We start from the raw sequence: 118,414 nt of genomic DNA on the forward strand, positions 1-118,414 counted from the left end.
TAAGATCCTTCGTCTTCGTGTTTCACGTTTGCTCGCCGATCTTGCGCAATTGATTGCGTGATTTCATAAAAAATTTATCATACACGTGGATCTTCATGTGCTTTGGATTTATCTTGATAACGAGAGTCCCAAGCGTAAACCATCACGGAACTTTTTCGACAATTTTCTGCAGTACTGAGTGTTTACTGCTTTATGATAAAACACCGGGAGATTATGTGACTGTCGCAACAAGGTGTAGTAACCGCGCAATACTTTGTTGCGCAATTATCGCGGTGTTACCGATAGCCGTTGCGATTTCAATTGGCCGCGTGTAATGGGCACTCTTAAAAAGACGAAAACTTTTTTGAATATTGCACTATACGGCTTGGAGTTCTTGAGAAGTTAGAACAATTAGTTTACTACACGACGTGGAAAAAAATGTTTTGAAAAGATTGCAATTTGGTCCGAATCGCGGAGAGCAAATACAAAAATACTAAAATACTTGAAATTGTACATCATGCAACCAGCCGTGGCCTTTAATAATGCCATAATTGTGAAAACGCTCGTTTTGTGCAAATAAGGTCAGGGTTACGATAAACCAGGCGCAGTAGATTAGGGCAGCGATGTTCAGACAAGTCAGTTACAGTTCAATTCGTACATTCCGTTGATTCTTGCACATGTTACGTGTCATAGAGCACCAGGACTGAATTCATGAATATATCCAATCATTGTTTACGAACGTTCTCATTGTTATTCGAGTCTTCTCGGAATTATGAAAGGATTGTGGGTCTGTCAAGGAAAATCTGTTTCCTTGAAATTCTTACTATCATACTATTTCGGAATCTATTTAGAAATCGTTTTCCGGATCAATTCGCCAGATTCCTTTCAAGAACGCTGGAAAATCTGCCAGCATCGAGGAGTTTTCAAAATTCGCTCGAATTTCCTGTTTATCTCGCGCGGCTGAATCAAACGGTATCAAGAAAGGGAATATAGCTGGTCGTTCACGTCCATTTTATTACCCCCTATCGAAAAAGAATATTCAGGATTGAGCAAACTTACACGACCTCAGGACCGGTAAGTTGTCGTTCCATTGTTGAAGAGCACATACCTCATCTTATCTACCCTATTAAGATCGTAGCACACTAGACCAGGGGTCGGCAACCTGCGGCTCGCGAGCCACATGCGGCTCTTTGGATGTGAAGCTGCGGTTCTTTAGTTCCATACGCAAATATTATTTATTTTATAAAAAAAAACATTTAAAAATCGTTCTGAACTGATTAACGAGGATTAGGCACCGATTCTATCTCTCAGCCACTTGTACTCGCTTTTCACCGCACCCCTCCCCCGTGACACGCGTCGTCACTGTCGTCAGTCCGTCGGAAGCTCTCGAATGACGCCGCGCCGTCGCGTCGTTGCAAGACAATTTGGCGTCTTCACCAGTGCTTTGGCTGTGACGTATAGTTTGTTGTTTCAAGTAAAAGAGTTAGAAGCAAATTATCTTCTCAAAGTTATGTATGTATATATATACAATATACATATATATTATCTAATTTGTTGTGAAAAACACTACTTACATATGAATAAATACATATTTTTCTTATGAATAAATAGATTAATTTTTTTTTATCAAAATACTTTATTTATGCGAGTACTATTTATTGTTGGCAAGAAAAAATTTTGTGGCTCTTTAAAAACTTTGAAATTTTGTAAATTGTAATTTTTTACTCTTCCGACTCAGAAGGTTGCCGACCCCTGCACTAGACCGTACCGCTGTCTGACCAGACCCGACCAACTCGACGTTTTGACTTTCTTCCAGGGACTTAATACCGTTAAAATCTGTATACTATAACCTATTCCTTGGTTGAAGTAGGGCATGCTGTGCCTCCCACCCAAGTAAGCGTTGAGAGATTATTCTCATCCTTACAATATGTATTATCGCCGTTACGATATAATTTATTAGACAGTATCATTGATGACATTTTAGTTCTAAGAGCAAATGGCGAAGATGTAAATGTACATGTAACACAATAAAGAACACACTCATTACCACCTGCTGTGTATTTTCATGTGTCTTATACTTTTTCTAAACTTCTGTAGGAATAATACAGGAAGGGTTTTTATCGATCGAAATTTATGGTTTTAATAATAGCGATTTTTATTAATAAAAAACCCCGTCTTTGCATTATCGAGAAATCAGAAGTGGAATCTCGGACCCTTGCAGTCCTCGCGTACGTATACGTGGTCTAGCGGTGTGCGAGTGTTCACGCGCGAGCGTCGTCTGTTGGAAAAGACTCCCTTAAGTGTTTATGGTGACGAACAAGAAAGCGCTATGTACGGAGACACTGACCAGACTGAAAGTGACTACGAAAGAGAACAAGTTTATGACAGAATGCTTGTAGAATTGCAAGATCTGATTCAGCTCTCTCTCGTAACTTTATATACAATTGTTGATAAACCTCGAGCGGTAAAGGTTTATCGATATGAGTGAAATGCTAGCTACTGGAGTTTAAAGGATGTAGAAAAGATATTGAAGACTCTCAATTATCTAATATAAAGACAATATATTCTTTAGATAAATGGAAATACACATGTAGTGTGTTGTATGGTTCGCGGAAGCTAATTCCCGAGCTCTCGGTTTTGAAGCACTGAGAAATGCGGGGCTAAATGAATTGACTTGCCTTTCAAACCGCGTTTCGAAACTTCTTTCAAGTTAAAATGATCAAAAGGGAATCAGACCCAATCTCACTAGACGCGTAGAGGTACGTGATCAGTCTTCAACTAAGCCCGTGGTGGCCAAGCTCGAGCCCTTTATATGTATAGTAGTGAAATTGTTCAGAAAATGGTAGTGGGGGTAAACGGAAATCTGGAAGATTGTCTATGTTTCCCAGATGTATGCACTTTCCCATTAGGGAAAAACTGTTTATTTGGACATGCGAGCCGGACCTCCTGCATGAACACGTGGTTTCAAGAAGGGAGCAAAAGTCACGTAGGCAAAGCCTCCGTACGTAACAAGCTTAAAAGGAAAGAACAAGAACGTCTAGAAACTAGAGTCTAGAGCTTGTAAAGAAGATTGAAGAGGAGAAGAAGAAAGAACAAGACCAAGCAAAGAAGAAAGAAGAGGAGAAGAAGGAAGAACAAGACTTAGAAAAGAAGAATGAACAGAAGAATACAGAAGAACGGGTTAGAAGAAAGGACCTCACTCCCGAACAGATCTTACCTTCTACGATGGAAGAGATCACGGATGTCAATTCCTCTCTTGTAGTTGACACTGGAAAGATTGATGAGAATATGAATTCTACGATTTCCGAGATAAGTTATGAAACAGAAATTAAAAAACATGAGTGTAATCAATGAGATGTCCAAGAATTGACGAAGTATCTTAGTAATGATAAGAACATCCGCTTATCCGCTAGAGAATTAAGTGATAAGTTCACTGGTAACTTACCTGATAAGATGGCTCAGGTGATCCGGATTAAAGATGTCCTCTTGCCAATTACTGTTGGATGATTCTTATAGAGTTTTTTGCGCTGATTCCGAATCTGCCCTTAATTTTTCCCCTAGACGCATAGTTCCTGAGAAACTTGCTTTTGAAAAAAAACATATTTGTTTAACGTTGAAAATATGTTCATTTTTCAAAATCAAGGTTCTCAAAAACTATGCGTCTAGGGGAAAAATTAAGGGCAGATTCGGAATCAGCGCAAAAAACTCTATAAGTATCATCCGACAGTAATTGTTGAACGGTGATGGGCAGTGGTAATCGAATCGGGAACATTTTTCCGTGTAACATCTTGTTATTTTGTTGTTTTTCATTCTTGAATTAGCCCCTTTTCATTTCCCATCAGTTTTAACTCCATAATGTAATATTTTATACATTCTAAATTGTGAATGTTTTCTCTAAAATCCGTATCAATGCCTCCGATCGGAAACATTCTGCCAGGGGTTGTACTACTACTATAACACAAATAGCCTGTTTAACGTTTACTTCTTACTGTGCCAATGACTGTACTATTTGTCTTACGATTGTTATTCACTGAATATATTTTATAATAAAAGATTTGACTCGTAAAACTGTTTGATGTTGCTGAAAAATCTCTATTAGCTTATAATAATAGCTAGTTGAGCTCGTTTAAACATTTCAAAAAAAGATTAAAAGATTTTTACTACGATTTTGGCTTACGGTGCCAATCATTGTACAGTTTAACCTACATACAAGCATTGCCAAAAATAGCTCGATCGGAGGCATTCTCAAGGAATACTCGTGGAATACCCCCACTTCTCCCGCCCGCGCGTCTCGCTCACCGTGGCGGCCATACTGCTGTAGTGCGTACATTTTTTACTACTGAAAAACTCCATTTTTTTATTATAGAGAAATGAGATCGCGAATCCCGCACCCTTGCAATCCTGGAAAAAAGGAGTCTACTACCATGAGCCTTTGGGTAACCACATAATTTCTAAACTATTAGAATTTGTTGGTGCTCTTTGTGTACTTTTTGATGGGATGATGACTGTCGGATCTATGTGTCTTAAATGTCGCGAAAGTCCGTTGGTGTTGCCGTATTCAATTTTAAATATTCGTTTGCAAATATTGCATTTTGCTTGTGTTTCATCAATTTTGTCTAACTGGCCCCAGACCATACTCTAATTACGATTTCTTCGTCTAATTGCTTCATTCCCAATTTCTCTCATACACTTCATTCACTTACTTTACGCTAATCACATCATTTACTAATTCACTTCACGCTTCACTTCACGCACTTGATTGAATACTTAAATCATAAAATAAAAAAGTAGGTGATATACAATTTCTAAATGCTGTCACCACAGTGTTCAAGGAAAGGCCGATTTTGAAATCTTTGAAACATGCATCGCCTACCTCTTCATTTCGAATGGATAAGAGCACCTAGCACACCAAATTTCGAAGATATATTTTATTTGTATTTTCTTTCCATCGTCCGAAAACTACAACCAGCGGCCAGCCAAGCGCCTGAAAAGAAAACATCGGTACCAGCGTGTCGGTGAAACAATACTAATCCAGTGAAAAAACTTTTTTGTTGTTAATCATTTTATTATGGAACTTATATCAAAATATTATACACGTCACATTTTTCTAATTATAATGATACCAAATATGATAAGACTTTTAAAGCTCAAATCTATACATAAACAACTTGTAGGTAGGTGATGTCCAGCACAATAGTTTTTGTCAATATGCCAGTCCATCAACGAAATTTCTTCCAAATGTAACAATTTAAGCATCGATCAAGCACTCTCCTAATGAATTATAAAAATACTGGAAAGATAGCTAATCGCTTCTGCTCGCGGATCAATTGTTCATAAATCCTCTGGTCACAGCGAGCTCGGGAAGTCGCAAACTCCTAGCATCAAACATCATTCTCAAGTTAAACAAATCGTCCAGCCATACTCGAAATAGAACTAATCTTTAAACAGCGAATCTCTTTGGACCATCGAATAAACGATGCGTCTATCGCTTGATACGATTCCACAGCCTGTAGACACGAGATGCGCGACGATTTTAACGAGCATCGAATCGACCATCGAGAAATATAATCTATAGATCGAGCAGTCCCATATCGTCGAATTTGGGAAGTCTCCTGGTCATCACCCTCCTATAAGCCGCGCTTCTGTATCCAGGGTTGTCATAGGCGCCATTCGCAGACGGCAATAGTTCGACAACGTCTCCTGCTTGGCTCTTGTCCACCAGAAGGATGGGTAAAACGGTTATCGAGAAGATCAGGCCGTAAATCCCTCTTTCCTTCATGCACCTGTTGATGTCGTCCATAGTGGGCGGTGGGGTCTTGCAGTTGAGTTGCTTCATGGTGCTCGTCAACGTGTGTACGTACTCCACGATCAAGTCGTTCATATGGTTCTCGTAGACATCCTCCGACAGGCTGGTGTTAAGGAAGTATTGCAGATCGATCGCCGGCGTCGTGTAAATGCACAATTGAAAATCCACCTGGAACGTAAATCGAAGCTAGATCGATCATCGCTGGCGCCGGAATTGAATTGTAAATGAAATCTGCGCGAGCGAAAGAAGCGGGATTCGTGTTTAGGAAGTCGTCGGGTGTGGATGGTTTGCTTGCTTGCTTGTTTGCGTTGCCAGCGCTATCTTTCTCTCGTCGTTTCCCGCTCTACTACTGCGTACCGACAGGTGCGGAATATACCTAAACGCGATCGAATCAGATTTATTGCATTATTCATAGCGTGCGACGTCCCCGACTGTCGAAACGCTTTCCTTTTTTTCGAACGCCTCTTTCTCTTCCGCCGCGTCCCGCCCGGATTGATATAATATAAACGTTTCCCTTCGATCCAAGGATCTCTAACCCTGTAGTGTAGATAGTACAATCGCGAAGAAAGTGTTGTCACACGGCCAGACACGGCGTGTAAGCTACCGTGCGCTCTTCGAAAGAGTATAACTTTTGGTTAGCTGTATAGTTCACCGAGGAGCGAGTAAAACAAATTATAAAATGAACAAACACGAAATAAACGGTATACGGATCATGATAATGACAATGAGTAGATTCAAGGATGTTTTTGGAAATGTCTTAAGACCATGTATTTAGTAACTTACGAAAATGTGATCGATAGGCTTCGAGTTTTCATCATATTTGAACAACATGTTGTTCACCCAAAAGTCGCCATGATTGATGACACCAAACTCGTCGCCTCGCCGTTTGACAACCGAGCTGCCAAATTCATACATTTGACTAGCCATCGCTCTAATTTTGTCCGAGTATCTGTGAATTTAAAACATTCGTTAGTAACTCGTTCATTAAAATATTGTGTAATTTAAGACACACACACACTCACACTCACCTCTTTCCAAGTTCAGGCCACTTTTCAATTTCATCTGCAAACGCAGTGCATCCGAGCTTGTAGAAACTACTTAAATCTTCCGGAAATTCGTCGTTAAACATACCTTTCCAGTATTTAGCTTTTTGTTCCGGTTCCTGTAACGATACGTGCATTCGAAATAATTGTTGTTGACTTCTAGATTCTATCACACCGATATAATATCTAATGAGTTTAGAGGAGTCTCTGAGATTCTACAATTTGCTATAACTTGTGAAAAACTGATTCTCCTGATTTAGAAATTCTGAGCAGACTAGGGACCAATGATCTAGGGCAAGTGGCCGAAGAATTGATGAATGATGTTTCACCTTTTCGCACAAAGCGACCGAGGCGGCGTGAAACTTGCCCAATCCTCGAATTGCCAACACGCAGTGGGCCAAGTCAAGACCGGCAATTCTGTCAGCCATACGGAATCCGGTAGCTGCCAGATCCTCCATGACCAAACACAGTGGTCGTTCCATTCGCACGTGGTAGATTTCGGCACCTAGCCGAGTTCCAGGGCCCAGCATGTCCGACATCTTCTTCAAGGTGTCCGTCATCATGACGATCTCCGTGTCGAATACTTGTATTTTCTCGATCTATCGACACACAAACAAATATACATTACACATCATCAAATCAAAACATCCAATTTATACTTATTTTACAACATAGAAAACGATGTAATCAGTTGGAAGTCACAGAGTTATCATTTCCACGGAGGAAATAAATAAATGATCACTCAGTTAATCGGTGAATAGAATGAACTTTAATCTACCATATCCCTACGAGTTCCCTCGAGGATCGGCTCGCTCTTGAAGATGAGCGACTTCTTCCCTTTGACCCTCTTATCGCCCTGCATGCGGGTGTACTCGATGGCTACCCTCATCATATCGCTACAATAGTTGTCACCCATGCTGGTCGCCGGTTTCACAAATACATCGATCACTTGCAGCGTGCTGTCGTCCTCGGATAGACGCAGTATCCTCTCGGTGAAGTCGGCGTTCAGCCATGACGGTGTCTCCAGGGCCATTTCTGAAATCGGAATTGGAATTGGAGAATTTCCACGACAAACCATTGTTCTTCTCGGCGCGGTAGCCAACGCGGAAACTACTGTGACGACGCGTCGCACAGTGCGGACAAATGACCTAATATTCGGCACTTTTCTCTAAATTTGGTTATTAATGTATATATAGGTAATTTTTTTACAGAAAATGATATTTACCAATATAATTAATAAATTTATTAAGAAATTAACAATTTTTATTTAAACAAAAATATATTTTTAGAAACTAACAAATTTAAAACGAAATTAATAATAAATGAACCATATTTAATATTAATAATAATAAACTTAGACAAATTATAATAGTATAAACAAAATTAACAAACTTAACAAAACGCTATTCGCTATCCGAGTCATCCTCGGTACTTTGAATGTATCCAAAATGAATCATTCAATCCCGTGATCTTGCACATTTCTGATTAAATATCGATCAATTTCAGTAAAATCGCAAGATTTGCTTTTTGTTGTCGTTTCTCGAGATATTTCAATCTCTTCAGATAAATCGTCCACCCTGTATAATTATTGCAAAATTGTATTATGCATAAAAATGATTGTCCGCACTGTGCGTCGCACAGTGGGTAAAATCGACGTTTTAGCTGTTCACGGGCTAAAAACTCAAAGTCCTCATATCGATTTTTAACGAATGCACAATGTTTCTTAAATGACTATTACATTCGAAAACGATAATATTAATTAAAGCTATTAAAAACTTTCGTTACAATAAACGTTCAAAGATCAAACTTTTTCAGATACGATTTATCACCGAAAAAATTCCTTGTCTTCATAATGATGTCCTGGAAAACCTACTGAAGATTAAGTGACCAATTTTTTTTATGTGAAGAATGTATATCTATGTTGAGAACGCACCAGGAACTAAACATCATTGTTCATAATTTATTATAAAAAAAAATAATTAATCAACTAAGGAAAATTGTCGAAGTTTTTCACCTTTGACAAGGGATAAGTTAAAATGTCCGGGGATGTCCATGTTCTGACAAAGTGGAACATTTTCGGCAAGATCTCCTCTAAAAGATCGTGCAAAATTTAGATCCAGTATAATCCATTATCCGAAGTTATGATAGTTTAAAGCGTCGCGTGCCACGCGCACAGTGGTGAGTTCGATCGAAATCGTGGCCAAATTATTCATTATTCACACGAGTCTTCAGACATTTCCGGTGGTGTGACAAAAAAATGTTTCGTACAAAAAGTAATCAGTACACAGTCTTTTATAAATATCAATACAAAAAATTTCAAAAAAAATTTTTTTTCAATAAAAAATTGTGGTCACCTTCATTATTTATTTATAACTATATATTTTTTATTCGATAATGTTATAGCTGACGGCAAGACGAATCCAACGACCTATTTAATGTGGTCTTTATGTATTGAAATGATGGTGAAATAGGCGTGAACACCCAGTTTTCGAATATTATTCATTATTCACACGAGTTTTCAGACATTTCCGGTGGTGTGACAAAAAAATGTTTCGTACAAAAAGTAATCAGTACACAGTCTTTTATAAATATCAATACAAAAAATTTCAAAAAAAATTTTTTTTCAATAAAAAATTGTGGTCACCTTCATTATTTATTTATAACTATATATTTTTTATTTAATAATGTTGTAGCTGATGGCAAGACGCACAGTGCGCTGAACCATTGACAAAAATCGAAAAAGTCACTGCTTCATATCGATTTAAAACTATGTTCATACTATGCCAAAATGTCCAAATAAATCATTTTTTGAAAAAAAATTCAAAAAATTCAGTAGGAAATTAATTACAAGCGAATCTGTAAGCGAATTTTAGGAAGATCAAATAGTACATCAGTTCATAGCGTAACTTGTTTCCGTTGTTTTATGAACAAAAGACGATTGTAATTCATCTTCAAAAATTTTGTAATACTTAAATGCAATATCTAGGTGCACAGTAGTGGACCAACCAAGTTCTCGCACTACCTCCTTTTACACGAAACAACTTCGCCGTTTTCTAGAGGCTTATAACTCGGCACTGGAGGCAGATGAAGAGATATAATTTCGTACACTCGTTAAATGCTATCGTGTCTCAATATTGACAAAACATTAATCTTCCAACATTAGTAGGTTCCGAGATATAGGACCTCAAAAATCGTTACATTTGTCACTGACTGACTGACTGACTGACAGATCATCAAAACCTTTTGGATACTTCCCATTAACCTATAAGCTTGAAATTTGGTACATAGGTCCACCATAACAAACACTCAAAGGAATAATGATCAAAGTTTGAAATTGTACACCTTGAAGGGGTTGTATTGAAAAAAAAACATTACGAAATAGGTACGTAGGATAGAACATATAAAAAATGGCTGTATCTCGGGAACGGTGCGTCCTACCGCAAAAATAACGAAATTTTCAAAAGGCTCAACGCAAGGCACATGGGGTATGCCCAACCGCATGACGTATGTAGTCTTTTGAATTTTTCAAAAAAAAAGAAAAAAAACATACGCGTGGAAAACCACGCGCGACAGAAGTGAAACTTCTTGCTTATTGGGTGTAGATACAGATTTCAACAAAAATGGATGAAATCCCAAGAAAAACATCCTGTAAACAGGAGCCAAGTTCTTATGGCCGTAAAAAGCTGTAAGATCAAACAAAATACGGCCAAGTTCGTTAGCTTAGAGAAATACCTCTTGCAATACTGAAAAGAGCGTTTGTAAAAATTAGTTTAAAACAACGCTATTTAATTTTTAAAGAGTTATGTGGAGGGCTAAATTATTCAAACTTTGCCGTTACTTTTTAAACCAATCGCCATAAAAGGTGTTAGGTAGCGGCCTAGTTTGAATAATTTAGCCCTCCATGTAACTCTTTAAAAATTAAATAGCACTCTTTTAAACTGATTTTTACAAACGCTTTTTTCAGTATTGCAAGAGGTATTTCTAAGCTAACGAACTTGGCCGTATTTTGTTTGATCTCACAACTTTTTACGGCCATAGGAAATAGGAACTTGACTCCTGTTTACAGAATGTTTTTGTTGGGATAATAATTAACCTGAAAAATAAAACCATTCAGTTTTATTGGTTTCCCCAATCTTTAGAAGAGGTTAAAAAAAAAGTAGTTCGAAGTAGCTCTGGGATTTTGATTGCGTCGCATTAGTAAGATACGATATTTTGATATTATATAAGTTAGAATTGCTACTACTTGCAAACATCAGAGTTATTTAACAAAATATGTAGCAAGAACTGGTCAGCAAGCGAGTACGCGGATATCCAGTTTTGTAGAAATATGAGATTTGACTGTGGTTATTGAATAAATAAAAGAATTTTGATATTACATTAATTACAGATACGATTAAATAAATAAAAATTAATGTCCTAATAATCATTGATAATCATTGACAAGAAGGTAACACCCTCCGATCTCGCTGATTTTTTAATATTTTGTCCAGGTCATCACTCCGAATAATGACAACATTATTTACAAAAATGTTTTACTCGCCGGTAGTTTTTTATAAAAAAGTTATTAAGAAAAAGTTAATCTACTTTTTACAGTTACTCGCAAAAATATTCGGACGCTCCAAAGAAGACGACAACTTTTCTAATATCGTACTATACGATTTGAACTTTTTAGGGAGGCTAAAGCAATTAGTTTACTACAGGATAAGTAAAATTTTTTTTCAAAAATAGCAACTGATCGAAATTGTAGGAAAAATACTAAATGTTGCATTTTACAACTCCTTTCTGTGGGTCTATATTGAAAATTTAACAAATACATTTTGCAGATCTGTGTCAGTTGAACATATTCTGAAAATTTAATATTTATACTTATATTTTTAGTATACTCATATATTAATAATGATACCTAAAAATTGTAAATACCATGTAGTCGTAAGCTTTGATTACGAAAATATGTTTTCGACGATACTGCAGATTTAGCAGATTTTTCTCTGCTAATTTGACCAGCCACAGCAGATCAATTACTCGCAGAAAATTCGATTCGCACGCCCATACGAACGATCCGAGGTCGCCGAACGGTCTCTTATCGCACGTAAACATTCGATACGAGAGAGATATGTATATCGCGAAGCGCGCGCGATACTAAACCTGGAACAAATGATGTTCCGGCTCTAATTAGAGGATCGAATCCGTTCCAGATACCCCGATTCTTTCTGTTTGAGAAATAATTTCACAGTTTCGTGTTGCTTTAGGCTATGATCACAGCGGATCCGACTTTGTCCAACGTCCGACAAAAATATTGGGCATTCTGTTTAAAAAACTGAAGGAGACCTTTACACCTTGATAAAAAATCAGATTGTAGCACTATGTGAGGCGCCAGAAACAGGCCACCTGAATAACTCGGCTGATATTGGTGTTAGGAAGAAATGCATCAGATGGAACTTGCTTGGTTTCGAGGGGACATTAATCAGATGTTAGTAGCTTTTTTGTAGGTGGACGCGTAAAGGACATATGAAGGTCAATTTCATTTTTTTATGGAATGAGGTATTTTTTATTACATCAATCGATGCAGCTGGACATTCATTATAAAAAAGTGCTAACCCATGTATGTCGAAAAATTAGTAATTCAGGAGATATTTCAATTTAAATAACTCTAAAATACCATTACTGTCGTACTAAGACGTTAGTGTTTACTTACTTATGTAACGTCTTATTGTTAGCACACGACAGTAATGGTATTTTAGAGTTATTTAAATTGAAATATCTCCTGAACTACTAACTTTTCGACATACATAGGTTAGTACCTTTTTATAACGAATGTCCAGCTGCATCGATTGATGTATTAAAAAATACCTCATTCCATTTAAAAAAATGAAGTTGACTTTCATATGTCCTTTACACGTCCACCTACAAAAAAGCTACTAACATCAGATTAATGTCCCCTCGAAACCAAGCAAGTTCCATGTGATGCATTTCTTCCTAACACCATTATCAGCCGAGTTATTCAGGTGGCCTGTTTCTGGCGCCTCGCGCTGTATGTCCTCGAAACATTATGGCCGCCACGGGGAGCGAGACGCGCGGGCGCGAGAAGTGGGGGTATTACTTGAGAATGCTTCCGATCGAGCTACGAATTGACCATGTCTGTACTAGATGAAAGAAAGGCGCGAAGCGGAGCCTGTGCGAGTAAAAACGTGTAAAAGTAAGAACGTGTGTCTATAACGAAACGTGATATTATCCGTCTGCATCTGTGCAAAACATTAGCCAAAGATTTTAAAATTAAGTGTATTTCAAGTTATCATATTATTTAAACATATTCTATCCGTTTATTTTTGTATTCAACACAACTGCGCACATTTCTTTTCACACCATACCTCAATAATTTCAAGCAATTTTTCGAATTATCGCTAATTGCCAGCGGGAGAACCGCGATCCGAACGGAAGCCCTTAATTGTTGGGGCTTCATGATTTGACAAATATGCTCCGGTGAGATTAATGATGCCTTTTATCTCGGTGCGGACGGGTCGGTGACGGGCGTTCTGTGATGCATGGGCATTTTATGCGTGCGGAGAGCGCAATATCGCCGGAACGAGATCGGAAAACGAGTTATCATCTTCAGTAGAAAGACGTAGCTCCGTTCACACGCGACCGAACTCGAAGAGAACTTCTACTCGACTTGTCTATTCTCGGACCTTCACTGAATTCCTCTTTCTGTTTCTGACGCAGAAACGTAGTTTCTAGAAACTAGTGACGTGAGACGATCTTGGAACTCGTATAATTGACAGAACTCATCAGTGAGATGATCTGTGTTCGTGGAGACGCTACGAAAACGTTTTGTGTTATGGCTCGTACAGAGCTGAATATTGCGCCGAACCGCGCGCTAAACGGCGAACGAGACAGAAAATCGACATTAAGGATGTTCTGGAGATACAATGGGAGACAAAAGTACAAGAATTCGAAATCCATCAATATACTGGCAATGAAAGCCATTCATGGGCTCCAGATTGCGATTCATACGTTCGACGGCTCGACAGCCAAATTTGAATTTACATTAAACTTTTGCGGATACTTGTACCCTCTGTAGCTATATTCAGTGGTCTACATTTGTTGCGTTTCCATGCTAGCGAGGGACAACACGATAAATTTGACGTTTCGTAACAGTTTATAATTTTTTGCTCTGTAACTGTTTAGTGAATCCTAATAAATTTTGAACATAATTAATTACATAATTTTTACTACATATAACAAAAACTGGAGTTTCTTGTTGCGTTTCTTCAAGGTTTAAATAGGGTTTGAAGTGGAATTTTATGAATTCTCCATAAGAAGACGTGTTAAAATGTGCAAACTTTAAGTTGCTATAATTCTTAAACGGTGCAGTGAATTGAACCCAAACTTTGGTAAATGCATTAATTTAGTAAGAATCATATCTTGTCAAATTTTCAAAAATTTTGTTTCGGTTTTATATAATATGTATACCTCCAGAACATCCTTAATTACGGCGCGCCGAACGGCGAACGAAACAGATTTGTGCTATTCCCAGAATTTCTTGCGAGCAACTATGGACGTTGCAGCGACGAATATTTATATTCATTATGCGTTAGTCGCGAAGGATAACCGAAGAAAATCAAGAAGATGGTGGCAAATACATTTGTATACACAAAGAAATACAAAAAATGTTAGCAGTTTATCGAGTGAATTAAAGTTTCAAAGTGTTAGTGGACAAAAAATATCGTATAAAATCACCAGGACGATGCACAATGTATTTTGTGTTTTATATAGTCAGAACTCGTCACGCACCGTGACGGTCTGTAGACAGTAATAATAAGAAAAAGAGATCTCGTAGAATCTCTAGGACTATGTATATTTTGTGTTCTGTCTAAAGATGAATTGTTTCGCACTATGTCCACTTGTAATGAGCACACGAATGAAAGAGTAGCGCGAGAATGAAGAATTCGTTGGTCGCCACTGACCTGCAAGTCGTTTCTGTAGATCGTCTACCAAATGGATCGCTTCGCTTCGCCTTCGTGAATCTGTGATACGAAGCGGTGCTAGGATATATAAGATAGAATCAATATTTATACTCTAACGAGAATCTCCCAGACCGCGTACATCATCTTATCGTCGACACTGTCGACGGATAACAATCGGCACGAGCGAGTGTGGGAACTGCGTCGCGATTTCCTTGTTCGCGTCAGTCACGCGCACATTGCGCCATGGACGACGTTGTTCGTGTACCGTTTATTGGCGCTCCAACTGAGCACCGATCCCTCTACTTCTCAGAATCCTCTCAGACTAGCTGTCAGAATTACACTCTTGCTCGCAAAGTTACAGAACCACGAAGAGCCCAACTGGGCGAGGGGCGGAAGGGTAAGGAGCCTGGCGGGACTCGCAGATGGCAACCCTGCCAGGAAGTGCAAATTAAAAATTAGGTTTGTGCCTGTCCAAGTAGACAAATTTTAAGGGTGTTGCATAAGTTGCTAACACATCAGCGATAATGAAAAAATATTTACAGCTCCTGGTTTCGTAACGCAATAAATTTGACAAATAAAGCAACCGCAGTAAAAATTTGTATAAGTGTAAAACCGTGATCACCTCTATGAAACGGTTCATATTGGTCGGTGTGAGTTTGTCGGGCATTGAACGTCGCAGCGAATATCGGTCCATCATTTTTATTGCTTGTCTTTGGTGTTAAACATGAAACAATTTTCGTGTGCTCCGAACGCGATTCGTACGGGCGTCGGTCAATCTTTATGGTAATGCCGTGACGAACGGAGTCAAAGCAGGAACTCGTTACCTGGCACGTAGCACAAACTTAGCACAACTCAGCACAACTGTTGAAATTATTTAATTTAACAAGTGGGGGACTAACTTCTAGGAGGCTCAATAATATCTGACAGACGGGCACGGGGCGAGGATTAAAAATGTCCTCTGGTTACGGTATTCTCGACGTCGAACGAGAAACACGTTCTGTGCATTAAAAAGACCGTACGCGATAATATCTGTGGTTGCAAGGAAAAACGCCGCATGTCACAATTTCAAAAAATTAGAGTTTATACATTAATTGAGCTCTATAGTAAAGGATGTATGTATTTACCAAAAAAAAGTACTGACAATAAGTTCGAAAGGCTGAAAAAAATAATTTAAAAAAAACAATTCAACCGACGTCCTATATCAAAGCATTAGTGATCAAAACTTCAAACGGCAATATCTCGAAAGTCGTCGTATATAATTCTATCTAAAAACGTGTCGGTTTGTACTACCATCATTGGCAGACTCCCCAAAACGCGAAGCTTCCCCGTTCCTGCGAATAGAAACTCCACAAAGTAAATTGTCAATACTTATTGTCTATTTGTCAGTCGATCAACGTAATTTCTTTCAAATGTAACAATTTAAGCATCAATCAAGCGCTCTCCTAGAAAATTGTATAAAGACTTGAAAGGTGTGTGTGTAGCTAATTGCATCAGCTCGCGATTTAATTGTTCATAAATCACAGCAAGCTCGGGAAGTCGCAAACTCCTAGCATCAAACATCATTCTCAAGTTAAGCAAATCATCGGTACCAGCGCACAGTGCGGCCGCCTGTGGACAAAATTCGAAAATGCAACTATTTTCCATACCTTATTCGGCTTTACTAATCCCTTCAGATATGTCTCTAGTGTATGAAACAAATGCCGGGAATCTCAAATTTCCACAACAAACGGCAGGAATCACGTTTGCATAAGTGGCAGAGAGCTCGTTAGAGAGCTCATCGAAGAATTCACGCGAGACCTGGCCCAATCAATTGCTGATTTCCTATAATCAATAACTTTGTTTTGTGTTCGTTCTTTCAATTTTGAATATGGAAGGTATCGAAGCAGGTGAGGAATATCCATTTGTCCTGTTTCATTAACCGTTAAAATAGTTTCATAGCAATAATAAAACACTAAGTCAGAATCAAGTTTTATAGACGTTAATATCTTCAAATTAGCTTTTCTCGAGTCCAGGTCAAAACATCCTGGGGTTTTGATGGATTTCGATTTCACAACTATTATACTTCACAAATATGTAAACATTTCTTGCTTCAAACTGCTTTGAACGGCTGTGTGCCATTTTTTACCACGCTTATGCGTCAAATCTTGTAATCGAATTTTAAGCCTCATAAAATAAATGCGGTGCATTGCAATGTTTTTTTTTATTTTTCAAGAGTAAAAATTTATTATTTATGTTTATTTATTACAGACATAATTAGTGACTTTATGTGTATATATTTTATGTATATTTTTTTTCTTTATGTATATATTTTATTATAGTTTTTATTATATTAATTTCTTTATGAATATAAATAAATATATATATATACAATAAAGATTTATATGTATATACATATATCTACTTCATAGGTATAGTCTCTATGGCCTATATTATGTAAATTGGCATACCTTTATTATTGTGAAGTTACCTATATATTCTGTCCATTATTATTGTTATAATGTTTATAAAATATTATTTGAAATTCAATTTTGAATAAAATTCAATTTAATTTTTGGTCATTGTTTCGTTTTGACGTTAGATGGAAACGCCGGGGCGCCGGGATCACCCAGATTTGGGCGCGCGGAGACAAGAGAACGGGAAAAATGATACAAACGAGGAAACTCGCGAGAATAGACCGGGTGATTGAATGTCTGGAAGATGACAACTCACTTTATTTGTCGTTAGAGCAAGGCGCGATATTACAAAGAAACTTGTATGATGGTGGCCGTGTGAGGTTTCGCGAGGAAAAATCACTCCTCCGACGCAGGAGGGTCCCTAAATACCGTCGCTTCGGCCGAGGTGGTGTCACGCGATTGGCGTGGATCGCTCATCGAATCGAGTGTTTCGAGATTCAAAGTAAGGTGATTTACGGTCGATGCGAGACGTTACGAACGTTGAAACAATAACAGCGGGCTCTACGCGCCGCTGACTCGACGTAAAAACCAAGTGTCGCGTGGTGTTTATCCGCGTCTCGCATCGACCGGTAAACTTCTTACTTTGAATCTCGAACAGTCATGTTTCCTCATTTTTGTAGATGATGCATTGAAGAGCAATTTTTCTTAACTGACCCCTGTTTCCATCACTTGGAATATACAGTGTGATCTCAAACGAAAGAAACATACTTTGAAGTCTTATAGGAAATTGCACGCTGATCACGAATATACAATGTATTAAGGGTCACTGAATTGAATTTAACCGTTTTTCACGCAAAAACACTAAAAAAACTTCGAAAAAACGGTATTTTGAGGAAAAAACTGTTAAATTCTATTCAGGGACCCCTAGTATATGGTATATTCGTGATCAGCGTGAAATTTTCTATAAGAATTCGTCAAGAACAGACTTTTGTCCACTCCGACCATAAGAACGCCGCACTGTGCAGCGTGTCGGTGAGACAATACTAATCCAGTGAAAAAACTTTTTTGTTATTAATCATTTTATTATGGAACTTATATAAAAATATTATACACATTTTTCTAATTAAAATGATACCAAATATGATAAGGCATTTAAAGCTCAAATCTACACATAAACAACCTGTAGGTAGTTGATGTCCAGCACAATACTTTTTGTCAAATTGCCAGTCTATCAACGAAATTTCTTCCAAATGTAACAATTTAAGCATCGATCAAGCGGTCTCCTAGAGAATTGTAAAAATACTGGAAAAATAGCTAATCGCTTCAGCTCGCGGTTCAATTGTTCATAAATCCTCTGATCACAGCGAGCTCGAGAAGTCGCAAACTCCTAGCATCAAACATCATTCTCAAGTTAAACAAATCGTCCTGCCATACTCGAAATAGAACTAATCTTTAAACAGCAAATCTCTTTGGACCATCGAATAATCCATGCGTCTATCGCTTGATACGATTCCACAGCCTGTAGACACGAGATGCGCGACGATTTTAACGAGCATCGAATCGACCATCGAGAAATATAATCTATAGATCGAGCAGTCCCATATCGTCGAATTTGGGAAGCCTCCTGGTCATCACCCTCCTATAAGCCGCGCTTCTGTATCCAGGGTTGTCATAGGCGCCATTCGCAGACGACAATAGTTCGTCCATGTCTTTTGCTTGGCTTTTGTCCACCAGAATGATGGGTAGACTGATTATCGAGGCGATCAGGCCATAAACCCCCCTTTCCTTCATACATTTGTTGATGTCGTCCATAGTGGGCGTTGGGGTCTTGCAGTTGAGTTGCTTCATGGTGCTCGTCAACGTGTGAACGTACTCGACGATCAAATCGTTCATGTTGTTCTCGTAGACCTCGTCCGACGGGCTAGTGTTCAGGAAGTATTGCAGATCGATCGCCGGCGTCGAGTAAAAGCACACTTGGAAGTCCACCTGGAACGTAAATCGAAGCTCGATCGATCGTCGCCGGCGCCGGAATTGAATTGTAAATGAAATCTGCGCGAGCGAACGAATTCGTGTTTAGGAAGTAGTCGGGCGTGGATGGTTCGCTTGCTTACTTCTTTGCGTTGCCAGTGCTATCTTTTTCTCGTCGTTTCCAGCTCTTTACTACTGCGTACCGACAGGTGCGGAATATACCTAAACGCGATCGAATCGGATTTATTGCATTATTCATAGCGTGCGATATACCCGACTGTCGAAACGCTTTCCATTTTTTCGAACGCCTCTTTCTCTTCCGTCGCGTCCCGCCCGGATTGATATCAACGTTTCCCTTCGATCCAAGGGTCTCTAACCCTGTCGATAGTGTACTACCGATAGTACAATCGCGAAGAAAGTGTTGTCACACGGGCCAGAAACGGCGTGTAAGCATCTGTGCGCTCTTCGAAAGAGGATAACTTTTGGTTAGCTGTATACTTCACCGAGGAGCGAGTAATACAAATTATAAAATGAACAAACACGAAATAAAAGGTATACGGATCATGATGATGACAATGAGTAGATTCAAGGATGTTTTTTTAAATGTCTTAAGACCATGTATTTAGTAACTTACGAAAATGTGATCGATAGGCTTCGAGTTTTCATCATATTTGAACAACATGTTGTTCACCCAAAAGTCGCCATGATTGATTACACTAAACTCGTCGCCTCGCCGTTTGGCAACCGAGATGCCAAGTTCATACATTTGACTAGCCATCGTTCTAATTTTGTCCGAGTATCTGTGAATTTAAAACACTGGTTAGTAACTCGTTCATTAAAATATTGTGTAATTTAAGACACACACACACTCACAATCAGACTCACCTCTTTTCAAGTTCAGGCCACTTTTTAATTTCATCTGCAAACGCAGCGCATCCGAGGTTGAAAATATTTTTTACTTCTTCCGAATGTTTCTCGTTAAATATACCTTTCCAGTATTTAGCTTTTTGTTCCGGTTCCTATAACGATACGTGCATTCGAAATAATTGTTGATGACTTCTAGATTCTATCACACCGATATAATATCTAATGAGTTTAGAGGAGTCTCTGAGATTCTACAATTTGCTATAACTTGTGAAAAACTGATTCTCCTGATTTAGAAATTCTGAGCAGACTAGGGACCAATGATCTAGGGCAAGTGGCCGAAGAATTGATGAATGATGTTTCACCTTTTCGCACAAAGCGACCGAGGCGGCGTGAAACTTGCCCAATCCTCGAATTGCCAACACGCAGTGGGCCAAGTCAAGACCGGCAATTCTGTCAGCCATACGGAATCCGGTAGCTGCCAGATCCTCCATGACCAAACACAGTGGTCGTTCCATTCGCACGTGGTAGATTTCGGCACCGAGCCGAATTCCGGGGCCCAGCATATCCGACATCTTCTTCAAAGTGTCCGTCATCATGACGATCTCCGTGTCGAATACTTGTGCTTTCTCGATCTACCGTCACACAAACAAATTCACATTACACATTATCAAATCAAAAAATAAATTTTAGTTATTTTTAAACATAGAAAACGACGTAATCAGCTTGAAGTCGCAGAGTTATCATTTCCACGGAGGAAATAAATAAATGATCACTTAGTTAATCGGTGAATAGAATGAACTTTAATTTACCAGTTCCTTGCGAGCTCCCTCGAGGATCGGCGCGATCTTGAAGACGAGCGACTTCTTCCCTTTGACCCTCTTATCGCCCTGCATGCGGGTGTACTCGATGGCTACCCTCATCATATCGCTGGAATAGTTGTCACCCATGCTGGTCGCCGGTTTCACAAATACATCGATCACCTGCAGCGTGCTGTCGTCCTCGGATAGACGCAGTATCCTCTCGGTGAAGTCGACATTCAGCCATGACGGTGTCTCCAGGGCCATTTCTGAAATCGGAATTGGAATTGGAGAATTTCCCCGACAAATCATTGTTCTTCTCGGCGCGTCAGCCAATGCGGAAATGATTCTTTACGGCAGGCATGCCAAACTCTTTTACCACCAAGGGCCTTATTCAGTATTATAAATTAATTCGTGGGCCGCAATAGAAAAACGCAGACTCGAAATAAAAAGGAAACACATTTTTTTTTATTAACATTGCTGTTGCACATATAAAATACCATACGTACTTACAAAAGTTGTTTTTTTTCAAGTTTACTTTACAAGTATCATACCGTATTCATTTGCTTTGTAACGTTTTCGTAGCAAGGTGCAATTGAAGTTCTACAATTCTAAATTCAAAAATCTCCTTCAAGCTGCCGAAATCGAGCAAACAGTGTGTATAATGATAAAAAACTGGATATCTGAACTTGGAGATATTCATTTACTTGAAAAAGGTGATATGTACAGCTATTATTGTTATGCTTGCAATAAAAAGATTGATCCAGTAATTAATACTACATAGATTAAATGGAAATGGCACGCGGTTTGCTGAATGCCGATAGTTATGCATTTATCGCTTCTGCGATACCGATGCGATTGGATAAACGTGACGCGCGTTAGAAAATTCTCATACAGATTTCGTCCACAAACAACTCTGTTAATATGAAAACGACAGTGTGAGGAAGTAAGTGGTATACATATATAGGAGGTCAGTCCAGTGTTTCCAGACGGGTCACCTTTTTTCGCGCATGCGCGTCCGAAACAGTAACGTATCTATATGACGAGGCGATAATGTACAGAACCCTGAGGCAGCTATAAAAATCAATCTATTCCGGACAAAAAGACTCCGGGACGTGTCCTACGAGTTACATAATATACAGAAGTACACTTGTCATACATTCATTTTCCATAAACAAATCATATCCATTTCTTAAAATTCTGCGGGGCGCTCAAGGTGCCACATTCTCAATTTCTCAAGAATCGTACTTTATTGAGGCTAAAATCGCCGCGCATGCGCGAAAAAAGGTGACCCGTCTAGGAACGCTGGGTCAGTCTCTGTTAGGACGCCGAGTGTTTAACCAGTGCCGTAACGAGGGCGTGGCGTAAGAGGCGCCCTCCACGGGCGCAACTGGGTTTGGGGCGTAAAACAAAGAATACCGACCAGGTTGAGGGTCGCTTGGACGCTTTCCAAATCTTGTAAAAAAATTACGAACTCTCATTACAAAACACGTACCCAACTCTAGACATATAATTATGGATTTTCATAACAATGCCTGTAACAACAGCTTCCTGCAAACGTTCGTTTACCAAATTAAACATTGTAAATTATAATATCACTTGAAAAAACTGAACTGTTTTATGTTTTTATTTATATTATTTTAACATATACCTATGTTTTGTATTTCTTTTATTGTGTCATCATTGAATATGAATAAAAATTTGTTCTTATTTAGGTTATAGATTATTTGTTAATACAAATACCTTGACAAATACATTATTGTATATACAGGCAACTCATTTTCATGAGGTTAATAGTATTTAATATATTGCATTGAGTAAAATTTAACTTGTTCCATTAAAATTTTTTATTTTTTTGTCATTTTACGGGGAGGCGCAAGTTAGACACTTGCTACAGACGCTTCATACCCTCGTTACGGCACTGTGTTTAACCAATCACTGGTAATCGCCTCGACTAACGTACAATGAAACAATCTTTTTAAATGTCTAATCTGTCGTGAGGTAATACATCAGTTCTTGAAGCTATTTATCGTCTCGAGTGTCCATTTCTACGAATGTTGGTTTCGAGTGAACGACACGACGCGACGCGACGCGACGCGACGCCCTGACGAAACTACTGGTGATACCTTACTTTTTTATTTTTATCACCAGTAGTTAAAAAATACGTTGATGAGAAGTAAGTTAAAATGATGAAACACTTACCTTACTTCCTGTGTAAATGAAAATATAATTATGGAAAATAGAAATCTAATTTAAATTACATTACAGTTACACATAGCCTACAAGGAGTGCCAGTGGCAATCGCAGCGATACAGTGATTTATATATGAGAATACAATATACCTTCAAACGAGTGGGTTATTAAATCATTTCAACGAAAAAATGATTACATTAGTTCTGTTCACAAAAATCGGTTTCTTGCACAATTCTGAGGTCTTAGACAAATTTTGAGACCAGATTTGAAATCAGCGTGAAAAAAACTACGGGAAATGATACATAGCAGGTTAAAAAAAATTTTCCGCACGTGGTAACGGAGAAATCACATTTTCTTGAAATTGTGAAAGTTTAACGAATTTTGTCAAGGTTAAAAAACGTTCGTACCATAACATCTCTATTTTTCCCATATTCTGCCAAATTTCAGCTTTAATTTTTAAAAAATTCATCGCACTACCTCATTTCTATCGAAAGTTCTTTGATTTTGAATCGAGTTTGGTCGAAAATTCCCACTGTGCGGCGCGTCGAACGGTGAACGAAACGGATTTGAGCTATTCACAGAATTTCTTGCGAACAACTATTGAAGCTACAGCGGCGTATACTTATATTCATTATGCGTTAGTCGCGAAGGATAACCGAAGAAAATCAAGAAGATGGTAGCAAACACATTGGTATACACAAAGAAATACAGAAAATGTTAGCAGTTTATTTAGTTAATTACAGTTTCAAAGTGTTAATGGACAAAAAATATCGTAGAAAATCACCAGGACGATGCACAATGTATTTTGTGTTTTATATAGTCAGAACTCGTCACGCACCGTGACGGTCTGTAGACAGTCCATAAGAAAAAGAGATCACGTAGAATCACTAGAACTATGTAACATATATTTTGTGTTCTGTCTACAGATGAATTATTTCACACTTTATCCAATTGTTTTAAGCACACGAGAATATAAGAGTACCACGAGAATGAAGAATTTGTTGGTCGCTACTGACCTGCAAGTCTTTTTCGTAGATCGTCCACCAAATGGACCGCTTCGCTTCGCCTTCGTGAATCTGTGATACGAAGCGGTGCTAGGATATATGTATAAGATAGAATCACTAATTATACTCTAACGAGAATCCCCCAGACCGTGTACGTCATCTTATAGTCGACACTGTCGACGGATAACAGTCGGCACAAGCGAGTGTGGGAACTGCGTATCGATTTCCTTGTTCACGTCAGTCACGCGCACATTGCGCCATGGACGATGTTGCTCGTGTACCGTTTATTGGCGCTCCAACTGGTCACCGATCCCTCTACTTCTCAGAATCCTTTCAGATTAGCTGGCAGAATTACACTCTTGCTCGCACACTCTGCTCAGTGTACAGAGTACCTTTCTTTTTTTTATTGTTTTACCCGTGGGGAGTTGAAGCTTTATGCCATGCCCCGGGGTCATCGCAATCCCGGGGTGTGTGGCGACTCCCTCAGCTGTGCCCCCGAAGTTTAATCGAGTTTGGCATGTGCAAGGCCCATGGACACAAGGTCCAAGGTGCGCCTGTGCGTGATAGTGCAATCAGATAGAGTAGCTGCCGCTGAGAAAACTCGCACAACAGTTCATATCATTTGCAGTGCAATAAAATTGTTAGTGATTTAGGTGAACCATTCATGTATCAATTATCTATTGCATGCGCCCCACGTTTTTCGTTTTAAATCTTACAAGTATTTTCATAGCTATTAAAAATTCGTAATCACAAATTTTCAGGACTATCTGTACGGGGTTAGGAATCTGTATGGGGCTAGAAAAAATTATTTTATATTTTTTAGTCCGTTTATTACACGTGGTGTTTTTAAAAAATTTATTTTACACTTTTTAGTCCGTTTTAAAAACGTGGTATTTTTAAAAAATTTATTTTTATTTAAATAATTATTCTTGTATATTGTAGTACGAAATATTTTTGCTTTCGACTGCTCTGACGCTGACCGGTCAAGTTGAACGGTAACGGAACCTTTAATGACTGAAGCGTAAGAGAATAGCCATTTTTTTATGGATAATTCAAAATAGATTCTTAACCCGTCCATCTTAATTCTTGTGTACATATTTTTGAACCAGCAATAACATTTGTTCGTTTGGCAGCTCGTGCCGAATATGCCGAATAACGAATACACGTGCAATTGCATAGGAATCGTCTGACGCGTCTGACCATGATTAACCAATTCTACTTTCTGCATATCCTAAAGCAGACCTGGGCGATGCGACGGTGGCCCGAGAAACACATGTTGCTACTACTCTGAGACTGTCTTATCGAGCAAGAGAAGGATAGCTTACCGAGCAAGAGAAGGAAAGAAACAGCAACATGTGTTTTTCAGACCACCGTCGCCCAGGTCTGTCCTAAAGCACGCCAACCTCGCGGAAGTTTAAACTCGATTTTCTCGAAAACGGGCTGCCAAACAAAAAAACGTTATTCCTTTTTTCGACTTATTCTTGCATGTAGAATCACCCCTTTGCCGGTTGTACCACGATTTCGCAAACACCCTGTATAATACATGTATACAATGATTCGAATTGACTACTAGAAAGTTAGAATTCGGATGGAACGTCTGTAACTCTGGGTTCCACCACAAATCTCGTTGCCTAAATATTATATAAAATATGCCATGTTACGAGTCAGTTTATCGGTCAAGGGTTGACAAAATTTGATTTTCTTCGAACACAGTCCGAAGAGAACTTTGATAATTTCCAGGAGAAGAGCTGGCGATCGTCGACCTAATTTTTGAACAGGGTCTTGTGAACCAACTCGCTCGCATACTAAAGGACTGTTTAGTCTGGTCAGGCCGTGCCAGTACACCAATGCTTAAGGATAGGATGCCAGGCATCGGAAATGCCTGGCGGACTAAACTTCGTTAAAAATTCTATTAAATTCCTAGGTAGTAGCGTAAAACTCTCGTTAAACTTCGTCGAACTTTTTTTCTACGCCCAGCTTTAACTGGCTGACTGGCAACGATAACGCAAGATCTGTCTCCATCAGGTGATTGTTAAATGGTCTATTCCGAAAGATATTTAAGCAAAGTAAATTCTAGTAGGATTTATAGCAGACGGGTTAACGGAGTTATGAATTTGAAGTTTCAAGTTTATTCAACAAGTTGAAGCGTCAACAACTTGTTCGTTTAACAAGTCGACGTGTTAGATACTAGTCAGCTGATTGGTAGATCACACATACGTGCACGGAACAGATAAAAAGCAGAGCAACGACCTCGACTGAGGCCTTTTCCTTGGGCATTCTGATAACGCGATAACACTAACCGCGGACACGGTGTTGCCTACTATTCGTTTAACTAATACGACAATTGTCAACTGTCAAAATCTCGAAAACGAATCCTCAACTTAGTAAATGGCCCACTTCTCCACCATAGGCACCAAGTTCTGTAAAACAATAATCGTATGAAGTAATCTTTTGACTCGAGTCACAATGAACAGCTTTCTCGTCTGTTTTTAAAAAACTGTCTTAAACATGGAATACAGCAACCGCAAAGGTGCAATTCAGATTTGCGGTTGCCCAGGTCACAATGGACATCTTAGGAGCCGCTATAGCCACGCGTTCGCGGCAAGTTCAATCAATCACGCGGATAAGTGACTCCGGTCATGTCAAACAACGTCGCCAAGAACGTTGACTACCGGAAGCCGGCTGTGTATCGGTACGCTCACGCGACTTGAAGCGTTTATGTAACCAGCGAACACACACTCTCGCCCGATGAAGGTACTCGATTGAAGCTATTAGGAAATTCCCCTCCGAACAACCCCCCCCCCCCCTGCGATCAACAGAAGTTTCACGGTGCATGTGCTATTCTCTGTCCACTGTCATCATCGTATCCGAGGTGTTCCATGCGGTTTTAACGTCTTTAACTACGAAGGCCAATGGCGCTTATTCCTGCCTCTTTACTCGAGGAAGTCAGAATCCTGTAACCGGAACGTGACAAACTTGTTTTCACCTTCGATGAACCGATGGCAATCGATCGTCGCAATTAACAATCGAAACCGTGGCAAAAAGGATCGCCGACGATCGGCCGTGATTCGCATACGTAACAACGAGTCTTCTTCTTGCTCGTGTCTAGTCTCATAAAATACAATACTGTCATGACCAGGGTTGCCATCTGCGAGTCCCGCCAGGCCCCTTACCCTTCCGCCCCTCGCCGAGCTGTGCTGCGGAGTCCGCCTTTGCTTCCCCCACTCTTCCGCCTGTGATAGCGGGCAGAGAAAATAACGGGTGTTCGCGTCAGCGTTAGTGGGAAGAGTGGGGGAAACAAAGACGGGCTTCGCAGCACACCTAGGCGAGGGGCGGAAGGGGAAGGGGCCTGACGGGACTCGCAGATGGCAACCCTGGTCAAGACATTAGAAAATGTTCATAGGTTTCTTAAACTACTTTCGACGTGTTGAGATTGTCAAAAGATAAAATACATTTGGTCCAAAGAATTTCGTTTTGCACTAAGATCCTTCGTCTTCGTGTTTCACTTTCGCTCGTCGATCTTGCGCAATTGATTGCGTGATTTCATAAAAAATTTATCACACGCGTGGATCTTCATGTGCTTTAGATTTATCTTGATAACGAGAGTCCCAAGCGTAAACCATCACGGAATTTTTTCGACAATTTTCTGCAGTACTGAGTGTTTACTGCTTTATGATAAAACACCGGGAGATTATGTGACTGTCGCAACAAGGTGTAGTAACCGCGCAATACTTTGTTGCGCAATTATCGCGGTGTTACCGATAGCCGTTGCGATTTCAATTGGCCGCGTGTAATGGGCACTCTTAAAAAGACGAAAACTTTTTTGAATATTGCACTATACGGCTTGGAGTTCTTGAGAAGTTAGAACAATTAGTTTACTACACGACGTGGAAAAAAATGTTTTGAAAAGATTGCAATTGGTCCGAATCACGGAGAGCAAATACAAAAATACTAAAATACTTGAAATTGTACTGTTACGTCCCGGAGTCTGACTTTCGCGAAACTATCGTTCCGCGACCCATTCCCCTTACTGGACGCTCTCAAATGCGATACAACCTTTTGTCCACGCGGCACGTTACGTCCGACGTCTGACTGGGAACCACGGCTTTCGCGAACATGCGTATTCTACTTAACGCTTACAGTAGATTCGCCCAAAGCGGCGGACGAGAGCAGAGATAACTGAGACGGCGCGAATCTTCGCAGGGAAATATTTAGCGACTTATCGGACAGTTGAGTATGACGATCGATGAGAGAATACAGGCAGGCTTCGTTTATGCGAACTGCTTTCGTTGCTCGTTGACGGCTGCAGTCGAATCAGGCTGGATCGTCGTAGGGAGGACGATGATCCTCACTCGTCCTGGGAAGATCACGTCGTCGGTGATCCTCGGTTGGCGGGAGATACCCCGCTGTTGTCCTCCGTCCCGCGTTCGTTGACGCGCATGAGCTTTCGTAATTGATAGCGACGAACGCGAATTGAATAGGAAAGCGCGAGGATGTAGGGAGAAGAACTAAGCGAGACTCACTTATTAAATTAATAACTGGGAATACATTTGTAACGTATGAAATGAAATTATAATGAACTATAAGCGCGTGATATAGCAGGACCGCTAAAAGGCGGATGAGAGCGAGGACTCGTCGGAGTCCGGACCGGGACATCCAGAAGGCGACGAGCCTCGCTGGAGTCTTGAACGAACGTGTCAGACTGGCTGTCCGAATTGAACTGAACTAACTGAACTCTTTTTAGGATCGTGAGGTCGAATACATAGGTGTCTTATTTTCTACCGGATGTCTCGTTAGACATAACGCTATGGATGTTATGAGAAGCGCGCGATTAATGATTACGGTGAATGCTACGTGATACTGCTACGGGGAATACATTAAGATATGATTATTATACAAGGGTTAAGATAAGAATGGATATATGGTATGAGGTGAGAATCGGATCTGATGAACGGAGCGAAGTATGACTACTTATAACTAATCAATGTTCTTAATAATTACGGTTACAATATCCTACTCTTATTGGCTATGCTTATAACCTATGGCATCACGTCGGCAGACGTGACAGTACATCATGCAACCAGCCGTGGCCTTTAATAATGCCATAATTGTGAAAACGCTCGTTTTGTGCAAATGAGGTCAGGGTTAGGGGTAATCCAGGCGCAGTAGATTAGGGTAGCGACGGTCAGACAAGCCACAGTTACAGTTCAATTCGTACATTCTGTTGATTCTTGCACATGTTACGTGTCATAGAGCACCAGGACTGAACTCATGAATACATAATAATTCAATCATTGTTTACGAACGTTCTCATTGTTCTCATTCGAGTCTTCTCGGAATTATGAAACGATTGTGGGTCTGTCAAGGAAAATCTGTTCCCTTGAAATTCTTACTACTATTTCGGAATCTATTTAGTAATCGTTTTACCGGATCTTTGTGCGGGATTTTGGAGTTTGCGTCACCAGTTAAATTAAATGTTTTATGATTTCTTCTAACGCAGAGTCTAGCCGTACGACAGAAGGGTCTGAAAAGGGTAGTCTCGCACTTGTCAGTGTTGACATTTAGTTTCCACGATTTGTAGTATGTGAAAATGCTGTTGATTGCACTCTGTAGAACTTCTTGTATTTTGTATGAGTTTTTACCTGCATTGTATACGATAAGGTCGTCGGCATAAGCGATCATTTAGCAGCCTGTTCTCTCTGGTTTATCGCAACGCGATATGGTCGTTGGCTATTGCTAAAGCATGGCGTAACTAATTCATGAAATAGCTTTTGTAATCTTAAATTTACTGTACAATTAAACCTAGAACTAGAACAAAATGCCGGTTATATTTTTGGCGTATTAAAATTGCTACATATACACTTAGGAAACATATACCGTAAGTATAAAATCTTTAATTCGCCGAAAATGTGACCGACATTGTGTTCAAGAGTGGATTGTAAAGTAAAAAGACCGAGGAAGAACAAGGAGACTCTACTTTACGAATTAGTTATGTTATAATAATAGCCAACGGCCATATCGCGTTGCAAAAAACAAGTAAGCTCCTAGTTTTATAAGGCGTTTTTCTGAGCAATATAAGTGCAAGATAAATTAATACGGCTGTGAACCGAATAATGTATTACTGTGATATGTAGTAATTACTACGAGGAGTACAGATAAACTGCTCCTCGACGTACAAAACCGTCACAACCCAAGTAGCCACGTACGTCCCTAAAACGTACGGTTCACGTCCAAACGTCCTACGTCCATTCTGCGTACGTTTTAGGGACGTACGTGGCTACTTGTGGCTACTTGGGAAGTAGACCTCTAATGTGCCTTTAAATTAGTAATAATTCGAAATTTAGTTAGCAATAAGATACTTTTCGTTTACTTTTTTAGTATTCAACCATTGTTAAACATTCTTATGCCTGAAATAAACAATTTTTAAACAGCAAACAGCGTTGCAAAAAACCGATCATCGTGGTCAGTACTTGGATGGGTGACCGCCTGGGAACACCACGTGTTGTTGGCTCTTTTTTTAAAATTTTTATCCACTATTAAAAATTTAAAACAGATGCCCTTGTTAGTATTACGAAATTTTTTGTATTTCGGAGCGATTAGTTCTAGTGACCAAAATAAAAGTTTCTACGGTCACCACTTGTGTATAAGTGGTAACGGTAGCGACAAGACTGCCAGAATCTTTCGGTGTTCCCTTACGCCCTCTAGGATATATTCTGGCTCCATCCAGAGAAACATAAGGCCACCGACGAGATACCACCGACGAGATACTGTTAAAGACTGCCAGCCTTACGGGAGTTGGCGGGACTCTAATTTTTCGGTATTTCTTACGCCCTCTAGGATATATTCTGGCTCCATCCAGAGAAACAGAAGGCCACCGACGGCATTTCGTCGGTGCAGAAGAAACTGAGGAGATTCTCGTCGCAAGTTGCGACTCGCAACGCATTGGTGAGAAGGCGAATCATCACGAAACCATATCGATTATTACTAAATGTTACATTCTCCGTCATATTTCAGACGATGTTTTGGCACTATTTTGGCACTATTTAGAGCTTTTAGCGATGTGGTATTTCAGATCACTGTAAGTTCCACGTTATCCCCGCGCCCGATCGCGCCCAGTTATTGGTCCCGCTGAATAGCACCACAGACGAGATATAAGAATAGACCTATCATCCAATGTATTTTGGCGGCCATCTTTGCTGAGGCCACATGGCCTCTTTTTCTTGTCATTTTTCCTCTGGTTTTTTTGCACAGTCGGTAATTCATAACATGGACATGAAGTCCCATAATTAATCGATTTGCCACATTCGGACAGCGGCGCTACTAAAAGCTCAGGGCCACGGTGTATCATAGAGGTGTTCAGACTTCCCTCAGAAAAGTGTGATAGCTGGTGATAGATAGAGGTTCGCCGTCAGATGGCATATTGGACAGGTCATAGACTTACAGAGATAGACTGCGCAGCCTGTACGAAGTGTTGAAGCCTGCCATGGCGGCCGGGGTATAAAGAGTGAGAGAGAGAGAGAGCCTGTTGTGGTCGTAAGGCGCTCTCTTTCTAATTGACGAGTTGGTGGGGAGAGATTCGCCCAATGAAAGTGGGGAGTGCGTAGGAAGTGAAAGTTGACTGGCTCGCTGCGCCCCCACCAATTATCGGTGTGCGAGTGAGATAGATATTCGACCAGCCGCCATGGCAGGCTTCAACGCTTCGTACAGGCCGCGCAGTCTATCTGGTCTATCTCTATAAGTCTATGGGACAGGTTCAAGCTTTCTTGTATTCGGCACTCAGCAATACATACCACGACCACAGTGTATTATTGCGTGGGCACATATACCTTAGTATGGGCTACATGGACACGCTGTTACACACAATCTCATTCTCACACGTACATGAAAGCTTGAACCTGCCCGATATGCCATCTAGCGACGAACTAACCTCTATCTATGACAAAAGGTGCTTAGTCGTAACACCTCTATAATACACCGTGCTCAGGGCCGAGTATTTTCTTGCTATATATATGTATCTCGGAAGCGTACTCCACTTTCTTTTTCTTATCGAACATCGTTTTCGTGTACCGTCCGCTACATCCGGCTACATATTTCAAAAGAAACGCGCAACAAATGAATAAACAAAATATCGAACGCGCGTAAATACATACACATGCCAGAGATACGCTGCGCCGATGCATCTTTGAGCGTATATCGTTTATTGAAAATTTGATAGAGAACACGATACCGTACTGCGCGAGTAAATACATTCCGCGAGAACGGTGGCGCATATTTCTCTGTTAAAATTGAACGAGATGGGATAACGCGAATCGATAGATAAAGGCTGAAAAGAAAAAAAGGATGACGAGGATGAAGTTCGAGGGACGTGCTTGGAAAATTTGAAAGGGGCGGCAATGACTATTGAAAATGTTGGAAGACGGGAGGCGTGGCTTCGAATATAATCAGCTCAGGGTAGTCCAGTGTCCTTGCGCATATCCAGTGGCTATACGTTACACATGTACGGCAGCTCACACGTGTATCGTATATACGTATCTACCAAAGAAGCAAAGAAGTTTCGAACCGTTATCAATCACTCTTGTCGCTGGACCGAAAGGTGGACCCGAGTCTCGGCGCGCCGTCGACAGGTAGAACAAGTCAGTTCTCCGTGGATCGAGGGATCACGGCGATGCCCGCGAACAAGGGGAACCTGTCGACGCCTCACAAAGAAAAGCCTGGAAACGGTTTGACGAACGCCGCCGCCAAGAAGAAGAAACGCTGCGCCGTTAAGCATAAAAAACATTGCAAGCAATATCTGGTGAGTGAGTCGAACAAAAAAAAACCGGAAACGTTAATTCCCTGTGAAAGAACGAACGGCCATGTTGCGATCGAATCGAGTATTTAGAGTCGAATGTCGAGTCCAGTGCGATACACGGGCGTCAACGGGCGTCGTTCGGTGATGAAGCGGTGCGGACAAAATTCGGGACAATTCGGGATTCGAACGCGAATGAAAAACACATGATAGTGCAGCTTAATCGATTACGTTCCTTTTGCTGTTTACATACTCGGTTGCTCGGTCCGGGACGGTCGGAAATGTTGGACCGCGCGGGTGCGATTCAACGAATCGTGACAGCAGACGCGTCCTAGGTTATGTGTCGCAGAATGTCTCGAGTCGAAACACGATAGGGTTTGTTCACCTTTACCGATGCATGGTCGAGGTATTACGGCTTGCGACGATCGATCCGGTGCAAGCATGCCTCGGTGCCGGTTACGATGCAGTTTTGCATTTCGAAGTTTCTCTCGTGATTTAACGCGCCGCGTCCAAACCATCGGGCTAATTTCCATACTCCGTTCTGCCGTTCTGGCACGGTTCTCGCACATATCTCCGGCTCGGGGCTGATCCGATTTTTTCATCTTTTTTTTCGCTCTCTCATTTGAACGCGATTCATTATTCACCCGTCGCGCCGCGCCGCGCGCCGGTAATGTTTGCGGCGACCGTTTATCTCGTACCGATTCGCTTATTTCTTCGCGGAACACGACTGATCATTTTGACGACGCAACGCACCTAACCCTTATCCGGCAAATCTTAGTTTCGCGAGTACCTCGTTGTTATTTATTTCTCAATGACACGTCAAATTTATTCGCCAACGTTCGTTATCGATTTTTCCATTTTTTTTCTCCTCGCCAGCCGGAGCGTTGAACTCCGTCGGTTAAAATAGTCCATTATCCCCTATAAAGTGCGAATCGATACGAGATAAAATTCCCTGAATTGGAAAGTTTCCGCGGACTTCGAATCACGAGGGACTTCGTGCGACGGTTTCCATTAACCTGTTAAACGAGTTTCCTCATCGTTTCTAATTATTTGTATCGATCGACTACTCTCTTTCCTTTTTTCGGTTGAAATGACACTATATATATATATATATATGTATGCCTGTGAAAACGTGAATTCATTTTTGCTCGTTTTGAATCGTGCGTCTGTACGGTCGATCAATCATTCGGTTGACAGGTTAATCCGCGTGCACACTGAGGACTCTGAACCTTCAAAATCCTACTGTGTAATGTGACAATGTATAAACAACTGTTTCTTAAATATATCATTGGAATGGTTTATTTTTTTACGGGACCTGCATTCGAACACCCCAATCCTTGACAACACTTTAGGCTTTAGACTTTAGACTTTGAAGTATGTGTACCTCTGTAGCACCTGTACAAATTGTTCCTTCACACGTAACAATCGAGTTCGAGGTTCGCGTGCCTCCGTTGCTAAATGCGGGGGACATGGCACGGCGTACAGTGCCAGACAAAAGTATTCCGTACACTACCCTTTTCAGTTTTTCCTTTTGTCGATAATAGTACTCCTAGCGTAATGTTTCATTTCTATCAGCTTACACTCTAACGAACGGAAAGCAAATTCTTGCTTGCCAGTTCGAGATAAATAATCTTTCACGCGGTGAAAACGCTGTGAACAGTTGAAAAGCGGAGTGCGAATACTTTTTTCACTTACTGTATACTGTATTCTGTATACTGTATACAGACGTACACTAATAGACAAGCGCATAACCATTTCGCGTTGCAGTTAGCTGCACCGTCGAATGATTTTATTCTGCTCAGAAATATATATGTATATGTATAAAATATGGCCTCTAAGTTGCACCTGGGTCTGAGATGGAGCTAAGTTGCACTCAATTCTGATTACTTTTCGTTTTTTGGTATAACTTTATGAGAGTTTTTCTTGAAATTTTCTTAGGGCCCCCAGTTGGCTTGATCCGCCACTGCAAATTACTCGAAGATAACTTAGAAATGTGCATTTTGTGCTCTGGACAGACATAGATTGGACTTTTAGGAATTACAATTGACCAATTCTGAACTCCTCATTGCGACGTTGAAGCGCCAGTTTGCATAGAAAAAAAACCCTTGTAATTTTATATACGTATGTATATGCGGATCTAGCTATGTGTGAGTGTGCCACCACTGTCTACGACACTCGACACTACGGCACTCTTAATTGTCTACGAAAGAAAGAAGTCAATTGTTATTCCTGCTTCCATTGATTAGTCAACGGGAATGAGTTTGCACAAATATATGCGGCGTATTTAAGTTTCTAGTTGATGTCAAGTTGGAAATAGTGTTCCGCATGAAAATTCAAGTAAAGGCATCAAGTTATCAGGGCAAACTTAATAGTCGAGTTTGTAGCTGAGAAGCTCCCTGATCGTTTAACAATAATATAAGTTTCTCGTTGTTTTAGTTCATTTTTCGCCTTGTCTGCAACATCAGTGAGATTCTTGAGAAACAGAGATGTCCGATTTTCTGTAAAACGACTATGTTCTTTATTCCATTTTTCTTCTGTACCATCAATTTGCGTCACCCGTATGGGGCAAAAAGCGATTCGGTTTTGTATGATATTGTATTTTTCGATGTTACAATTTTCGCGTGGTTCAAAAGAATGGATTTATCAGTTATTCCGCATCGCATCGGTTTAAACTAAATTCATTCGATGTAATTTTTACGATTTTGTTGAACACGATGATGGAATGATGAGATTTTCTCCGGTTTTTTTTTCGACTTGGCAATTTTCACGCGGAATTGTATATTTTCCACGAAATGGTATAAGCTCGAGGCGATTCTGAGCAGGGGCAAAATTCGTTTGCGAAATCTGATTGCGTCGCAAAAGGGGTGCAGAATAAAAATCGTGTAGAACGAGGGAGCCTGACGATGCCCAGACGCTGCGCTGGTGGCGATGTATTAGCGACTTAGGATGCACGTATTGATTTCTAAGAATGCCAAGAAAAAGAGGTTGGTGCTGATTCGGCGAGAACAAAAGACGACACCAATTCCACTTCTGCAGTCCACTTGAGCCACTTGCTATTATGCCTCGTATAGGCGCAGAAGTTGGCAAAGCCGTATTGGCTTACCTGTGCGAAAAGAGACCGGGGACGTCCCCACGTATTTTTCTAATTTCATCTCGGAAGCGTGTCAATTACGGTCTGCGACGATTTTTCAATCAAAATAGCGACTTTCTTTTTCGCGATACGTCTACGATACTATTTGAATTTTCAATCGAAACGAAACTGCTTATTAATTGGAATGATTTCTGGCCACTTACCATATATGGTAACTCCGATGAGTCATAACTGACTTTTTTTTTCTCAGAAACGGACGTTGCTAATTTTTACAATTAGCAATTCCTATCGCTTAATAGATATTTAATAGTTCTTGCAATTTGAATAACATTTGCAAGAAATTGCTCCCGGTGGGATAATCTAGTAATTTGTTTTGGAAATGATTATTTGCAAATCGATCGAGGTTTTTCTGTTTGACGTCACGCAGTCGTTAACTATTCTATTAGTATAAGTATGTATTGTTACAGTAAATTGTTAGGAATATGTAAATACCATGAAAACACTTCCATTTTGTACGTCCAATCTTTATCGGACAACGGAAAGTTGTTAAACAAAATGAACAACAAGATGGCGGTAGAAGTGTTGTTAAAACACTGTAGTCGGTTGATTATTTGCTGTTTCGTTGAATTGAGACGTGGGGAGAGGGCGGTGGGTTGGGGTGAAAAACGAGGAGATGGAAAAACGTGGAAATCGTTGAAATAAATGTGGACTGCTTTTTTTACGGTCGACGCGACGAGTATTGGATGGAGACGTAATTCATGCAATTCGAGCAGGTGCCGTTGGAGCGAACGGAAGCGGAAGTCGAGCGTAACTTATCGTCGGTGCGCGCAGGGTGCGCGCGTGTGTGCGTGCATAGTCGAGAGTGCGTGCGTGCACGCGTGGGTGCGTGAGTCGATGCGTTTTAACGGCGTGATAGAGGTGCGTTGAAGTTTGCGTGTCGACGTGCCGTTTCTTTCGTTTCCCCGATTGGCCCGCCGCGTAACCCGCGAAATTAAACGCGTCGCGTGTCCGATCTATTCGAATTTAACACAGTTTCCGTGACCAAAGGAACGTTAAAGAAGTTAAAGCGACAATTAAAGCTCATACCGTTCTCAATTTCATTGCACAGGCCTGTTTGTGAATATTAGGACCATCATTTCGTTTTCAACCACTCGGTGGACGGGTCGTACTTGAATCCTTTCATTATTTACTTTTTAAATTAGATTTTTCAAGATTGATTAGCGTCAGATTGGAAAATTATGGACAACAAACAAACGCGGAATAATCCCCGCGAAACTATGATCTCGTGGCGCACAACTCGACAACTCGTAAATGACAATATTACAACTGGGAACCGTGGAACACTTTGAAACAATACAATACACGCTGTTGCGAACGTGTTCGCCTTTTTGCAATTAAAGCTGAACGGCTGTTAAACGTAGGATAAAATTATCCGCGATATCGACTTTCGTAACGCATTTCAAAGTTAAATTCCCATTAAAATTGGTCACTGTGAATCTCCTGTTTTAAATAATTATGAAAATAAGATTCGCAACGTGTATTATTTAAAATTAGTTTCTGAAAATCAGTTGATGGAATCAATCAATCAGTTCAAAGTGCTATTTATCTTCTATCGATCCTCGCGTTTCTCAAGTATTAATTGACCGGAAGATCTACCGAAATATCGCAGTCACTGTGTAACTGTGCGTACGAACCTTGACGGAAGTAGAAACGGCCGGTAATGGACAGACGCATTAGCTGAATGGCACTCGAGCGCGCGTGTATCAGACGTATTTACAAATGTCGTGTAATCAAATACGAAGGGCCACGCAAACAAACTGTTTTTTACTCTCTACAACAATATTTCCGAATTGTTCATATTATTGCCGGGTCGCGAACAATGAGCACAATGGTTCTAGGTGAATGAATTCTGGGCACGATTAAGAACGAAATTACTACTGTTAATTATGTCCGACTAAAATTACTCGTTTCACTGCCTATCACCAGCGACCAAATGACCGATATTACAATTGCAAGATAAAATCCAAACGGACTCGAAAATCTGAGAAAAGTAATGTTGATCGGCTGTGTTAAAATTCATCGCGAACCACTCTCATCCATCTAATCGTAAGTAAGGGCGAACGCTTCATTGAAAGAAGCAAACTCGAAATAGGAAGTCGAGCAGGGCTGGGGGAGCAGTTTGCGGGAAGAAAAGTTTTTGGCGTGGTCTGGTTAAACAAGCTGCGTGGGAGAATAAAAAAGAAACAGGAGCGAAAGGAAATTCGGTCTATTTCGCGATCGGCATTGTTCTTTTCGGAACAGCACCGTTGCGCCGCGCCGCCCCGCGCCGTCGCGAGAGATAAGTTGTCCCCGGAAATTCGTGAACAGGCATTGTCCGTTCGATTCGACTAATTTCTGACGATCGACGATAAGTCCTGCCGAATAGGCGGCTAAAGATTTTAGTTAACCCACTTTGCACCATTCGCGAACGCTGCCGCCTCTGGGGCTTGGTTCATTTTTAACGAGGCGTGGGTGAATTCCGTGGCGGGACGCGGCGCGGCGCGGCGAGGGATTTAAATCAAGCCCGAGCGACGTCTGCTCATTGTCAGATACCGTAATGTCCCATAATCCCATTATTTTTCCGTCGCCGGCTGATATCGTACCGCGTTGTCGCGCCGGATCCGCCGATCTTCCAATTAACCGCGAAAATCAGGACGACGACGACGGACTCCGTAGCACGATGTAAACAAACAACAATGCGAGGCTTCGCGAACCCACACACCATCGCATCGTCGCGATTTTATTTTCCTTTTTTCCTTCCCTCCCGCCAGTCCACGTTCCAGCCTGTTTCGCCCTGAAATTTTCATCCCCGGTCGCTCGTGGAAGCCCCATTCAAAACGAGAGGTTACAATTACAAAAACCGGAACGCCGCGCCGCGCCGCGCCGCTACGAAATTCGTTCGTTAGCGATTCCATTTTCCAACCTTCAAACCCGCGGCAATTACTGATTGTGCGTCGCTTTGTGTCGTACATTACAAAGGAATAGCTTTGTCGAGCTTTCTTCGCCAGAGTATATTCGAATCAAATGTCTTTAACATTTAACGTCGGGGAGATCAACTCTCGAGCTTTGTCGAGCAGCTAATAAATAGGCCTAGAGGAAACAACTTGAACAATGCAATTTCTACTTAGCCTCTCCCAGTGATTTCGAAACGCGTTTCGTCCGAGATTCATCGCTCAGGAAGTTTTATGGTGGTTTTTGAAAAATGTATGTGGTTGAAACGGTAGGCTGACGTCTTGTTCCAACGTTCGAAAAGCATGATCTATCTGAAATGACCCAAGATTGAACTCTTACACACTCGTATAAAAAAGCATAAAATGAACAATAACGAATTTGTCGAATGAACAATAACGGAAATGTTCGCGATTTTGAACAGAAAATTAGAATAAGGTAAGCAATGCAGCGTGTGAATATTCCATGGAAACCTGGCTGGTTTCGTTTGGATGTCGGGTTACTCTCCGCACAGTGTTTGTTAGAAGCATGTCGAGATCCCAGCAATTCGTGCCTGCATACTTGATAGAACGTCCTCTGTTCCCAACTAGTCGCAAATAGTTCGTTGGATGGTACATAAAATTCAGCGCTTTATCCTGTAGCTTGCACGCCATGTCCACGTGGGCCCCTGAATATTTACGCCGGCGGGGTAAGTATTAATTTCGCATGTTCGCCACAGACGCGTCTTCGTATTTCTTGGCACCGCGGCGCGGCGCGGCACGCGGCAACGTTCGCAAGCTCCGCGATAGATAATCGCTTATCGGCGCTCCAATGCAAACTGATTGCGTAAGCGAACAGCGTGGCTCGAAAAATTCTGCGGAACGGGAGAGTCGCGCCCAACTCTCCGGTGCAATTAATCCAGCCAACAGTTCGCCGATATTTCTATCGATAAATGGCAATTCTTTCTTCGAGTTGGACTCGCGAAGGAAGTTCGACAAACGCGAACAAACGGGCCTCGATCTTCTCGTCGAATTTGACGGACAGTGCGCTGGACGGTTAACGAAGGATCGAAACACTCGGCAACTATCGACGCGAAAGTAATCGAATCCGGTGTCACGTTGAGTCTGCAGCTCTCCCGGGGCGCCTAATCCAGAGAAAGCAGGCGAAATCCTGTCCGTCGGAGGGACGGCGAAAACCGTCCGGGGAGATCTTGTCCGTCGCCTCGAATGATCGATCAATCCGGAATTTCCATCGGGTTCCGGGTGGTTTGCATGTGTGTACCCGCCTCGCTCTGGAGAAGCGGGTACGTGAGCACGGGTACTCGACGAATCTCTCTCTCTTTCTCTGTTTTTCTCGGCGTGCCAGTTTTTTCTGTCCGGAGTTCGCGAAAATTTATTGCACTCTCGTCCTCTCCTCTCGTAGGCCGTGGGTTTCGCTCGTGGCGAATGGAAGACAGAGGATACGGGATTATTTGGGTCACGGATATGTTATTTAACGCACGCCGTGGAACATCTACGTGCCTTAGGCGAACCGAGCCCGGAAAACCCAGAGAGTTTCGGGTCGATGGGAACCGGCGCGGCGCGGCGGACTAGAGCATGGTTGGCAGGCATGTCCTGCCCGCCAATAAAAATAAGCGGTATACTAAACGCGATTTATTACCACGGCTCTCTTGCCCAACCAGGGTCTCTCTCCTGCCGAAAACAATTTGCTTGTCGACCCGCGGATCGGCTTCCTTCGAACCCCGAATTGCCGCGGATACGCCGTGCTGCGACGACGAAACTTCGGGATGCCTCGGTGCACGTGTCCTGGATACAGGAGGTGTTAAGCCCGGTCGGTATTCGTGCAAGACGGCCAAACGCAGTTCATATTGCACTGTGCAGAGTCGGAAAGTTGCCGGTGCGAGACAACGTACGGCCGATTGGCTGTCGGTCTCGCCGCGATACTGACCAATGGGGAACGGCCTTTCGAATTGGCTGCCGAAACTATGGCGTTTTGAGGTTTTGCGATTGCCATAATATGATGGGAATTCCAAATTTTTCTTGTGTAACTGAACTAGACTGCGGATCTTTATGCATTTATGAAGAAATTAGTTGGACATTGGTCAATGGATTGATCGGAAACTGTTCGACGACCCGGTGGTACGCGAGACGGCACGTAAAATAATACGCGCGTCACAGTCGAAGCGTCTGGGGTCGATCAGGATTGGGTAAAAGAAAGATGGAGGTCGGTCGCGGCTAAATGACAAACAGGTTTTGCTGTTGAAACAAGAGGAATCGGTAGACGCGTTACCATCATTTTTCCGACGTCTGGGTCGACAGGGGTGCGAATTTCGGTGCTCCGCTCGCCAAATCAGTGTATTTGAATATCGGCGACTGTGGATAGTTGATACAGCAAACAGAGGCTGTTTGCACAATTAACACGAGATACATCCATCTAACGATGACGACTTCGCAAATTGGTTAACAATGTTTGCCCGCTTTGCCGTTTCGACGTTGCACCCAGTGCCATTGCCATCATCGTCGAGCGACATACTTTTCGAGATAGCGCGAACGGAATCTGAACGGGGTTGACCTCTCTCTTTCTCTCTCCCCCTCTCCCTCTCTCGATTGCCAGAGGGTGAGACAAGGTGTGAATCTTCGGGGCCGGTTACCCGGATATTAAAGGCCCTGCCCACTTACAGATAGTTAGTTAGGCAACGCTCGATGCCCGAGTAATTCGAGGTGAACAGATGTCGGTGAATCGATATTCGGTTAGCACTGTAACTATCGGTGATTATGGCAAACCTGCTTTTACCGGAACGACAGAGGCGATAGGCGTTCGGAAAAATATCACCGAATAGGTTGGACTATGAGTAGAGTACACTTACGAGTACGCTGGAGAAGTTGACATTGTCGTGCCCTTCGAATTGATTTTCTTTAAAATTTCTTCGCTACGTTCGTATTTGTATCGCCTTTCTATCTCGATCGTATAACATTGTTTCGCTAACTCGGGTCCCCGTCTTGTTAACAATGTAGGAAACTTGTTGCTAATTCACCTGTTCCTCTTTGGTCAACTATATTTTAAATGTATGGTATAGAGTATAGAGCGACAGAGGATCACAGCAGAGTGAACTCTCCCATTGTATTCACCTAATTGCTTCGGTTATATCATACCTGTGGAATTGTATTCGAAACGGTACGATTATAATTAGATAATTTGTTCAGTCTGCGCTTGCACTCGAATACATAACGAGTCTAATGCAAAGTTCATTTAAAAGCTAGTGTCACGCACAGAGAAGAAATTTCAACGTTCCGAATTTGATACTGCAGCATTTTTTGAAAATTTTGAGTCACCATAAATGCATAAAGATCCGCAGACTAGTCCCGACACACAGGATTATCGATCGTACTTTATTTTAATATTATTCCTAATTTATCATGAAACAATAATATGTGTAAACATTTTACGGAAGAATGTGTTCTGAATACAAAAAAAAAGTGAATGAACGTGCACATTGCGAAAGAAACTTTTCGAAAAACTTAATATAATTTCATTCCACCTGTTTCAAGCTGCAAGTCTATTGTTAATCGGTCCTCCGGTTGTTAGAGGGAGCGGTACCCGCTCTTTTAGAACAATAGATACATAATATGATAGAAGCCGTGCGATTCAATGAAAAAAACCGTAGATTACAATTCCTTCCAGTTCCGCGAACTCCAGTCTTTCCTGGGGGTGTAAAAACTATTGGCGAGGGTCAATATGTTTTACCGCGGTGTAGTACAGGTAATATTAGCTTTGTGGGAAATGAATGGCCACCTGCAACGTGCCTCGGTCGGCCGCAGAGCGAAGGATAAAGTGATAGAGGATTTACTGGAATTGAAATGAATGGTAATGGACGCCGCGCCGTTTTAATTCTCGAACCTAAAGTATACACGGGAATTACTATTTTCGTAAACATACAAATTGACCGTTTACTTCGCGCCACCTTCTTACTCACGCTGCGCGACCTGGCACGCAACTCGTTATGCGCTCGAGGGGGTGTGTTTGAAATAAAAAAAAAAATGATGCACGCTTTCGATGCTGATCTTTGATAAAACTGTAGTACATATCTCTTAACTACTGAACAATTCTGCTTGTTGAAAGGTATACGATTTTTTCATCAAACAATATTCTTTGCGCATAATAACAGCTCTTACGAAAGCAATAGAATAACAAAGCGGTCCCCGGTTGTATACGTGTCTTCTATAAAAATGTTTGTAATTTCGCGAGGTTGATCGCGAGAGGACAATTTTGGTGGCACCAAGGCCCAAGGGCGACGAGAATTTTATGTTGCGGCCATTTTCTGCAAACATCACGCGACACCGGTTCGGCCAAACACGAATTTCCTTTTCCTCGCGTAATATCGAAGCGGTCCACGATGAATCTCTCGAGCGTGTCGCAGCGCTTTTCAATTCGTGCATCGGCCGAATATTCGTCTATTTGAAAAATCATCGTCCCGCGAACCGAACAGCTGCATTTCGAAAAATCGGCAGACACTCGGCCGGTCGCGCACTCGTTACCGTTCCTGCCTCATTGTTACCCGTTGGCGAGTAACGAGAACGTGGCACACCATCGACGTTTCTGTGCCGCGTCTAGCAAACGGAATCCTTGAAATCTACCCGGCCACACTCCCCGCTGAATCATCGGCGTAATGGCTTCAAGATTCGTATCTGGTTCGGTCTGTTTCGATTGTCTGTTTCCTTTTCAGCCAGCTAATGGCCGAGTATTCCGTGAACTGATCTCATCTGAAAACGACCGAAGCGTTAGAACGCGTGCCTAAGCGGCCCGTCTTCCTCGGTACTCGCTTGCTTCTGCCATCGTTTCTTCCCAGAAATCGAGCATAAACACTGTTTACGGCGAAAATAGGGAGCGACTTTTTGCTCGGATTTTACACGGATTCCTCTAGTTTTGCAAGAGGATGAAGAATCTTAACGTTTTGCCCACCGCCGCGCCGTTTTGTCTATTAACATATTCGCATAATTTCCGAGATAGTTGCTGGACGAATTCTCGTCGGTTTATGACAGTTTCTTAAAATTTGCATAAACATTCGCAGTCTAGCGATAACAAATGGAAGCAACGCCGTCTCTACACGGAAAACGAATTACATTTCGAACGATCTAATAAAATTCGAATGATTTTATAATGACCAGACAAATATCGACTTACGCCACTTTCGAGCGAAACGGCTGAATTTATAGTTAGCTTCGCCATAGAGGATTCGCGGTGCTGTTTTCCACGGACGTCGCGCACACGATACAGCACCGGGCTGTAGCGAAAAATCGGCCGGTGATATTCGTGAAGCGGGTGGCGAGGCAAGTCGACCAAAAATGGTCGCGGTCGATCGGCGGATAAGCACGTTGCCGCAGTGAAATTTCCCGAAGTCGGTTCGAAACGCCGCAAAACGCGCCTATATCGTGGCGATCCCCGCAGAAAGGTTAGTAGCGTCGCGACGCTGGCTCGACATCGTGGCGCCTGCTACACGAACGGAACGACTAACGGGCAGAGCACCAGAGAAGGATGAACGATCGAGTGCCGCGTAACATTGCCTCGGAGGGGGACGAGGATTGCGGACTGGAGAAATAAAAGGGGGTTGTAGGGGAGGAAGAAGAAGAAGGAAGACGAAGAACGGGGGGTGTGTGCAGAGCATCCGGGAAAGAGAAAGAAAAAGGGCGGAAGGCGTCTTGGAAAAACGAGAAAAATCGCGTCGTTGGGTGGCCGTGTGGGCTGAGGGTTCGCGGAGGAAATTGTGCTCCGTTCTCCTCGGGCAGGGAAAAACGCATCGGCAAACAGACTTAGCCGGCGAGGACCCCTTCGCTGTTCCGATTTTCCATCGGTGGTTCAGGACACGAAACCGCGTCTAGGGCTGTATTCTGGATTCTATTGCTCCTCCGCGAAAAGAGAAGTCTAGGCAAACTGTAGAATTGCTCGTCGACGGAGCCGACGAACGGCAAAGGGGCTGTAGAACTGAAAGACGCAAAGAGCGAAGAAACGGACTCGGGATATATAAGAGGCGTCCAAGGTCCCGGCGCGCCGGGATCCCGGAATTCGATGCGTGCCGATGCAATTCGAAAATGCACGTACCTGTGGGAAACGTTATAGAAAATGAACGTTGGCTGGGTGCGACTAGGGAGTGGTAGAGCGAGGGAGACGGAAAGGAGGAGAAAGAGAAAGAAATAGAGGGAATAGGTTTATCCGATGGGGAGGTCGAAGGGAGACAGAGAAACCCGTAAGTACACATCAACAGGGAGAGAGCGTGAAAGAGAGACAGACTACTAGGAGTACACACGAAGACATAGACCGAGACAGAGGGAGAGAGAGAAAGAGACAGAAGGGGGGTGGGAATCGAAGCTAGAGAGTGAGTGAGAGAGAGAGGCGGGGGAGAGGGAGATAGACGACGATCGGGAAAGCGGGGGGAAAAAGACGGAGAAGGTAGAGCGTGGTCGCGTACGCGTACGATGAAAGACAGAGGGCGGTTAACGTAGGTTGGTAAAGGGGTGGTTGGGCAGAGAGACACAGAAGGGTGTATAGTTCTCGATAAATTCTCAGCAGAGGGTCTGTTGTACGTGGACAACGAAAAGGAAGGCAGGTAGGCAGGCAGGCAGGCAGGTTCGGTGGGACGGCTAGAAGAGAGAGGATCTTCGCGATCGTGAAAAAGAGGCGGAGTGTCGAAGTTCGATACGGAGGTTGGGCGAGAGACGGAGAGGGAAAGATGGAATTCAGAGGGAAAGACGACTCTGCACGGGGAAGAGAAGAGACCGACGTGGAGCGCGAGAGAGCGGGTGCAAAGGAGAGAGAGAGAGAGAGAGGGAGAGTGAGAGAGAGAGGAGGAGCGCCGGTTCCTCGGTGCGAAGAGAGAGAGGAGAACAGGGAGTAACGTTGCGGACTATCGACCCGATCCGGTCGGGCGCCTGCGCTCTTGGCAACCCCTTCTACCGTCGAGGCGTCTTGCCGGCGACGCGGCGCTCTACGCAACGTCGTCGGTGCGACGGTGGGACCAGTGCCTCTCACGATTCCGTTCTCGCTCTGCCCTCCGTCTCGTCATTCCGTTCGTATACGCGTCCAAGTGTTACTTCCTATATCCATCGTTGACATATATATCGCACACGCGCATATATATCTCTCTAATTTTTCTTTCTCGCTTTCTCTCTCTCTCTCTCTCTTTCTCTCTCCCTCTGACTCTCTTGTCATCTGTCTCGCCCTCTGTCTATTCTCTCCCTCCCTCCCTCTTTCTATTCTTTCACCCGGTTCGCCAAGAAATGCACGGAACGAAGAAAGAGAGAGAAAGAGAGGAGTAGAAGAGCAAAAAAAGCCGGGTACGTGTCCGTGGACGTGTGTTACGTTCCCGTGTCGCGTGCGTCGAAGAAGCCAGCTTTGTTCCGCTCGGGACGACTCGCGCGTACACTGGATAGTCTTGACTCGCACACGTACACGCACGTCTTACAGAGAGAGAGAGAGCGAAAGAGAGAGAGAGAGAGAAAGAAAGAAAGAGAGAGTAAGAGAGAGAGAGAGAAATATCGTTTCCGGATGCGTGAATTTTAGCCGGTGAACGCGCCGCGCTGCCGGGCCACTTCCGTCGCCGTGTTGATCCAGGATCGACCAACGACCGCTCTCGATCCGATCGAGACGCCCACCACCCGAAGAAAGACTGTGAGAGATAGGAACAGAGTGGTGAACACGAGTTCTTCTCGTCCACGAGGGAGAGGATAGCTGGCCGTGCGAGCCGAAGAGACCGGAAGATCCCGACGAACGCGACGGAAAAGAGGATGGAGTGGTAGGCCTCGAGCGACGGCCCACCCTTCCTTTGCTACCCGGTATCTCTTCCGTTTCTCCATCTTCGTCTTCGTGTCCCGCGACTCGGTCCTGCGTCACCCTGTAGACCAGGACCAGACCCGATGACGAAATCCTGATCGAAATTGCCGGGTCGCGTCCGTTTTCCTCCGTCCTTACGCGACATATCCTCTCTTCTTCGACCTTCGACAATTGCCGAGGCTTTTCCTTCGACCTCCCAGGAACCCGTGTCCAGCCTCTGAGAGAGCTGGCCCCGGTTCCTCCAGGTGACTCATCCTCGTGTCCTCTGACCTTTGAACTAAGAGAGACTAACCCCGTTGTGCGTTCCTCCACCCTTTTGCTACGCGTTGAAAGCGTTCGCTGTCGCGTCACGCGTGCTCTCGCCTGTTAGAGGGTCCGGCTGGCAAACTCACTCGGACCACCCATTTTTCGAGTGTAGGCACTTCGGGAATCCGGTGAAGCGCGACAGCGAACGCTATCCTCTCCGTCTTGCCCCGTTCCCCCGAGCTAATATCCTCGAAGCGGTGGCTTTCGACTGGCGTCGCGTCGTTCCTTCGAATACTTCCTCGGAGATAAGGCCTCGTACTCGTCGGATGCGACTCCAGTGGAAACGGTTTTAAACAGCCCCGCAAACTCATATATCCCCTAAGCATCGACTGCTACACCTCGGCCACCGGTACTCACGTCGCTTCTTTTTCTCTTTTTTTTTTCATTCTCCCGATTACGACACCGCCACCGCCACCACCACCACGACGTTCTCTTGTACGTGATACGTACGACACCGGCGCTGCGTATCGCACGCGCGTGCGTACCCGCTCTCTCTGTCTCTATCATTCTCTCACTCTGTCTCTGTCTCTCAATCGCTCTCTCTCTCTCTCTGTGTCTCTCTGTCTCTCTCGCTCACTCTCCGTCTTCGTCCTCGTGCGCACCCACACTCTCAACAACGTACACACACATACGCGCGGACATGTATCCAGAGGTAGCAAAGCCGGACGCTCGAACGCCGCTCGCGAATACCATCTTGAAGTTAGAAGAAGACGAAGAATAAGCAGCGGAGTAAGCAAGGAGAGAAGCAAGGAGGGTCACGGAGGGAAGGTAGCGAGGAGAGGAGAGGAGAGGAGAGGTGGAAGAGGAGGTGGTTAGTGGTGAAGTTGGTGGAGACGAGAGAGGGAGGGAGGAAGTGAAGCAAGTGTAGCCGCGTCTACGACGCCGAGGAGCCACGTCCTCGGGAGGAAATCAACCTGGCCTGACGACCGTGCCCGTCGTCGAAACGGCCCCGTCGCTATCGCAGCGGCTGTGTGTCACTACTGTTCCACTGCCCCACACACCGCGGCCTCATGATTGGTTCATTCTGGAACCTCTGCCGTGCGTGCCCTTCAATGCCGATTGACAAGGTGAGACAGAGAACACAACCGGGAGGCTCTTCCTACCGGTCGCGCCGGACCACTTTCCGCTGGGAATTTTCGGGGGTGTTGGTTGGGGTCGGGGGTCACCTTTGATCCGACCAGATCGGACGCTCCGTCGGCCAATTAACCCCTCGACCAACCTCTCTGCCAGCCACTTTCGTATTTAGCCGGGGCTGCGCTCTTCGGGACCTCTCTAATTACAGGAGTTGTGCGAAATAAGGGAAACGCATTTGTCATTCGCGCACGACAATTTTCCCACGAGGTCGCCGCGAAAATAGGCGAAAATGCTGTAACTTGGTCTAAGCTTCTCTTTTCAACTGAACTTTGCTCCGGTTATTCCGAAAGTGAAAAAAAGTTCCTAGAAATTGGTAGATTTCGTTGAAACGTGGCGAATCTCGTAAACACGACGCATGACCAACAAAGTGCTTTCGTTATTTCGTGCAACTCCTGTTCTATAGCCACGAGAGCCGGCACAGCTCTTTGGGTCCTCTACATATAGCGATCTAGCAAACGATACGCTTGTTCGGTCTAAATGTTTTCCTATTCGAGTCACGTCTACCGTCTACGGGACTGCAATTAGCGTGTCTGGAGCAGCAACTCGGCGTTCGCTCGGCTCACTGTTCAACCTTTCAGGTGTTCGCTTCTGGAAAAGTTATTCCGACGTCGATATACGATATCTCATCTGTTAAAGCTACGAAAGCGAAATTAGGCTACTCTCCCCTACCGTGTTATTTAACAATATCAAACGTGCGCATCGCGAATGAAACTTTTGCGACAATCTAACACGATCTATAAACTGCTTCGGCTAGGATCTATGCTGCTACGGAGAGATTCGATCGCGTAAAGTATCCGCCGCAATTAAACATGTATCTAGTTCGCGCGATAATTTACAGTAGGCTAGAGGCCCCACTCGGTCAGCTAGACAATTACAAAGTTGGCGAAACGTTGGGTAATTGTTTCCAAGAGGACACCGGTCGTCGCACCAGCGCTCTAAATTCTCGATAGCGAGGATCCGGAATTGTTTTGCGTCCCGTGTGTGTGTGTGTGTGTGTGTGTGTGTGTGTGTTTGTGTAGTGGCAGCCTCGAATCTCCGATGACATTACGTCGTCTCTTCCCTGCATCGTTTGCCGATAACAAGCTCTAAACTCGGTCGTCGAAGCTCAGACCTCGGCCGAATGTCTGGGAGAGTGTATTACGTTTGTTGATCGATTCGAACCTGTCCCGTTTCAATGTTTTTGCGTTCGCCGGCTTCGGGGAAACTTTCATGGGGACGAAACGAGCGACCGAGTCTTTTCCGAATCAAGTCGGATCACGAATGTCTCCCATTGTCCTCGGCGGACTGCGCGCACCGTTCAGTTTTCATCACCGCTGACAATAGGATTTGGGGAGCGGCTAGATTAATTTGTCTCTTTCTCTCTTATAATGTATATTCATTCTCGTCAAACGCAGACCTCGGATTCGCAAGTTTGGACAGCCTCCTATCCGGTCCTCGTGGACCAAGGGATCGATGGAGGCAATCTTATAAACGATCGACGATAACACGGATTGCTAATCCTTATCGCGCCGATAAATACCTTACCGTAGTATTTCTCCAGCAATGCTTTCGACGATGCCACCTCAGTCGATATCACCCTCGAATCCTCTGTTAAGTCAGCATTTATACAGAGTGTTTGATTTTGCCACTAGAATCTATCGAGAGAGCCGATCAACATGGTCTCAGACTTGATTCAACTTGTGTCAAATGATGTACCTCCGTTTACTCGACCTTGGAATTTGCTATCAAATGATCTCGTAGTCCACGGCGAAACCTTTGCGAGACTCGATCTACCGAAGCCATTTGTACGAGCCATTCCCGAAATATTAAGCTCCGAACGTTGGCATACTACCAGGTTCTCAAGGTCGTCGCAAGGACACAAGAAAATATCAGAATAACTTCATCCTGTTCGATGCTGTACAATTTTTCTGAAAAATACGTGTATCGCGAATTGTTACAAAATAACGAGTTTTGTAACATATTTCAAAGTCATCGAAATCGGTGAGGGCCTACATCATTGGCAAGTTTACTTTACTTTCCGAACGACCTTATCAAATATTCTTCGTAAGCCTCGTCGCGTTGAAACGCGTCACTCGGTATACGAAAGTGTATGTTCGAGTCGACGAAACAGTAGTCGTTTCCAGTTTCCGGTCTCCTCTCGACGGAAGTCCTCTCGCGGTAAGCTTGTCGCGGGTCAAGTAGCAAACTTCTCGACAATGTTTGGAATAAGGTGTGCTCGATCGGTTTCTGTCAATCTCGCGATCCTCGTGATCCACGTCTAGAGCGAGATAGCGGACTGCAGGATCGAGAGACACAATAATAGCTTTGTGCCTCGAATAGACTAAGCCGCCGAGCCGCGCCGCGCCGTCTGAGCTTTTCCCTCGTCAATCCCCGGGGTTTGCTATTCAGATTTCCGCCGCTATATACTTTATTTCCAGGCACTGATGCCATCTTTGTAGTTCTGCAGCCTCGGCGACCGACAAAGATTCGGCAGAGTGAGATCTGCGGCTTTATTGGATAAGGGAGGGAGCGGGGGGACAAATTTGGCTCGGGCTTGACGATTCATTGTCGTCCTAATCGAGACAGCGGAACCGGCGATGGCACTTTGCAACGAATTTCTACCTTTTTACTTTGAAGCGCTGATTTCGAAACCGAAAGTCATTTTTCGAGACACCAGATTTTCAGAAATTCAATTTCGAATTCAAACTCGCATTTTCAATATTGTGAATTTTTTCTACTGCAACCGCAAAGTCTATTCGACAAAGCTTCGTCGAAGCTATCGACACATCGATCGGTATCGCACGATCGTGAATCGTTCAAGATTAACCCTCGCTCGCGGAATCGCTCAGAAAAATTGCCCTCGAGAACTTCCGTTTACGCTTTCCGCGCGTTACTTTTGTTCAACGCGCGTTCATCGCGAGGGGGAAGGGAGAGAGAGAGAGAGAGAGAGAGAGAGAGAGAGAGAGAGAGAGAAGTTTACAGTTTCATCGATCGTTTCCTCGAAAACTGAACGCCTTTTATCCGCCTCCGGCCGAGACAACACGTGTTTCCGCAACGCGGCATGGCACCCTTATCATCGCCGATAGTCCCGACTTTATTGGTTGGACGTCGCCGTAGATACCGGGTGTCTCGTGTGTTCCGCATAAAAGACTCCGTTTTACGGAAATTCTGAATTTTCTGCATTCAGTCCTTTTAGCTAGAACTACTTGGAAAGTCAAAATAATTAATTGAATAGAATTGTTTGTTCGAAGAATTCTTAGTAAGAGGCATCGCCCACAGACGATGCTAAATCTGAACATTTGTAAACGTATGTCGAAAGTGCACTCTCGCACGGGCACACGCGTCTCCGAACCTGAGAACTCGGTATGCAGCCGGTGGCTGGTTCGATTTTCCAGCGAGGGAAAGCCATGAAAGTCGTTTGCTCTTGCCGGCGGCGCGAGACGGTTTCTTTCGGAAGTCAGACGCCGAAACTCTTCCTCCAGAAAGTCGATACTCGAGGTTGTTCCGTTTTCGGAGCCTGTTTCGCAAATCGAATGCGCTCGTTCGATAAGTAATTCTCCATTACGGATTATCGGACAGTTTCTGTCTCTATCCCCCTCCCCTCCCCCGTCTCTTTCTCTCTCTCTTTCTCTCTCTTTCTCTTTCTCTCTTTCTCTCTCTCTCTCTCTCTCTCTCTCTCTCTCTCTCTCTCTCCGTTTCGTCATCTTCCTCGCTACGGAGATGGCAGAGGAACCAATCATCCGCGTGCACATTGTCGGAACCGAACAATGCCAAGTTGGACATTGATCGACGGCCACCGAGCCTGCTGGAAATTATTTCATGAATTTACTTTGATTCGTTCGAATGGCCAGATTCGAACGATTCGCACACTCATAAACGCGCCGGAATACAATTAACAACGAGTGGAACGCGTTCGTGCTCGTTTGTTTCGCCATGCATTCTTACGTTCCGCACTAAAATTCGATTATCGATTTAGGGGATGGTGCAATAAAAATTTGGACACCATGCATTTTTGGAGCAAAATGAAAGAAAACATTTGTCTGTTCGTGAAATTTTATTGATTTTGAATAGATAAGTATACGATATGCTTAACCCCTTGCACTCGGAGTTATTTTAACGCGAAAATTATACATTTCTTCGGACCTAGAATAAAATGTGTGGTGTAAATCCGTGAAATGGATGTTTCGTTAATCGAAATTTCCGGAGTCGCGTGCAAGTATTTGTACGAGTATACAGTATTTCGTTTGTGCGTTTGCTACCAGTGTTGTAGACGCGTGATGTTTGAAGAATATAAAACCGCTGAATATCCGTTCTCGTTACATCCATTCTTGCTATCAAGCGAAAGATTTACCGAGGGACTCTGAAATATCAGACTTTGAAAATTTTCCTAATTCCGTTCCAAGCGGGATTAATCCTTTTTCCAGGGGTCTTAAAATTTTCGCAAGCCCCGCACGCACTAATCTAACCTGTCTATATTAAATAAGGCAAGCCTGGAAATAGGAGCAGTTCGTTCCTCCAACTCCTCCGGAACACGATCTTTGATAAAACCCGGCTGTGCGGCAGCGTTCCCTCTAAATTTCTTTTATCGTTCCCCGGCGGGGAACAGAAGTGACACTTGTCGGAACCCGGGTCTCGACCTTCACGGTTCGCGGATTAATTCGCGTGGAGAGGCTCGGAATAGGGGATGGGGATAGGGGTGGGAGTGGTAAGATCGTGTGTTCGCGTTTTGCGGTTTACCTTAAGCCACGGCTCGTAAATCTCCGAGCCGTGGAAGTGCTGCGTTCTTACCGGTTCCAGAACCACGCCAACGTTCCTCCTGTTTCCACCGTTGTGTCCTAGACCGGAGCGAAAAAATATGTTTCATCGAAATCGAAAACGCCCCACGCGGGAGAATTTACGGTTCGACGCTTCAACGACAGGATCAAAAATCCCAGTCCCGCGTTTCAGGGCCTTTTTCGAAACACGCGACGGATCGTTTGCCCCCCACGTTTCTTATTAATCATTTCGGCGCTGAACGTTTCCCGTGATTGTCCTGTGCACACACGGACAGCGCCGGCCAGTAAAATATCGATCCCGGCGAAAATTGGTTCCCATGAATACTGCATACTTCCAGGAAGCCGATGCATTAATCATGCTCCGCGCTCTGCTACTCGTAATTGCGAGATTTTCGAGGTCGTCCTCGCTTCTTTATTTCGTCAGCATTGTTTCTCTCCGATTGAACAATCCGGCCGATCGGGAGCGAGATTGGTCGTTTCGCTGTGTTTTATGCGTTCATGGCAAAAATTTTAATAGCTACAAATGAAAATGGTAAAAACATTGGAAGAATTTAGAAATTTCATTTTAAATTTTAATTAAATTCGTCTCCGGTGATCGACCGCGCAATAAAGACCTCTTCAGCCATTTAGAACGCGGATAATCGCGCAGAGCCTCCGGAAACTTAAAATTTCAGAAACAGGAGAAATATATTCGCCCGGAGGATCTTCATTTTCTCGTCTAATAGGGTACGTAAAATCTGCGAAATTGCGTCCTCGCGGGTAAATGCTAATTCGCGTGTCGGTCGCGGACTTCTTTACCGCCGGGCGCGCGCTTTTCAAACAGGAACAGGGAGAGATTAACGTCCGCCGTGTTCTGCAATTACTCGTCTCATTAACGAATAATCGTTCGCCTGAACAGCAGCGCGTCGCCGCGCCGTTCTTTCTTGCCCGTTCTTTATCCAGAAGTTGATAATCGCGTTGGACGGTACAACGACAACGACAACGACGACGACGACGTGACGTTTCGACGTACGTATAAAGACCGTTTCCGATTCCAGTCTTCCGGTTGTTCTTACGACGACTGTTCCCCGATGAAAGGACTCCCTGTTATCGTCCCGATCATCTCTTGCTCGCTTCACGGCAAAATTGGAGCGTCAGCTGGTCGACCCGGCTCCCAGCCGATTACACGGCGAATTAGTCTCACGGAGAATTAGTGACACGGCAAGCATTCGCTCTTGAACACCTTTTGCTTGACAACGGTTCCCCGAGAAATTCCAGACTATTTCGGGTCTCTGAAAATGTTAATGGAACAAACTTGGATCGTTAAAAATACTCGTGACAACCGAACAGCATCGTTTGCCCCTTTATCCTTGGCCGGTCAGGAAATCTCGTCATCGCGCATCGGGGCGGCGATCCCTCTAGTACAGCAGCAACGTTGTTCCCATCATTGATTTTTCAGCCGACATCCCAGTCACCATCGTCGCCGGTACGACGAAAAAGTCCTTTCTGGGAACCACGCCGCGTCGATCCCGGAAACTAGGACGCGTTATAGCTGTTTTCTGGAGGGAGCCAGGAGAATTACCGGAGGGCAACGTTGATTGGCTTAACGAGAACTGCCTCCACGCCCGTAATACAGTACTTTTTTTTCTCTCCTGAAATGCGAAGTCGGGCAGAATTGATTCTCATGGCGATTCCGCCAGCGCGGCGCGGCACAAAGTTCCCCGGGAAACGATTCGTTCTTCGCAAACAAGCCAGAGAGAATTCCGAACGATTCCGTAGGCTGTACGTAGATTGAATGGCAATCGACTTGCCTTTCCTCCGCACAAAAAAATTAAATTTTCCCTCCCCGTTCTGTCGTCGGTGAACTTTAATCGAGAAAGAGGAGATAAATTCAAACAGTCGTACGCATCGCTCAGAATTCGAAGCGAAATAGTGCCATTATTCTCTCTCTCTCTGTTTCGCTGTAAGATATAATTCTGCAATGTTCAATTTTTTTAGGGAAATTTTAAGAAAGTGGGATTAAATAAAATCTCTTATTTTCAGTGTACACAGTCGCCTTTGCAGATCTGAAATAAGTAAAAATCGTACCGAATTCTATCGAATTTTACGTTCCAATATTTTTGGTACTTCTTCAGATGCCATAAACGCATAAAGATTCCCAGTCTATTCGTTACATTCATCGATAATTGGAAGTTCGATGAACTTTCCGAAGTTGCTGAAAATTTCTTGAAAGTCTCCGTTTTCGAAGGGTCTAAAGGGTTCGGGAACATTATGACAGCGCGATCCGCTAGCACAAAGAATGATTCTTTGCTACGAGTGCACAACAGTCGTCGAAGAATCGTACGTCGTTCGTATTATCGGCGCGCATTGTTCTTCGAATCGCGGCTGCAGTTTTCGCGCGACTCTTTACGGCGGGGTCGGTCGCCGTGATTTATCGGCGATTTGTCGGGCCAGATCGGCTGGAAGTTTTTTCTTTTTTTTTTTTAAGGGCGATCCAACGATAAGTGGAGTTTTCGGGACGGCCGTGATATCGATTCGCGAATTTTGCCGCGTCACCTTTGCACAATCGGCCAACACGATTCCCAGTGGCCGAGAGTCACGGAAAGCGGTAGGAGGAACCGGCACTGCGCCACTAGTTCGTTCGTCGATATGCACTATCACGTGCACCGTGCACCATGCACCGGCCGTTCTCCTCGCGTCGCGTCGCGATGAACGTTGACTTGACCACTTGCTCGCTGCAATGCGTAACGCGAGCCACCAAAAGAAACCATTCTTTTAGTCGTTCGGATTCGCTTCGGAAACGCTGTCTGCGTTTCGGTACGTTTTCCAACGAACGTAACGAAACATGATTTTCTTAGGGTAAACGCGAACCCCGTTTCCGCACTTCAATTTAGCTGATGCGTTTCCTTTTTCCCGTAACTTGTACGTTGGTTGAGCTGGGGCAGACGAATTTACGGTCACCGGTGTGTACGATCTGCGGTCATTTTTGTTATCGCATCGCGTCTCGTAAATCTACATTGCTCTAATTTATATCCGACGCGACGGCGCGCGGCGTGGCAAATATCTCAATATGTAGCAGGTGACGCAAATCGGGTTACCTTGCTCCGCAGACTGTTAACCTGCACCGCGAAAATCGCATGTCACTGCGGAACTAGGTCTGTCGCGAGCCGCGGACACGCTTATTTTCGTGGGAAAAATTAATGATGAAAAACTCTGATTGTTCATCAGCGCGCCCACGAAGAGCTATTATCTGTACAGGCTGCACTAAGAGTTAACGAATTATGGGCTATTTTTGAAAAATTTTCAATCTGAATTTTCTCGAATACGAAGCGGTCGCGTTTAGGGGTGGTAGAACGATACAGGAGAGAGGGGAGAAGAAGCAGAAAATTGATTTTTAATTCCGGACGATTAATTGCGTCCGCGGTGACGGGATTGACGGGGTAACGAACGGCGTCGGACGAGGAAGGGTAGGGAATTTAAATTGCATTTGGAGGGTCGGTGTGCGTCGCGTCTTTCAGGATCGTGTGAAACGCGCGAACGGCTCGGAAGAACGCCAGCTGTCCCCGTGATTCGACTTTGACACGCAGTATTTCAACGTCTGCATGCGGCTGGCACGAAGACGATGGAGTAGGAGAACACCGGCACTGCGCCACCGTTCCGGCTTCGTCGATACTCGGTGCATAACGCGGTGCAGCCGGTTGGAGGAACGCGGTGCATTGACTTCTGCCGCTTGGCCATATGCCCCCCTCTCGCTTCCCCTTCTGGTTTCACCCTCTTTCCCTCTGGTCGCAACCCCCCGCAACCCCACCGCAACCCCCGCGGCGCGGCGCGGCGCTTGCAACGCGCGCAATCGTGTTGATAGCACGCCCGCATCTAGAGGTGCAGGACCTCCGCTAGAGCACGAGAGTCAACGGGCCGTGGCCGTGTTTGTTACGTCATCGACGAAGCCACCGCGTTGCAATTCCTTCGTCTCTGTCCTTTTACTTGGCAAGCCGCGTGAAACCGCGACGACTACCCCCAACACCGTTTATTGTCACGACAAAGTTCCCTATCAACGCGGGAATCCCTTTTTCTCGATCTTTCCCCGCTCGCGATCGGATATTTAGGACGACACCTCCTCTTCGGCTCGCAGAAACTTCGGTCTTTCATCGCTGATTTCCTTTTTGACAAATTTCGATTAACCATTTCGCTCCGACTAGCTCCGAGTGCAAAGGGTTAATTATTTTATACATTTGATAAAACATTCTAACGATAAACTGGTAGACTTTTCTGTGAATCTTCCTACAATTCAGTAGACTTCCCTAAACTGCGGTAGACGCAGTGGTGCAACTTCTCGGTATCGTCCGCAATCAAGCCCGTATTCTCAACGCGATTTTAATTATCTCCACCATTTCTACGACGTAATTTCCGCCGCACGCGATCACATCGTTACACGCGTCGCGACGGCTACGTTCAAACGATTTATTTATGCTCTTGATTCGTCGTTCGTGCCCGTGATTTATTCAGAGTTCAAACATCGTCGTCCAATTTGTTGTGTCGCGGAGGATTTCCGCCGCCGCGCCGTGCCGCACCGGTATCCGCTTCGTTTTCGTTCGCGCCCTCCGGCGACAGTCATTCATTCGGATTTCCCTGGGATCGACGGAAGTGTCGATTCACCGAAATCAGAGGCCGCGCGTGATTGCCAATTTGCGCGAATACCGTCCCCCGGATTATATAAATTTTTCCTCGGTTCGATCTGTTTTTCGCGATAATGAAATCGGACAGTCATTTTTACTATTTATCGTACATTATTGTTGAAATTAGTTTCGCAGGATCATAAAAAACAAGAAGACACTCGTTAGCATCGTTTCTGACAACCTTTCACCTTTCACCTTTTCACCTTTTTTAGAAAATCACAAACTACAAGAAAGGCGGTTAAATCGACCTCGCTTTGTTAGTATTTTACAGTAGCAGAATCCACGAATTTTAGACTTGACGGTATAATTGGTGAGAGAAGAGCCTGCGCCGGGTAGAGCGTAGTCGCGGATTAGGGGTAATCAAATATTAAAGCGAAAGTGTCATCGAAGTAGAACAGCGGCCCTTAATGGGTTAATGAGGAGCTGAATATCTTGTAAACTATTGGCCGCCGCGCCGGAGGGTTTCGTATCGACAAACTCGTTCCGCCGCGCGCCGCGCCGAGCGAAACAATCTGCCTGTGGAGGGTCGTTGGAAAGTCAGCGTAATAATTGGTGCGGCACTCATCGGTAGTCGGCAGCCGAGCATCGGCAGCGCGAGGCTCGAGGAAAAAAACGGGCGAAAATGTCGGCGTGTGACCATTGTCTCTGGCAAAAGGGTTCAAGCGGCAGCCGACACTATTAATTATCTCACGCTGCTTCAACTTTGAACTGCTGGCGGCTCTTTGAACCGGCCGGGACGGGCCGGGCCGGGTCGGTCCGCGCGCGGCCGTCTCGCGAATCGATATGGAACGCTGTGGTATCGCGCGTCGGGAAAACTTTTAGCATCTAGACGAGCCAGACAAAGGGATAGATAGATAGCGCGGGCGAGACAGAGAGAAACAGAGAGAGAGAGAGTCCCTTTTCAACTAAAAGGGTGAGCAGCCGCTACCACCGACGCGCAACGACGTCACCGCCGTGGCGCGTCGTCGAGACGAGAAATCTGGGACTGATTTCGTGTTGAATCACTTTTGCGGGCTGTGCGACGCGTTGGGAACAGTCGGATACCGCGCCGAGTGGCTCGTAAATCCTCGAGTTCCACTTCAACGACGCCGATGCGGCCCTGCCGTTAATAATGACGATAACGACACCGATAATCTGTCTCTCTGACGCGGTTATACCGTTCCGTGCAGCCGGCCGGGCTTTTTTCAATGGCGGATAAATGAGCGCTTGAACCAGTATTTCGCTATCCGCCACTCCGCACCGGGATAGTCCTCCAACTTTCACGATCCATGGAGTCCCTGAGATTACTCAGTCCCTGAAACCACCACCGAGTCCGAACCAAATAATTATCGTGTTCTGGTTTTTGCAATCCAATATGGAAAGAATTTTTGTTTTCCATAAAGAATCATCCCCTCCGCGTTTATAGAAAGGATTATTTTCAAGAGTTCGGTTGCTTCTGAATCTAAATGAACAATAAATAGAAGAAGTAGGAACTAGGAATTAACACGCACTCGTAATGGGAGCGAGGAGACGATGGCAGGAGATTTGCCACAAGCCGAGGCGCGCAGACTGGCAGATTTTCGGAGCACGCTCCACCGCGATAATTGTCCTCCTGGAGGAAAATTAGAGAGTTTTGTAGGGGGCGAGACGAGGCAGACTCTGGCAGACGATCTCATCTCGACGTCTCATCGGCACGCAGTCGTCCGGAAAAGGCGGGCGGATTCCTCGCCTCGTGGCGTAAAAGCCACGATCGCACGGGAATTACCTCGCGAAGAGGCTCGTCTTCGAGGCTACCGCCCCCGCACCGCACCGCGCCGAGGAGATAGAGCTGAGGAAAGACGCGAGATTGAACCGTGTCACGAATGCAGATGAATGATTCGGGACGCGCGCGGTCGCGAATCTTTTCGCTCACCTTTGAACGCGCCTCAATCTCCCGGTCGACTTTTCACCCGCTTCGAACTTTAACCCTACTCGTCCGTACCTCGTTTCACGAACCGAATCTGTCCCTCGGTGTGAAATTGACACGGCGATAAAAAATTTAAAGTTTAAAGATGAAAGGAGATTTGATAGGAAGGAAATCAATTTTTGCTTAATATCTGTTTCTTGCGATCGACTTTGACAATGTTACCCGTTAGTTTCGAGCGAAATATTAATTGATCGGGCTTCTGGAGCGGTTCCCGACATAGTAGCTCGTTCAGAAGGCTCATCGGTCTTCAACGCGAAGATATTTCGCCAATCATTATGCAGAAGACGGTACTTGTTCGCACTCGGAATACGAAGCAATCTATGTAGGTATTTAGATTGGCATCTTCGAGCGAAGATATCAACGCCGGTACACTCTGTTCGTTTCTACTTGTCGCGAGTCGCGAGCCATTCATCTGATCTTTCCGAATGGTTCTATAAAATCCCCGCCTTTTGTTCTAGGGTCTCTGCTTCACTTAAAACGTTGAAATCGGTTCAACTAGGATCCGCCAGCTCTGAAATAAGCCCTCGCCGCACCGTCCTTATTCAAACAGCTGAGTTCTCTAGATTTCTACCGGACAGGTTTACCAGCCCGTAAATTCGCTCTCGGCCGATTATAGTTTTCCATTCGGTTATCTTAATTCGCCCATCGGGATTATGGAAATTTCAAATATGTCTGTGAACGATCATCGTTACAACTTTCTACAATTCCTCGCTTCCAACTAGGTTAACCCCTTCGTTATGCTATGAAAAAAATTGTAACTGCAATTTCCCTTCAACCTAATTGAAACACCATCGTTTTAGAAATTGTCGAATAAAACAGCATGAGCTAATTATATGTATGTATATCACCTAGTTACAAAAATAAAATTACTACAAAGATAAAAAAAGAAGATTTGCCGCTTGCCGCATTCTTCACAGAGGTGTGAACGAATTTAATTATTTTGTAACAGAGAAACAGTGCACAGCAATCATCTTTTCGATACTGCGCGTATAATTGTTCGATGTTATATCAAGTTCGTAATCGATTTACATTGGAATTTGTTTACGAAATATTTACCGATCCGTATTGGAAAATAAATTAAAGCTGGAGCCAGCAGCAGAAAGAGAAACATTTACAGTTTTTGTTCGATGAATGTGGAAGTTTGTTCGAGGACACGCAGTTAATACCGATTAATCCCGGCTAGTCCCCAATTAAGGAACTCCATAGTTTCCATAGAAAAAGTATAGGGTTAAACGTTCTCGGGGCTTCGAGGGCGCGCTCCGCAGTTTAGATTAAGGAAAGTTTCATTCACGGCGCGGCGGTTTCGTTAATGAATCCGGGGACGTGAACACGTGGCCCCCGTCCTCGTGGAAAGTTCGCGGCTTCTATATTCGGAACCGACGGAATCGATATCGCCGGATCGTTAAACAATTCCGCGGTTTCTGGGAACGAGCCTACGATTCTCCCATTTTCAGATAATTTTCCGTTCGATCGACGGACTCCGTCGACCGTGCTCCCTCTCGACAAATTATTCGAATTATACGCGACCGAGGGTTCGACCCTCTCCACTCTCCATGCGACGAGACTGAAATCTAGTTTTGTCTGTTCTGGCTGATTGCTGTCTCGCGAAAACAACTTTCCCCAGCGTTTCTGCGCCATTATCGAGATCGGTGTACGTCGCGACGCGACTCAGCGGTAATTGCGTCGGCTTTTCTATCAGGTCGTTCGAACAGTAATTTCTTGGTGTTTCCAGGGGGAAACAAATCTACGATATGCAGAGGACTACATTATTTAAAATTAATCAATTAAAATTTGCATTTCTCTGTTAACTCTGTTAGTTAACTCTGTGTCGAACTCGACTCCGGCGAATTATTTTGAAACTGTGTCGAATAAAACCTGCGACGGCGATTTCCATGTAACCCCCACCTCCGCGCTCCACCGAAAGCAGGGGACATTGGCAGGGGAGGGTCGAGAGGGGATTTTCGCGTGCAATTACACGAGGCGATGCCCCGCCGCGCCGCGCCACCGGTCTCCCGATTAATTCCGCACGCGATCTCATACCCCTCGACTCTCGATGCAGTTTTCTCCGGGCCGCCGCGTAATTATCAATTAACTGACTGCCTCGTTAAGTGGAACCTTTAACGACATTATTCCGCGAGCCTTCGCTTGCGCACCGTTCGCGTTCGTTCATTTGTCCACCATCGCATCGTCCGGTTCCATACGGAGCTTTCCCGACTTTTGATCGTTTTCCGATTCCGAGTCCCGGGACTCAGGGAAAAGAGAACCGGGCAGATCTTTGAACGCTTCAAACAGACCAACTTTTGTCACGCAGAGTCGGAAGAGGCTTTGCCACGCCGTGAAAATCACATTTTCCGTGCGACGTTCCATCGTCTGCGCGAGTCTCATAAAATTTGCATTGCGATCGATGTCCGTGCGATTTTCTTTCTCTTTTTTTCAATTTCAGAGATTATTTGCTGTAAGAAAAATAGTTAATGCGTTAATCCAGTGATCGAATATTGAAAATGAATAAGAATCGTTTTGGTAATAATTTAAAAAGAGGCACTCCCCTCCGATCTTGATAAAATTTAAATATGTTATAGATTTTGACATTTGGAACAACATTTTCCTTTTCACATATTAGAGGGGGGGGGGGTCGCTTTTAGTTTTCGAGATATTCGCAAAAAACTATTGCTAATACCGTATTGAATATTCCGTATTCTTGTACGCTCCGTGGCAACGTAAGCATGCTGCGGCGCGATGCACTATGGTCTGGAAACCCGCTTTTTGTGACGAAAAGTATTTTAGCGTTATTTTAAAGTTAAAGGTTATAGTATGCTAGGTCATTGAATTCGTTTCGACACTAGCAATAATATTATAAAGTCAGAAATATATATTAATATTTAAGATGTTATTATTTATATTTATAGATATGTAAATACTGATCAACTTTTGTTGGGAACATTTTTTTGGCAGATCGTAGGAAATGTCTTAAAAATCGTGTTAACAGTACTATTCTGCCGCAGGAATACCGGTGACTATTTATTAAAATCGATGTACAACTAAAACTGGCAGACCCGGGCAGTTTAAACTTTATACACTATATTCAGAAATGTCTACAGTTTCTTATGCAAACGGTTCTATGCTGCCCGAATTGGGCCGTTTTTTTTCAACCCTTCTCAAAGTTTACACTGTTTGAACTTGATATGTAGGTGTTCCCATTTATATGGTCCACCCTTGTACATATTGTATAAGCATAAACGATGTACAACTCAAATGTATAACAAACATATCTAACCAAATTTTAAATTGTACAATAGGGTAATATAGGGTTCGTGGAATGAAAATATTTAAGAAAATATTTTTAAAAATAAGCGTTCGGAACGCTTGAAACTCCAGGTGACTATTGACCCGGGCAGTTGAAACTTTATACACTATATTCAGAAATGTCTACAGTTTCTTATGCAAAGGGTTCTATGCTGCCCGAACTGGGCCTTTTTTTTAAACCTTTCTCAAAGTTTACATTGTTTAATCTTGTCACTATTTGTTTATGGATAAAAAGATGCTAACAACTGTATTACACACCTAAAATACACCTGCTGTCACGTATGAAAATATCATTTAAACTTGTATTTTGATAGTCTATGATGACTATTTTAAACGTTTTATTTAATCCGTATTTTACGGAGTTTGTTGTCAAAATGTTATATCTCAGCACAAAATAATCTGAAATGAATAATAATTTAGATTTGGAAGCTTTGAAGGCTTCTTACTCTGTTACAAAGAAATTTTTTTAATATCTTAATCTTGAAAAATTGACTTTTGGCCACCAAAAGCGGGCTTCGAGACCATAGTGCGACGTCTAGTCTTTTTACTTCTTTCTCGTAAACACGCTGTGGAGACGAGAGAGAGAGGAAACAGGGTCTCACTCTGGTCATACTCTTGAATTTTCGTATGCGTGCTCTCCGTCCCCTCCACGACCTAACCACAACTCATTGTATTCGCATAATATTTGCATTGTAGATGTTAGGCAGAATTCGAACTAGTAATGGAAAAATCATGCGAATAGAATGAGTTGTGATTAGGTCGTGAAGTCTATAAATTTTTAAAAGGTGTACGAATATTTTGTACACCCACTGTATGTATAGTATGTAGTATGTATGTACATATAGAGAACACGGTAAATTCAATGCAGTATTAGCAATAGTTTTTTGCGAATATCTCGGAAACTGAAAGCGACCCCCCTATATGTGAACAGGAAAAAGTTGTTCAAAATGTGTAGCTGCATAAGATATTCGAATTTCATCAAAATCGGAGAGGGATGCCTCTTTCTAAATATAATTACCATCGTTTTAAGAAGTCAATCGGTTCGATTCGATTGATTTTACGAATTTAATAAAGTAGATGTTCTTTCCAATTTGTTGGAAAAGATCAATTGTACTGTTTCGAAGACATTCAGCGATTCTCACATTCGATTACGCACATTGTTTCTCAAATTTGATCGATTCGATTGATTTTACGAATTTAATAAAGCAGATGTTCTTTCCAATTTGTTGGAAAAGATCAATTGTACTGTTTCGAAGACATTCAGCGATTCTCACATTCGATTACGCATATTGTTTCTGGATAGATTCGATCGTTCTAAGCGAACAGAGACAGGTATGAAATGGCGGCAGCGTGTGGCCCCCAGCGTGAACAGGATTTCGCAGCACGCTGTTCGTACGTAGCAGCCGCTAATTGTTTTCTGCGGGCAATTAACGTGTCCAGGGTCTCGAACGACGCTGCAATAGCGATCGCGGTGCGCCGATTCGCAATATGTTAATTGGATATCGAGGTAGGTAGCGTCGCGATGCGATGCGTTAATTCGACGGAAATATCGGCTGTGGGCGCGGCGGCGACACATGAAAAGGTTAACGGTGCCCTACATCGCCATTAATAAATGAACGTATGAAAATCGATAGACAGGCCGTCGCGAGATACACCGGAGTAGTTCGCGACCGGAGTTGCGGCCGCTCAGTTTCGCGAGCCTCCACGTATTTTGCGAACGAGTCTTGTCGCGCGTTTATTTATTCTTTCGGTGCGTTCCGAGCTTTCACCGAGCCGAATTTCCCCATGGACGTTACACAGGAGCGCTTTCTGCGACTCGAGGATCGATTCGTGGAGATCGTTATCCAGGCTACGAACACGGTGATCGATTAGTGATACTTTTTTTCTCTCTTCTTTTTTCTTTTATCTGTTATGTACACTCGTGGATATTCCGAATCATTCCGAATAATACCGAAAACCTTTCGATCGTGTCCATATAGTAGAATGTCAGAAATAATATATTTTACAATACTTTTTTATTTAGTTTGCGTCTTACGACAACGATTCATTGTTCGTCTCGCGCACTGATATACATATGCATTTCTTTTATTCACCTTTCGGTGCACTCATCGTCAGAAGCGAATACATCTATTGTTTTCGTTCGTGTGTCCGTTACAGAATCTGATAAATATATGTATGTATAAATAATAGAGTATACTTTGTATTTACCACGCGACAAGAATTGTTTGTCCTGCACAATAATATTCGCATTTGTTTCATTCGTGTTTCGATACACGTGGAGGTACTTTTTCGAATTACTAGCAATCAAGTGTGTTATTTATAAAATGCCAGATGTCCCGAAAGGAGTTAAAGAAAAATTCATTTCATCCCTTAATAGCGTCTTTACATTGAATACGATGTAACAACCGCTATTGGATTTTTTAAATATTTTGTTCTTTTATATTTCACCCAGCTAATTTCTCTATAAATGCATAAAAAACCGCAGTCTAATAATTACCGTTAGGAGTCACAGGATATTGATATTTTTAATCAACATCCTGAGGGCAGTGTGTCGTTTTCAGCGACGCGACGGCCCAAATTACAATAATTATTCGCGGCTCAAAAGACATATGAGCCTAAAGCTTTTGCAAATGGATTATGGAAGCCCCAAGCATCGACCTGTCTGTCTGTCTCTCTATCGAAACCTTGCAGCATGTTTTAATTGGTACAATGAACGCCGGGACGGAGCGCTGGGAACGTTTCAGCGCCGTTATCCGATCCCGTATCTAAAGGGAGCAGTAGGAAAAAAAACAGCAAATGATTGAACCCGTCAATGAACAGAAATTCCGTCAATCCGTTAATTTATTAATTCGCCTCGCGCGAAGGAGAACTCAAGCGTGCAAAACTGTTAAGCATTTTTTCGCACTCTCTCGAGTTCGAAGATTTGCGGTCGACGCGACGGTGCTTTCGCTTTTTATTTCGCGACCCAAGGCCACCGTAACCGCAAACCGCATTTATTAACCGAATGTCCAGAGATGGGCGGACATGCGAACGATCATGTCTGAATAATTAACTCGATCGAATTTCAACCCTCGACTGGTAGCGTCGAGTCTCTGGAACTAAAGATGCATTTAACGATACGATTGTCGATAAGATATCGACGAATAAAAAAGATTAATATTTCAGAGTCAGAAGCGAAAGTCTGCTACTAATAGTTGACACGCCAAATGAAAAAATTTGTAACCAGTAACAGCAACGTTGCTCGCTTCGTTCTCGCTTGACTTCGCACGGGAAGCATTCGATTCGAATGACAGGTCGCCCACGCAGCCCAGATTCTCGCGTTTGAATCGCGACAAAACTAAAAAGGGCATGAAAGAATCGCGTTCATCTGGACACGAGACTTAGAAGGCTCGCTACAGATCGTGCGAAACACAGAAAACGAACAGAGAAACGAACGGAAGTAAAAAAAATAAAGGGTACAAGTGTATCGCGAGCCCTAAATTCGAAAGAAGAAGGCTGCTCGACATTCTCCCTATTGTCGTCGGCAGGCTCGCCCATTCCCGTTGTCTCCGGAGAAGAGAAAAATGACAACAGTTTAAAACGAGTGCACGCGTTGCAATTGTTTCAGCCCCGGGAGGGTGAAATCGCGTCGCGTCGCGTCTCCGCCTGCGTTTTCTGTCCGAGCTGTACGTATCTGGGTTAAGTAACTAAATCAATCGACTCTGAGGAAACGGGACAACGCAATTAGCGGCGCGGCGCGCTACGAATCTGTCAGGTTTTAGAAAATCCACCAGGGAAGAGGGGGACCTGTATCGATTTTTTCCGAGCTGGTTCTCCACCCCGTGGCTGGAGAACGATTCCAACCCTCCTCTTGGCGAGAGATTAATGGGGGAATCGTGACGCATAGACGACGCGTCGTTTCGGTCTGTTTATTGTCACCGTCACCGGTCAACTGGTTTCATCTCTTTCTGCGTCTGCTCGAATCACCCGTAGTTCTTTATTAACCCTTTGCACTCAAACGGCGATTCTGAGGCGCCAGGCGAAATTGCCATATCATTCTTTCAAACAGGTTTTCCAATTATTCGATTTTTCTGTATTCTCGAAATTGCCAAAAATTCAAATGTCGCATGAGAAAACAGACCAATTCTTTCGACGAATCGACAAGCAAACGGTGCATCAAAATATTGTCCTGAAAGGAATTGCACGCAGCGTGGTCGATAAATCGTGTAAAAATTTCTGCGACACACTGTAGATGCACCCGGGGTGTTCTACAAAATATTTACAAGTTTACGCGACACAATGGCGCACACTTTAAAAATCAGGCTACACAGACTACTAAGAGGATAAACTGTACAAGAGATGCGCGACTGCTCACGGACACGACTCACCCTCCATTTTCTCCATTGTAGCGCAAACGTCAAGGTATTTCTGTACTTCCTGCCGTTGGACATTTGTCCGAGATGAATAGAAGTCGGCGAATGTGAGAGCCGGTACGTGTTATTGTTAGTCGAAAGTTGCAGTTAAAGCCTCGCCGGACTTTTCCAGGCGAATTCGGTTCCGTAGAACTACGTGAAGTTTCTGTGGACTTTGAATCCGTCGGATATGGTTTTAGGCTGTTGTTTTTTCTAGTTGATTGTAGTCTCTGCCGCCGCGCCGTGCCGGTGAAATTCAGTTCCGGAGAGTCCACCTCGATCGAAAATTCATTTCGGTGAACTCTGTAAAATGTTGCCGGAATATCGTCCTTAGCTGTTCGAACGTAAGTTTTAGCGAACTTTTGCTAGTCAATTATAGTTTTAAACAGCCATCGAATGTGATTTCATCGAGTTACTATGATTTCAACTTACTTTGGACAGCCATTTGTCGGTTAAATTTCATTTTGCTAGTTTTTTCACCGGCGAAATACAATTTGTAGCTCTCGTCAATCAAATTTAGCTCCGCCGAGTTCTCAATGAAATTTCATTTCGCTTCGTTTCGACGAACTTTCAATCGGTCGTGTATAGTTTCCGCTAAGAGTAGTTATCGCTACTCTGCCGTTCTTGTCGATCAAATTGGGCCTAACCGATTAAGATCGATGGCCAAAACTGCCCTTGGAGCTTTTCCAGCGGCTATCGAACCATTCGAAAGCTGACCAAGAAAAACCTCTCCGAGTAAGCCCTTTAACTTTTTTGCGTGGGTAGTTACGTTCTAAAATTCGGAAAAGAGGCGCATTTTACAGAATTTGTTCAGATTTCTTTCGGATTTTTGTTGTTGGAAACTGTGCTCGTCAAAAATGGAAAACCTCAACCAGTCTAACTTTTGAAAGCGTATACACGTAGAGACTACGTTCTTTCACGTTTGCCGAACATAGTTCGTGTTTTCAGCGAGTCCTCCTCTTCCAATTTGTTTTCCTCGAATCCCCGGAAGGAGGTATCGATTTTTCAATGACGGGACCAAACGAGTACAAGCCACGAGAACATTTCGCAACCCTCTGAGGAGGCCGATGAGAAATTCGCGACGCTAAGACGCGCCATTTAGCCCCGTTTATTGGCACCTCCTTCGCGAAGCCGCGTTACATTTCCCTTTTGTGCCGACGACGTGTATTCACCGTGTTCGATCGATCGACCTCCGTTCAAACTATTTTTTTTTGCCCTCCCCTCCCCCCTTTGGAATAAAAGAAAATGAATCGTCCAGGCTCCGGGAACGGGAACGGGAACCGATGCGCATCGTCATTGTGCTCGATTGCGCTCGGCTTGACAATAGCAACGATGGCCCTGTTTTATGCGACGCGTTCGGATGAACCGTTCTTGTCACCCGCAGTATAATTCATCCATGTGTCTACGCCGATCGAGAGACGACCATTCGATTCTTATCGGCGGTTTAGCTCGATGCCGACCCTTGTTTCTCTCTCGCAATCGCGGACCCCTCGGAAACCACAGATAAATTCTTCCGACCGCTGCGCCGCGCCGCGTCGCACAGTGGGTAAATTTGACCTAACTCGATTCTAAATGAAAGAACTTTCGATAGAAATGAGGTCGAGCCATGAATTTTTTTAAAAATTAATGCTGAAACTTTGCAGTGTATGGGAAAAATAGGGAGATTACGGTACGAACGCTTTTTAACCTTGAGAAAATTCGTTAAACTTGTACAATTTCAAGGAAAGTTTCTCCGTTACTACGCGCGGAAATTTTTTTTAATTTTTGCTATATATCATTTCCCGTAGATTTTTTCACGCTGATTTCAAATCTGGTCTCAAAATTTGTCTACCACCTCTGGTTTTTTCAATAAATCGATTTCTGTGACAAGAAATCATTTCAACGAAAACATGATTTCATTAATTTCTTGTCACAAAAATCGATTTCTTGAAAAAACCAGAGGTCGTAGACAAATTTTGAGACGAGATTTGAAATCAGCGTGGAAAAATCTACGGGAAATAATATGTAGCATGTTCAAAAAAAAAAATTTTCCGCCCGTGGTAACGGAGAAACATTTTCTTGAAATAGTGCAAGTTTAACGAATTTTTTCAAGGTTAAAAACCGTTCGTACCGTAATCTCCTTATTTTTCCCATATTCTGCAAAGTTTCAGCTTTAATTTTAAAAACATTTCATCGCTCTACCTCATTTCTATCGAAAGTTCTTTGATTTTGTCTCCGATTTGGACGAAAGGTCCCACTCTGCGCCGTGCCGACCGGCAACTCGCTTGGTCTCCGAACGCTTTGAGCTTTGCATCTCCCGAAAGTAGGGGACGAAAATATTTGTCCAGCTTGAAAAATGAATTTTTCCAGAATAATATACGACAGATATTTTTCTTAAGTATATTTTTTCATTTCGGTAAACAGCGAAAGTCTTGCGATTCGCGATTAAACGATCGAATACGTTTAATTCCTTGTCTCGCACAGTGTAGTGCAGATTTCGTTATAAACGCGATTAAATACAGCTGAGAGTCGTTGAATCAATACTCAATAATGTGTCAGCTATCGGACAAAATCGTAAATCCTCTACAGTCTGGACAATGTCGATAACGAGTGCCATATAGATGTACTGTACATATGGTATATCGTTCGCTAACTGGCTTTTTCTTGTCAAGAATTCAATTTTTTGACTCTCTTGTAAAGCTCTTTCAAAGTATCTGGGTATCTTTGAAACTTTGAAATTACAATAGTAACTTGGAAATTGACTATCAAGGTATCTCGTGAAAGGTGAACCCAACAAAAACATCCTGTAACCAGGAGCCAAGTTCCTATGGCCGTAAAAAGTTGTGAGATCAAACAAAATACGGCCAAGTTCGTTAGTTTAGAAATGCCTCTTGCAATACTGAAAAAAGCGTTTGTGAAAATTAGTTTAAAACAACGGTATTTAGTTTTTAAAGAGTTGCATGGAGGGCTAAATTATTCAAACTTGTCCGCTACCTAACGCCTTTTGCCATTGGTTTAAAAAGTAACGGCCAAGTTCGAATAATTTAACCCCCATGCAACTCTTTAAAAATTAAATAGCGTTCTTTTAAACTAATTTTTATAAACGCTTTTTTCAGTATTGCGGTATTGCATTTCTAAACTATCGAACTTGGCCGTATTTTGTTTGATCTCACAATTTTTTACGGCCAAAGGAACTTGGCTCCTGTTTACAGGATATTTTTCTTGGGATTTCATCAATTTTTGTTGAAATTTCATCAATTATGAAGTAGGTATCAAAGATTAACACTCTGCCGGCGCGGCGAATTAAAACCCAACTTTACTTAGATTTTTTTTTGTTATAATTTTAGTGTCATTTTCTACCTTATCGTAATCTAACAGTTTGAGCTTTTTGCCACTATCTCGAATGGCGCTGGACGGACGTTTGAAGAGAGGAGATGATTCTTTCCGGAATTTACACGGTTCCTTATGGGAAAAGCGGCATATTTCATTTTCTCCATACATAACCTATTTCGTAATGTTTTTTTTTTATATAAGCCCTTTAAGGTGTAAAATTTCAAACTTTGATAATTATTCCTTTGAGTGTTTGTTATGGTGGACCTATGTACCAAATTTCAAGCTTGTAGGTCAATGGGAAGTACCCAAAAGGTTTTGATGATCTGTCAGTCAGTCAGTGACAAATTTAGCGATTTTTTAGGTCCCATATCTCGGAACCTACTAATGTTGAAAGATTAATGTTTCGTCAATATTGAGACGTGATAGCATTTAACACGTGTATGAAATTATTGGGTATGGGAATAAGTTTCCGTCCTTTTTTGTTGAAAAGAAGCTCTTTATTCAGAAATTCAAATGGAAAGTAAATTCATTCAAAGTATGCTGTATCGGCATGTACAACCTTCTTCCACCGTTCAGGTAATAAACGAATTCCTCAAAGAAAAATATCTGGTTGTTACGATGCAAGCCATTCATCGAGCCAATTTCGGATACTTTCATAGGAAGTGACCTGTTCTCCAGATATGGCCGACTGCATGGACCGGAACAAGTGGAAATCTGAAGGAGCAATGTCCGCCGAATATGGCGGGTGGGGCAAAATTTTCCAGTTCACTCCTTTCAAGTATTTCTTGACGGGTTTTGCGACATGTGGCCTAGCGTTGTCATGTAACAGAATCGGCTTATCGTGCATGTTGTCCCATTCCGGTCGTTTTTCTTGTAATGCTCGCTTCAAACGCAATAGTTGTAGTTCTTCAAGTGTTTGACGTGGATTTTCATCAAGTAATGCTCGCAAATCTGTATCTTTAAATTTTTTAGCGCACCATCGCGATCTTTGTCCCTTACGTCGAAATCATGGTTTTTAAACCGCCGAAACCATTTTTTACTACTTGTATTTGATGGAGCATCGCCCCCGTATATATCCACAAGCAAACGATGCGTTTTCGTGGCACCTTTCTTTAAAACAAAATAATGCAACACAACTTCCCGCAAATGCTACTTACTTGGAACAAAAGTCGACATTTTTGACGCGAAAAATTGACTGCTGTTCACGCTCGAAACAATTGCCACTAACTGCGTTTTGAAGCTTAGACACGGACCTTCCAAAAACTTGTACTACGTTCCATCAAATACGCGATCGGTACTTAAGTACAACGACATCTCCAAAAGGGCGGAAACTTATTCCCATACTCAATACATCTCTCCATCTGCCTCCAGTGCCTAGTTATAAGCCTCTAAAAAACGGCTAAGTTGTTTCGTGTAAAAGGAGGTAGTGCGAGGAACTTGACTGGTGCACTACCGTGCAGCTAGATTTTGCGGTCCATTCTTCTAGGAAATCTCCACCGATCCAGAGGTGCGGAATCACGATGTAGCGGTCGCGACATATAATATAATTTTGAAAGACCCTGTACAAGATCGATAACGACTGCCGCATATGTCAGATATGTAATTTGCTAACCGGCTGTTTTGTTTCTGTGTTACAGCAGCTCCATTCAGAGTATAGGAGCACGTACACATGGCACGAGTACACAGGGCCGCACGCAGAGCTCGCGGTTGTTCGCCGAGCGCCGCAACCGCCGCCGACCTCGAGTAAGTTGGCCCCGTCTCTTGTTAATGTTTCTTCATCTATTATTATACGGGCTGTTCCGTGCGAAACAGGTTCGGCTTCGATCCTCCATAGAATCTGCGACTGCGAGAACGAACGCCTTTACGCGACAGCGCAGCGGCAGCGAACGAAGAATAGATGATCCATCTTTCTTAATTCTTAATGCGATCTCGCCTGCTTGCCGTTAATCTTTGCCAGTTTCGTCAAGATCTAATCCTTTCGTATTGTAACTTCGATTTTAGTGCATTCGCTAGTTCACCGTTCGACCACCGATCATTCGTGCTTCTTTATCTAACTTGCTGAACTTACTTTTATTTTTAATTGCAGATTTGCAATGCTTAATCAAGCAACGGTAAACGCAAACAAGGAATGTTTTAAATAGTTCAATGAATCTGTAAATGTAAAGAAGAAAACGAAGAAATATAAGTGACGACGAAGGGAACGGAACGGGAGATGAATGGAGACGAGATAATTGATATCTAATTAGATTTGTAACGACTACTAACAATAAGTGGTAGGGACTTTTCATCGAAGGAATTGTCGGTGGTCCGAAGGCAAACCGCGCTTAGAAAACAGCACCCCTAACGTTCTATATATTATTGTAAACGAGTGAAATTTTACGCTTTCTAAAGTTCGTTTCCATGTGGAACCCGACCGATTCGCACGGAACAGCTCGTACGGTTTCTCCTCACAATTTTAGCTTCATCAGACTCCTAATCGGTACGATAGTCTCGTAGCAACGTGACGTAGTGGGACAGGCGCGTTGTCTGAGCAAAATTTTCCGGGAAAGTTTGATTGGAAGCAAAGCGAGAATCGAATTTCCCTGGACGGCCAGCCGATTGGTCGATCTCGAACGATTTTGCTCAGGCACTCGTGCCGCTGAAGGTTCATGAACGAGGAAAAGAACAATGCCGCGAGGGAATTCGAAATTCACGGCGATACTCGTAGCTGTATCACGTTTGAAAAAAAATTGAGAAGAAAATAATTCCGAGAACGTGTATACATTCGCGCGCGCGCTCGCGATCGTTGAATCGAAAGATCGAGGATCGACTCGAATGATTTTCGCTCGCCAGGCAACGTGGGAAAAAAGGGAAAAAAGGGAAAAGAAGGGAAATTCACGCTCGCCTTCCACCGATATTCTTCATAATTATCGACTACCTCTTTTTCTCATGTTTCTCATATTTCCACTCCCTCCGTAGTGTTGTAAAGGTGTTTAGTGATTTTTCTCTGGTCGTGCTGCCGTTCGTACATACATACCTACGTATACACTATACACAGGGTGTCCCAAAAATCGTGATACAACGTATACATTTCATTATGTTCGAAGATATTCGCGTTGGCGAGAAACTTCCTTTCCGATGTGTTGTGCTCGACGATCGGAACAATAGATATCTAACAGCGTTCACTTTAATCTAATTTTGCTCTTATCGATAGGTTATCCATTTTAGTTTTTCTTTTCAATGGGCTTCCCGAAGGAACTTTCTTGCCGACCGATCTGTCGTAAACTGGGAATTTTTCATTTATGGGAAATTCAGCGCGATACCAATGTTAGACTTTTTACCACAGCGTCTGTCTCTTTGGCTGACCTATTCTACTTACTCTAAGCTATACTCGTTGTCAGACTGTTGTATCGTGTATTTTCATTTTCAACTTTGCACGAGGCTCGCATCTTTTGTGTTTGTACGACGATTTCTGAAGCACCCTGTACATGGTCTCGATATATATATCGCACATGCTCTGTCGTCACGTTTCACCCCCGGTTCACGACCACACCATGTCTTCACCAAAACTCAACTCTCATACCTACCACAAGTATGGACAATATTTTCTTTCGCTACGACTCGAAGTGTACACATACATATTTATACAGCGGCGGGGGGGGGGCGGGGAGATTAAATGAAAAATTATTTTCCAAGGTCGAATTTGCATCGTGTCCTCGGTGGATTTAATTAGAACTTACGGTCGGGGGTAATATTAAATGGACACTCTTCAAAATCGCATAACCTTTTTTCAAATTGCTCCAAATTGCTTGAACTCTGTTAAGATTGGTTTACAACATTGATTTGTATAGAGATCTACAACTTTGTGTACGACTCACATTTTTATCTACGTATCGGTATTGAAAATCTTTTCGACTTGGTTAAACTATTTGAATATCCGCACCCCAGTCACACACACACACACAAACACACACACACACACACACTCAGTGTCAATGTTGTGAAACTTTATTACTATTTTCTTTCCGATTATATCTTTATAAATACCGATGTCTGTTTGAACGTCCTACGCTTAATCAAATAGTAGATGTCTCTCGCCTAGATGACCCGAAGTAGCGGGCCTCGAATGCTCACCTTGTTTCTGAGGCTGTAAGACGAAATGCCATAAGTCATGTGGTTCTTCGTGTCGGGATACTGCGGTTTAATGTTGCATTAATATTCATTTATTCCGTCCGGCAAAGTCGAGTAGTCTTCTACCCGTTTCCCACCCCTTATACTCCATTTATCAACGTTGAAAATCCACTAGCCTATAATAGCATCGTCGTTATTAATCTGTTATCGGACACGAATCTATTAAGTACGATCCTCGCAAATCCATTAATCGTATCGTACAAATCAGGGGTAGTTAAACTTTTTGTTTGGAAAGGGTCAGATCGTAAAATTTTTAGGCTTGGCGGACCGGGTATCAAACTCGAAGATATTTACATGGGTACTTCTACTCATGAAGCCGACCCCTGGTACAAATGAATCAAACATTTTTTTGTTTGGTTTTTTCGAGAACCGCATTGTTAGAAACAATACAATCCAGCAAACAAATTTTCTTCGCCTACTCCGCTTTGCCAGACAATAGCTTCTGTCTTCGGATTGCTATCAATCCCCTGAAAAAGAGTCCCCTCATCTCGAAAAATCTTGATTACGTCTAGCCATCGACTAAGTCGTAGAATTCAAGCTGCTCGGAGCGAAAGCAGCGCGTCGTTTCGCCTCGCAAATTTTCTTCATCGTTCGGAGGGGAAATCGGTGAAAACGTTGATGGATCGCCAGGATTCGGAATCCTCTCGTTCGCCTAACGAGACCGTCGCCGCTGCCGCCGCGCCGCCACAATTAGCGGGTCGGGACAAGTTATCGGGTACCGATAGCCGTGGCGAAACGAGCGGAAAAAAACGCAGCAGAGGCGGAAAACATGGCAAACGATTGCGCGCGTTCGATTTGGCAACGAGCTCGCAGGGCCGACGAACGTGAATCGTCCGTAATTTCGGGTTGATTTGACGAAATCGAGCTGGGCGGTGTGACCGATTGCCAATCGGTTGGACGAAACCCAATTCGAGCGATTTTAGTGCATTTGTCGGTCCATTTGCTTGGACTCGTAAGAGACTAGTAAGAATTAATCTCATTTGTTCATTGGACTGTACGAGGTGTCCGAAAATGTTGTACTTCCTCGCGAGGGGTGATCGTTGAGGTTATTTGAAGTCACTTTGTCCTGTACGCAAAGGAAAAATTGTTTTTGTCTCAACCAGATTGGCCAATCGAAGCACCCTGCACGTCGGGACGACAAAATGGCGTACGAATAGAGAGTGTAGCGAGCGTGAGCGTGCTTGAGTGCAAGGAATAGAGGGAGAGAGAGGAGAAAATCAGGGAAAAATAGAGAAACGAGCGTCTGAGAGAGAGAGAGAGAGAGAGAGAGAGGGAAAGTAAAAAAAAAGAGACACGGTGCCAGCTGCGAATTTTGATTGCAGCGACGCAAGCGAGCGCGAAGCTACAATCGGCCAAGTCGACCGAGGATGAAAACATTGAAGGTAAGACGAACGATCGGAGCTACGCTAGATTGTTACGGTTTTGATTTCGCTGGAGTATATATATGTGTGTATACGTATACACACACATTTATATATATATATATTTATTTATTTATTTATTTATTTATTTATTTCGCTGGCTCCCATCATCCCTCCGCCCCGCGGGGAATTTTTTCGCTGGCCTTGCTCCATTTTCTGTTTCTCTTTTCTTGTCTTTCTTCTTCTTCTACTTCGTCGTCTTCTTTTTTTCTCTCCAATTCCTCCGCCTCCAGCCAACGGTTTTCTCTCGCCCCCGTTTTTTCCCCGTGACGCGCGCCCGTCAAAACCAACCCCTTCTCCGAACCAATTAACCCTTTCGCGTTACTTTCGCTTTCAAGGATCGCTAGTTTCACACACACACACCTGCCCTCGCTAACGACTTTTTCCCGAATGCCGCGGCTCGAACGATCGAGAAACGCATGTCTGCTTGCTGCAGTTGATCGTTTGTTGGCTTGATTCGCCCTGGATCCATCGCGAATCGATCGTCTCTTCTCTATTTTGTATTCGATTTCAATTCAGAGACAGAAATCGAGTAATTAAATAACGACGTAGGTAACATAACGCGTCGGAGTGTGCTCAAGTCAGATAATAGCAAGAAACGCAAACACCAAATAGCATTGCGCAACATGTAATCAATTATTCGAGTCTTGAACAAGTTTCTCGACGTTGTTCTATTTTTTGAATAGCTGTATTTTGAGGGACACATAAATAAACGAGACGCGCCGACGCGACGGTCCAGAACGAACCAGGTCCGAATTGTTCGAATGTACCCTCGAAAGCCCACCATATCCCCGCCATGCATCCGTTCTTCTGCGCCGAATCTCATCCGAATGACCACGGTGCGAATGCATCCCATCGTGCAGGCTATACGTAGGTTGCATCGATTGTTCGTTGTGTAGATAGATTTTGTGTGTTGTCGATTTGTAACTAGCCGAGAGGACTCGCGAGCTCCAGCGAGAGAAAGAGAGGGGAATGGAAGATTTGTTGAGCGAGTATCGTGTTTCATCGGTGCTGGATCAACGCATGGAAATGTTCATCGCGTCCTCGTTCTCGTGGCTCGCTTCGAGATATGTACATTATCTTTCGGTAGATACAGCCTAGATCGAGCACGCGCCGCTGCGCCCCCGCATGCTGCGAAACCAAGCACTAGCAACATTTTTCAGAACTTTCGAAATTCCCGCGCGCACGGGAATTCGTTTGACAATTATGATCGATCAACAATATTTATTTTTGTTCGGGGTGTAACAACGATTCGAGTTCATCGATAACTGCGGATGAAACAGTTCTAACATATCTTGAACTCTTTCGAGAAGGTAAAAATCCGAAAAGATTTTTTTGGGAGGGGAGGAGAGCAACTCGTGGGAAAAATACAGTTGCCTTCACCTTTCACCGAGAAAAGACGGTTGCTTTCCCGAGGGCAATGACTTGTTGTGCAACGACTTACCTGTCGGTAAAGATATACATAGTTGCTCTCTCGTGGAGAAAACGCAAGCTCTTTCGTGGAGGAAAGTAAGCAGCTTTTTGGGCAGGAGAAAACAGTAGCTCTCTCTCGTGGAGAATAAATTCTAGCGTTCTGGCGAGAAAAAAATCCACATACATGCTCTACAAAGAAAAATCCTTCTGATCAGGAAGCCAATCTGTTTACATGCTTTTCGGGGAAGCTCCATCCCTTTCGCAGAGAAAATAGTACTAATACTAACCAGCAATCTCTGCCAGAAAAAAGGGAACTCCTTTACGCGAAAGAGAAAGAAAGTAGCTCGCGGCATCCGCGACACCTCGTTCGCCACAGAAGAAAAGAAAAAGTTAGAAAACCGAAAGAGCTACTTAATCAACGTCTCGTTCGCGAGAGCGAGAGAGCACCTCCGCGGTTTTCTCTGCGTGGAACGCGGCCGCGGGCGTACACACGACACGTATCCTCATATCGATAGAGCATGTAGAATCGCATTTCAGCTGCGCATTCGCGTTGAAAGCCTCTCATCATCGTGCGAAGACGCGATTCTAGACTCTCAGCTGCCGCGCCGCGCCGCCGCCTGCACGACAATGTTATATTCACCGGTGCTTGGCTGTGTCTATTCTCTCTGTGTATGGCTGCTTTCAGGTTTCAGGCGAGACCGTGAACCGGAAACGAATCGACATCTCCCACAAGCCTGTTTCGCGACTGGCACTTTTCTATCGGCCGGAGCGGCGACCGTACAAATTAATTCGCCGCCCTTCGTTCGCGAATTCAAACGTGATCTACATCGTTCTCTGAAATATTTGTTATATTTTAGAAGAAACCGATCACGTCCTTTTCATTTTGCACGAACATCCTCGGTTTAGTTATAATCGATCAAGGGCCACGAACAATTTGTCGATACATGTCCGCAGTCGATCGGGTCATTGAGGGAAACGGTCTCGTTTCCATGAAAACGGCGTCTCGCCTCGAAACAGCCGGAAAGATGCGCCTCCCCTTGGACTTCAGGCCGATTGTAGCGATTAATCGTTGCAATTAGTCTGCCGCGACGAGTCCCGCTAGCGATCAGGGACGGCCGCGAACAATCTCTTGTCCCATCTGCGAAAAGTCTCGATCGTTGTAATTGCGACGATTAATCGCGTCCCTGCGAACGGGCAAGATAATTGATCCGGTGTTGCGTGCTGGGACCCAGGTTCCCGGTAGCGATCGCGTCTCCGCGCCGCGCGCCGAGCTTAATGAGCCACGAATTTAATTAACGCCGCGACACGTTACGACGCGGACAACGCGAAATCATAGTACTTGCGCAGAGACTGTGGAGAGAACGTGTCGCTCGAACCTCCGATGACAAACATTCGCTCGCGTGTCGCTGCCGGTAACAACAATGCAAATGTTCGACGGACACGAAGCTTGCGGATCGGTCAATATTGATTTTCCTGATGGCGATGTTTGATTATTATAAAGGCCGCTATGAGAGATCGTTATTATTCTAGGAAAATAAATATAGAGTCTCGATTTGGTTCTATAAACCCGAAATTATGCATTCGTTCCAGTAACTTTTCCTCTAGAACCCAATCAGCACTCTTCGATACTCTAAACGCTCATCAGAGTCCGACACATTCATGCACAAACCAACGCATACCGCCAAATACAAATCTATGTATAAGAAATGTACGTACTTTGCAACAATTATTTTGAATTTGTTGAACAGCCGTAGCGAAGATAATAGGAGACCGGTAAAGAAGACAGATTTAGGAGTCTAGGTAGATAAGAGAAAAATGCTTCGAATTAATTGAGCGTGCTTATAGATGAATGCTGTTGACATTGGAGAACGTTAGAGTGGAGCGAGTAAAAAATCCATACGGAAGATTAGCCGTAGAATGGATGCAAATAGAATCGCGTTCTCTTTCCGAACATTCAGGTCATTTGCGTACATGCATAATGCACTCCATTTCAATCTTTATATTGACCTCGAGTCCGTGGGTAATTAGGTGGACACTGAAATTCTCGGTCGGTTTTTCACATTTTTTAGTATGTTTCGGTATTATATGTAAGTATAGTACCTGGAACCGACGTTAATACAGTAATTTATAAAATACTCGTCGGTCAATTGTCCATTATAGCAAGCAACGTAGAGAATACATATGTCCTCTCTATAATGTGCCGTGTAGAAGAAAACTGGCGCTAGGTCAGAGAAAACGGTGAAAGGTCTAGCGTGAAGATGACGTCCGCACGGGGTTAAATAATTCTCTTTCTCCGGTTGCGCATCGATTGCTGTCACGGACGGTATGAAAGTTTGATGCCGGTGTTCACGGAAAAACAAGGTTTCCGCGTGTTTTTCGGAGACAATGCCTGTCCCAGTTCTTTACGACAACGACGACGACGACGACGACGAGGATGACGACGATTGCACCCAGAAAAATTAGTCTCGTCTGACCTGTTTTCGACGAATCCTGGACACCACCGCGACACCGTCTGCTAATAACTAACCGATCCGATGTTTGCTGCGTGCGTGTTCTCTCCGTGCACGGGGAACAATCGCCGAATCACTTTTTCCCGACGAAAGCAGCCGGCTATTTTAAAATCTCCCGGATCGATCGCCCAGAGACCTTTGTTGGAAGACATCCGTGAACTTTCGAAATTTTCGAACCGCGCCGTGGTCGAGAAAGATAAGCCGAGAGACGGTTAAATACGGGCACGGCTTGCGAACGCTATCGTTTGCGACACGAAAGACGGCAATATCGCTGCTCGCACCACCGCAGGAGGATGTTACCCAATTTCGACCCCCTCCGATTTTAATACAACTTACATACGTGCGATGGAGAGAGTTTCCGAAAATATTACGCATTTATTTTCCCCCTCGTCGTTCGCGTTCATGGAAATTTATTATTCCTCGAGTATCGAGCACATCCGATTTTTTTTCTAATGCATGCTACAGTCAGCGGCAATAATAAGTGGACACCCTTAAAAATCGCATAACTTTTTAGAAATTGGTCCAAAGGACTTGAATTTTTTTAAGATGTTAGACCGGCTAGTTCGATAGAGAATAAGTAAACAAAAATTTATTGCGATTGCAATTGGTAGGAATTATACAAACTTTTAAGAAATGATGTTTTGTCAACTTTTTTATCTGGGCCTGTAACGATAATTTAAAAAATGCGTTTTATAGATTTCGGTAACTTATATGCATACTGAAAATTTCATCAAAATTGGTCAACATTGCAATGAGCTACATACGTTTAAAGATGACAGCTTAAGGGTGAAAGTCGCAGATTTTCAGCCTTGCCAAGGCATTTCGCCCTTACGTGACCATCTTTAAACGCGTTTGTAGTTCATTGTAATGTTGACCGATTTCGATGAAATTTTCAGTATGCATATAAGTTACCGAAATCTATAAAACGCATTTTTTAAATTACCGTTACAAGCCCAGATAAAAAAGTTAACAAAACATCATTTTTAAAAATTTTGTATAATTCCTACCAATTGCAATCGTAATAAATTTTTGTCCTTTTCAAAATTCAAGTCCTTTGAACCAATTTCTAAAAAATTATGCCATTTTTAAGGGTGTCCACTTATTATTGCCGCTGACTGTATATCTTTCAAAATATCTATAATAGTTATTAGTTTTTACGACATATTTTAATTTACACCTACTGATTTTTCCCATTAATGCATCAAATCCGCTGACTATTAATGAGTGTATCAATGGATTAGCGCAGCGATTAATTAAACAGAAGATCGCAACGAGATTCGCAACAGATTGAATGGAAATTCTCGTACCCAGTGTCCTCGATTACTGTTGACTCGATCGGATCGCATCAACGCGACGATTCGCGTTTCCTCTGTCCAAACACGACAGGCGACGCGTAATTACACGATTCTTCGTATTTGCACGTCTGTACATACTCGGTATGGTTAGTTGCCGATTAAATGATAAAAACGATATGATTCTTTCTCGCTGCAGTAAACAAATAAGTAAGTTTCTATGTCAAATTGCACCGCAGATGCAGCGTAATTTTTGTTTCGTCAAAATTGAGAACGTTCGCGATGGAACCTGCACGGTTCGCCACTCGATTGCAATTGTACTTCGAGGCGCGATTCCGTCGGCAGTAAATCGCATCGGCTCAACGCCGACGTTAATTAACGTCCCAAGGATACTTTCGATCATTTAAGTTTCAATTACCGGCTCGGCGAACGCCCGCTCTCTCTCTCTCTCTCTCTCTCTCTCTCTCTCTCTCTCTCTCTCTCTCTCTCTCTCTTGGCGTCTTAAATTCAATTGGTATCGAGCGAAAAATTACCGAGGGAAAATCATTCCGTCTCGATCGACCCAGCTTATTCCATGCGATCGGAAACGAGATTGCACCGAACCCAAAAATTGCAATCTAAACGGAACGATAATGAACTTTATTTTCCGAACGATCTTATTCTCTTCAGGCTGAATCTTCTTTTTCCTAATTCAGTGTTCGATGCACTCTTTAATCATAAATCATATTTGTTACAATCGTAAAATGTATACTTGATCGATCGATCTATCGCACAAAAACGGCATTGTCTCGACAATTATTTCGAATAAACATTTGCCTAAAACAATGCTCGCGAAAAGAACAAATCGGAAACGATTGGCTGGTACATTGTATTTCGTTCTACGACTGTCAAAAACCATTTATCGAAATTCCGCTTGACTTTTATTCCCGTGACTTTTAGTCCGCGCGGTAAAATAAAATATATTATATATTCGACAGCTTTCCACAAAGGCGCATTGTCCTGTCACATTCAGAAACTGCAACATGCACTTTTAGTAAGCGCGCTCGCAAAGTTCGCAATAATGCACTCTTGATCGAGCGAGAGCATCGGAGCTGAAATTGTTCCGGCTCGAACATCGCAACCAAATAATTCAACTGTGACACTGGTGATAAATTATCATTGATCATAATCGCCGCAGCCTACCTAACTCCCTCGATGCAAACCACGAGGGGAGGAGTCGAGTACAGAAGGACAAAAATATGGCGACTTTCTTCTCGTTCTTTCCGGCGTTCCGACGAAACTTTTACTTTCCCCGGTTGAAGTGGTTCATCGTGAGCCGAGAGAGAGAGGGAGAGAGAGAGAGAGAGAGAGAGAGAGAGAGAGAGAGAAGTGGTCGTTTCCACTGGTAGAAATGAAAACACGTCGAGCGCCGGAAGATAATTGATTCATAGGCAGCCAGACGAGTGACGGTTGGAAAATAGAGTGAAGGAGACGGAAGCAGAGAGTGAGAGAGAGAGAGAGAGAGAGAAATATAGATAGATAGAGACAGAGGCTTATCGGTTCCATTCAAGTCGGGCTATTGATACGCGTGCGGAAATCCAGCGGACGGTTTTCTCGAACGAATCCGGGACGCGGGTGACCGAGAGAAAAGCCGGCCGATAATTATGTTACACGCTAGCCCCTGGATTCGCAAATGGAGCTCCAATTAAAGGGAAACGCCGGGTCGGGGATTTTAAAGCAGCCCGCAAAAAGTGACCCCAGTACGAAAATTATCGAATGCAGAATACACATATTCACCTATAGTCCAGTCAATGAATGCTCATAAGGGGGGTATAGAGGGAAATGGAAGGAACACAATTTTTAACTTTGGGACTTTGTTTGGACTAGTTAGGAGGTAAACATACTAAAAGTCCCTAGCGAAGTGCAGGGAGGTACGTTGACGTAGAAGGTCCCCTTTTTCGGTTTTTAGCTTATATCTCGGAAACTATGTGTCCTAGCGATGAGACCTTCTACACAAAATTTAAGCTGACAAAATGTGCCATAAGATTGATTCGATTCAGTTTTTCTCTATCTCGCATAGTTTCCGAGATATCCGCGCTCAAAGTTCACTAATTGTAAAAAAGAAGAGCCTCATTTGATTATATAGCTAACTTTTCAGCACAATTGGTGAACTTTGAGCGCGGATATCTTGGAAACTATGCGAGATAGCGAAAAACTGAATCGAATCAATTTTGTGGCACATCTTGTTAGCTTTAATTTTGTATAGAATGATCTTATCGCTAGGACGCATTGTTTCCGATATATCCGCGCTTAAAGTTCACTAATTGTGCTGAAGAGTTAGCTAGTCAAATAAGGCTCTTCTTTTTCACAATTAGTGAACTTTGAGCGCGGATATCTCGGAAACTATGCGAAATAGCGAAAAACTGAATCGAATCAATCTTGTGGCACATTTTATCAACTTTAATTTTGTATAGAACGGTTTTACCGCTCACCTCCAAGGAGTGGGGACTTTTAGTATGTTTACCTCCTTGTAACTAGTCCAAACAAGGACCCAAAGTTAAAAATTGTGTTCCTTTCATTTCCCTCTACAACTTTTCGTTGACTGGACTACTACCTTGTTTTTTCGTTATTGATTCAGAGTATTTTTATAAAATGAATATACAGGGCGAGTCCCTTAACGTTTGTAGCGTAAATATCTTGAAAGTAGCCACCAAAATGACGTTTCTCTAAATAAATTGGCGTATCGTAAAATCCGGGGATGGCATTGCAGACTGGTTTCCGCCATTGGTGAATCGACGACGGCCGATCGATCGCCACCTGCGGAAAATTTCTGCACGGTTTCGCATTAATCTTCCATGCAGCTCGCTCGTCCGTCGTAAACTGTTGAATCGCAGGCAGGTTGCACAACTTTTCTGTCCATATCGGACGGTGCTCGAGGCACTCGTGACTCCTGATTATCCGGGTCTTCTGGGACCCTGTGTCCATCTATGCTCGCGATTGCTCCATCGAACCTTCCCGATACCTTCCCGTCTCGGGGAATCATTTATTCCTTTCCACAGACTTATCTTCTATTTATTGGGCGTTGCAGAAATATTCGGAGCGAGAAGATACGCCGAGGATTCCCTGTTGTGTATCGCATGAATTAATTGGGAGCTGGAAAGGCTCGGGAAAATTCTCTGTACTGTAACCGTTGCTGAATAATAGAATAATTGCTGCTGGGATACTAAATTTTATCCTCGGATACGTTTCTGTCCGTGTCTTCAGTCTCTCGACTCTCGATACGAAATTGCTTGATCATTTATGTGCGAGTGAAATTATTTCTTGTAAAATGCAGCAATTGAAAAGATAAAATAAGTGTGGCTAGGAGATTAAATGAAAAATTTAGTAACTCCGCTAAATGGTAAGTTTGGTGATCAGACTTTTCTTAATATAAATCGATCATATATCAACATGTTTCTCGCGAATTATGAGAGTCGCAGTGGTTTTATAGATCAATAAATCGAGGATATTCTGAAAATGTCGTGGTCGGTGTAGCTTGACTCGGAAGATGAAATAGCAGAGGGAGTCGCTGAAATCCGGTTTTGCGTAATTTATTCATTAGATGGAATCGCGCGACAGAGACAGAGAGAGAGAGAGAGAGAGAGAGAGAGAGAGAGAGAGAATAAACTATGGAGCTAACGCCGACGGGAACCTTTCTCCATGATTTCTTTTGTGATAATTGGACTACGAATTTCACGCGTTCGTGGCGTGAGCTCTGTATAGTAATTGAAATTCAGTCGGTCTTGTCGCTGTTAACGATAGTCTCTTTCTGTATATTAATAAATTGTCTAGCTTAAAAATTGATAGTTGCAGGAGAAGCGTAATTTTATGAGAACAGCAGGAAAAATTGATGAAATTTTCGACGTTCTCCGCTGTAGTTAGATATGAATGTCAAAGCTCCTCCTCTTTACGCACGATCTAATGATCTGGCCACGTAAAAGGAAGCATTCCTTTACGAACGGTTGAACAGGGGAAGAGAAACATAGGGAGGGAGGGAGAGGGAGAGAGAGAGAGAGAGAGAGAGATCCGTGATCGCCATTCAGCTACGCAACTGGAGCACAAAGCCGGGCTCCATCCGATGCGATTACCTTTGAGCGTGATGCGCCGCGAGACTCATCGTTATCCACCGCTTTTTTGCCTCCCCTCCCCGACTACAATTACTTAACCCTGCCTTAGTCTGGTGAACTTTCCTCCTGGTATTAGAATGCCGGCGTCTGAGAGACCGCTGAACCATTTTTCCTTTCGAAATCATGCAAATGACGCTACAAACCGAGCATCGCATCGCGTCTTACTGGCTCCCTTTGTCTGCTAGCTGTGAATGTTTCTGCAGTCGTATCGGGTACCGATAGAGGAAACAGTGCAGTTAAATTCTGCATTTTAAAGTACAATTGACTTCGACGTTATTTTTCAGTCTCGCTACATCCACATTGAATCTAAAAATCGAAGATCAACCGGTGACAAAGTGAACAGAATGAAGAGGTTGACTTTCTGAAACTTGAACAAACCAGGTTAGCTCCTTCCGAAGAGTGTCATATCGGTCCGTAGAAGATTTTTGCCGTTGAAAGAAGTAAATATGTTCGAGAGTGGAATTTCGTATAGTGTAGTGTTCGCGAGGGGACTAACGTTCCTCTGGGACGCTTGTTCCAAAGAGGGAACCAATTTCAAGGAGGAATCGACTTCTCTCGGTACACGGCCGCGGCGTACAGTATTATCGAATAGAGAGGACGCGAAACTGCGATCCAGGGAGCAGAATAATATAAAGTCGGGTTTACCGAATCGTAAGATCGGAACGAGATGGTTATTGCGTCGGTTTTATCGACGACATGTGGAATGCTGCCAGAAGAGAACTCTGCAGAACCGGGCTTTTCGAATTGAATACTGTATCGAAGCTTTTTTCTCGTTACTCTTGAATCATTCGATAGCTTTAGAACGTCCAATAGAGTCTACCGTTTCGAATCTACACCGATTCCACCTGTTCCCTATAAAAGGCCCCACCATTCCGAATAGAGTACTCTGCGTGAAAGAGCCGGGGCAAAATGCACTCTGATCGGGGCTGGTAACACTGTCCAACAAATTTCAACTTTTTAAAAGTATTTCGATTCCCACTATGCGATTCTTATAGAGTTTTCCGCGCTGATTCCGAATCTGGTTTTAATTTTTTTCCTATACGTCCAGTTTTTGAGAAAATGGAGTTTAAAAAAAAGACATATTTTTCAACTTTAAACAAATATTGCGATGTTATTATAAAAGATATTGAATTGTTCTTTACAGCAAAAGATTCTGTAGACTTTCCCGAATACAGTGATATCCAATATTAATACATTATGATTGTTTAAACATGTTTAAACAATGATTAAAGACGGAGATGCACCACTTTTGCACCAATTTTTGCGGATATTTTCGAATTTATCTCAAAAAATAAGGGTCCAGCGAAAAATTGAACTATACCACGCGAAAGAGCAGACTTTTATCTTGAGAAACCCCCCTGTGAAGTTTGCATGGTCGACGTTTTCTTCGAACCAGAAAGCAAAATATCTTCGCCCGACATGAGTTGTCACCAGTGGCGCTCACCACCAGAACGGTCGTTCGCCGCTCCGTATCCCGTCACTGCGCCGTATCCCGTCCCGAGCGCCACTGGCGGAAACTCATGTCGCGCGAAGATATTTTGCTTTCTGGTTCGAAGAAAACGTCGACCATGCCAACTTCACAGGGGGGTTTCCCAAGATAAAAGTCTGCTCTTTCGCGTGGTATAGTTCAATTTTTCGCTGGACCCTTATTTTTCGAGATAAATTCGAAAATATCCGCAAAAATTGGTGCAAAAGTGGTGCATCTCCGTCTTTAATCATTGTTTAAACATGTTTAAACAATCATAATGTATTAATATTGGATATCACTGTATTCGGGAAAGTCTACAGAATCTTTTGCTGTAAAGAACAATTCAATATCTTTTATAATAACATCGCAATATTTGTTTAAAGTTGAAAAATATGTCTTTTTTTTAAACTCCATTTTCTCAAAAACTGGACGTATAGGAAAAAAATTAAAACCAGATTCGGAATCAGCGCGGAAAACGCTACAAGAATCGCATAGTGGGAATCGAAATACTTTTTGGCTGTTGGACAGTGTAATCGATCGCTAGATCAAATTTCAGAATATTGTAATGTTGTTTTTAATGCGACAAAATCATTGGCTAACGGATGAAACGAATGTTTGTTTTACTCCTGCTTGCCACAATCCATGCAGAAACATCTTTATTTTCCATAAAAATCCGCAGTCTACTCACTACTATACTACAGCTTTTATATATATGACAGAAAATTTTATACGATTTCATTTTGTTTCGTACTCGACGCACCCCTTGACAGTGTCACGCGATTTTCATTTAATATGCTTTTGCTTTAATTAACGGATACAGATTGGTATTTGCATCGATATTCGCTCGATCGCGATCAAAACGCAGCGCTGTTAACGCGATTAAACGTCGCTGTCTGTAATCGGTGATTTTTACGGACCTGTTATCGCTAACTGAGCTAATTACATCGAGTTGCAACGTACAATTCTCGAGAGTACCCTGCAATCGAGTCCATTTTCAATCGTCATTGTTAACGCGATGCACTCTCTGCTCGAGCGAGATTAACGATTCATTGCGAAAGAAATTGCTACGTTTTCCTTTAACCCTCTCGCTACAATATACGTACATACAATACACAGTATAGAAAAATTGTTGGTATTTTTCTAAGGAACGAAGGGACTCGTCCGGAACTTGTCAAAATTCGTAGACTTGGCAAACGCAGCCGAGATGAATTTTATTTTCATGCGAATGCAGTTTTCGCCGAGTCCCATTCGCAACGCCATTACCGTTACCCCTCGCATGATTGATACAACGACATCCTATTTCGCCGGGACGCCGACTATCAAAAAATCATTTGCAGAGAGATCCGCAGTCTAGATACAAAAATACGAGGGAAGGTCGCGTGACATGTAGCAGCCATCACATTTTTCTTAGGAAACCAGCAGGTGTCATACTTATGGACGACAGCGTACCCACATAGACGTGCACAGGGACGACGACGACACCGACGAGGACGACGCGACGTCGACGTCGTCGCATCGATCTTTCTCGCGTGCAAGTTGTTGTCCGGGCGAGAATAGTTTGCGTTTCTATAAGTAGAAGTCGTCTCGCGCGAGTGTGAGCCTCGCAGACCGGAAGCCATCGCGTCTGGTCGCGCGCGCGAAAAGGAAGCGTTGCGACGCGTCGCGCAGTGGTCTAAACGGGCCATTTAGCTGGACAAAATTATTCTAGCATTATTTTAAGACTTAAAGCCGTAGTTAAGTAGGTCATTGGATTCGTCTTGACATCAGCTACAACAATATGAAATAAGAAATACTTAGTAGCATTTAAAAAATTAACATGATCATATTTTTTATTTAAAAGAAAATTTTTGTAAAATTTTTTTATTGGAATTTATAGATGACCGAGTATCGATTAACTTTTGTTCGAAACATTTTCTTGCCAGATTATCCGAAATGTTCAAAACATCGTGGTGACAATTGGGCATTTGCACCGAAAAGCTTCCGAACCGAACCTTTTCATTGAATTTAGCTGGCCAAAATTATTTATAATGTTTAATGATCCCGCAACGTTTTCAAATCACATATAGTATCATTTTGTATTTGTTTAAGTATTTTAAAAACATCATTTCATCTCAAGTGTTTATAAAGTGGTGATAAACAAAATGCTGTAAAAAGAAAAAGGTGCAGACTCGTGCAACTTTTTTTTGTTTTGCTGTAAGCCCAAACCTTTGACAATTACAACCGCGCTTAAAAAAATTCTCGGACGCAACCTGATATACAACATAATTACTCATAAAGTGTTACAATCGTAACAAATCTTATTTACATACTAATCGTGTTGAAATGTAAATAATTACCATAAGATATGCAATAAAAAGATACAAAATTGTTGAAAGTATAGTTCATACTTACTTGCAAAACTTTTATACTGGAAAGAAATGTGAACAACTTACTTGAAACATATAAAAACTGTCTCATCGAATTTTAGCAGCAAGACACGTGCTATGAAAATCTTTAACTTTCGATGAAGTACGGCACTTCATGGGTGCTTGAATGATAAAAAAAATATTAGTACATTGTCCCCCATATATTAAACTATAGCAAGCACCAAAAATTTCACACTTTAGGTAAATTTTTGAAATCGACTTTTGGCCAGCTAAATCGCTGAAAGGGACCACTGTGCGTCGCCACGGTCGCCGTTTCGCGCGGAACTCGAAACGCGGACGAGACAGGAAGCCGGGCAAGGGGACAAGGAGGCGCGAACTTTGCGCACAACTTGACCCCCTCGCCGTTCAACTTCACCCCAACGCTCAGCGATATACACTTCTCGAAATCCGATTTCCGCTGACCTTAATTCACGGTACAATAAGGGCTCTTTCATAGGAGACGCGTCGCCGCCGCGCCGCGCTCTGTGTCGTCCGACGGAGACAGTTGCGTTCACAGGCGGCCGCGACACGTCCGACTATCGAACGACTCGTTCCACTGCCGGCCTCTTACACCCGTTTTTCCAACAATTTTCAATTTCATCTACTCAATTTTCCTATAAACGCATAAAGATCCGCAGTCCAGAAATAACTAACAGACTCATTTCTTTTTAATTTTCACTTAGACCACTTTCACAATTATGGACACACGCGTAGAATTTATTCGAGGTTCCCATCCAGTTGTCTTTCCCATACAAGTATAAGACAATTTGGTCGCTTCCTTCATTCGATCTCGAGGAAACCGGAACTGGCAGAAACATTTTATGCTGGGGGAACCGCATGGAAAATTCTAGTTAATTTCGCTGCGATCTCGATTCTCCGCGAGAACTGGTAAACGAATGGTGGTCGAGTGGCTGCCGCCAAAGAGCCCCGAGCGTCCAGAGAATGATTGTCACCGGGCCGCGGTGTTAGCGTAAACGCGGCGTCGCGCGTCGTCGTCGAGGCAGTGTCGGCGGGAAAAGAAGAAGTTCTCGGCTCGACTCGAGTCCCCATTATGTCCCCCGCCACAAAGGAACCATTTCCGCGAAACTTGGACTCTCTCGAGACGCTTTACGCTTTCGCCGCTTAATCGTCTTTCAGCGATCTCGCGTCCGAGCGAAAAGAGACCGCTTCCGGTTCCAGGTATCAGGTAGACGGAACGGAACAGAGGAAAAAGAGTGTGGGAGAACAAGCTAACCGAGAGAATGAGCTAGAGAATGAGAGAAAGAGAGAGAATGAGAGAGAGAGAGAGAGAGAGAGAGAAAGGGCTAAGCAGCACGGTTTGTAGAGAAGAATGTTGCCTGTATTTTTTCTTTCGCTTCTTAAAATTTCTTCTTTTCCTTCTTCTTCTTCTTCTTCTTATTCTTCTACTAGAAGGAATGATTTATTTACTGTGCGAACGATTTGTAGCAGCTTCCGCTTGTTCTACGTGCTTTGTGCACCTGGAGAAGATGTTCGCTCACACGTTCTCTATCTCTATGTTCCTTTTTCTCTTTATCTATGTCTTTGTTTTTTACGTTACTGCGACGACGAGAAGCGTGCGCGCGCGCGCGTGTACTCGCTCCCTCTCGACCGCTGTTAATTAGTTTCCATTAAGAGAAATCGATCAGCACACGCCTCGAAACTCGAAACTCGAGGCTACGTTCGAGCGCGAGACAAACGCTCGGGGAGAAATCGTTTCACAAGAAAAAAGAAACGTTCGATCGACACGGGACATAAAAGAAAAGAAAAACACAGTCGAGAGGCGGGGGAGGGCGCGGAGAAACGCGGCGATGATCTATCGATCGACTACCGGACGATCTTTCCAACGGGTGAACCTCGTCGTTTCAGGGCCCACCTTGGAACCACCGTTGCCAAGGCGAAAGAAATGCCCGGAGCTCGCGTACAAGACGCACGAGTTCATCACCGCGGCCGATGGGGGTGGCATCGATGCCGTGGATTCGAACGTCGTAGCTGACAAAGTCCGGGTATGTATGGTATTCGCCATTCGCTCTGCATCTGATTTACTCTTGTCAACAATTTCTTTTACGACACCCCCTCTGTTGTCCGGATATGTAATTGGAAAATAATCGGAGCTATTTGAACCGATGTACGAAACATTTGTTCCAACCTAGAAAAAGAATTTGTTGGATAATCAAGGACTCGTTTCGCAGGAAGTGACAGCGCAGTCAAGCTTGCCACCGAGTCAGCTGAGCAAAGCGATATCACGGATCAGCACCGAGTATCGGTTGCAGTTCGCCTGGCCTAGACGACCCCAGCTAACAAATGGGGAGATAGTTGTACCGGGAGTCACTGCCGCGGGGATGCCTGCAGGCACGACAGGACCACCCAGGAAGTCCCTCAGCATGGGGGCTCTGAAACAGGGTATCGCGCCTACAGGGCCTGCTCCGGTTCACAAGAAACGACCCGGGGATGTCGATCACAAGCGCGATGGTAAGCTATCCGTAGCCGTCTTCCGAGAAGATAGAAACTGGTAAGATCTTGGCGAGTCGACACGACGGGTCAGGTAAAACGCATTATGCAACGAATTGCAGGGGTGCAGGCATCGGAGCTGGAGCCGCTGGTCGGAGGCACCGGCATGGACATCATCGACGGCGTTGTTCCGGAAGGCGACGAGCGCGAGGAGGACCTGTCGGATTTGAAAATAACTTTCAGGTCAGAGAGACACCGTGACACGCCATAACACAGTTTCCAACCCCCCATAGAACACCGTTGCGTAGCCTAGTTATACCGCGTTACGGAAACGGAAGAACGAAAGCACCTACGACGATCCTCTAAAGAAAATCGGTGTGAAGCCGCGTCGAAACATGAACCGTGAAAATCCTATTCTCTGTCAGCACCGGCAACCACACAGATTGATTCATTTGCAGGGGTAAAAAATCAGGTAGAACCGTAAGGATAGTGGACGATAGAGGAACGAGCAAACCGCAAGAAAAACCGTTCCCCACCTCGGAGGTGATCGAGCTTAGACGACTCGCTGACGAGTACAAGGTAAATCCGATCACGGGATCGAGGGACGCGATACGTCGCGATTCTTCCGACTCGCTGGATATATCTGTACTTCCCTCCGTTTTTATCTTCTTTTTTCTTTTTTCTTTCTTTTTACCTGTGTATCTTTTGACAAGTCTAGCGTTTACTCTCTGTGTTCCTCGTTGTCTGTTTTTCACTCCACGAATCTCTCTTTTGCCACGGACTGTACGAAACCAATCGGTTCGTTCGTACTTGCGCGGATCCAATCGGAAACGTCTCCGAACGTTTCCGCGATAGTCAAGTTATGGGTACACACGGTTGACTACGCAACAGTTAGGGCCCGTTCAGACACAGCGGCATCCGCGCGATTTGAACCTCGTCAAAATTGACAGTCGTTCAGGATGAGGCGGTAACCGCGCGGACATGCAGCAGAGGGGCAAAGTTTTAGCTCAGTACGAAGATGAAAATCGCGTGGATACAGCGCGGATTTGATTTCCTGCGGTTTAGATGCGGCAGCCGCGCGGATCTTTAGACCGCGCGGTCACGTGTGAACGCATCCATTTACGCCAATGTAAATAAGGTCCGCGCGGTTGATCCGCGCGATTTTTGTTTTTGATTGTTCAACCGCGCGGATGCGTGTGAACGAATCCATATACGCTAATGTAAATAAGGTCCGCGCGGTTTAAATCGCGCGGTCGAAAACGCGCGGTTTCCGCCGTGTCTGAACGGGGTCTGAAACAATTTGTATTTGCGAAGAACATCTCTCGAAGCAGTTGACTTTGCAGAAGTTGAAAATCGGAGACTCCGCTTCCGATTGAACCGCGCCCGTATATTCGGAACCATGAACACGACACAAACACGCACAATTTCGCTCGCTCGGGACAATCGGAACATCGTCACGAGCTGGTTGTTTGCATGCGTTCGTCCACGGTTCATCGAGAGTTTTCAATCGCTGCTCGCGACATATGTATAATTTTTAAACACCTTGTACATACATACATACTCATCCCGAGCGTAACCACCCGCTGAAACACCAATTAGTCTCGCACGGATTAATTCGCGATGCAATCATCTGAAAAGGTCCGAGCGCAAAACTGAAGGATCTCTTCTCGATCCGGTACCGGGTACGTGCATGAATACACCTTTTCTCTTTCTCGTTCCGAGATCTACCGATGTGGTTTGTGTCTTCCAAAGCATGCTCTCTGTGATCCCTTACCATAGTGTGTGCGTTGTTAGTGTCGCGAGTTTAGCTTAGAGTTTAGGTGCGTGCGAAAGCAACAGAATGACTCGTTCTGATTTGTACATTAGCATCGCGACTGGGGTTGCGGTCTGGCAGCCGAGGACGAAGCTTCACTGTGGAAACGAGTCTCCAGTAACCACGCTCTCAACGCGCTGTCCCTTGCCAGGCCAGTACACTATACTCAACTCGTCGATGTTTGCGTGTCACACTACCGATTTAGACAGAGGTGTTTCCTGTACCACGACGTCGCTCTTCGTGCAAACTTTGATAAACCGTAGAGTAGATTATTTCCCCGTTTCTCCCCCAGGATCGATTCGAAATTATCAACTGGACATAACACTGTACAACAGCAAATTTCTTCAGCAATTACCGTTCACCGATTCTGCTAGAGTTTGTCATTCTAAAACTCTAATTCTAGATTTTCGATTTTCTATTTGCCGCGATGACTAGTTGATCGTTAGGTCTTGGATTCCTCGCACTGGAATTCAAACGTCGAGTCGTATAATATCGTATTACATTCGGAAAAGTTTGAAATTTTTGGTCCCTCGGTGAAAATTTAACCAAATTAGTAATAAGTGATTTTTCGGAGTTGATTTCCAGAATAATTACCAGTTGATCATTTTGTAATTGACGTCCTGGTAGTTTGTGGCAGCATAATGTAACATAATCGAGGTCCCCGATCGCTTCTGAAAACGCTGTCTGCGGAAGTGGATGCAGCCGGCTGCTATGCGACACGCTGACCCGACAATGCTCGACCGTAACTACTTCGAGCTCGAACTCTACAGGCAACAAAGTTAGACGACTACCTCGTACAGTTTCGAAACTAAATACGCGCACCCGGTATTTACTCTCTAATATTACTGTCGATGTACATTTATGATTAGCGTACCGTCGTCGGCTACCGGCGCGGCGCGACGTTCGACGTCGGCAGAATTAACGCGAGAGCTTCCCCGGGGCAGCAGAAACGACCGTCCGACTTCGTACAGATTCGTTCTACTCGAACCGTTCGCTTTCTGGCATCGTATTCATGAGGATTTATCATTGTACCGTCGCACAATGACGGGCGAGAAACCGTTCTTTTTGGACAAAAATCTGCCGACAACTCAGTTTTACATCGATTCAATTGGAATTTTTTTTTAAATGTTCGCGAAGGACTACATATACTTTGATGACGTGCTGCGCGAAAGTCGTTAACTGTCACAAGAATCATTATCTATAGTGGATAACAAAAGTAAGTTAATACTCATATTTTCAATAATGAAATCATGATAACAGTAATATTTATTCACTTATAAAATTAAACAAGTTGATTACATATTTAATGGTAATGTTGAAGACGAAATTTATCACGATAATCACAGTGATCTGAAAATTAAATCAAGATTTTTCTATACTAAATGTACAAAATTTGGTGTGCCAAAAGTAAGTTAAAGTATCGTTTAATAACACTGTCCAACACCAAATTTGTTTCACAATTACATTGTGATGGTGGTACTTATAGAGTTTTATGCGCTGATTCCGAATCTGCCCTTAATTTTTCTCCTAGACGAACAGTTCTTGAGAAATAAGACTTCGAGAAAAAAATATATTTCTCAACTTTAAAAAAATATTGTGATGGTATTATAAAAGATATTGAATTGTTCTTTACAGCAAAAGATGCTGTAGACTTTCCCGAATACAGTGATATCTAATACTAATACATTATGAATGTTTAAACAATCATTAAAGACGGAGAAACACCACTTTTGCAGCAACTTTTCAAAATATTTTTGAATTAATTTTAAAAAATAAGGGTTCAACGGAAAATCGAACAATACCACGCGATAGAGCAGACTTTTATCTTGAGAAATCACCCTTCGAAGTTTGCTACGTCGACGTTTTTTCCCGAACCAGAAAGCAAAATATCTTCACCCGACATGAGTTGACCAATTTATGTTGAGATCGCGTTAGTGGTGAGCGCCACTGGCGGCAACTTATTGTTAATGTTGTAAAGGCGATGATATTGTTATCGTGATTTCATTATTGAAAATATGAGTATTAACTTACTTTTGTTATCCACTGTGTACAAAACCCAATAACTCCGATACTTCATCCGCCCATACCATAAATTTGCATGTCCCAGCTGAGTTTCCGACACTTCTTAACCCTAAACCCTAAACCGCAAAATTTCAAATTGTAAAAAAATTAAAAAGAAACAATTTCATTAAAATGTATCCATGGTATAAACTACCTCCGTCAGTTCATAAGGCACTGCAACATGGAAGTGAAGTACTTGCTACATTTGAAGTGCCAATTGGTTTGTATTCAGAAGAGCCACAAGAGGCAAATAATAAATGTGTTGCCGCGAAAAGACAAATATAGATATTATACGGCGTATGTTATTATCATCCGATCCACTTATAAGCTCTCTAAGAATAAAGGATGGCAAGTACAAGGAAGTTCTTTCTCAAGAAGCGAAAACGCTGCTATTGGATCAATAAATTAATGGTGAGTCTCGTAAGTGCCGAATGTAATTCTATTCAATTGGTAATTCTCAGGGCCAGATTTACAGTTTAAAATTGTGCAGTTTAGGGTTTAGGGTGAAGAAAAGTGTCTGCAACTCAGCTGGGACATGCAAATTTATGGTATGGACGGATGAAGTATCGGAGTTATTGGGTTTTGTAGATAAGGATTCTTGATTCCTTGCGACAGTTAACGATTTTCGCGCAGCACGTCATCAAAGTATAGTCCTTGACGAACATTTTAAAAAAAATTCCAATTGAATCGATGAAAAACTGAGTCCCACAGTGGGGTATTTGGCCTGATCAAGTGGAAAAAACTATTTTAGCGTTATTTATAGGCTCAAGGTTACAATATTATATATCGTTGGATTCCTGTTAAGATCAGCTACAACATTATGAAATCCAAAATACATTTTAATATTTAAAAAATCAAATTTATCTCAATTTTTTGAAAACAAAGTTTTTTTCAACTTTTATATATTGAAATTTGTAGACATCTGAATACTGTTCCTCTTTTGTTCGAAACATTTTTTCTCAGATTATCGAGAAAAGCGAGGCGGTAGTGGAATATTTGCACTATTATAACTTGAAAAATATTTAAGAAAAAAGTATTTTATTATAGCGTTTTGGAAAGCTCTGAAAACAAGCTACAAGAGTATGCAATAAAAAATAGGGGTTTCTATTTAAGGAATTGAAGATGACCTTCACGTAATTTTCAAACGACTATCCAAGGTCAAATCAATGACACCATTTTATGCCTCCCTCGAAACCATACAACTTTTGCCTGAAACATTTTTCTCCAAAACGCTTAATTTCCAAGATATACGTCTGTTTCACTTTAAATGACTCACCCGGTATATATATTATAAGAACATTTGAAAATTATTACCATTAATTTTCATCCGAAAATACATCAGAAATTTCTTCCTCGGATAATGTTTCTTTTTCATTTGAGGCCAAGCGTAGCCGAACGTGCGGGCGTACGCGAAACGCTGCTAAACGCTTAATACTAAATAGGCTATAAAATTTGAATTCGGACATATTCGGATTTAAACTTTCTTGGCTTATAATCACGAACCTTTACCGAATGTAATGACACCAAAAAGAGCACGCAATCTCGCGCAATACTATAACAAAATTGTCAATAAAGTTTTGTAATCTTTAAAAAGCTTACAGAATGATTGGTAATATTCAAATATTAATAACTATACTAATTTAGATGATAACAAAATAAAATCTATGCGAAAGTGCTCTGTATACCTACCTGAACAACTTTTGTAATACAAGAATTTACAGAATTTTCCTTCAAACACTTGAAAATCGCCAATGAACAGACGCTGTCTTACAATTAGAGACTGTTTAAGAACGCCAAGCGTGCCTTAAAATCTCTCGACTTTCGATGAAGTTTACTACTTCACGGGTGTACAAATAGAAAAAAAACAATATTGCAGCCTTATTCTTCAGACCTTTAACTACAACGAACAACAAAAATTGTATGCCATACGCAAAAATTTAAAAATCGACTTTTTTCCACTTTTTCCCCACTGTGCGTCGTCGCGTCGTTCGCGAGAACGTTCAGAGAATTAATATTAACTTACGCGTTCCGGACTAACATTGCCCAAAGCGTAACACGCCGATATTAATGGCCCAAAACAGGATATAGTTTGTTGAAGAATATTTGATACGTATTTTTTTTTAGCTGCTGACATTCGCGTTAAGAGGGTGAAAACCGTATTTTCGAGGCTCTAGGACAACGATTTCTTTTTAATTTGAGTGTTTTCGATCGAGGAATGTAGTCTTAAGTATAAGAAGATTTCTGGAAAAATTATTTGTTCGATCGATATATACTTAAAAAATTCATATTATATGTTTAATAATTATTGTGAAATGGCAAAAACAAAGAAATTCGAGAAAATCGTGTCCCCTATTTTGGTCGATTGATAAGAAATATTGCAAAGAAAAGATGAAGAGAATTTTTATAAAATTGATGAAACAAATAATTTTTTAAAAAAGAACTTGTAACTTGTCCCAGTTCCAAGAATCACCCTGTACACAGGTTCGCTCTACTTGAATCGTCTAGTCGGTAATAGAGAATTTGTGCATATTTACATATAATTACTGTCGGTTACAGACGTTCAACGTCGATAAATTAACGCGGGCTTATGCGAACAGGAACAGAAACAGGAACAGGAGCTCCAGGTCTGACTATGTACGAGCTCATTCTACTCGACACATTTACTCTATAATACATATGATATAATATTCATGCATATTTAGAATGAATGTGCTGTCAGTTACCAAAGCTCGACGGAAAGCAAGCTGAATTAACATGTGCTCTCGCAATGCGGAAATAATATGCTGTCTGACCAGACATAGTTCCGCTATTCTTAAAGCATATATGTACGAGTGCTCTGTAACATCGCATCGATGTCGATACATATTCATTAGCGAGTTATAAACACGTTCAACGTCGACAAAATTACCAGGGGCTGACTAATTACCGTTTGATTCTACCCGAAACATTTACTCGCATCGGGATATACTTACAACGGATGTACCATCTCCCCTCTGATCGAAATTAGCACGGATTTCAGTCCAACGGGAATAACGTGTCTGGCTAGTTACGAATTCTTACTATGTATCTACTTGAAATATTTCGTTTTTCATATAACTGTGCAACATACCTACATATGTTAGCAAACGAGTAATGACGAGAATGACAAATGGCTGACTAAATACCGACTCGTTCTACTCGAAAGAAAAATAACCGATGAAGTATAAAACTTGCATTGAAAATTTTCGAACCTTCACACGGGTTTTGTCGTAGCTGCGTTTTATTTCTTCCACGCGGTTTCGCAAAAAGGTCGCCTCGGAGAGCCGCGATGACGAGTGATTGCATGTTTAGGTCGGTGACGAAGGAGGAGAAGGAGAAGGAGAACACGAGGAAGGTCGCGCCGGTTTCCACGGCGATGACCATGCCTCCCGCGGGTCGACCGTCATCGGTGCAGGCTAGACCCATGCATGGGATATTGCAGGACGATACGAAAACGGTACGGCATTCGCCAATTTATTCTATTAAACGTACCAATTGGTAAACCATTATTTCCAGCTGCATTCGCTATTTACAAGTAAATGCATGCTGTACTTTCGTATTACCGTATGGTATTTCTATACTAAATATTAGAGGTGTGCGAGACGGTACGGGAATTCCCGAAAATGTCCGGGAATCCCGTGAATGTGTTCGGGATCTCTGAGAATATTATAAAATGGTGGAAGAAAAATTCAGAAAGATATCCTATATTATCAGTTGCTGCAAAACGTTACATCGCTATACCAAGTACACAAACAACTAGCGAAAGGCTGTTTTCAACAACTGGAAATATTGTTACCATCAAAAGAACCAAGGTATTGGCAACAAATATAGAGAAATTAATTTTTTTACACGAGAATTTAAAATAAAACTATGTATATACTATATCTTAGTTTTTAATTATACAATGCATACTGTATTTTCATTTATTGTTTGCTGTAATTTGCATTTCAATATGTAACTGTAATTTTTTCTATATTGTCAACGGTAAGTTGATGTCTTTTCTCACTGAAGATTAATTTGTACACTGGAATTGTCCTTCCGAGATCACAGGACGTAATTGGTGCATATGTGTATTTTTTCCAATATCTTGCATTAATTTCGTTTGGTCCTTCAGTAGTGGATGCATATAGAGTTTGGTTAAGTTTTAACAACGTAAATTTCTGTCCAAGTCCCATAACTTCACCTACTTTCTATTATATAAAAATAAGCATTTGCATAAACATCTGCTGTCTAGTTATAAATTATCAAGTAAAATGGAACTTGATGTTTTATTTAGATAAATCAAACACCATGGACATATTCAAGAAAACAAGACACGTTTACGAATCCCAGCATTTAAAGAGATCCCGAACACATCCACGGGATTCCCGAAAATGTTCGGGAATCCCAAATATATTCGAGATTCCTGAATATTTTCGGGAATACCCGATCATTTTCGGGAATTCTGGAAGGGTCTAATAATATCCAGAATTCTTGTGGACCTAGAAAATTTTGTTCGATCGTGCGCGCGTTTCTCGATGGAAAGCTAATGCGTTACTAATTGGTACACCCTATGTGAAACTAACCAATGGACTAATTCATAGAATCTATCGCATGACTCTATAGGTCATCGATCTTTCGCAGGACACCGAAAGAGCTATCGCTCGCGCAAGAAAGGATTTCTTGATCCGTCACCATCTGGATCGTACAACCGGTGTGGGTGAGTGAACAAAATCAATGCATATTTATTACGAACAAACTACTAATTGTATCATAAGATACATCGTGAAACCTCTCGAATAAGAGCAACTAACCGTTCTACGATCCTCGACAAATCTGTAGATTGAAAATAATGTTTGCACTTTTTCCAAATATAAAATCATCTTTGAAGACGCGCCTACGTGATCAAGTGAAAAAAAAATCTTAGATCAATCATGGTACCCCGTTGAAGGTTGATTAAACACCCCGAGGACGCAGTAGGATTATAATCTCGAGATAAGCTGTCTAAATATGAAAGTCTCGAAGCCGCGTCGAATAATTCGATGGGACATTAAAAGACTTGCACGATTTTCGACAGGAGACGGTGCACTGCTTCCCTCTCCGACGAGAGAGAAACTGGAGCCCGTGATACCACGACGTCGCGAAGACACGAAAGAACACCGCGAAGAAGTTCAGCCCAAGACGAAGTCCAGCCCGAAGAACAGCCCTAGAACCGGTCGTTCTCAGAGTCTTGGCCCGACTGTCACCGAGCGTAGATCACCGAAACGTCAGCCTCCTCGTGCGCCATCTGTCACCAAGGACGCAAAGGTAAAATCATCTCTATGACACATTTTCAACAACGCACAGTTGCCTCGGAAACTGCCAATCAAATGAAACACCGCATACAGTACACATACAGTTACTCGAATTAAGGGGGCCTTTTCCAGCAGACGACGCTCGCGCGTGAACACTCACACACCGCTAGACCACGTATACGTACGCGAGGATTGCAAGGGTCCGGGATTCCACTTCTAATTTCTCGATAATGCAAAGACGGGGCTTTTTAGTAGTCAAAATCGCAAGATGAAAGGTCAATCTAGTACGCTGTTTGCCTCAAAAGTCGTTCTTTTACGTTTCCGAGCAATGGTTTTGCAATATTTGGCTGCATGTTGCCCGTCAGATGGCGCTGCAGTCACGCCGGCGTACTAGCCTCTCCGACGGGCTAGTAGGAGTTTTAGATTTGATCTCTAGCAATTTTGACTACTAAAAAGCCCCGTCTTTGCATTATCGAGAAATTAGAAGCAGAATCCCGGACCCTTGCAATCCTCGCGTACGTATACGTGGTCTAGCGGTGGCGGCCCTTAATATTCGAACGTTCTAAAAAAGACGATAAATTTGTAATATTGTACTATACGATTTTAACTTTTTTGGGAAGCTAGAGCTAGTTTATTACAGGATGTGAAAATTTTTTTTTCAAAAATATCAATTGATCGGAATTTTAGGAAAAAATACTAAAAGTTGCATATTAAAACTTTTTTACGTGGGCCTATATTGAAAATTTAAAAGTACGTTTTGTAGGTCTGTGTCAATTATATGCACTGTGAAAGTTTCATCGAAATCGGTTGATGCGGGAAAAAACGACAGGCATTGAAAGATGTAAAAATTCTTATTGTTAGATATAGACCGAAAATCGTGAAAATCTTCAATTTTTACCATCTTTGAACGTTTGTAGCTCATTGCAACGTCGACCGATTTTGACGAAATTTTTAGAATACATTTAATTCACACAGATCTACAAAACGTATTTTTAAAATTTTCAATATAGGCCAACATAAAAAAGTTGTAAAATGCAACTTTTAGTATTTTTTCTACGATCCTGGTCAATTGCGATTTTTGAAAAAATTTCTTTTCACATCCTATAGTAAACTAATTGCTCTAGCTTCCCAAAAAAGTTCAAACCGTATAGTAGAATATTAAAAAAGTTGTTGTCTTTTCTAGAGCGTCCGAATATTAATTCGAGTAACTGTACCTATGTATACATATGAGTATGTATGTATGTATAAGAGATATATTCAATGATTTATTTTAGGGCAACTAGACCTTTTTCTAAACCTTCCCGAGGCAACTGTAAGGGTATAACCGGACAAGATCTTAATGTTTTAAATTACACCTACTTATTTTTGTCGTAAACGCATCGAATCCGCTGTCAAATTATTTTATGTACAGCATCTGTCCGGAAAGTAATGCGACCACATTTTTTTTTAAGTCTATTGAATATATGAGTACAAACCTTTAAAATACTTCAAAGTAGGATCCTTGGGCGTCGACACATTTTTTCCAGCGAGATTTCCATGCTTCGTATGCTCCCTGGAAGGTGTTATCTGGAGCCTCTCGTAGTACCCTCGTCGCAGCCTCGTCGAGCACTTCCAACCAAAACTTTTCCGTAGATTACGGGAAAACAGTAAACGGTACTTCTTAGTTGGATCACAACACTTCCTCAACCCCCGTACAGTCCTAATTAGTCTCCCGCTGACTTCTTCTTGTTTCCAAAAATTAAAAATGAGCTAAAAGGATGCCATTTTGGAAGCGTGGAACGCGTCAAAGAGGAGCATACGAAGCATGGAAATCGCGCTGGAAAAAATGTGTCGACGCCCAAGGGTCCTACTGTGAAGAAATTTAAAGGTTTGTACCCATATGTTTAATAGATTTTTTTTTTAAATGTGGTCGCATTACTTTCCGGACAGAGCCTGTATATGGTCCGACCAAAAGTCAATTCGGTTTAGGACCACTTTTCAGCATCGTATCCGGTTATACCCAATTTACTATGAACTTTCAAGTTTGCGCTGAACCGTGTCACCGACCGATAAATCGTTCACCCGATCGAATTCCCGCAGGAGAAAGAGAAAGAGCCAAAGGATAAAGAGAAGGATCAAAGGGAGAAGATCGGTGAGCCTGAAAGGCATCCACGACCGAGTAAGTAGCCCCGACCGAGCATCGTCGACATCCCCGTTTCGATATCCCTCTGTCTCGATAACAGTCGATAATATCTTAGTATCCAAAGAGATCGTATACCTAAACCCGAACGATTGGCGCTCGTAATCCGCCACGAAACAATCTCCCGTTTGCATTTTTTCGTGCATCGTCGATTTGGACAGTTTCTTCTAGACTTACTATCTTTACCTGCCTTTTTTTTACTTTTTTTTTTTATTTTGTATAGAAGTCTCGTGTAAATATTGTATCTATTGCGATTATATTGGACTGCTCTGTTTGCTCTTGTGGGCCTCGAAAGCCGAACGTGTTACTTACCTATTCTTTAACTGTCACACCATCTTGTTCGGAACGTGTCGCGTGAGACATTCACCGCTTCTAAAGAGTTCAAGCCACGGGGATATGACTTTCCGATTCTTTGAGCGGTGCGTGTGTCCGGACGTATAATTGCCAAACACGTCGTTCGACCTGGAATCCTCGAGGACCCGGTCCGTCGAATCCCTGATTCGAACATCTTAAACAATCGTCTATCGTTCCGTCCACCAAACGAGAAACTGCTTCGCAACCCAGAGTTTGATACGCGGTTCGATAAATCATTTTTCAAGACGTTCGAAACTCTGCAAAGAACCATCGAAGCAACTATACAAAATAATATACAGTGGGTGTACAAAGTACATATATTCATGTACACCTTTTAAAAATCAATTACTAAAAGGTCGACAAATACCTTGTACACCCAGTGTAGGACGGTTTTTTCTCGAGCGAAAGAAATAATATAATTATATCGTATGTAGTACATAATTCGATGCTTCCACGAATCGGGTTCCACGAATTCGATCCTCGCGAGGTCCAGGGTCATAATGTACCATCTTATTATTTTTGTTTCTTTTTTTTTTTGTAATACTTTTGTTTTTTTAGGCAGATGCATGATACTCATGTTTATTGATCGTACCTATCTCTCTGTCTCTGCCAGTCTAGTAACCAGTAGCTCTATTGTTTGGCCGTACAGAAAGTTTTATTGCGACATGTTGTTTCCCCCACTCCCGAACGGCCTCCGTGAGTCGCGAGAGTAGCATAGTTATCACGGACATGATTCGCCATGTCAGGTTCGACGAAGATCGAGCCGAACGTTGACAAGCGTCTGCGGTGAACAATGTGTTGTCGGGTATTCCCCATTTAACCGTAGGTGTCTTTACGAACGCCAACCATGCCCGAGACGAGAACCCGATTTCATCTTCGAACCGATCGACCTTCCGATTATATTATCATGATCACACCTTATCTTATCTCTTTCTCTATCTCTCATGTTCGACGATCTTCCAGCTCGCAAATATTAGGCGAGCACTCGGCATCGCATCATCTCCATCGCGATTCTCTACCTAATCAACGTCATCTCTCATCGCCATTCAACTCATCTTCATCACCGTTCCATCATCAAGTTTTTTCTCTCTCTCTCTTCTCTCTCTCTCTCTCTCTCTCTCTCTCTCTCTCTCTCTCTCTCTCTCTCTCTCTATGATCGCGATCGGTCGGTTGCATCATCGTCGTCATCGAACGGTCACTCTCCCTGGAATCGAAGTCAGTAGGCGGATAGAGATAGACACCCCTGACCAGCAACCCCGTCTCTCTTTCTCTCTCTCTCTCTCTCTCGAATTAAAGGGGTCTACCTACTTTCGGCGGCAGACGAAATCGAATTCCCTTTTATTCGGACGTCGATGGCCCGTCGCGTTTTGGCCCGAGCTTTTGTCGCGACCAGAGAGGGTGGGAATAATGGGAGAGAAGGGGATGAGAGTGTCCGGCTGGCTTTTTATACTAGACTGTATTGGCAGTGTGGCCCCAGGGAATCGCTCGGCAAAATTTCGTTCGGACCGATCAAAGGGTTTTCGGATTATCGGGGTATGCAGGGGGACGTTCTACTTTGTACACGCTACCGGCTGATATTCAGCTGTTGCCTAAACGTGTGTCGCTGTATTTGCGGAAGATTAGTATTCGAGCTACCGGTGAGCTCAGGGTAACTTATTCCTAACTGGTTCATGTAAACTGATAGCTAGACTGATAAAAGTGCGTTCAAGGAATTGAAGAGTACCATCGACATGTTATTTTGAATTAAGCGTGTTTTGAACTAAGCGTGTAAATTCGCGTAAAATGCCAATTCGCGGGATGTAAAAACGATAGAGAAAGATCCGCGACGCGAATGAAAGTAGGAAGACCCCTTGCGCCGCGCCGGGCAGTTAGTTCTCCAGCCGCGAGACGAATAAAAAGAAAGAATAGAGAAAAAAGAAAAGAGATATCGGCCGCGTCGATCGTCGATCACCGGTGCGAGATCAGATTGATCAGGAGTGGCAGCGGGTGTTTCAGTCACGGGCCCTGGCCGCGTGCGTTGGAGCATACGGGAACCCTCGACGATTTCTTCGACGGGTCCGTCGACCAGCGTGCCGCCATTACCGCCACCACCCTCGGGCCCAGGGCCTACTCCGTTCCACAGGAGGCCCCCGCAGGTCCATCGGAAATGTACGTTCTCTGTACCACGTGCCAGCTGCCCGCTAGCCCAACTCTCTCTCTCTCTCACGTATCTCGGTTCTTTTAACACCCACCCCCTATATCCCGCAACCCAACACCTGACAGATCCCTCTCTACCTCTACTAACCCGATTACGCCTCTTCTATGACTCTTTCACCTCTTCTGAACAGTTTGACGCGTCAACCGAACCGTCGCGGAAGTCCTGGCTTGTCCAATAATGTTTGCGTGGTTTCATCTAACGGCTACACCATTTCTTCGCCTTGAAAAGAAGAGAACACGCGACAGAAGAGAGAAAAAATCTCTTCTCGCAATCTAAATGAATAAATAATTAATTTGAAATATTCTTGATGGGTGAAATCGTACGGTAGAGTGGACAGGAGAGCGTTATAACGATCCTGCACGAGCACATTGGACGAGCTATTATTCTTATTCCGTTTACTTGGTTCTTTTTCTTTCAGTTCCTATCGAAAGTCTGACTTGTTCATCCCTTACGATCGCAAAATTGTCAGAGGGTTGAACCCGCCCATCGAGTTCTCGGTCCCAAAACGGAAACAAAAGAAACGTTCTCCCTCTTTGTTGTGTGTAAAAGACTCGTGAGTCGATGAATTCGGCATTGTGCTAACAAAATCGAGCACGCTGAATCGTGCTTCGAATTGTTCCGGGTTCGAACCATCGTCTACACCGACGGTCGACATCAAAATTTGAATAACTCAACCCTAATGTCGCGATCGATCTTCTTCTCCGATGATACACCGACCCCTTTAAGAATAAACTTTTCGGCCCTCGACAAACACAATGCTCTACATTTCTATTTCATTAGTGTCCTTACAATTTGTACACGCGGGAATCGCGAACCGAGTTCGATGGAAACGATCTTTAAAAAATAGTTTTCGGTCTGGAATTTATCGAAAGTTGAACTAAAATCGAAGAATGTACTGTTGTTCTTGGAGGGGTTGAGACGATTCCTTGACGAAAATCTCGATTGGATCGACGTTTCGCCAGAGAGCGTCGCAATGGAATTGTCGCACTGGTCGACTTTCGTCGATCTCGATACAGTCGCGCGGCAAAAACCGGAGAACGCAATGTTAAGAAGGGAACATCGATATTCGAGCACAGACGCGATTCCGCGCGGATTCGATTACTCCGGGAGACCCTACAGCCCTCAATGACCTCTCCAAATGAGAATGAACCCGCCGAAGTGGCGCAGCCTTGCTTAAAATGTTCGACAATCGCGCGGACTGCTCTCTCTTTCTCTCTCGCACTCTCTCTCGCTCTCCTTCTCTCCTTCTCTCCGTTTTCTCGAAAAAACGAAAAATTAAACATTTCGAGTGGCTTATCTAAACTAATGACCGAAAATAAATCTGTCAACAACATCCGGAAACAATCCTCGAAAATACTTGATCGCTCCGACGCGACGGTCGATCATTCAGCAAATACAAAGTGTACACATTCAGAACAGAAATAATGCTCCGAGTATTGCAATCGATGAAATATTTTTGAATAATTTATAATCGGATAGCGGATTTGATGCGTTTATTATTATAGAAATATTGGTGGGTGTAATTTCAAACGGTAAAAAAAGATCCGCTTTCTATTTATAGTAGTAATTATATTTGGAATATAGGTAATTGAAAGTCGTTCGAATGAGTATCGAGGACTCTGGGAAGACGCTTGGCGGACGGTGATCAGTCTTGATAAATCTTGACTCGCGGTGTGGTATGTTGGAAGGAAGAGATTCCTCTTCCACGAAGAACAATATACCCATTGTCTATTGAAACTGCTAAAGGCCAACAATCGTTTCAACTCTGCTTCCTCGTGGCACGAAGCTACCCCTCTGTCGGGGGTAGATCCGAGATCCAACCCCCACGGATTGGTTTTACGAGAGACATTGCGGGCGGATAAAAATAGCAAGTTCGTCAACTATTCTCGGACGACCGCGACCGCGGGGACCTTTTTCACAGTACGAGACGATCCTCTTCGCAGGAACGTGAAAGGAGAAGGTCTCGGGGCTGTGTTACGCGCGCGAAATTCGCTTTCCGTTCTGTTCGTCGACGTCTCCTTTTATTGGGACGGGGTTAATTTTAAGAGCTCGCCTAACTGTAAACTAGCGCCAGCTCTCTAGACTTGAGAAGGTTCAGAGGGTTGTTTCGGCGACCGTGTTTAACCCTCGAACGACGGAGTCAGTGTACCGGCGAATACAGGGTCCGTTCGGATCCACAGTAGCGATCCCACAATTCTGTATAATCTACTTTTTCTATGGAATTCTATCTATCGTGCAATGTGTACTGCGATGCGTAACTGTTTCCAGATTGACTCTTTTCGCTTTCTAACACTTTCTGAAAATCTGTTAGCTCGAAGAAAGAACTTTGGAAATCTTCTTTTATCCTTTGCACTCGAATAGCAAGTCTGTCCGCACCATGAACAATTATCATACCGTAATTCGAATCTGTATTTGTATTACTAAATCGTTGTTTGTACAGTAGAACCTCGATTGTATTCCAACTACTTCATTGTCTGAACACACGTTTCACATGTAAATAGTTTAGACAGTCCATGTACAGGCTGTTTCAAAATTATACGTCGTGATCGCTATAGCGCGATTCTGCACCCCTGGATCGGAGAGAGATCTGTTACTTAAAATTTATTCTAGGTTCGGAAGAAATGTTTAATTTTCAAGTTAAAATAGCTTCGACTGCAAAAGGGTGAAATTGATTTGCACAACGGTGTATGTATCTAATTAATCTATTTTCCATGAATTCGATAAGAAATTTTGTAGCTCCCTGGAAAGTTTTGCACGTCGCAGTACTAGCCTTGGACTCTGCCGTAAGATTGACTAACAATAAGATCATTCGCAAACCGTAGCCTAGCCGTTGACTATCTAGTACATATACATATACATATGCATATACATATACACAGTAGAATTGATACAAGTTCGACAGTTCTGCATGCGGTAATATCGTTGGTATTGGGATGCGTCTTACAAAGTACATGTCCGTTATGGTTCTAATGATATGTTAGGTGGTCTGTAATTAAGGTAATCTGGTTGCGTGACGTAGAGAGGGTTGCGTTAATTAAAAGATTGTGTCGCTGATTGACGGTACACAGACACAGACACGGGTCGGGAGGGATCCTGTATTCGCCAAGCGGGGGTTAAGCGAACGGTGATGATGAAATTGGCACCGACTTGTGTGCGAAACGGTGGCAAAAGCGGTGTCGTCGAGGATACGGGGAGGACTGGTCACCGGAAACCATCCGAAAGCGTGTCCGGTCGCATTTTAAGCAGGGCTGCCGGTCGAGAGACAACGACAGCGTAAGTTTCCCCCCGATGGAGGGTTGGCCTTTATTCATCATTGTACTTTCTTGTCCGGTATGTTCTAGCCTTCCTCGCAACCACCGCTCCTCCCCATCGCCCTCTTCATCAAGCCAAACCCTCAACCACTACCACAACCACCGCCACCAACACCACCACCACCACCACCACCACCGCTAGTACCACTGTAAAACCCCCGGTAAAGCATTCAGTTCATACGAGTGTCCATCACCCACCTGCGTCGAGCGCTGCCGCTGCGGCCAGGCCGGACCGTGTTAAAGATATAAGCCGGTGCCAAGGTCCGAACGAAGCTCAGGCAAAAACGGCCCGCGACGAACCAGCTGCGGCTGCGGCCGCAGCCGCCGCCGCCGATCCATCCAAATCATCCTCCGATAGTCGATACGCGTCAAACCAAGCCGCTACCGCCGTCCAACCTAGTAAGTAGCATGCTATCTGCCGTTCGGCCTGTTGCTAATTTCTTTCGCTCGAACGTCTGATATCTTTTACGCTTTCCGTGTTTGTTGTTGTGTGTATATATTGCTCTATATACATCTCTTTCACTCTCTCTCCCTCTCTCTCTCTCTCTCTCCTCCCTCCTTCTTTCTCCTCTACTATCGCTCTCCCTCTCTCTCTTTCTCTCTCTACTGTCTCTCTGTGTCTCTGTCCATGTCGAGAGGTCGTCACAGAAGCACTATATCGACTATATTGTCTCTATGAATCACACCACTCGAATCTCTACTATAGCGTTTCCCAATCTGTGATTCGGGTTGATTCCACAGACAAGTTACTCTTTTGCTGTTTTTTAAGTAAAAATATTAGGTTCCAGGAATAGTCTGTCGTATTTTAAAGAATATTCGTCGTGTTTTTCATGACTAATTTAATTTCCTGCTAATTTCAAATACGACAGAACTTTAATAATATGGTGCTTACCGTACGATCGAATTGAAACAATCGAAAAAACATTGGCGGAACAACCAGTTTGGTAGAAACATCTTGGGAAACGCTACGCTCCACTAGAATAATTCTACGGCCCGAACGTCCCATGTAATTTCCAAACAGCGGTTTTAATTTCTCGGCCCTCAGCAGCGCAAAAAGCAAAGGAAACGGATGAAGATAGAAGAAGCTCTTTTCTTCCCCTGGTTTCACTTATCCGTGGATCACGAAGCCCCGAGGTGTTCCATAATGTATAATAAACGTTATAGCGGGTCCGGTCTCTCGAAGTAACAAGAGCGATCCTCGAAGCATCGGATCCTCCGCACGGAAATCTCTTAAACCGTGCTCTCGAACCGGCTCGTGTTTAATCTCGCAGCTTGAACGAACGTGCTCCGTGATGCTGGAGTGTAACACTTTATTAATTTATCGCACGGCCCTTGAGAAAAGCTGCCTCGCTTCTGAGACGACCTAGAAGATCCGCATTGGTACTCGCTGTGTCGTCCAGTCTCATTCTTTCAATCTCCTTACACTGTATCGCCTCTCTCTCTCTCTCTATCTATCTATCTATCTCTCTCTCTCTCTCTCTCTCTCTCTCTCTCTCTCTCTCTCTCTCTCTCTCTCTATTACTGCCGCGCCTTTCAGTGCAACGTCGAGGACGGCCTCCGGCGATATTCGCAAAGATTCGCGCCCGCTTATGCTCCGTACACAGGTTTTTGCGCAAATCAGATCAGGACAGGGCTGTCCTGATCGGCTCTCCAGTTTCGTTAAGCTTCCGCCGAGAATGCGTTCGCTCTGTATGCGCAAAAACCAGTTTTGCCATGTCCCACCGAACAAGAACCAATTTCCAAAATGTCACAAGAAAATCGAAATTTAGCTAGCGGCTGCGCTAGATCCTCTTTCCCCGCGATCCACACTTAAACAACCACGCGGACACGTTTCATCGACACTGCCACTCGAAGCGAACAGCAATTAATCTCCAGAGATTCGATTAATCAAGAGGGTTCGATTAGCGCCACGACTCCCGGCGGCGGATTCAGGGAGCTCGTCTTCGAAACGAGCCGATGATCGAGGGATTGGGATATTGCTTAACACGGTGTTCGTCTTGCTATCCACGTACTTGCCGTGTCATAGTAATTACTATTACCTAAGGTACTCGCAATCGTTGACAGTGATCAACGATTTTTACAAAATCCCAATCAACGTCGTGGAATTGTGGATATGATAATATACAGGGTGAGTTACATGTTTTTATATTGACACCTAAATTATATTAATTTATATACATGTACATGTAAAACCAGTTGTTATAAATTCCTTAAAACATTCGACGTTCCAATGATACGAAGCAACTGAAAATTGTATGCGCTTATACGCAAAGCGGATTATCCGTTGTACATAATACAGACGACCGATAACGAACCTGATACAAAACGACTGGATCGTCTTCCAAACTGGTACAAGCCTCGCGAACACGTCCACACAGAGACTTCTGGCACAGGTAAACAGCGATTAATTCAAGAGACCGGAGCCATACGGATCGATGAGTTACAACTAACCTTCGATCTCGAGTACCACGACAACTCACGAGATTCTTCCATTCGTTCTTTCTCTTTATTTTTCTTTTTGTTCTGTTGCAAAAATTCGATCGCGATCGATAAATACAAATACCTCCCCGCGGTAGAGAGAGAACAATGCTTCCGGCGCGAACGTTCGGAGCCCTTTGTCAACCTGTTGCGCGGCTCGCGTCTACACACAAGAACACACCTAACCGTCGCACACAAAAGATGTATCATCTAGTGTATTTTTGACTGTCTTCCGCCTTCACTTGTGTCTCTCTCTCTCTCTATCTTTCTTTCTCTTCTTTCTATCTCTCCTCTCTCTCTCTCTCTCTCTCTCTCTCTCTCTCTGTCTGTCTGTCTGTCTGTGTGCGTGTGTGCGCGCGCGCTCGCTCGCTCTCGTCTCTGTGTAATATGTATCGATATTTATCTGTACGTGTGTCTCTCCTGCATTCTGAGTACGCTAGTGTACTTCTCTTTGGAAATTGCTCTGTGTCCACTCTGTGTAGATCTCCTGGTAACCGTGTCTGGATGGTTTTCCGGTATTATATATATATATATGTATATATATATATATTTTATATATATAATTATCTGCGCTCGATGACTCGATCATTTTTGTCTTGCCGCTTCAAGACGATCGCATTTGGAACGCTGACCAGTCGGTCAGCTGGGAAAATTGATTTTTTTTATGGGGATGAAAGGTACTTTGGGGGACGAGGATTATTATGTACTATCGTCGCTCGGAAATCGAGAAAGTGTTACGCACCGAAAGAACGTCGCTCCTTTTGCTAAATTAACCCTTGGAGGTCGGGGGGTGACTCAGAGTCGTCGCTAAAAATTCCTGTACCGTTCTTCACGATATTGTTGACATTATTAAATATGTTGGTATCTGATCAATTATTACACATTTAAGTATTGTACGAGGTACAGTTTTTTTTCCGTGGAAGGTTTATATGCAGGATGAGAATTATCGTAATCCATGGACGCTTCGAACGAACGCCGCGCCGCAGCTTGTGCTATTACCCTAAAGAATGCCTGCACTCGACGACTCTTATCGTAGGATAAGTTTCGATCCACGTGCTCGATACGAAGTATGACAAGAACGTTCGACGGTGTCTTCTAGACAATTCTAGAGAAAAACCGATGCCGGGGTGAGACGGTGCGTAACGCTCGGTCGCTAAACTCAGTTCGTAGGGGTGTAACGGTGAGAGGACTCGATGCATCGAGTGCATGCTTCCCTGGGGGGTGGGCGTCCAACTAGAATGGTGTATACCTCGTCGCTAAAAGCTCCGATTAAACGTTCCAGTGACCGCGGAGCCGCAGGTGAACGGAGACGCGACCGCCGGAGATTCGAGCGTCGCCTCGACACCGCCGTCGCAGACGCAGCCGTTGTCCGCGACCGCAGCAAGCCCATGGATCGACGACGAGCCGGTGGTGAAAAGCCCTCCGGAGCCGACCAGGGTAAAGTCGCCCGAGCAAATGATAATGCGGTCCCCGGAGCCCGTAAACTGGACAGTGCCGCTGGACACCGGGAAAACGTTCACTGTCACGCAAAACGTCAGAGAAGGTACATAAACAAACGAACACCGTTCTTCTATCAACCCCCTATCTTATGCGAACCCTCTGCATCGGCGATGCGATGGTCACAGTATGGGGCCCCTCGAATGCCTCTTTCCCCCACTAATTTCTGTTCCCATGCATTGAGACGAAAATTGAAAATGCCCATCCTGCGCTAAGTACACTGTAGAAGTGGAAACAACTCCCTAGCTTACTAGTTGTTTTATCCATCGGAAGAGAATAATTCGGTCGGTTTGTTTGACTGGCAGAACCCCTGACGCGTCCGCATAGCGAGGCAAAGTCATGGGCACCGTCTTCCCTGCCCACGACAGCACCGCAGTCGGCACCGCCGGAGCTCGCGGCTCAGCACAAGTCGCTGCATTCCCAGCACTCCGGGTACAAGTCGCCGGAAAGCGAAAGCATTTCCATCGGCAGCTTCAGCGGCCTGAACGGCCACAAAGACCTGGACTCGGAACGGGACAGTCCGTTCCCAACGAGCGCTCGGGGAACCAGCACGCCTCCTCCGGCTGAAAAGGTAACGTTCGGTAAACCCAACGATAAAGTACAGCGAGTCCTCGACTTTCGCGGATTCGCTATGGGTACACGACATGTTTACATGTCCTGAAGATCGACTGTATTTTCAGGAATCGGGTGGAGCGGAAGAGTCGAAGGCGGATCCTCGGCCGGACCCGTCGATGAAGCCGGTGGTGGGTACGAACCTGAGATGCCTGGAGGATCCGGGTTTCGAGTACGACAGGAAGAAGGACGCCAGCCAAGCGACAACGACCGCGACGATGACGACCCCGTCGTCGTCGACGGCTCCTCAGCCGGGTTACCGTATCCTGGAAGCGGAATCGCCGCAGTCCGCGACCGGAAGTAGCAGCGGCGTCGGTGGTGGTGGCGGTGGTGGTGGTGCCGGCGTCGGTGGGGTGACAGGTAGCAGCGGAGGTGGTTTCCACGTTCTAGAAGCACCGACGGTGGTGCCGGGTACGGCGCAACGTTCGGCAGCGAGCGAGGTGCTGGAGAAAGCGCGAAACCGCTTCGACAAGTTCTGGGGAAAGGGCAGCGGTTCCGAGAATTAGAGCGAGAGCTCGCGCGGGGAACAAGCAGTGACGTCCTCGGGACAGTAGCGCCGGGAATGGAGGAGGTTGGAGGGAGAGATGGACGGAGAAACAGGTGACAAAAAACGATCCGAGGTTCCTGTGCAAGCTTCTTTCGTGGTTCGTCTGCTCTCGTCCCTGGCGGAATCGACCTCGCTTCGCCGTCGGGGACGAGACCATCTCGCTGGCTCCTCTCCTCCCCATCTTTTACCCTTCGTCGACGCGACTCAGACGCGGCGGCGCAACGCGGCGCAGCAACCTTGCGAGCGAACCGACCACCGACAACCGGAAGCCGCTGTCCGCATGCAGGAATCGAGGAACCCGGGGGACGAGACGCGCTGATCACCGTCAGAGGAGCAGACGACTTCTATCCGACCTCCTAGAACTCCCCAGGCTTTTATCGAGGAGATCCGGAAGAGGAGGGATCGAGAGGACGAAGATGACGGTGCGTGCAGGAAACTCGTCGGTCTCGAGGAACCGTTCGAAGGACTCCAGAATCGGACCGTTTCGAGCCGCTCCTTCGATCGGAAGTCTTCGAGGGACGAAGAGAAGATAGAGAGAGATTGTCGTCGGACGGGTTACTCGACGGAACTGGACGACGTACACAGACACGCATGGATATCGGTCTCTACCGCGCGTACACAGGAGTCGACACGGAGAGGAAAGGAGACAGACAGACAGACAGACGGACAGACGGACAGACACATAGACAAGGATGCCATGCGGTACATACATAGAGAGACACGCACCTAGGCGAACACACGCGAGTCAGTAATGTTTCTAGGATATTCAAGTGATCTCAAGGGATCCGCCGTAGTTAAGCCCGAATTCTTTTTCCATTGATAAAAAGAGAATAAAACGAGGAAAAACGAGGGGAAAAAAAAGAAGAAGACAGACGACGTGAGAGGAAAGAGAGGAGAGATAGAGAGAGAGAGCGAGAGAGAGAGAGAGAGAGAAAGAGAGACGAAGATGGTAATAACGACGAGACACGGTGCGGCGAGCAGCGTGTCGAATCGCGTGGAAACAAGGTACGGCTTGTCGCTATAAATAAAAGGGGGAAGGATGAAATAGCCTTCAGCCGCTTTCGTGCGTTTTATATAAGTCTATATACGGAAAATAATTATACACGTGTACACCGTATGTACGTATACATAATCGGTATCGCACTCGCGGATCAAGTGATCGTGGCGCCGTCGACCGTCGCCGTCGCGAGGCGAACATTCCGAATGGAAAGCGAAAGAAGGATGAAAAAATACGCGGGACGGTCGCGGGACCGTCGACGGCGCCGCGAGAAGATTCGTTTTTTTCGGAGTTTGCTGGCCCGGAAACCGAAAACCATTCAATTCCCGAGCGCCGAACGTTGCCAGAGACACCAGAGAAAAAATGACAAACAACGATCGCTATCGAACTCTCCTACACGAAACACGGAAAAAGCCAACTCTTGTTCTTTTCTCGCGACAATCGTTAAGGGAAGTTTCGCTGAGCTCGCTTAGGTTTCTTAACGTTGCAGACAACAGCCTCTATTTTCTATTATTATCGCTACGACTAATCGAAACGAAGCCTCGTCTATCGCTACTTTGTACTAGTATGTACATACATGTATTAATATCGCAAATAATCGGTAGAACACCTGAAAACGAATCACATAAATACTTTCGGGGTAAAATGAAGAAGAAAAAATCTGAAATACCATTCGATTCTATTGTAACGATCGTCCAGTCATTTTTGTAAAGCATTTGTACGCTATAAATTCATAACATTCTACAGTCTACTAGGCATCGTTTAATCGTTGATCGTTTCGTAAAGAACGGAGCCGTTTCTTTCTGATATTTCTTTGCTCCGAGAACGCTATATCGACGGGAAATAAAATTGACTCTTCGACAACTATCTTGAAGACCCAAGAGACAATAAATGATTTTTGCATTGTACTCTAGACGATAGAAACGTAATCTTAATATTTTGTGATAGACGAGCTCGAGGGATCTTCTCCTTGGAGTTTCTAAACGGAGTCTATTCGATCGGCGCGGCGCGGCGGGGGTTTGATATTCCTCGTGTCTCTGGGGAACGATGAAGAGGCGCTAGTACCTTCCCTCGAGCACCGGCGAACCGGAAACCAGCCGAGCAGCAAGCGGAACGAATTACTGTAGTGAGGCGTAGTGTTTGTTTTTTTCACACGTGACGCGATTGTAGTTCGCGAAGGAACCGACACGGGAACCGGAACCGGAACCGGAAGAGCACAGAGGAGCCCGCTGAATTTTCCTCCTCCCCTCGGCTACGATCGAGCCGGAAAACGAGCCGGAAAACGAGCCGGAAAACGAGTGCGGAAAAAAACGAGCACGTCACGCAGATCTCGCGCCTGCCTCGCGATCAACGACCGAAAACTTGGTGCTAGTCTGCGATTATGTTACGCTCTCAAAAGCGTTCCTCGCTTCAACTACGAGAGAACGAAAGTCTTTGAACGAGGCTCGAGAGTCGTTGTGTACTTGGATCTGTCGGGAATCATGAAATCGTGCGAATTATTATCAGACTCCCTGTCGAAAAAGCACCTTCCTTAAAAATATGAGTAAACGGTGAAAATGGAGAACATGTTCTCCGCGCTGGCCGTTTCAAATTCTTTAATATTCTCTTGCCTGATTTGTTATGCCGTTTTAATCGATTCTCGTATGGAACTCGAATCAAAAATCCTGATCACCAAAACGAATTTTTGCTAGAGAAAGATTGTAGAAAACGGAGTCTGGTAGGTCGCACGGTTTCGTCGAGAAAAATCGTCGAGGGAAACGAGCGAAAGGAAGAGTACCGAATGGCGTATCTTCTGACAAAATGGTGTTGCTCAAAGGGCGAAAGTAGCGAGAGGAGGGGAGACGAATGCGAAGAAGAGATCCTTGGCGAGGACCTTGGACAGAGGAGCCGCCGTGGTTCTTCGATCTCGAAGAGAACGGCGAGGAATAGAGGACGGGAAAGAAGAGAATGGGACGAAAACAGAGAAAACCGAGGCGACGGAGCTTTTTCTCTCTTTCACGCGCGCATTTGGTACACACCGGTACACCACACTCCATCCAGATCCACGTCCAAGAGTCAACCAACCGTAGTGAAGCAGTTATAACGATAACGATTAACGATAACTCTAATAATTAAAGAAACATCGCTAAGAGAATAACAAAAAAAAAATAAACAAAAAAAGAGACGTACGAAGAGAAAAACGCAAAAAAAGGTAAGGAGGAGAAGAAGAAGAAGAAGAATACCATAGAAAAAAAGAAAAAAAACAAAGAGAATAAAAACACGATACGTGAATCACAGATGCGAACGACTGACGAGAGCGACGAAGGACCCGACGACGATCGCCGGATCGCCGGATCGCCGATCGCAATCGCAGAAGATCGTCGGGGAACTTGATGACTGCTGCTAGGCTTGCCAAGCCCAGGATGGCGGATCAATGGCGGATCGATGGCGAGGGCGAACGTTCTCGACGAAACCTTTTTCTTCTTCCTTCTACTTCTGTTTCGACCCATCTCCCCTTGCTCCCTCGACGCTCACTTTACGCTGTGAACCAGGGAGTTCGAACGATTCGTTCCAGCAGCGTAAAGGGGTGTGTTCTCCCCCTCCCCCTTCGATTAGAAGCCTGATGAATTTTTGGTCCCGCTTACACCGATCTGTTTGATTCGGAAGCAAACCGCCGGATATAGAGGGACCGTGAGAAGCGATCGGAGGAGTCTGTAGCTTTAATTCGATGTATAGTTGATCGTGAATCGTGACACGCAACGCGCAGCGGCGGATCCTTCGAATGGTTCACCTGTCTCCCGTTCAAACTGATCGGACATCGGCCCTGATCATCCATTAATTGTTCATTAGTCGGTTTTTGTAAACGATCGTCGCACGGTAAACGCGAAGGTCCGCCTCTGCATCCTGGTGCACTTGAAGAGAACGATGCAACAGTTGACCTGAACCGAAGCGACTACCTTCAAATTCATTTCCAAATTAGTTTCGTTTCGAAATCGGGGGCCTAAGCTCACTTTCTAATCCGCTAACACAAATGTTCATGCGAATATACATTTTTATAGATCACTTTACCGACTGTTCCGATTGTTCAGCTTTTTTGGCAGCTCTCTCAAGGTGTCACGCGAATTACTTGAATTTTTCGATACATCAAAACCCCGTGTTTATTCGCTCCTCTTCGAAGAAAAAGGTGAACAGAATAGAATAACGATGAATTTTTCAGAAGCCAAATGGCTCGCGTCATGCTGGATCGTCAGTTTCAAGTGCACAAGACTATGAATCCGTATTCGGAGCAGAAGGATGTCGCAGACATTCTCTGCGAAGAGTACGGTCTTTTCGGTTTAGCGG

General features: G+C 43.6%; 3 protein-coding genes across 29 annotated transcripts; 1 reads left to right on the plus strand and 2 right to left on the minus strand.

Moving 5' to 3' along the window:
* Positions 1 to 5,021: 5,021 nt before the first annotated feature.
* On the minus strand, positions 5,022 to 15,228 carry LOC143208663 (uncharacterized). Of its 2 annotated transcripts, none has more exons than XM_076423260.1 (6): positions 14,793 to 15,228; positions 7,607 to 7,863; positions 7,158 to 7,427; positions 6,814 to 6,947; positions 6,569 to 6,734; positions 5,022 to 5,953 (listed from the first exon to the last, which is right to left on the minus strand). In XM_076423260.1, the coding sequence occupies exons 2-6, from the start codon at positions 7,859 to 7,861 to the stop codon at positions 5,549 to 5,551; spliced, it is 1,230 nt and encodes a 409-aa protein (XP_076279375.1). In that variant the 5' UTR covers positions 7,862 to 7,863; positions 14,793 to 15,228; the 3' UTR covers positions 5,022 to 5,548. The 2 variants fall into 2 exon arrangements, with proteins under 2 accessions (XP_076279375.1, XP_076279376.1); XM_076423261.1 differs by lacking the exon at positions 14,793 to 15,228 and adding an exon at positions 13,197 to 13,830.
* A 1,960-nt stretch (positions 15,229 to 17,188) lies between these two features.
* Positions 17,189 to 26,776, minus strand: LOC143208662 (uncharacterized). 2 transcript variants are annotated; one of them, XM_076423259.1, is made up of 6 exons: positions 21,331 to 21,350; positions 20,830 to 21,086; positions 20,383 to 20,652; positions 20,039 to 20,172; positions 19,788 to 19,953; positions 17,189 to 19,171 (listed from the first exon to the last, which is right to left on the minus strand). In XM_076423259.1, the coding sequence occupies exons 2-6, from the start codon at positions 21,082 to 21,084 to the stop codon at positions 18,767 to 18,769; spliced, it is 1,230 nt and encodes a 409-aa protein (XP_076279374.1). In that variant the 5' UTR covers positions 21,085 to 21,086; positions 21,331 to 21,350; the 3' UTR covers positions 17,189 to 18,766. The 2 variants fall into 2 exon arrangements, with proteins under 2 accessions (XP_076279374.1, XP_076279372.1); XM_076423257.1 differs by lacking the exon at positions 21,331 to 21,350 and adding an exon at positions 24,027 to 26,776 and having other exon boundaries at positions 17,190 to 19,171.
* A 5,288-nt stretch (positions 26,777 to 32,064) lies between these two features.
* Positions 32,065 to 117,288, plus strand: LOC143209056 (uncharacterized). 25 transcript variants are annotated; one of them, XM_076424238.1, is made up of 18 exons: positions 32,079 to 32,808; positions 47,641 to 48,057; positions 72,122 to 72,227; positions 75,977 to 76,036; positions 91,175 to 91,311; positions 91,498 to 91,777; positions 91,879 to 91,999; positions 92,215 to 92,335; positions 93,623 to 93,720; positions 98,961 to 99,105; positions 100,254 to 100,347; positions 100,705 to 100,934; positions 103,001 to 103,079; positions 105,450 to 105,602; positions 108,993 to 109,361; positions 112,723 to 112,983; positions 113,243 to 113,508; positions 113,618 to 117,288. In XM_076424238.1, exons 2-18 carry the CDS (start codon positions 48,001 to 48,003, stop codon positions 114,053 to 114,055), a joined length of 3,015 nt encoding a protein of 1,004 aa, XP_076280353.1. In that variant the 5' UTR covers positions 32,079 to 32,808; positions 47,641 to 48,000; the 3' UTR covers positions 114,056 to 117,288. The 25 variants fall into 25 exon arrangements, with proteins under 25 accessions (XP_076280341.1, XP_076280340.1, XP_076280339.1 ...); XM_076424234.1 differs by having other exon boundaries at positions 32,695 to 32,808; positions 46,415 to 48,057; XM_076424235.1 differs by lacking the exon at positions 32,079 to 32,808 and adding an exon at positions 32,816 to 33,177 and having other exon boundaries at positions 46,415 to 48,057.
* The last annotated feature ends 1,126 nt before the right edge of the window (positions 117,289 to 118,414 follow it).

The sequence above is a fragment of the Lasioglossum baleicum genome, chromosome 5, assembly GCF_051020765.1.
Source record: "Lasioglossum baleicum chromosome 5, iyLasBale1, whole genome shotgun sequence".
Taxonomy (NCBI): Eukaryota; Metazoa; Arthropoda; class Insecta; order Hymenoptera; family Halictidae; genus Lasioglossum; species Lasioglossum baleicum.

Bases quoted from the DNA above. Each gene is read 5' to 3' on its own strand.
- LOC143208663 (XM_076423260.1), bottom strand. From the start codon at position 7,861: ATGGCCCTGGAGACACCGTCATGGCTGAACGCCGACTTCACCGAGAGG. The intron at 6,948-7,157 runs GTGAAACATCAT...GTATCGTTACAG, and splicing joins CGGTCGCTTTGTGCGAAAAG to GAACCGGAACAAAAAGCTAA. The intron at 5,954-6,568 runs GTAAGTTACTAA...TTTACGTTCCAG, and splicing joins AGCCTATCGATCACATTTTC to GTGGATTTTCAATTGTGCAT.
- LOC143208662 (XM_076423259.1), bottom strand. From the start codon at position 21,084: ATGGCCCTGGAGACACCGTCATGGCTGAATGTCGACTTCACCGAGAGG. The intron at 20,173-20,382 runs GTGAAACATCAT...GTATCGTTATAG, and splicing joins CGGTCGCTTTGTGCGAAAAG to GAACCGGAACAAAAAGCTAA. The intron at 19,954-20,038 runs GTGAGTCTGATT...TTAAATTCACAG, and splicing joins TGGCCTGAACTTGAAAAGAG to ATACTCGGACAAAATTAGAA.
- LOC143209056 (XM_076424222.1), top strand. From the start codon at position 32,680: ATGCCCGCGAACAAGGGGAACCTGTCGACGCCTCACAAAGAAAAGCCT. The intron at 91,312-91,497 runs GTATGTATGGTA...CTCGTTTCGCAG, and splicing joins TCGTAGCTGACAAAGTCCGG to GAAGTGACAGCGCAGTCAAG. The intron at 100,348-100,704 runs GTGAGTGAACAA...GATTTTCGACAG, and splicing joins GGATCGTACAACCGGTGTGG to GAGACGGTGCACTGCTTCCC.